Source organism: Phaethon aethereus, assembly GCF_964289735.1.
Source record: "Phaethon aethereus genome assembly, chromosome: 5".
NCBI classification, from domain to species: domain Eukaryota; kingdom Metazoa; phylum Chordata; class Aves; order Phaethontiformes; family Phaethontidae; genus Phaethon; species Phaethon aethereus.
The window spans coordinates 12,504,181-12,648,359 of NC_138579.1; the positions used below are offsets into that span (position 1 = coordinate 12,504,181).

General features: G+C 44.5%; 3 protein-coding genes across 9 annotated transcripts in view; 1 reads left to right on the forward strand and 2 right to left on the reverse strand.

Moving 5' to 3' along the window:
- The window catches only part of CKB (creatine kinase B), a gene marked incomplete at its 5' end in the record, with an annotated part of 7,109 nt that extends 4,986 nt beyond the window's left edge, over positions 1-2,123 (forward strand). For both annotated transcript variants that reach the window (XM_082000023.1, XM_082000024.1), the window contains 3 exons: positions 140-263; positions 988-1,177; positions 1,757-2,123. In XM_082000023.1, the coding sequence (XP_081856149.1) occupies positions 140-263; positions 988-1,177; positions 1,757-1,935 (493 nt within the window). In that variant the 3' untranslated portion in view covers positions 1,936-2,123. The remainder of the gene's footprint in view (positions 1-139; positions 264-987; positions 1,178-1,756) is intronic.
- Positions 2,124-26,030: 23,907 nt separating this feature from the next.
- MARK3 (microtubule affinity regulating kinase 3) lies at positions 26,031-88,146 on the reverse strand (the record flags this gene model as incomplete). Of its 6 annotated transcripts, XM_082000310.1 has the most annotated exons (18): positions 26,031-26,639; positions 28,853-28,897; positions 33,642-33,668; positions 35,973-36,230; positions 41,730-41,833; positions 47,194-47,411; positions 48,884-49,037; positions 49,800-49,912; positions 50,180-50,279; positions 50,980-51,099; positions 51,193-51,429; positions 52,374-52,430; positions 57,984-58,054; positions 60,589-60,654; positions 61,360-61,408; positions 68,919-68,972; positions 74,904-75,095; positions 88,096-88,146. In XM_082000310.1, 18 exons carry the CDS (start codon positions 88,144-88,146, stop codon positions 26,294-26,296), a joined length of 2,262 nt encoding a protein of 753 aa, XP_081856436.1. In that variant the 3' UTR covers positions 26,031-26,293. The 6 variants fall into 6 exon arrangements, with proteins under 6 accessions (XP_081856436.1, XP_081856437.1, XP_081856440.1 ...); XM_082000311.1 differs by lacking the exon at positions 33,642-33,668; XM_082000314.1 differs by lacking the exons at positions 28,853-28,897; positions 74,904-75,095.
- Positions 88,147-119,325: 31,179 nt separating this feature from the next.
- Positions 119,326-124,508, reverse strand: EIF5 (eukaryotic translation initiation factor 5; the record flags this gene model as incomplete). The annotated part of the gene is made up of 10 exons (XM_082000368.1): positions 119,326-119,731; positions 120,523-120,657; positions 120,934-121,098; positions 121,385-121,546; positions 121,722-121,880; positions 122,406-122,545; positions 123,254-123,365; positions 123,695-123,867; positions 124,094-124,175; positions 124,437-124,508. The coding sequence occupies 10 exons, from the start codon at positions 124,506-124,508 to the stop codon at positions 119,639-119,641; spliced, it is 1,293 nt and encodes a 430-aa protein (XP_081856494.1). The 3' UTR covers positions 119,326-119,638.
- Between the last annotated feature and the right edge of the window lie 19,671 nt (positions 124,509-144,179).

A 144,179-nucleotide genomic window follows, 5' to 3' on the forward strand; every position in this document is an offset into this window, starting at 1 on the left:
AAGAAGTAAGATTAATTTCTTTGAAGAATCAACTAAGTGAAAGGAACAAAAGCTACAGTGGTGAGTAATTTGGCGCTATTACAGTTATCTGGAAAATGTTGGGTGGGACAGACAATAAGTTGTTTGCCTTGTCTCCTAGGCACAATGATAACAAGACCTTCCTTGTTTGGATCAATGAGGAGGATCACCTTAGAGTTATTTCCATGCAGAAAGGTGGCAACATGAAGGAAGTATTTACCCGCTTCTGTACTGGGCTAACACAGGTAAATCAGTATTGCCTGAGCTGTAGGTTCAAAAGGTACATGTTTCTTTGGTTAGAGCTGAGAACTCAAACTCTTTCAAGTCCCCTCCAGAGCCCAGCATGGTGGTGCTTCATAGCCTGGGTCTCTGGGAATACCCTGATGAGGTCCAGAGCTGTGAGGGCTCTGAAACACCTTATATCAGCCAAGCATTGTGGCTGTGAAATTGAGACTATGTCCGCTGATGTGGCACCCTTATCCAAATGTCTAAACTGTACTTAAAGGGTTTCTACATGGTTCTATAAATCAAGCATTGAGACACCCTGGGTGGGAGGAGAAATTACTTGAATGTGGATGGGCAAAGCTAGACTGAAGGTTCTAGGCTGAATGTTTTTCTCAGTTTCTAGTCTTGATAGGAACTTGAGCCTTACCAGCACCTTCTTTAATCCTAACAGACATGCCAGCTTGACATGTACTAAATCAAGCTTCCCAACAGATAGTGAGTTCAGATTTCCTAGTGTAGCTTAAACTTAGCTTGTCTCACTGCTAGGAGTAAGATTAAGGCCTTAAAAGCCCCTTGTTTGGGGCCCTTTTTTCCAAATGGAGGGGGCTTATGTGACTGACTTAAATAGCTGTTCAAACTGTTGTGGCTGTTGCTATGTAACCAAAGCTGTAAATGAGCACTAATGGATGACCTACATCCTTCAGGCAGCGGACAATCTCTAAACATCCATCCTTCTATTTATAGATAGAAACTCTCTTCAAGTCCAAAAACTATGAGTTCATGTGGAATCCACACTTGGGCTACATTCTGACCTGCCCGTCCAACCTTGGAACGGGGCTGCGTGCCGGTGTGCACATCAAGCTACCAAACCTTGGGAAACATGAGAAGTTTGGAGAAGTCCTCAAGAGGCTTCGGCTGCAGAAACGAGGCACAGGTGAGAGGTGATAGTGAGGTCCTAGTCATGCTGCCAGTCACCAGCAAAAGCCTGGCTACAGCTAGAGCCATGTCTTGGTTCACACTGGCAGTGCCTGTCAGACCATCCAACTGGTACCCTTGTAAAGCACATGGAGAGAACCAAGCCTTAAAATCATATATTGGAGTTGGGGATGCCAGTGCTCTGCTTAGACCTTACTGTATCTGGCTATCTAGGTATGCCCTTCTATGTCATAGTCTGAGCATCAGATAAGGTGGACCTGCTGGCAACTGTTCCTTGTAAGCAGGGATGGGAATCCTGATTTAACTCCTGGCTAGGAAATAGCTACAGTGTGGGTACTTCTGACCACAGGTTACACTGCTCATTGGTTAAAAGAATAAAGAGCTGGCCTAATGGCATGCTCAGTGGCTCATGTTGGCAGTCACATGCAGCTTTATCTCCTGGCATGTAGGTGGAGACAGCAGTAGCAGCTTGTAGAGAGTTGTCTTGCTGTGTTCCCATCTTGAGCTAGTGAGGGAAGAAAGGTAGACTCACCTGCTCTAGCAGTGGTTAGTGTGCTAACTAAGTCTGTTGTTCTAGGTGGTGTGGACACAGCTGCTGTTGGAGGAGTGTTTGATGTCTCCAATGCTGATCGTCTTGGCTTCTCTGAGGTAGAGCTGGTGCAGATGGTGGTGGATGGTGTGAAGTTGCTCATTGAAATGGAAAAACGCCTTGAAAAGGGCCAGTCCATTGATGACCTCATACCAGCTCAGAAATAAAGCACTTTGTTCTCATGCTTCCTAACTTATTGGATGAATAATAAAATGTTACTCCAGTTCAAACCGTTGGGGTCAGAGCCCCCTTAGTTACACTGTAGAGAAGTCTTCCATCCATCTGTGTTAGAGTTTATTTTTTTGATGGCTGAGATGTTGCTGAAAATGAAATAAACTATTGTTTTGGCCTGAGATGTCTTAGATGTGTTAACTATGTGACTTTGATATTTAAGGGACTTGGATTTCTTAGTTATGCTAGATGGGCAGGTTTTGTGTGCTAGCACATCTTCTGGCTGTGCTGCTGCAGTTTACTCAAGTTGAAGTGTGGTTAAAACAGTAGTTGCTGTAAACTTGAGGACTAGCGTTAAACATGAGTCACTGCAAACATGCCCTACCTCCAAGGCTTCGACTTGTGCAGCTGCTCATGGCAACTGTAAACTGTCATTATCCTGAGTACAGCGAGCCAGGCTGACTCCTGTAAGGGAGGGGAGATGTATCTGGGTACAGAGGGCTGCTGTTTTCAGACAGGTCCTCCTGGGGCTGCAGGGCCAAGCTCTGAGGTTGGACTTGAGCCCATAATAATACTGACACTAAGCTAGTTTGCGGGGAGAAGATCACATCTTTAATCTGGTGCTGTGCAGAGTGTTGGTGTAAGCAACTAACTGCTCTTTCAGGGGTAGAGTGAGGTGAAATTTGGATTAACCCCATGCTTCTCTCGAAGTGGCTTCAGCTCAGCCAGGGAAGAGGTGGGGGCTGTAAGCTGCCTGTTACAGGAACAGATCAGGTAACTGTAGCTTTCTTCAGCTGACTTGTTGTCCCTTGCATCAGTTGTGCTATGAACCTAAAACCAAGTAATATAATCAATTAAAACATGCTGAATAGTTGGGTTTTTCCAAACTGGGTCTGACTTGCAAGCTCTAGCTGTGAGCTTAGTGTTGTGTCAAGTAGGTCTGTTCTCCAGAATGGCTGTAGTCTGTGCACGTGTGCTTTCTGTGTGCACACATCACATTCTTAACCTGCAAGAGCAACATTTTCCAGAAGTATTGATAGCTACGAGCATCGGGCCCTTAGTAACAACAGCTTCTGCAGCTCGTGCAACGGAGGAAGCAGATAGCACCTGCTCAACCACTCTACCCACTGATAAAACCTGGCTTTTATAGACCGAGTGTGATGAAAGGTTGATACATAGCTTCACAGTGTGCAGCTTTATACAGGTTCCTGTAGATAACTGAAGCTTTCTTTTGTAGAGCCTGTGATTTTTCTAAGGCTGTGATTGCAGGCTGTCACTTAGCTGAAGTGATGACTCTGGTTGGGCTAAGCTAATTCAATTTTGGTGAGGGAAAGGCTGAGTGAACATCTCGGATGAGATTTTTTTTTTTTAATACAGCTTTCTAGGTGATTCAAATTTAACTGGATGGGGGAGAGGAGATCATGTGTTAAGGGTTTTGTTCTGTGCTGGGTGATGTTCCTGTATTTGAATTAACCAGTGCAGTAATTTTTCTGTACCAGGCTTGTGAGAGCAGGGAAGGAAAAATGGTGCACGAGACAACCAGTTGGTTCTGTAAATTCTTTAGATCCCCCTTGCTGTGCTTTGTGTCACTGTACACAGACGCTTGGCAAATAGCGGGTGCTGCATCTTGTAATGAGAGTGTTCATTTAGTGGTGCCTCTCCTCAACACGGCGGCGTTACTGCGCTCACAGCAATTATCTAATGGAAGGAGGTGCCTGAAAACATGTCTGTTTTTTTCTAGCTGTATCAGCTGGACTAATAAAAACATCTCTGTCCCTATGCATCTTGTTTCTCCCATGTCCTTAGACCATCAGAGCTGCTGTATCTGTCTGTCTTGTTTTAGGCCCTGGGATCCCGCAGTCTGAGGCAGGACCTGTAGCGGCTAAAAAATTATGGTCAAAGCAGCAAGCTAGTCGTTAATGCTTGCATCCAAGTAGAAAATATTTCTTTTTAATTGGTTTTCTTTCCCACTCACCACCTTTGCTGTGTTCCCTCCTGTTGCTGCCACAAGGAATAACACAACCGTGCTTTTGTTTCAGCTTGTACAAAGCAATTGAAAATACTCCAGAGAATGAACATGTCACGGCAAAATGCTGGACACAGCGACCTGCCCCTACTGGGACTTGCTAAAAACCTGTGATCAAGAGAGAAATTAAACCTCCCACCCCCTTGCAAAAAAGCTTTGGTTTGATTCTCGGCATTACTCACCGTTGGCCCTGGGTGCCTACCACGGGTCGCTCAGATGCTGCGGCCGTACGAAGTAGGTCATGCGGAGCGGCTGCTCGCTCGTGCCTCGGGCACCTGAAACTGTGCTGGGCAATGGCAAGCTGCCGGGGGTCAGGGGTGCCTCGGCCTTAAACCGAGGGGAGGAGAGGGATGTCATCAGTCGCTGCTGTGCTTCATACAGGGGAACTGCAATGAGCCTTGCTGGCGGAGCCACCCGTGTCACGTAGCTTTTGGGAAGGACGCGGGAGCTGGCGTGGCCGGCAGAGCCCTCTGGACGGGTGAGCTCATGCTCTGCATCACACCCAGCGGTGATGGCGTCATTCCTCACCAAGCCTGGAGCGGTGCGCGGGCTCCTCCGTTGGCCGAAAAAGTGCTGATGAAGCGTGGGTGCGGGCAGGGGGAGGAGAGGGACTGGGAAGCCCTTCGGGCTGTGCAGGCACGTCTTGCACCTCTGGCCTTTGCCGTGAAGTTTCAGTTGAACTTTTCTTGCTTACAGATTCGGGAGCAGTGACCGTCGCTGCCGTCCCGCTGCCAGGGAGAGCAGCCTTGTGTTGTGCTCTTCCGCTGCCTCCACACACCCTTGCTCCCACAGGCTGGCACGTTGTCCCTCGGCTGCCGGCTCGCCACTCAAAACATTCACTGTTTTATAACCTTTTCAAGGGGAATTTCTTTTTCTCATTGTCTTGTTCTTCTGGACCTTTCTGCTTTCCTCAGGGGAGCCGCTGCCGGGCCCTGGCCTGCGTGCGGTGCCCGTGCAGGGTGATGCCTGTGCCGGCAGCGCTCAGCCAGTCCAGTCCCCTTCCCCTTGCACGCCGGGCGCAGGCAGCATGATGCCTGCTGGGACCCCAGGGTCCTTATTCAAGAAATCAAGCTGCGTGGGGAAACCATTTACCTCTCACGTTACACTCACTGGCAGCAGACTGCCCGTAAATGCTCCTTCCTCCACTTTCGTGTTATCTACTGGAAAATAATTCATGGTCTTTTACCCGCTTGTGGACTAAGCCACATGGGGGATGGTGGTAAGCGCAGCATTACGGCGTCGACTCTGGGCACCCTGCCATGCCGTGGGAAGCTCGAGGCCCGAGTGAAGTGGTCAAGCTCCCCACAGGCTCCCTTGTGCCCCCAGCCAAGCGAGGGGACAGGACAGCTATTTCACGAGGAGGTTCAGGTGCTCCAGGGAGGCTCCTGCTTCCTGGGACGAGGCGGCCAAGCCCTGTGACTCCTTTCTCACGAAATCAAAGTGTGGAGCAAGGTGGTTTTATCTGCTGGAGTCCCAGCAAGAGCCCTGCCCGGGGCGCGGGAGGCTGCTGCTCGAGTCCTGCCCTCCGCCGGGGATCCTGGCTCGGCTCAGCCCAGCCCAGCCCAACCACAGCCGAGGCCAGGGCAATGTTTTCCTCTGGCTTTCCATTTTGCCCAGCCTAATTAATCCATCACTAGGCCAAGAAGAAAAAGGAAGGTGCTATTGCCTAATGTCGCCGGCACCCGTCTGGGAGGGAGGAGGTTTAGGCTCCAGCCTGTCCTCAGATGAGTGTTACCATATTTTTACGCAATGTGGAATAGTCGGGAAGGAGATTTTGAGTGATTTTTTTTTTTCTCCACCCACACACAAAAAATGTGGTAGCGTGGTGGGCAGGGCACTCTTCTGGGAATGGAGACGGCATCACAGCCTTTTCATCTTCTGTTTGCTTTTCTTTTTCCCCGGAGGAAGCAACAGGCCAGCAGACTCCTTTGCTTGCTCCGTGTTCTTCTGGCTAGGCTGCTTTCTCACCTCTCCTAAAAAATCATGGTTACAAAACTGGAAATAGCCCAGGTAACCATTTGCTCCAGCCCTCCACCAGTAGGACAGGGCACTTCTCCACCACCCTGGGGCTTCATCGGGTTTATTCGTCCCCAGGGAAGGGGGACCCAGGCCCAGTGCTGGAGGAGGACACCCCACAGCCCAGGATGTTGAGATGAGAGGCTAATCAGAACAAGGTCTCTTGCATCGCGTGACCCTCTTCCCCTGGCGTTGGCATATTGGGGTTTGTTTTCTCATACAGAAATTACTGCACTCCCGTCCAGCTCTGTTTCGAGGCCCAGCCCGTTTGCCCCGGGTTCCCAGCCCCACAGCACCTCTGCCTCACCGGCTGCGAGCCGCCCGCCGCCGCACGGGAAAACCCAATGGCGAGGGCTGCCGCGGGCTGCAGAGGCGTTTGTACGTGGAGATCCTGGGTTTCCCCCGCCTTTTGAAAGACCATCTTTTCTTTTTTTATTCAAATGCTGCATAGAGCCAGGGCGAGCGCATCAGGTGAGAAGCCGTATCTGCTACACCCGCCGTGTGGGGCTAGTAATTAAATTGGTAGTGTGGGCTCAGACTGGGGTGGACAATTAATGGGGAAAATCTGCATTACCAGATTTTTTTTACCAGGGTAAAAATAAACAGAGATGCACCCAAACCTACCAAAGATTTTTGTTTTCATCCTCCAGCCAATGAGTAAGACTATGAGACACCATATATATACATATGTATATATATGTATATTTTGATATATACATACATATGTATATTTTAATATATATGAATATAAAATTTCAAAGGGCAAAATGTTTCATACTTAACACCTGGGAAAATGGATAGAAAGGGTAGCACTTAGAAAAATGTGAATGTCAAGGTTTTTATTGAATGTCAAAAGCTTCAGCTAAAAATACAGGATGGGCAACCCCGAGCTCTCTATGATGTAATTTCAGAATAAAACCAGAACTGAGGAGTAATTTGACAGATAGACGTGCAAGCCATGGATCTTTGTAAAGACCTCAGCTTCTCGCTGTGTGTAGTGCAAGTGGGTGCGAGGTTCGGCCAACGGCTGCAGTCCGATTGCTTTTTCCACATCCATTATTGATGAGCAGAGAGTAAAACTGTAAATAACCTGGGCTGAGGAGACCTTGGAAGTGTCAGCTTGTATTTTTGGAGTGACTTACTGTGATGGTGTTTGACGGTAGTACTCGAGCACAGCAAAGCCTTTCTGGATTACTCAGGAATGGGCGAGACTGGAAAATAAGTGAATTAACTCAACTGAAACCCCATGTTCTTGGGCCTGGTCTGGCAGAGTGGTTAGCACGGACACTGAGGAGAGTTTTGTTGGGATCTAAGTAGCGACTGTTTGCAGTTCTAACGCTGCCGTGTGTTCAAAGTGCGGTGAAAGCAGAGGGAAAACTGGCGGCAGGTTCGGCGCTGGCGTCGGCCCTGCCCACAGGAGCTGATGGAGGTCGTGCGCCAGCTTCGGCACGGATGGGATTCCTCCTGCTTCACTGGTCCAGCTGGCCCGGGACAAAGCTGGAGGCAACCACAGCAGCGAGAGGCAAACAAGATGGTTTTAGGGCACCGGGTGGTGAAGTCATCTCGGGCAGGAAAACTGGTGCTTCCGTAAGCGTGGGCCAGGCTGTGTCCACCCGCAGAAACTGGCCGGTCTCCCTCTGTAGCCGTGGTGAAATCCCCTGAACCATCGCTCATCGCCGCTCGGGCTGACGATGTTCCCGGGCTGCTGGGCAGAGCCGTCCTGTGCTGGCGGTGCCGATCCGGAGGGATGCGCTGAGACCAAGTGACTGAACACGTCCAGATGGACACAATAAGAGAGGTCTCCAGTGGGAATGGACACCAGGAGAGCCGTGGGACCACGCTGCTCCACGAGTGGGCTGTCTTCAGCAAAGGGCATTGGGATACCGTCATATTGGATCGCTGCTGTAACAGCCTGTGAGCTGGGACTCGTCCGGGGAGAGACAGCTCCAGAGATACACATGAGAAGAGGATTGTGATGGACGGGAGCGCTCATGGCCCTAGAGCATCAGCTCCTCGCCGTGGCAGAGTGGTGGCTGGCTTTTTTTTTTATAAGCCATTGTTTTAAGGCAAAACATCATTGAGCATCTTGAGGATGCTCTTTCCCCTGGAACTGGAATAAGTGCCTTACTTCCTTCCCTCTGCCTCTGGGATGTCCCCCCTGCCCCACTGCCGGGCCAAGGGGACATGCTGCTGCCAGCGTCACTTCCTCTCCTTCGTCTGGTGGGTGGCACGGAGTGCTCTCTGTTCCTATGGAGGGGTGGCTGGTGGGGCCCCCGCAGTGCCCCAAACCTTGCACCTACCTAGAGGGTGGAAAGGGCCACGAGGAATCAACAGCTCAGCTATTTCCCACTGCTGAAAGCCTTGGGAGAGGCTTGAGGATTTCTTACAGCTCTCCTGGAGGATGGAGAAGGGCAGAGGAAGGAACGCAAGGCCAGGCATGCATGGACGCCTGTGCAACTGCCGCAGTGCACCCAGCTGCTCCTGGCGCTCAGCCTCGGCACCCACCGGCGCTCCGGGCACATCCCGTTCTGCCCATGGCTCTCCGGAGGCTGATCCCCAGCCTGCGCTGGCTCTCGCAGCATCCCAGAAAGTCCATTCTGCCCCCCCCCAAACTCTTGTGAAGCTCCATCCCAGCAGCAGGAGGTAAGTGCTGGGGAAGGGTGCACCTCCCCACCGCAGTGATGTCCCAAAGGGCCGTGTCCTGGCCAGCGTCCCTGGCCAGTGGTGACCGTACAGATAGTTTCTCACTGCAAGGCACCTCCCGATTGCATTAACATGGAAGAGTTGGGTTGATAGCAGCTTGGAGGAGAGGGGTTGCACCAGCCAGCTCTCCGCAGGGCTGTGTGAGAAGCACGCTAATGCAGCAGCTGCTGCGTATCGCGCCTTGCATCTGAGCGTCACATCCTTGTGCAAGAGCTAAGCTGCCCACTGGTTATCCCACCAAAGTGCTCGCTTTGACTTACTCATGCTGTGGGGTGCTGCGAAGTGGGGCAGGGCTGAGGGCTCATCTAGGTGAAAGGCTGAGCTAAGTGGGGGACGTGACCAACCCGGAGCCACAAGCTACGTGTCTTCTGTTACTTGGTGGCTTGGCCTTTTTGGGGGCTATTTTTTCAGTGGTTTTTATTTGCAATGAACCCTGTGGTTTGCAAAAGAGACTTGTCAGCAGGATGGAGACCTTGCAGCTTCACATGGGGGGAGCTGCCTGCCTCGAATTGCAGGCAACAGCCTGTGTCATCGCTGAGCTGGAACAAGGGGATGAGGACAACCTCAGCAGGGGACAGAGAAGGTCCACCTCTGCTGGACTTGCTGCTTGCTGCTGTGGGGCAGCAGCCCCAGCACAGCGGGCTGGTTTCCGAGTATGTCAGAGGGGAAGGGTCCCTGCGGCAACACAGGGCTCTGCCTTGGTTGATGACCCTCATTTCCTGGCAATAACCTAAATTTTGAAGAAACCCAGGTCCCAGCCCCAGCAGGGACCCTTCAGTCTGGCCCCAGCTGCTGCCCCTGGACCATCTGGCTTCTTTTCCCACTGGTGGCCACAGATGCTCAGCAGCATTTCATGATGGTGGTCACCCATGTCCGTACACAGGTAAGGGGACTGCCTGTTTTGGGGTGCAGCCCTGGGCTCACCTGAGTCTGGGCATCACTGCCTGATGCCACAACCCATTGCCAGTAAGATGCTGCGTCCTTCTCCTTTCCTGGGGGGGCCAGGACATCGCCAGGGGCTGAGCACCCCTCTGCACAGCCCCCTCCTACTCCCCTCAAAACACCTACAAATTGATTTGGGTGGTCCTGGTGCTTGGGCATGACACCCCTGAACTCCTGGCTGGGAAGACCCTTGCACGTAGTATAAAACACAGTTTTAAAAGCAGACAGAAGCTGTATTTTATTTTTCCTTACAGGGAATAAAGGATCAACCGTCGAGCAGTATTTATGAGAAATGACACCAAGCGGTGGGTCAGCTGGAGCCCATGAAGAGGCAGAAGACAGCAGATGGCCAGTGTATCTCTTCCAAATACCTTTATATAACTGGTGTCAAAGCCAGCAATGACATGTCTTTGTATTTAGCCTACGTGCCCTTTCAGCCATTACTGTCCCGGGGTACCTGTACACCGTCCTCTCTCGCAATCATTTCCATTTTGCTTGTCATTGACATGGCCTTGTTGAGATTTTTTCAAGAGTGAAGTCTCCGCCAAGAACAACTTTTCTGGCAAACCACCATCTTGTGTAGGGCTTGTTTAAATACCCAGCTGACGTGCCTTTCAGCTCAGTTTATTCACTTTCAGTTAAAGCCAGCCTTCAGCAGGGACCACCAAAAATCATGTATTAGATGATTACCTAAAAGGGGTTTGGAATAAACACATGAAGAAGATATAGAGAAAGAGTGAAATATATTTATAAACCCAAAAGCTATTTGAGGCTGAATGGGCATGGGAACAGTTATTAGAAAGACTCATAAAATTAGGAAGTAAGGTAAAACAATTTTTAAGATACTAAGAAATATCTTCTAGTGGGTACCAGTGAGGGGGGAAACACTTTGTTGTTTGCCAGCAGTCTTAGTCCCATGACACTTTCAAAGACAAACCTCCACCATTAAGCCTTTATTAATCCTCCCTTCTGATTTTTGTGTGGGTCATTTAGCATTACTTAATATTGAGCTTAGGGGAAAACCTAATAAGCCAACCACTAATCTTTGAACTTGGCACACAATTCTCCGTTTGCTATTTCTCAACATGTTCTTTCTTGTCCTTCCACCCCACTGAGAAAAACCCTGGAGTGCCAGCAGCGGTAGCCGCGGACGGCCGCGGCAAGCCGGCCGCGGCGGCCAGCCTGTGCCCACGCCGGCCCCCGGGACACAGCCGCCGTGGCCGAGTGGCTGCAGTTGGTAAATGAGCTGTTGCGGGAGATATTTTGGGACCCGGAAATGAGCCTCTCAGAAAAGGTAACCTGTGGCGAGGGACTATTATCAAGCCACACTGAGACCGTGGGATCTTTGGAAAATAAGACAAGAAAATTAAATACATATATATTTATTTTAAGCGACGGCACTTACACTCTGCATGAAGCATGCAGCTAAAGCGTATTTTAGAAGCGGCTGAAAGCTTGTCAGTATTTTCTTTCCTTTCTGAGGCAGAAAAGCCTCCCGCCACACCCGTGACGGGGATGCCATGCTAACCCAGGAAAAGGACACCTCCAGGGATGGGTTTGGGGGCATCAACAACAGTGAAACCCCAAACTCTGGCCTGGAAAAGGCAACAGAATCGCTCCTTCAGCCTATGCCAGGCTTAGTGCTAGCAGTACTTTGCGTTTATATGGTGTTGCATTTAGCAAAGCATCACGCAGGCTTTTAACCAGCCCTCGGAGAGTACCAGAGAGTTACCCCCGTTTCACAGCACGGAGGAAGCAGCTTTGCTGAGGCTGGGGACAGAGTGGTCTGTCGGACAAGGTCCTCTGCCTTCCTGCTCACCCGCTTCAGAGATGAGGGTTAACCTGGTCTCTCTTCTCCTCCAGACGGAATATAGAAAAAAAAAAAATCCTGGTTTGAGATGCAGAATCCTCCCTTAGCTGAGGGTCTCTCTCACATACAAACTCACTCACAGTCCTGGGCGAGGATTTCAACCAAGTATTTTTGTCCCAGCTTAGCTGGATTTTATTTATGCCCCTTTTAGTCTGTTCCTTCCTCAAGATTAAAAAAACCAAAACAACAAAAGTAAAAATAAAGCACAAAGGTCTCAAGAGACCTCAACCTTTCCTCTCCCCGCTGCCTCTCCTGCAGAAATAGAAAATTCCTGCAGAATTTCTCTTGGGAATGGAAAAGACTAAAAAGCACGTCATCGGAGGTGAAGATCCTCGTGGTCCGCTGGCAGCCGGAGACCCTGGTCCCCCCCACGGGTCACCTCCCACCAGCGTGGGGAGGGCACCAAAGGGGACATCACCCTCCAACCCAGCTCAGGGCAGACGCTTGTGCCAACCCAAGCACTGGCAGCAATAAAACCCTGCAACAGATGTGGCTGACCCCTGGTCTGCAGCCCCCCAGCCCCTCGTTTCAGGTCCTGGGCTTTGTCCTCCAAGTTTTGGCCATTTTGGGGTGTGGGACACCTGGTGCCCTGCACCCTGGGGTGCTGGTGGTGGCAGGATGGGGCTTTTCGTCACCCCAGGAAGGCTCAGAGGGCAGCAGGAATAGCTGCAGAGAGCCGGGACCACAGCAAGGGCCCACCCGAAGAAGCCGCAGTAAGGAAGGGGGCAAAAGCAGGGAAGAGCTGGGGAGAAGTCTGCTTGCGCGTGGGTGCGCTGCCCGGGCAGGCTGCGTTCCCCCGTTCTCATGGAAACGGGAACGATGGCCTCCAGCTGGGCTGTTTTCTCAGCTTATTTTTAAACGTGGCTCCTGCTTATGCTGGCGAGCGTTTCAGCAGCCCCCTTCCCGCGGGCTCTCCCCGGCAGGACCCCGGGGCGGCCCTCGAGGAGCAAGGCAAGGCTGCGAGGCGCAGGAGGGAGGCCTGCCCCCGCGCCGGTGAGCGCTATCTAATCCGGGCGACGGCTGGAGCCCCATAAATGGCAGCGCCGGCGAGCCCCGGCCCCACGCGCCGAGGAGCCTCTGACGAGCCGGTGGTAACGGCCGCGTCTGCTGTAGGTCAAAGTCACTTTCGGCAGAGGCCAGGGGCGCGCGCTGGTGTCTTTCAACTTCCCCTCTGCGCTGAGCCGGCGAGGAATCGCCTAAACAAAAGACCTCCCTTGGCCCAAGCGCAGGAACCGGCCGTCTTTCGAGTAGTCAGGTTGAGCAAGCGACTTCCAAATCGGGGCATCCCTGTGCCCCCCAGCCCTCGCGCTGCCCACCTGCGAGCTCTGCACGGGGAACGCGCTCTTCTCCCCGCGCCAGGAGGGGTGCCCGGCTGTGCCGGTTAAAGGGTATCCGTCACTCTCCGGCTGGGCCGATGCTCGCGCAGGCTGGAAGCTGCAGCCCAGCAGAAAGCCTTGGCAAGTCTCGTTAGGACCTCGGGTCTGTTTGGGGCTGCTCATATTTTTGTGAAGGGTGCAGCTCCAAAACATGGCAGGGTGTTGCTATTACAGCCAGGGGTGCTTGCAGCAGAGCTGACAGGTCCCAGGAACTGAGCACCCAGCCCAGCGCTTGGGTGGTGTTTCCCCACTGGTGGGGGCCTGCAAGACCTGCAGGTCTGAGTGATGCTTTCTGAGCCTGAGCATCACTCCGCAGGTGACAAGAAGGCAGCCCGGGGAGGGGGACATGGCACTGGCCCCATGAGGTCCTGCAGGACAACCTCCACCCCAGGGGGTGGTCAGGGCAGGTCAGCACCCACCAGAGGCGAGGAGCTGGTGGCAGGGGACTGCACCGCTTGCAGTGAGTGGGGTCGCGGCAGACGAGTACACCAGCCACTGGGATCCCCAGCACCCAGCTGGATTTGGGCTGGGCTCAGGGACACTTATAGCTTGGCAGGCTGCCACCATCAGCTGCCGTGACCAAATGGTGCCAGCGCGCAGGGCACAGCCAGGGTTTGGTCACCTCCAACTGCATCACTCTCCAAACCCAGGCTGACTCCACTGCAGCAGGCTATGGACAGGTCTCCACTCACCATTGGAGCTGTATTTCCCAGACCATCCATCTGCAGGCCAGAAACCCAGGGCCACCATGAGTTGCTGCAGTTTGGGACTGACCTGTTTGAGACCACAGATGGTCCCCCTGTCACCTCAGAGTCCACAAAGCTGAACGGGGCCAAACCTGACACGATGTGTCCTGCAAACCCATTAGGGTTTCTGCTGATGTGTTCACCCCACTGAGATTCAGCTTGGCCTAGAGGTTCTCAAAAGCTGTAGCTGCCATTGCCCCAGAGCAGCGAACAGGGAAAAGAGCTCCCTTGCTCTTTCCTATGTGTACACCAAGGCATCAAGCTTTGCCTTTAGCTCAGGCACAGCCAGGTCTGGCCACCAGTGTGCTGAGCCACCTCCACCCCTCCTGCCTTCGCCTCCTCCCAGCTCCCCGAAGGCAAGGAGAGGCACAGGCTCATCACAGCAGCAGATGACTTTTTCCACGGAAACAGATGCCTGCTTCAGCCGACGCATTGCCTTTGTGTTGAGCTTGATCCCACCTATTCTGATTGTCACTGTTGTTATTATTTCCATAACCATTTTTCCTCCAGACTTCCTGCGTGTTCCTGCTCTGGGAACACATTACTTCAGCCCTGCCCACACCCACGGCTCAGAGGCTTCAAGAGGCATCTGAGACACCTGTCCCTCCTGGTAACAAGTGCTCCTTCCTTAGATTCTCGGGGGACATGTCTAGCATGTCACACGTGGGGAGGAGCTGCTCAAGAGAGCAGGACCGCGGCCGTGGCCATGGCAGGAGGCACATCCCACCAGCAGCCAGTCTGGGAACCTCCTTGGGCTGGGGCAGGAGGGAAAGCAGTGATGCTCTTGGCTAGCACCGAACCAGAGGGCGGCTTCGCTCCATCTCTGCCAAGGGAGAAAACTTTGCTTGAATTCAAGCATCTGACAGTCTAAGCAAGAGCCAACACTCGAGGTTTTTCCGAGTTGCTGCTGGCTAAGGGATTCACAAAACAGCTGGCTGCTTCCTTCAGCAGTGGTGGGGAGATGGTCAGAGTTACCTAGCCAGGGAGACTCCAGCATACATCCCCCAGGTCTCTCTCCAGGATGCGCACAGGACATCTCCGGTCCAGCTGACACAGGCGGCCACGTTTTGGTCGTAGTCAGCGCCGTCAATGAGATGAACAGCCCTTTTCAACACTGCTTCAAACAGACACCAGTTCCTTATGGTGAGGATTCGAGAGACTTTCTGGCTCCCCAGAGACATGACTGGCTGACCTGCCTGAGCTGACTGTGAATATTTATGACCTCCAAAAAGGACAGCAGCAGCTTGTGCGCAGAACAAATAACCATGGGGCTGATGAATTCTGCCTCCTCCTAGTCCTTTGCTGAGCTGTGTGACTGTAATACAGGCATCCTTGGATGCTCTGAACCCCTTTCCTTTCTCCAGGAGAGAAAATTTCAGCAAAGCTCTCACAACACTGTGAAAAATTATCGCTTTTCTTTGCCAAGAAGAAAATTTGGGACCTTCTCAAAGTAAAGTACTCCGCTTACGTCTACCAACAGAAAGCTTTTGTTGTCCTACACGTCAGCCTACCCACACTCATCGTGGCGGCCAGAAAGAGATCTAACTTGAGGCTTGGGAAAGACTGACTCCTACTCTTCCTGCCTTGTGACAGACACTTGCACAAGCAGCACCACTCCCCGTGTGCGAGGCCAGGACCTTCCCTTCCTCTTTCGCACAGGGGCTAGCCGGGCCCACACAGAAGGTCCTTCTGAGGAGCAGCCAGCAGAAGAGCATCCAGCCAGCCAAAGGAGAAGTTGGTCTAGCAACTAGACAAGAAACCAGGGCTAGGAAGTGTCCTGGCCCCAACCCAGCCTGGATTCAGGTTAGAAAAGAGAAATGAAACCAGCCGAGATAGGAAGAGGAATATTTGCTGCGATTAGGCAGCGGTTGGTCCTTCAGCCTCCAGCTCGCCTGCGACCCGGGGCAGCACCCACCCCTGCCAGCCGTGGCGGCTGCGACGCAGGGTAAGATGGCAGCAGGCCGGGGTGCTCTTTTGTGGAAAACTGTAACTAGAGCAGGATGCATCAGTGGGTGATCTTATTTCTTGTGGGTTCTCCCCCACACCTGCCAGCCAGACCCTCGCCGCAGTGGGGCAGCACCAGTTACCACTGGTGACCACGCACTGGTTGTATGGGGACTGCCCCAGAGGGGTGCAGCATGAGGGGGGTCTCTCCTATAAGCACTAGACGGGGAGGAGGAACAACAAGTTACCTCCTAAAAACTGACCCAATCCTCCAGCCATGCCTGGGAGGAGGGTGCTGAGGGGGGGAACTCCCACTACTCTATTTTCAAATCCATTGATCTGTTCTACCTACTCGAAAATAGAATAGAAGCAGAGCTCAGATCACTCCAGCCTTTCCTCTTCTGGACTCGGCTCCTCTTCTGCTCAGTCTCCTGCTTCAGGAGATGGCCTAGTTAGGGACCCCATCACCCCCAAAGATGGATTTTAGCACCTTTTCCTGAATCTCAGCCCATTCTGGGATTTTCCACACGGCAGCTGGTGAGTGGGATTGCTGGCAGGCCTTTTTGTCTCTGATGGCATCGAGGCTGAGCAGGGCTGTGTTCTAGCTCCTCCTGCGTTTAACACCTCATTTCCTTTGCTGTCTGCCCCAGAAACATGGGGAAAGGAGCCTACGCGCCCTTTAGGTTGAACAGCAAATTGTACAGCACCGTGCGAGCACAGGCAGCTTGCTGTGCTATGAACTGAAGAACTGGTTTGGGAGCTCAGATTTGCTTGTGACCACGTCCAATTTGCGCATACACTGATTTCTAGATGGGTGCAAGCCCTTCACCAGAGGGCTGGCAGAGGTCCTCCTAAGCTGCACAATAAGCATCTTTGCTGCAGAAGCTGCCCATTCCTCAGTCCTTCTCCCTTGCACCAGATGCCAGGCTGGAGGGTGCTCCGCAGCCAGAGTCGGGGCCAGGCACCGCTCAGAGAAGAGGCTGAGAGGCATCCAGAAAATCTTTCTCTAGCACAGTCAGTGTGACATGGCCAATATTGCACAAGTTGTTCTTGACCAGCGTGAGCCAGATGTGGAGATGTCTTCAGCCATATACTTGTCTGCATGGTAATTAAAGAAAGGGCAAGTTACTGCAACGAGTGTTGACTTCGCACGCTCAGCGTGCTGTAATCTTCAGAGCTGTCTCCAGCACTAGAGTAATTTCATTTGAAAAGACTGACAGTATTGTTTCCGAGACAGTGCAGCGGACATGGAGAAGTGGAAGCTCCTGGCTTTGCCCTGCCTGCAGGCTGCAGGGTGCTTGAGCTGGGCAGAGGATGTTGGTAAAAAGGTTTGAGCTGGTGGAAGAACAACACTGAACTCGTAACAGAGATGGACCAGCCCCCCTGCCCCTTCCTTGTCTTTCTGTGTTCTGTGGGAAGCTACTTCCAAACGGAATCAGGGTCTCCCACCTCTCAGGCCACGGGGCTTCTGTGGGTTAAAGCTGTGTAGAAGTGGATTACTCCAGAGCTCTGGTTGGAGCAGGCCAGCGTAGCTTAGGCTTGCTAAGGACAAGAAATTACCATTTTCTGTCTCCAGGAATACACTCTTTGCTCTAAATAAGCTGCAAAGGTTGAGCACGGCTGCCAGGAAAAAGGAGAGCCTCAACAGTGTCCCACACAGCCCTTGGGGGAGAGTGCGGGGGGAATCTGACTCTTCCAGAGGTCAGAAGTTGGCCTCCAACCTCTGCAATGCCCTACCCACAGGGTTACTCTATCACCAGTGAATTTAGCAGCACAAAAACCCATTTCTGTGCAAGCAGCCGATACAGCAGAAGAGGCGAGTGCCACCATGCTCCACTCGTCCCCAGCCAGGACACTTGCACATGCCCCAAGATAAAAGGGCACGTTACAGCAGCGAGCATAAAGGTGCCGTCAGCATAACCACGAAATTCAATGCAATGCCGTGCTGATCCAGAGCTGTACTTCCAAGTTTCTGGTTTTCCATTTAGCAGCATCTCTATCTTTGGTTCAGTCCAAATTTAGGACTTGTTTTCGTCCCCTGCCTTCCCTGAAATCAGCTGCTAAATCGATGAAACTCAGCTCTGCAGTGAAATGCTGAATGCTTCTGCTTCCAAGACAGAAAACTGGAAAAAGGCACCATGTGAGTGACAAAACAAGGCACAGATGAAACATTCTTTATTCTCACATGTTGTCATAGGAGAGCAGGGGAAGGAAAGGTAGAGGTAACTAAGTTAATGAGAGATGCCGGTTGCTGTTTAAATAAACAGTGTGTCTCCCCATAAGCCTTGGCTCTCATCCCTCTGCTTTTTTTTTTTTTAAATCCTTGATGAATGCTTTTGTCACTGCTTTTGCTTTTACTGCTTTGCAAACGTGGTTCCACAATTCCCTGCTTCTTCAGAGGAATTAGCCAAATGTAAAAGAGTCAGGGGGGAAAAAAAAATCATGCAACATTCACCCTGTCAGACCAAGCTAATAATGTCAGCAATAGAAAGAAAACTGGAGAACACTCTGGTATTTTAAGCTACCCAAGTTATTAGGTGCACAGACTTGAGCCTGGCTCCCTTTTGCGCGCGGCATCGCATCATCCTTACTCCATCAGGATTCAGCCCGAGCGCAGCTCTGGCCTGAAGCGTGACCTTGTAAGGAGCACTGCCTCTCGGGCGGCAGATCTGGTCCCTGCTGTGAACTGTCACGGTTTGCAGGCTGGTTTCCCAGAGAAACAAGCCTTACGTAGCCGCGCGCTGTGTGTGAGCGCCGGCGCTCGTGTCCGCTCAGTCTGTCCTCGCTGTAGCTGCTGAACCTGCAGGCTGGCTTCAGCCAGGGTCGGCGGACGGATCGGGGGTAAAGGCCCCGCAAGCCACCGAAAACAGAGCTCAGAGGAGGAACGGGCCTTTCCGCGCAGCGCCGGCAAGCTGCGGCTTCCCCCAAGAGCTGTTTGCACCAAGTATGGTGCGAGACGGTATGGGAACGGGACGGGAACGGAACGCTGAGCCCCAGACACAAACGCACCTGAACCAGGGCCGCTTGAGGCGGAGCTCACCGAGCTCCTCGTCTGCCGCCAGCAAGCTCCCACCATCTCTCCCTTTACACCTTGCAGTACTCCTTTCAACGCCTCTCCTAAGCAGAGCCAAAGGGCGATCGGGGAGCAAAATGGGAAGTGGTTCCTTACCACAACACGGCCAGGACAAGCTTTTCCTCCTGCTTCGGGAGGCCCCGCAGCGAGAGCTGGCTGCTCCCCGGGGAGCCACAACGACAGGACAGCCCTGCCCGTTTCACCAGTACGCGGAGCCCGCGCCGTCCCCTTGCTGGGACGTTTTGTTGTCGTGCGCGTTGCCCGCCGCTGTGCAGGCCCTGCACGCGTGACAGAAGACGCCTAATGAAGTATGCATTTCTGGTGAGGTGCTTGATGCTGTAACGAGAAGTCTGGAAAGCACCTAGGAACTGAAGTCCTCCAGAAGAGACGACTCTCCTTCCTCCTCATCCAAGGGACTGCTCTAAATTCAAACATTCATTACCACCTTGCACGCACTTGACCTAAACTGTCCTTCAGGTCTGAAGAATCACTTCAGCAACTTAACACTGAGGAGTGTTAAGCCCTGAACCCTTTGCATTTGCCACGCTCTGTACCACAGACCCGCGTTGAGACGCTTCACGGGGCCCTGGGGCACTTGTGTTCTTCCCCCGGCTAGAAGAGCACTTACAGACCTAGTCTGGAGAGATTCACAGAGCCCTGGCACCACAGGAGGCCTCAGCAAGGGACTGTCCCTTGAATCGAGACTTCAGCTAGAACAAGCGTTCAGCCAAGGCTCATCTTTGGGGATAAGGAGAAAACAACAAGTTTTAGATGCCAGGGATAAAGAAGTTCATAAAGGGGTCGGTTAGATAAAACAACTAAAATATATAATATATATTTGACCCAACAAGTTTGCTCTGGTGGCTGCTCCCAGATTGCTTCCCAAGAGCAAAGTTCTGTGTTTGCTGCTGCGGCCACGCACGAAGCGATGAGCCCCGTGCATGCCGCTCGCCGCGACTCCCACCGCAACCAGCGCGTTAGGGCATCACTCAGCGAGGCGCAGACAAGGGCTCGGCAGCAGCCGGTGGGGTCTGTAGCTGCGGGAAGGAGGGGACGAGTCGTGGGGCTCCTTTGTAGAAAGAACCTGAGAATGAAAGAAATATACAGCTGCTCCATTTCCACTCCCCAAATCCAAACATCCCAGCGATAAATATTAGTACCAGTCACTATGAATCCCCCAACAGCAAAACTTTGATTACAATAGAAGTGAAAGCTGCAGCAAAATATATAATTTGAAAAAAATCTTAGGCAAATAAGGAAGTTTCACTTCTTGCCTATTCAAAGCACAAGTTACAAGATTTGTTTGAAGATTAGAACAGACTGCGGGCATGGAAAATGCCAGGCATAAAGCTTTAGAGTTACTTAAGACAGTGAAATATAAATGGCACGTGATCCCAGATTATTTTAGAAGAGGCTGGCTGCAATTTACAGCCTTGATCAGACTGATTACTAAAGGATGAACAGCTAAATAGCTTCAGCAACTAAATTTCCAAACAGGAAAACAAACAATTCTTACTCTTTAAAAAGCTGGAAATTAATTTAAGTATTCAATATTCCTTCTACCTACCTCAGCAGAAAGGCCTGCTGCCTGACTCGGTTATTTTCTAGGAAAGGAGAGGGAACAAGGCTTGACAAAGAAGTGGAAAATGGTTTTGCAGCCCTACAGCTTTCCATGGCAAAGCTAAAGACCATTTAACTACACCTCAGGTCTGAAAGCAATAAAACATAATGACAAGTTAAATGTAGCATTAGGGTATTTTTCAACCTGAAAAATATACAACTTCCGTCAATATTTTGTGGTGCATTTTTCCCCCTAATGCTTTTACAGTAAGTCAGAGTTGGCCGAGCAGATGACACCACCCGATAACCGATGTAAAAATCGCTGCTCCGCACGGAGCAAGTGATCCGTGGAGCTCTTCCCTAAACATACTCCAGAGGAACACCACCAGCCGTGTCTCTGCACTTGAGAGACATCCTGTGGCCACTGCAGACACTGCAACGTCCCTCTGCACCTCGCCTTTCCTTGCAGAAGGGCCTGACCATCCATCCATCCATCCCTCCCTCCCTCCCGACCCCAGCTTTTCAGCAGGCAGCTCACGCCGCCGCTCCTGCTCCCTTGGGCACCGCAGACCCAGGACAATTAAAACACATGCTTTCAAGTGTCTCCAAGCTCCTAGCAGGCAGGCTGGTGTTTTTCCTATCTGCATGGAAACACAGTTGAAAGCACTTCACTTCGTGCCTTTTGGCTGGGTAAGCCGGGCGGAGAAATAATTCTATGCTTAGAAAGACTTTGCTATTTGTATTTGACTACAGTGCTCATGCTCAGCTGAGGTCTTGGTACGAGACACCTTCAAGCAAACGGGACTTTACCTCAAGCAAATGATTTACCTTAAGCAAATGATTGAAAACCGTGCGATTGTAACCCCAGAAGCATTTCACTTTCTGATTTTGCATCCCCATATGCTTTAAAAGAATTATTTTCATGGCGAGATATTTGAGTATCTGATTTTTATTCACCTAATACATTCAGCTGTGATCAGCAACTACATCAGTACTTATATTTCAGTTTTACGCCCTGCATTTCATAAGGATATTATTAAACGGTAACATCAGCGTATTAATGAGATGACTGAGAACTGCAGTATTTCTATGCCTTGAAATTCAATGCTGTGGTTCCCACAGCAACCATAACCATGGCCACTCTGCAGGAATTTTACATCCAAGTCTCAGAACACACAGTTCCAAGCGCTCAACACGCTTAAGCAAAAAAAAAAAAAAAAAGCAAAAGCTTTTTTTCCCCACCATAAATATCTTGCCTGCTACATCACAACCACTACAAGGTGTTAGTGGCACTGGTAGGTGAGGATGAACTCACAACTGGCAATTAATGGCCTGAACGCGGCTTCCGTGCAGACACTTACAGGATTCATAGTCTTAGTGTTGACACAGCTTCTGTTTTCAGTTATTGCTGAAATGAGAGCCCGCTGTTTGTACCAAAGGTTAAAACATTCTTAGAAAGCTAAAGAAGAACAGTTAAGGGTCTTTCAAATTCTTTTGCCCACAATACTATCTCAACTTCAGAAGCACTGGATGAAGAGACCGAGCTCCTCCACGGTTTTGCTCGTTTTACCCAGCCCCTTTGCTCGGAGGCAGTACCTGGTAGCACATTAAGAAGAGACCAGCAGGAAGGGGAACACGAAAACCACGAAGTTATCTAAGCAAGTTTAAGGGTTAGCTTTTTTCCTGCTCTTAGTTTGCCAGAAGTAAGGAGGACACACAAACAGTTGCTACATCTGTTTCTTGGACTTCTCTCAGCTTTTACTGCCGCTGTAACACGGGACGCTGATGGGCCTTTGGTATGAGGAAGCTGACATAAAAAAATTCTTATTAATGGCACCAGGTTGAGCTTTTATCTAAAACTTATGCATCCTCCTGTTGGAAGTTTGAGACAGGTTGTTCTCGGAAGCGATGGAGCAATGGTCAGTGGTGAAATCAATCGAACAATTCACTGCTACCGGAGAGAAGAATTCCAGTCAAAGGTGGAATTGTGACATTTTGATGAGGTGTGGCTGTGACATCGGGTGTTTAACTGGCAGCACCAGTGATTTGTAATAACATGAACCTATCTTTACAGGAAAGCTGCAAGGCTTTTCTATGAAAACTTAAAAAAAGATGGTATTACATTGACAGTTGGAAATATGGGAAACTACAAATCTAGATGCTTAAAATGAATCATTAATCTACAGTGAGACCAGCTTTCCCAAACTGTATTTAGTATTTCCTAACCATCTGCAATATGAATTAAACCCCAAATTTTTATATTAGTATAGGCAGTAGAAATACCATCTACTGCCAAGATTCTCTAAATATTTCATTCTACAGGTTACAAAGAAAAGTCACTCTCTGAGACAGCTAATCACAGCACAAAATGCTCAACCTGTGGGTTGAGTGTGAAAACCACTCAAACAGCCCCACCCTTGAAAGGCCACTAGCTCCTCAGCGGCCTCGGCCCGTGCCCTGCGAGGCACCCGAGCCCCTCTCGAACCGAAGCCAGCACAGCCAAGCGGGTTTTAACTCGATGCGGCCGTGTCCATACTGCTGCTGCTGACCGGAGCTTAACTGCCACAACGGTTCTCTGGGTTCACCGCAGTCCTAATTAAATTGCAATCCACAACACGCTGTATGACACAGCAGCTGTGGGAAAGACTGATTAAAAGCCTCTACACATAATCCCAACAGGCCCATATATATATGGGCTTTTAACTGAATTGGAGAGGTCTCTATTTAAATTCCAGAGCTGCTACAAATCTTTCCATATGACTAGACGGACTCCCAAACCTCTAACTCTTTAACATAAAAATGTCGATACTAATTTCAGAATATTTTTTTAAAATAATCTAATTTATCTTGACAATAAAAAACTATGACAATTGAAAAAATTGGGATACAGTATCTCACTCCATTTGATCTTTAAATTTCACTACAGTACAAAGAGAAAAAGGTAAACCTTGCCCAAACCTGTACTAAAAGTCTTTGAACCCATAAAGACTGGACCAGTGCTGTAGCTTGAATAAAAGCATGCAAAACACTTACATCAGCAGGACTAGCTGTTCCTCTAACCCACCTCTCTACTTCTCAACATGGTCGAGGGCCTTAGACCTTGTAAAGAGGTAGACTGAAGTGTTTTAGAAAGCCTAAGTACAGAAAAGGATTGCATAAGAGGCTTGTTTGTCCCTGCTCAGTGTTCAGATTTTCTTTTAGTGTACGTATCTCTCAAAACTTTCATTTAAAGCACTAAACTCCCCCAATCCAAACTCTGACAACACTTTTCTCTGCCAGATCCAGCGACCAAGAGACATCTTCAGAACTGGATGACACGGGTTTTAGTGACGCAAACCTTTAGACACAAGCCCGTAACAGTCACCCCCCAACACACCATTCGGACACATCCCAGGACACCAGTCACGCCATTACATAAAACCCCTTCTTGGCTGCTAGACACCCATCTCAAAGTGCCCAGGCCTGCCTAGCCTCACCACACGTTGACCTCCGATTATTTTAAAAACTTGTCTCTTACGGAGAGAAAAAACAGCCGTAGTTCTGCAGAGTCGTATCAACAGCGGCGCTGATAAACCTACACAGATCCCCAAGGAATATGAAGAAGTAAAAGGCCTGCGTTCGGGAAGAAGTTCATCTTTGGTTTGGACATCTGAAGGAAGCAGTTTTTCTTTCCAGGCATCTCCTGCAGTATGCTGAAGAAACAAGGGTATATTCTTGCAACTTGGTAATTTTACAAAGCATTCGGGAAGGAAGCTGTTAAAAATCTGTTTCAGATTACAATTATTTTTTTTTTAATACCTCAAATACAGATTTACTCTGAAAGAAACTTTTGAGAACACTTTAAGAAAAATACTTAAGTACAAACTTTAAATATCCAAAGTATGATACTGGTGCACTTTTTAGAAACAATTACATACTTAACAGTTGAAGTAGGAAGAGAGTATTTCAGAAAACATTTAATATGAAACCTTTTGGAACTTCCATCGAATACAGATTTACATCATTTATCAGAACACTTTTTCAGTTCAGACAACAAAGTGCACTGCCAGGTGAAAAAAAAGATACATTTGGAGGAGTGCTTAAAACGTAGGAAGTGAAAAGATAGGTGGCCATTCACCTGAGGAAGTACAATGACTGCCCTGAAATGTCTTATTGCTTTTACAAAATGGAGTTTTCATGGAAAAAACCATACTGAGCAGCACAGGCATGGGCAGAGCACTGAAAACCAACTGAACTCCAGTAGCATCTGGAGTTCTCAAGCCATGGCATGATACAGAATATACAGAGAATAAAATGCAAATTCAGGAATATTTACTACATTTAACAACTATGATTACCCTTTAAACTAGCATAATCAATAGCAATGCTTAGGGAAAGAGAAGGGAAGTCTGCTGCCTTCACAGACTATAGATCACAAGAACCAACTTGCAAAATATTAAGGATTTTGCATTTTCACCTCGGGTCAAATCTGAACTGTGTACTATGAATAACTATTAGCTCACTGCAAATTTAAAATGCAGATCTAGGCTCCAGTTTAAAGCACATGTTAAGTACATGCTTAAGTGCTTCACTGAAATATAACCATAAAACATGAATACAAAAAATAGATAATGCAGGATATTACCCACAGAAGTCCTTGATGAAATAAACTGAGCATCAGTAGGAAACAACGCATGAAGAAATCTCTTCATTCTAGTTTGCAAAAATCAAATTCCGCTCACCACAGTAATGGTTAAAAAGTGGGGACAATCCCAGAGTAGCTTCATGTCCTACAGAAAGCTAGTTGGCCATCAGAGAGTTCATCGAGGGCAGGTTTCCACACTGCACGTTAAAAGAGCAGCAGTGGACTCCCTCCGCAGCAGAAGCCAGAGACACAAATGGCATCAAGCCATCAAAAGCAATACAACCAGAGCCAAGTGGAAGCACGCTGGAAGAGAGCTGCAAAGAAAAGTTTTAATTGCTACTGCCTATGGCTGCAGTTTATGCAAGTTGGATGTTACAACAGAGGAGATCAGTAGCCAATTTGACTCCTGCTTTTGGGTTTCAATACAGTGCACACCCAGAATGCAAAGAAAAGTACTGCCACATGTGCAGCAATACCTCAGAACGGCACCGACTCGGACATGGCAACTTGCATCAAAATACGGTCATTATTTGAGAGTCCTTTTGTGCTTTGTATCAGTCTAATCTAGTCTAATGTGCAGAACTGTGGTCTGAAAGAAAGTCACTAGTCAGCATTTAGCACATCCTGTTAAGACTGCCTTACTCTGTAGAAGAACAGTGGAACAACAGGAAAAAAGTGTTCTTTGCTACAATCAGTACTCATAAGCCAAAAGGAGAAAGATACAATTTTAGTAGTTTAGCAGAAGCAGAAGAATGGAAGTGTTTACCCAAATTTTAATGCATAAATCAACTACTTTTAAAAAATTTGATTCAGACTTAAATAATAAATAGGTGGGCAAAATATAATGCAAGACTTACTCCGTAAAAGTGAATTTTTAATAATCTCATGAGATCTACTTAGAAAACAGGACTAATAATGTTCACAACCGTAAATCCAAACCCTTCACACACTTTTTTTTTTCTTAATACAGCAGTGAACTGTAAACCTGCATTTACTGGTTATCGCTTCAGTTATTTTAAATATTAACTCAAGTGTTTCCTCCTTGGCCATTTCAATTTTTAGCACCAAAATTAGCCCAAAAAGAGGTACTGGTACAGCTCAATGTTGTAAATGAATTGTTTACATAGAATACTTTATATAATATACACACATACTGTACATTCACACGTCCACACAAACAGGAGGCATATTTAAATGAATATATTCTGTGTTTCAATTTGTTGTCAAAGACTTAGGAGCAATGGAAATAAAGCAGAAGGGGTAATATTTTACATAGTAGGCAACTTTAATGCTGTAGTGCACTTATAAAAAAGTCCAACTCTCCCTCCCAGCTCAGCAGCTTTTTTTTTTTTTTAATATCACTATTCAGAAGGATGCAGAAGTTATTGCCTAAATGTTATTCTATACATTTCCATTGGAATTCTCAAAAACACTTGAAATTGCTAACTAATTTACAACTTAACTATTTTTCTTGTTACAGCTTTAATTCATTGGCAATTTTGGAAGCAATGTTTTTAAAAGCTATGGATGTTCCCGATATCCGCTTAAAGCGAACTCCATTCAGGGACAGTCTTGGCAGTTTACACACCTCCATCTCCCACTGTACAAGGTTTTCTGCATGCCCATCTCCATGGACACAGAAAAGCAAGAAACGCTCTCTTTGTTCATAGTCACAATTATTGGCATCCAGGACTTTTCGTATTTCCCTCATCATGTCATTGGGATCCATGGAGCTGGTGGTTTTCATGCTCCAGGTAAAACGCAGCGACCGAGGCTTGGCTTCCTTGTTCTCATCCTTCTGATCCACTGCTACGTTGCGGCTGAAAGACAGGGATTTGTTAGTTAGCAGGGCCAGCTACCTTCTCCACATTTCATGTTAGTGAAGCAAACTAACACTCAATGCACACTACCAGTATTAGAGCAGCATCTAGAGGCTCCGTCTGCGAGCAATGCCCCGCTTTTCTAGCTGCTGTACAAACACACACTCAAGGTAAAGCATTAGCTGTTGGGGCTGAAACGAAGGTACGGTACGACGGGTGACACAGCTGGAAGTCACTGGAGTCAAGTGCATGAGGGAAATGACCTTGCGGAGGCAGAACTACATGCATCACCTAGGACTCGATTTTAAGGCAGGTTCTGCTCAAACCCCTATTCTCGGGCCATGTGGACAGCTGAAACACCAGCTCTGTGCTAGAAGTTTCTGGAACATTCACATGGTGGCGACTTGTGACAAAAAGGTGCTCGGCCCAGGCCTCTGGGAGTGCCAGACCACAGGAGGCACCCACTCATACGCAACAGGGATGAGCCCGTGCAGAAAGATCCTGGGGGGTCCTCTGCACCTCCTCTGGTGCAGCAGGTTGGAGACCAAGCACTGGGAGGGCCCACGGCATGCCCTGCAGATGTAAGCAGGAGGAAGGAGAGCGGAGCTGAGGGACGCTGCCGGGGGGGTCATCCACCAACTGCCCAGGGCCAACACGTGCCGCCCAGTTCTGGGCTGGTTTGGTTTAAGTCTGTCTTCCTGCGCAGGTCAGTGTTTGAGATGGTCACTAGAGACCCATCACACTGTAGGCTACTGGGGTAACCTTTAACAGGGAGGAAATACTTCGTCTCTAAGTTGGTCAGTAATTTGTTTAATACCAACAATCGATACAGCTAGAGAGATGAAAACTTTCACTGATTCGAGCTACACAACTAAGTGCCTTTGAGGCTGCAATGCAGGAAAGAGTTGGCAGTCACTCTAAGACACCTCATCAACATCGTTAGTAAAGACGGTGAATAAGATGGTTTACTGTTACTGTCACAGCTTTAAGAGATAAAGCACAAAATACTGAGGCTGCAACTTTTTTCTTTTTTTTTTTTTTAATTAAAAAAGCTTTCCATTTGGTAAGTATAAATAAGGTTATACAGGACAAAGAAAAGAAGCGTTCCAGAAATTTCTAGTTTGCAATGATTCTTCCACTTCAATTAAAATCAGTGGTCACGCAGCTGAAGAATAAGGAACTACATTTGGACCTCTGGGGAAATAAAAATATGACAGATTTGTTTTATGAATATTTGCACACTGCCAGTTGCCTCTTCAAATTTACTTGTCCTCAAGACAAGAGACTTAAGTATATTGACTGTCATGCTTCAATAATTTCTGAAAATACCTAACTGGCCCCAAACTATGCAGTTTAGGTCTCATGTTGAACTTCAAAGTTCAATTTACAATTTTAAGTCAAGCTGCTCTTCAAAATAGTTGGCAATGAATTGCTGGTTACACAATGCTTTCCTTCTACCACCATTAAGCAGGCAATTAAGAAAAAGTTAAATAAAAAGTGATAGCAAGGTCAAAACTAAATAAATACCTCTCTCAAAGACAATCTATTTAATAATTTTATATTCTATTAGAAAGATTTCCAGTAACTGTGAGAGTTATAGGATTATGCTGTCAAATCCAGCTATGTGATTTGCCAGATGTTATAAAATTCAGCAAGCAAATTAGAGAGTACTTTGTTTTAACTTTAAGGTTTTACTTTAATAAGGCTATACAGGGGCAGGGGAACACCAACTTTTATTTTTGAAAGCTTTTTCTACTTGAAAACACTTTGCAGAACGAGCACAAGTTTGATTACTTCTAGGTTTTTTTGATATGCAGATTTTGGAAGAAGAGTATAACGTGAAAAATATTGTTTAACTATCTGTGATTTTGGAGATGAGAAATATCTTATCACCCTTCAGTGGTTATCCCACACGTTTGCAGTCCCACTAGAGACCACTTACCTACACATCTACAAGACAACAGCAAATTATAATGACTAAAATGAAAAAAAAAAAAAAAACACAAGGGAAAAGGCAACAGGAAAGATGAAAGTTTAGAACCAAGTCAGTTCGTGCTTTAATAGCTGTTTTGCAGACAGAAACGCTGCTTTGTTTAGTTTCAAAGCCTTACACGAAACAAAAGCTGCTGCCTGAAGCCACTATGCCACATAATCAAAGGGAGAAAGGTTCAAACTCACCTAAGTAACATTTTAAACAAAAATTTTACCCTCACCTTGAGCCCTCAAATCTCCCGTTCCTCTCATAGTCAGTTGGGAGCCTCATTGAAAAGAATGCAGAAGCGAAAGGAAGTGGGAAAGAGAAGACAAATCTTACACTACAATATACAATTATCTGAGTAGCTGCTAAAAGATACTGCAATCATACCAAAGGTGTGTTAAAATACAAAGCAACAAAGATGTAAAGAACTTTGTAGGTTAGACTAAATTCAGAATATCACGTTGTCAAACCAAATGGAAGTCTATAAACTACAGTTTTTAAAAAGATCGTAACTAATTTTTACAATATATGTTTATATATATTAATATTGTTGAACTAATTGAATAAAGTTGAATTTCTAAAAGCAGAAAATATTAAACTAAAGCTACAAGCCATATTGAAGTTATTGTATTACTTAGTAAGTACCTCCTAAAAGAGAAATAACTCCCAATTATTTTTCAGCTAATTATATTTTAAAATTTTATCTGGTAATACAATATATATTTGAAAAAATACTCTATTTACAGACAAGTCTGGTCATCCTGTGTGTTCGCATTCACATGAAATCTGAGGTATTAGGTGTCTAAAAAATATCAAGTACCTTAAAGCAAAACAAGATGCATGTATGTTTTAGCAAAAATTTACCTCTAAATGCAAGATTTCTCAAGCTGTGGGAAGCCCATCCTATTAATTCCCACACTGATGCATCTTCAACATCTGAGTAAACTTAAGCTTTCTGTCTACTTGCATTGATTAAAGCTATGTTGCTGATCACTACTGTTTTTTAAAAACGCAGTATCAAGTAGAATTAAGGGGGGGGGGGGGGCAGAAATCACCTTCTTCTACCTTCCCATTATTGCAGTACCACAGTCCTACATCTCAGTGTTAATTCTGCTCGCAGGGAAGCTATCTTTGTAAGGCTCTCATCAAGCCTACTCTAAGCTAGTACATGGCTTCACTGAATAACGTAAATTATTAAGGCAGTTTGGTTGACAGGTGTCTAGCGATAGGAATGTAAGACAGTAAGCTTATTTTTTGATGAACAGCTGTATTTATATCAGAATGTGTGGGGTGTTACCAGGCTTAATTTCCTCCTTTCCTTCTTTTTGAGGGTTTCGGTGAGAGAACAGGCTTGTAAGATGACTCTGTGCAGTCCCTGCCAAAAGGGAACAGATGCTGTGCCAGCACTGCGAGGAGCACGGTGGCAGCACTTGCTTGTCATGGAGCCTGCTCCTTGCTCAAAACTCACACCGCTATTGCAATAAAAATCCAGTTAAGAAGTGGTAAGTCACTCAGCTGTCAGCTGTTTATCACAACATCCAGTCAGAACCCTGCTGGACAGGGCCTCTGCTAGGAAGCATTTCCATCGACTAATGAAAAGCCGTCCCAAGCAAAAAGAACAAGGAAGATAGTAAGAAAACAACTGACAAGTCCTGAACTAATTCTAGCACTTCAAAGTGGGGTTTTAATGGCAGTCATTTTCATGAGATCTTGTGCTACTTATCTCTGGTGGATGTAGGAAGGTGGAAAACTTCCAGAAGGTGGAAAAAGATTTAAAGGTCTGCATATAGAGCCCATGAACTCATGCTTTACAACAACTCTGTAGGACTGAGAATGGGGTAGGTGGGAAAGGAGAAACCATCTGAATAAAGTACCAACTGAACAAAGCCACACCTTCCAGAAAGTCTGGGAAAGGCTCATTTTACTGGGCAAAGCAAGCAACAAATTTGAAGACAATGCTCAACTGAAAAACTGAGAGTACTTGAAACTTTAAAGGGCCTACTGTGTTCCCACAAAGTAGGAGGTGACAGCTTTCTTAAGAGCTGCAAGCATTTATGGATTTTGGTTTTTTATTTTATTTTAAGTTTGCCAGAGGTTGTAGAAAATGGGAGCATAACCAGTCTCCCCAACAATGAATAGTCTTACTGTTACTGGAATCTGTCTGGAAGAGTCTGGGAGGAAAAAATCCCTAATGATGCTCTCTGACCCTTTTTAGATTGAAATTAACCCAAACTGTTCAGTTTCTAAACCACATAAATCTAAAAAAGTCATTACTTACAAAATACCTGCCACTTTGAAATAATAAACACTCTTTCATGGAAGTCTTTCCAAAAATCCTTACTTTGTTCAGTTTTTCCATGGACCAGTGTTCCGTTCATTTAGCAACGGGAACTGCATTTGGTGACATGCTCCCTCAAATATGAGCCATCATGCCAAGCTTTGGAGAGCTGTGCCAGTCTCTCTAGATACTCCTTCCTTCATGAAGGACATGGTTATGGTTCAGTTCTACAGCCCAGCACTGGTGCTTTGGGAACAGTCACATACTGTACTGCCAGTATTGTTTCGCTGGGTCTGCAAGTCAGATGCAGCCCTGAGGCCTCCTCACTGCTAAGACAATCTTCACTTCTGCGGGAACCACAAATGGCTCATTTTTGTTCTAAATTTTCTGCTTTTGCTTGTACTTTTACATAAATTAATTTTATGGACCAAGATGCTCCTTGGTCTTGAGAATGGAACTTATATAGAGAAAAGTTATGTTCTCATTTGTCACGCAATGCCTATACACTATCTCCTTTATGGTTTTGCTATATGGTTTGCAAAAGGCTTTCAAAAATAAGAATGTTTCCATATATCTGTCCTGAGTTACACTGTGCTTTCTCTTCTTTACATCTTTGTATACTCTGTGTTACAAATCCAAATAAACACAAAGAAAACTGTCTAAAGAGATATGGAAAAACAGCAGAAAGTGCAAGACGCTAAAATAAGATCAATTTATGGAAATGGTGAAAAGATGCTGCAATAAAATCCAGAACATAGAAAGTGTTCTTTACTGTCAGAAAAAGACTTCCATAATATGCAGATTGGAAAGGACAGTGCAAGAAAGATATATATTTTATACCTCTGTGTACCAAGTACAAATTAGAACTCAATAGTTTAAAAACGAGTGACTGATTATCTACTTTTGTTCAGCTCCCTAGAATGATGTTGCAGTACTATATATACGGACTATTGGGTTACAGTAGGTCTTTCGGTATCAAAGACAGTGAGCTTAGGCAAGACTAATAGCATATAAAGCAAAAAAACACTGCCAACCCTCCAAACATTTTCAATTTAATTTTGTACCTACATACAGATCAGGTATGGAGGGACGCCATGCACACTTAAAACAGAATTTAAAAAGCACAGTCTGGTCCTGTGTAGGTGGTGTAAGACTTTGCAAACCTCTTATCCAAAAGACATATTCATGGAAGCTGCAGCAGCTATTTCCACAATAGTCTGAGATTCCTGGCCTCAAGTCAAAGGAAAATTTTTAGAAATGATTAAAAAATTACCTTTTTTAAGTCTCAAATTTGAACAGTTACCTTCTAATTTAAAACTGTACTGATATTAGCATTTTTCAACTTTCTTCAGAGCAGCAGAGTAACAAACTTATATCATGCAGTTGTGGAGGTTGCACAGATTATAATCCTTTGTTTTACAAGGAACGTGACTACAGGGAGAAAAAAAGCTCCCTCTTACAAAGTGGTACGCACCCCACAGCTCACGGTGGACATTGGGTTAAAACTATTGCTGCTGTTCGGTTTCAACTACATACTGTGTTGGATGGTTTCTTTCCTTAACTAACAGTTGGTACATGTTCTTTTTCTCAAGCCAGCTGTGACAACGCCAGCCAACCCAACCAACACCAGTTCTAAACACGGTCATTTTGGAAAAGCCCCAATTATTATTACTGTAGCATGAAATCTACTAATTTAATCTGGGGGAGTACCTTTAGATCCAGACTGTACAAAATAAACCAAATTTAAGCATCAATTTACGTATCGCAGGTCTCCCCAATCTAAGTATTTCCTTGAAATGGTCTAACAAACTTCCAGTTACAGTCACATGCATAGCCTTGCATCTTGAAAGTTAAAAGATAGGTCAGGTTCTGGCTCCATCTCCCTATTTCTGATCAGTAGTTGGAAACTGAAAGTACCACCCTTTAAGAAGATATGATACGACTAAAGACAGTATTACAAAATTCTACTGCAAAACTGACCTGGGGATCAAAATTGTATAACCAATTTTCATGAGTCATAATGGATTAACAAGATATATAGTGGCTTGATTCATCCTCAAATTGCAAAACTAAATTCAATCCTTTGGGCTTGAAATGTGAATCAGACTCCTGAGCTTTTCACTTTTGTTAATAAATTTGCATAAATGTTATACTTTTTGTTTATAACTGAAGTGCTCTGTTTGCACTTCAGCTAATACATGCCATTTTGAAATACACAGCCATTGCATCTTCATTCAATCTTCCATATAAAACTGTTAGATTCACAACTGTGTTCAGTTTGCTTTCTGTTGTATAAACTGCAGACACCACTTCAAACTGATTTTTTAAATAAAAAAAAATCAATCATAAAACAAAGAGATAGAAAGTGTAAATTTAGCACTACTTACCTTTATTTGCTTGTAACCTTATGTTTTGTTTATACTTTCATCATTGTTATCAAACACCTCATTCTTCAAACATAAGCATGCTAAGTGTATTAGTACAGAGAACAGAATTACTTTGGTACTACCAACTCTATCAAAGAGAGAAGAATTCACAAGGCATGCTTAGCATTTTGTTATACAGGTGCCACAGATTCTTAAGTATCATCATGAGTTAATGGATTTATTTTATGCTTTCCTCTCAAGAAAGAAAGTACTTAGTTCTCAGCAGAAAGTTTAGTTTTCAGAAAACCAAGGCTAGAAAAGCCAAATCTGTTGTTAATTGCAGGAGCCACTTTTTTTTTTTAAATATAAATAAATCCTACCTTTTGATAAACCTGAATGACATGTTTCTAAAAGAAATTAAGCCAAAATAACAATTAACAAAAAGTTTTGTACAAAATAAATTGAAAAAGCCATTTAGAGTGAAACATGCAAAAAGATCTCATTTAAAATGCACAATGAAATTACACTTCAATACATTCTGAGATTAGGCAAATGATTTAGGGTCTGAAGAGTCAAACTCTTAGCATTGCTACTTCCAAACTTAATTTTTCTGGGAAACATGCCACCACTAGTTATTATGAATTAAAATACATACTGGTGTCAAAACACTAAGAACTCATAATCTGCAAGTTCACATACAGATATGTTTGGATTTTCTTCATGTATTTCAAATAGAAAGCAAAAATTGGTAACTCTAATTAGATCTTGAATATCTTCAGTCTCAGGCTTCTTCATGTTGTGCAAAAAACTGCCTTAAATATTTAGTTAATTTAGTGGCAGAAGCTGCAACAATTGCCTACAAGATAACATAAGTAGTTCCTAATCAAAAGAATTCTGATCCCCCATAGAGAATGCTAAAATAAATTAAAAGGTTTTAAGGTTTTAAAAATTTATTTAAAGAGAAGAAACGTAACCATGTCCTTTGATGGCACTATCGACCTCCTTAGTAGTTTGTACAGCACCTCGTATAACAGAGCCCCAACTGTAAGAGGTCCTCCAAGTGCAAGCTTAACCATCTGTAACAGTGCTATTGTGTTACAACTGCACGTTATTTAATCAAATCCAGATGGAATTTAAACTATTGTCAGAAGTAGTCAGGAAAAACTTCTCCAAGAAAACCACACCGCACTGCAAAAGCTGAAATGATAGAAGTTTGAATGTTGCCTAAACAACTGAGTGAAAAGTTTGCATGTTCACAGTTTAAGCATCCACATTTGGAATGTCAGATGGAAAATTAAGGATATTACAAACAAAAGTACAGAAAGAAAGATGTGCCAAAAGGATGTCTGATTAAGACTTCGCTTGATAAAAAGCAGATGACTTAATTCTAATAATAAAAAAAAAAAAAAAAAATTAACCTTTTACGTCTCTCTCAAAAGAAGGGGGGGGGAGAGAGAGAATTTTGTACAGCACAGTACTTCCCAGGGAGGCATTAGCTGGCAGAGTGCTGAGCATGGTAAAACATTTACCAAAGGGTAGGCTGTCACGTTTTTATTTTTCACAGAAAAAACTTCTACATTTTTAAAGAAATTCACTCTCTAAATTGAAATCAGCCAGTTGTGAAAAACTGGAGTTTGGCTTAGCATTATTTTGTAGGAATGGGAGACCATGAAGATGATGCTGAGAGGGAGGCATGTCTAGTCACAGAACAGACAGGAAGGAAATGGCTTGGTGCTGATGTGATATAAGTCTAAAACAAAAGCAAGCAGGCCAAGGTCAGAATAATGTATTTTAAAAAAATTTCATGTGATGAGGAGGGTACAAAAGCACAGAGATTATCTTAAGGCAAAGATAAATAAACCCTCACTTCTGCAAACACAAGTTATGGATATCAGTGTCTGAAGTATGCAGTACGTGAACCAACAGGTTTTAAATATAGAAGGAAAATAGGCAGTTTTCAATTTCAGGGTTTGTAGGAACTAATTTAAATCATACATGGATTTGAAACTAGGAAGTACAATTTGAATAAAAACTATTAGTGCAGGAACAACATCTGCTTAAGCTAGGCTTTGGCTAGACCAACACACCTTCACACCAAAACCATGAACTAAAGGTCAAAATAGTAAAAAGTAAAAAGACTAAATCCTGCCTAGACTGAAACCATAGTACTGCCATTACTTTAATATAACCTATGCTAGCACTACTGCCAAAAGAAGCTTTTGTCTCCTGCCCCTACCCTTTCACCTCCCATACTCCTATTTCTGTGTTGCCAGCAAGATTATTCTGGAAGTATTAACAGCCTAAGCGATTGGGAAACACAACCTGAGCTTCTAACATTACATTAAATGTCAAGACTGGGATCCTAGTTTACACCATCTACTGATAAACCATGCAGTCAGACTGAGCAGCTTTTGAACTGAGCTGAAATGTTTCAGCTCTGCAGCCTTTGTAGCTCAGACAGGAAGATGAAGAGCACAGAATAAACAGCACAGACCAAGCTGTCTTGCTTTTTAACCCATTTGATTCAACTGCTAAAAACAAATGGCTTCTGTAACCAAAAAGAATCATGAAAAAATCACAAGCCAGTGCATTTTAAGTTGCAGAAAGTTAAGCCTTTAATCAATGTGGACAAAACAACCTAAGCAATGAACTACTAGGTATGTCTACTACCCAATAAAAAGGAAATGCTGCATTACCATTTTGAGGCTTACCTTCTTGTTAGTTTTGAAGTTAGTTTACTAAATAGATTAGTAGAACCCCTGGTTCGAGTCTGTGAGAGTGGTGTTGCTTCATGGGACAGACTGGGGGAGGCTGGAGGTCCGTTGTAGGTAGCGGTACGTCGCTCTCTGAGCTGGCCATGGAAAGTGCTCCGACTAGCCGTTCCTCTGGGGAAACGAATACGATCAGGTGTGGTTGCACTGCTAATGCTGTGAGTTGAAGCAACAGGAGTTCTTTGATCGGGAATAGTGCTAGAGCAGAAAACAAAAAACAATGCTAGAACTTCTTTACAGAAGCACTACCGTTCTGCAGGAAACATAAAACACTATGTTCTACAGTAAAGCTAAGCAGACACTTTTATATAGGCCAGGGTTGGAAATATCAACATTATTACAGCACCGTATGGAATCAAAACTCCTAAGAAGTTAGGATTAAAAGGCTGTCGAAACAGAAACCTACATAGGCAGAAAAAATGCAACAGGAGTATCCTGGAAAAGACCAGATAAACTAGGCATACCATGTTTCACTGAGAAGACTGATAAAAGAACAGATGAATAAAGTTTCCTCCCAGGAAAGAGAAGCAATAGGTAACTTTAGTGTCTATCCCTCCACATTCTATATATACATCTTTGAAAAATCTTGCTAATTTGAAAGTATCCTACACAAAATTCTCTACGAGCAAACCGCTCCAAGTGGTGAAGTCCTTCAGGATACACAGTTAAAGTCTCCCACAAACTTTGACAATAGGGAATGTCCAATACTTCTAACACTAGGAAAAAAAATTAAGGTTCATTATTGCAGGATTATGTCACAGACAGCCTGACACACCACAAGACAAATGTAAACAAGACTGAAAAAATGAGGAAACACACATCTTGTGGGCAATATATACTAGAACAATCTAAACTAAAATTCCACAGCACAAAGTTAAGAAGCAGTGGGTATAAGTTAGTTTCACAACGATTTCAGGTTCTTACATAGGCCTGAAGTTATCTGCGCCATTGTCTATTGGAGGCAACATCATCTTCGTGTGCACAGAGGCTGACATGGACATCGACTTCTGATGTCGCAGCCGAACACTGGAGAAGGATGTAGTACAAACTGATGCAGGGCTAGCTGCGTAAGCGAACATTTCTGTCAGGCTGTGAGAGGGTTTGGGTTCAGGCAGAGGCAGAAAGAAGAGCATGATGGACCAACAACAAACTACTGCATAGAAAAAAAGCAAACTTTTCCTTCTATTAATGGATTTATCAAAGAACACGAACTCTAGCAGCCCTCTTCCATGTAAACAGCAGTAACTACCCTACACTCCCCTTAAAAAGCACCCTTACTGTAACACTTCACATCTATGAAGTGATCATTCTCTTACCATTAGCATTAGTTTGTGGTGATACCCTCCTTGACGTATAAAACCTGAATAACTCACTGTTCTGTGCCCAAGCACTAGTATTAAGCACTGATGTAACGCGTATTGGTCTTGACATTTAAAAATGCATTAAAAAAAACCCCACCAACTGCACTTTTCAAAAGACTGATGATAGCTCCATTAGGGCAGTGAAATACTTTTGTTTTCAGAATGTATCTGTGTTAAAAGAAATCAATGTAAGTTGGGCAAGCTGTCAAATCTTGATCTACATCTGATAACTGAGGGACTTCACAGGCACAATCGAAATTTAAACAAGTCCAGAGAGGCCCAAACAAAAAGGCTACTATTAATCAACTTGTACACATAGGAGACAATGAATAATGCTTGGTGTTCTCTGAAGGAAGAGGTATGACTGTTGAAAAGCACCTCATATTGCTTGGCCACAAACCTTTAAATTCTCTAAACTACTATTCAGGCTTTGAAGGAAGGTCTACAGTGCTGTCTTACCAGAATGGCCAGCAAGCTACCAGCTTTATGTTAAAATACAAGCATGAAATCTGCTTTTTCTTTGGGCCAGAGTACTCTTTGCAGCCTTCACATTATCTAGCGGTAAGGATGTGAGAAAACTGAGAAGCCACAAGATGTATTGGGCCTCTCAGGCACACTATCACGCCATATATCATTCATCTTAAATTTGCTTTAAAAGGCAACTGTAATTCAGAAATATTGTTTGAGGTTAAGAAATAGGTAATTGTCAGTGACAGTCATGACACTGCATGTTCACTTCCAAGTTATCTCATGGTTACACATACTGAAATTCAAGTCCTGTTATCTCATTCTGGTAAGACAGACTTTGGAGAGGAGAATGCTAGTCCAGCTACAAGTATCAGCTGACCCACTTCTTGGGCTTGGCTCTCAAAGCACTACCAGAAAACACCTCACAGCTCAGACATCAGAACTGCTGGCTAAAATGGTTAGCAAAATCTACTACTTTTTGGTTTTAACTTCTCAGAATCTAGAAAACTTCATCTAAGTCATGCATGCATCTCTTCACATTGCTGAATCCAGCAGGATGCCAACTAGAACCACTACTACAACAATGCCTGCAGCACAGCCCAGCATTTACATTACCCCAGGGTATTAAGAAATTGTAAGGAAATGCACATTCATCTCAAAAGCGATACCCCAAAGTCAAGTAATCCCCAAATAATTGGTCACCAGCCTCTCGAGCACTTCTAGCTCCTTTCCTCACAATTTGTTGCAAATGATAAAGGAGAAAGAATCTAGTTTTACAACACGTTAGACCCAAGTTTTATTTAGTTACCTGCCTCCAAAGATGTGATAAGCTAAATGTATCAACAAAGTACCATGGCAGATATTAAAGCATTTATATTTCTTCCTCTGAAGCTTTGCTAGAAATCAGCTTCCTTGGATTACTAGCCTGGGAACACAGAAACAGCGAGCTAACATTCACCAATTAGTGCCAAGGCTTATTAAAAATCTGAGGCTGTTGTAAATCATTTGTGTTACAAATGATTTAAAGCAATTGCCTATCATTATGAAGAGTGTTTCATGAGTCCCCAAGTGCGTTAATTAATGCTCAGGCTTTGGAGGAAAGCCAACAGAGTCATCTCCAGCAGAATTCCTGTGTCAGCCACATAATGTGTTAAAGTAGGGATGTGAGACTTGAAAACCCTTTGCTTCAAAGGGTCTGGCATGGGGTCTTCAAGACTACTTCCTCCAACATCAAGTCGACTAGCTGACTATCGATTCTTCAAAGTTTCCATACCTTCAGAAACAGTGACTTCTCAGAATTCAAAGCGCAATATATAGAAACAGAACAGGCAACACTTTAATACTTTCTCTATAGAAAAATAAGAGACTAAATGGGGGACATGCCTTAAAAGGCAAGATGCACACAAGTTTTCACTATGTCGCACTCAGTAGCTGACTGGCTATGGAAAATCTAAAACCCAATCTGTAATGAATAATTTATAGTAATTATTCCTGCCTTTAACATTTGCCACCAAAAGACATTTCAAAAGCACAGAAAGCACTTTTAACAAAAACTTCCATTTATACAAAGCTCAGGTTCTACTTCAGATCTTGCTTCACAGAAGAAAAACTATCACAAGTTTCTAAAGTTACTTTCTGCCAAGTTGAGAGTACAATAATACTAGATACTACAGAAACACCTGAAGGCAGGTAGACTTCATTCTGAAGACAGTCCCATCAACAGCCATGTTTATTTAGCTATTAAATATTAAATTATTAAACTTAAAGGTCCCTGCATTTCATGTGATCAGTCAAGCCTTTGGCCAGTTACAGCAACAAAATATATTCAGACATAAATTCTGAATTCTGTGCCAAATCTTTTCTTGTTTTAACCCTCTATAAAGAGTAGTGAAAGTAGTAATCAAAAATATGCAATAAAAGCTATAAAGATTTCCCCTCCCCCCCCCAACAGTGAGAACATAAATGCTCAGGCATTTAAAATGATCCAAACAGGGCTAAAGTTTGCAGGATAAGCAAATGATGTTTGGATACCATATTGACAATAAAAGGTAAATTACATAAGGATAACCAATTATGGATATAAAGCAGAATTAATGTAGTTGCCAAATACTACTCAGTATTAACTTTGAGCTTAATGCCCATACATGACGAACCAGAAAGACAGCAGTTTGCTGATAAACTCAAAGTTGGGAAAAAATCCAAACAACAACATTAAAAGACAGCTCCTTAGGAATATGAAGTTAACACCTAAATTAAGGGGACATCTGTACATTCCTTGTAAGCAATATCTAGTAACTTTTTAAAATGTAATAAAGAAATTGTAGACAAGATACTGCAAAGATGTTAGTTTAAAGTATGACCAAAATTCTTTTGTACAGAAAGATCCATTTTTCAAGGAGAGTTTGGAAAGGGAAAAAAGCTATTAACATATCAAACCAAAGAAGGAATGGTGAGCTTTAATCTAAACAAACTTGGTAACATTAACAAGGACTAACCAATGAAGGCTGAGACAGACACACTAAGAGACAGTACCAAATAGCTGTGCTGTACTTCACAAGACAGCTGACTGCAGGCCCAGCTGGCCAGCTAGACTTTTGTCACTCTTCAAACTTATACTTGACTTTTTCCTTAATCACTTTCAGTTTGCAGAAAGCTAGGAAGAAGAGACGGGGTCAAAATAATGTTCTTTATCCCTAGGCTCCAGGGATCAAACAAGGGACAGACAGACTTTCCATGCAACATCACAACTTTGCCACTCTTCCTTATAAACTGCTGACAGGAAGGGCAAAAATTCTGTGCAAAAAATGGCACATCTTTCACCAACTTCAACAGGAGCTAGAAGTATTTTCTTCCTATCCTTTACAAAATACGGCAAAAATCAGGAAGGGGGCAGGGGGGGAAACTGGGCAGAGTAGGAGAGGGGTATACACTCCTCCAAGCTTAAGCATTTTTACTAAGTACTAGCTATCTGGGTGCTCTCCTGGCAACGGTCAACTACTTAATCATTACCAGTTTTTGAGACCAGTAAAATTCTGTGAAGAACAACTGGCTGGGATTTAAAACACCTCAGCCAGCCAGGAAATTTGGTGGTATTCTTCACAAATATTACTCTGTACCTAATGTCTACATTTGTTATTATATTTATTTTCTACAGCTCTCCTCAGGCTTTGGTACACAGAGGAGGATGGCACTAGATGTGGCTATCATGCTAACACATGAACTGGGTCCAATTCCATTGTATGCTCCAGTCAGGCTTTCATTCAGTAAAGTAAGAGGAAACCTGTTACCTTTCCGACTGTTTTCACTCAGAATATGGAGATATCAGTGCTTCCCTTCTCAAGATGAGTTCTATAAATACTGGGAAGCAATCAGACTACGAGGATATCAGTAAGAAACGTTGTTAGTCCAAGACAATGGCCTACCACTGTTTCATCTTTACTCAGAAAAAATGTACTGTCTCCCTGAGACTTTGTAGAAAAAACAGTATTCCCAACAAAGTACAGTTTAGATTGAAATGTAAAAAGAGAGAGGGACTTTGTAGTTTGACACTAAACAAGCCTCTTCTGCAAGCGTGTGTTGTTTGGCCACAGGAGCTAACAACTGATTTAAGGTGAAGGCTGCACAAATATGACACGTATTTAACCAGAAATTAGGATCTTCTTTTACATTCTACATATAAAGACTGTATGAATTAAGCATAGGAAAAAACAAACCCCAACATACTTACAGGTGCTCCATAACCAAAGATCTGTACTCACCTTTCATTAAGAATTACATTAGAATATTACTGATTTTTAAATAAGGCATTACAATTTTTTTGGAAGTGTGAAGACAAGGGACGTATACCATAGGAAGACGTTTCATGTACCTGTTCTCCTTGCCATTTTGTATCACTGAATGCCTATCAGCAGTGGTTCTTTCACTACAAACATATGTGTTGCGCCGTGTCATTGCTCCAGGGGTAGTATTATTCTACAATTAAAAAACATAGGCTTGTTATTCCCCACAAAAGGCTTTTCTAGGGTTAAGGCTACATATAATGAAGGCTGGTTTACTTCATGCTAGTTCTACGCAGTTATTAAACTTACTATAATTAAATAAGTTAATATACAAACAGCTTCCATTATTTTTATGAATAATGCAATCAGAAAAAAGATTTCTAACAAGTTGTTCTTGTATTTCATGTTGATGGCTCGAAATTAATATTGATTAAAGTTTTGAATTACCAATGTTCTGAACTACAAATTCTCAGGATGTATAGCATTCATCTACATCTGGATAGCCTAAGTCTTTACAGCCTATTTCTGAAACACTTTACCACTTGTAGATTGTAGAATTTTCCTTTAAGTTAAAATCATACCCTTAAACAAGATAGGAAAAGTAAAGGCTTAAGAAACAAATGTGGTAAAATTCAGCGGGAAGGTAAACATGGACTTTTATATATTAAAATACTATAAAACACTTGACAATTTTTAAAACAGGGAAGAATAAGTCAAATTAAAGAGACAAATTATAGAGAATTTTAACAAGGCATTTTTAAAAATATACATTTAAATACAAGCATAATACATTGAGGACAAAAGAACCAGGGGAACTTAAACTACAGACCTTACTTTAGAGGGGAGAAAAGAAATAGAATTACTTTGCCTCTGTCTTTACAGAGTAAGAGGGTGGAGATATGCCCAAGTTGGCGGTCAATTTTCCAGGAACGACTGAGAAGCTAGGTAATTCACAGATAACAGAATTACAAAAAAGTTAGATGCAATTACTGTAGGAAAAGCACGGTGGTCCAGAAAAACATGCACCCCCAGGTTGTTGAGGAAGTAAAAGCTGGCAAGCCTTGTATTTTTTTCTCCCCCCCCATGAACATAACACAGGAAACTGCATATGGTTGGAAAGTGAAAAAACCTTTAAAATTTTTCTTTAAAGAAGAGGATCATGGGGCAAAGCAGGAAGCAAAATAGGCTATTAACTTTAAAGACCATTGCTGGGTAAAGTCTTGGAGGAGGCTAGCTTAAGGGAATGACTGATCAGCACCTGGATAAGCACATGTTGAGTAAGGATGGCCACTAAGAATCAGGCAGGGGACTTCATGCTCAACTAACCTTTTGGAGTTCTTTGAAGAATTACTGCTATGATAGACAAGGGAAATTCAGTGGATTTTAAAAATAGCATTAAGAAAAGGTTCCACATAAATGGTCACAGTAGAGAATCATGGGAAGAAAAAAAAAAAGGAAAGGAAAAACTAGTTCAAACACAAAAGGAGAGTAGCCAAACCTTTTTTGTTTCTGAACCTGAAATAAAACTGTTACAGTGGAGTAGTCTTAATAACCAGCAAAAGCTCCTCCAGTGCTTTAAGGCAAAATATTGGCAGTCTCAGACAATAATGGCAAAATAAAGAAGTCTCAGGCAGTGCAATCCCTGAGCTGCAGGTTTAACACTGAAGCCATCTTGTCTGTTTAAAAGACTGCTGACCTGTTATACGTCTTTGTGAATGTACAAATAAAAATTAAAGTGCAAACTGTGCAACCTCCTGGTGTTGAAAAATACAAAGAATATCAAGAGTATTTTAGATTAGCAGAACTATTAATTAAATCATAAGACGTATGTAGTTGTCTCAAGGGTTCTCAAGTATTCTTCACTGGATATTCCTTAGAGACAGGCATGTGCCAAGCATCAGCAGAAGTCCTCCCAGTCCTTTCCTTCTACTTTATTCCTTACACATCCCTTGCCTTCAAATCTGTTTATTTAAAAAGACTCATTGATTCTTTTACTTTCCTCTGACACTTGTCATTGTGAAAACTCCCCTCTCTGTACTAAACTTGCTAGCAATGAAACTGCGCACCTAATGTGAAGTTTTGTTTACATGTTCTTGAGAGGTCACGTTGTGCAAGCCACTTTATGGAGCCCTTGCAAACCAATGGTATATTGAACTATTGCATATTGATATTTGCATACAATTTTGTTCTGTGTTCCTGAACATCGAGAGTAAAGCACCTAGAATATCCCACAGTGTTTTTCTGGTGGGAAATGGGCACAATAATGGGTGGCTTTCTTCTTTCCACCTGCCCCCTCAGAACATAAAATATTTGTTTCCCTTGAGAAGACACCACGTAACATTAAAATGTACTGTGATGTTGCACAGCTAGAAAGACAAGAGAGCAATCTCTGTGCTGGATCCAACTTTAAAAGACCATCCATCTTCAGGTTTGGGAGTGGACAAGTTTTGGTATTCATATCTGAAATCAGAGGACTTTAGAGTCCTCTGATGCACTTTTCCAGCTCTTTCTGGAATGCAAAGACAGAAGGATCAGTATGCGTTTTTTTCTGTTTTCTCAGATTTCAGAGCTCGTGAGAGGAGATTTCAGCATTTCAAGTTTTCAAAATTCAGTTTTAGCAGGAATACAATCTTGGTATTGGGGGCTTTACACTTTTTAGCATAGGACCTTTCACGATTCAAAGAAGTTCTTCAGCTATGTCTTTTTGGTTCAGCCAGTCCACAGATTATATTATTAATGTCTGGACATGACAAAACTGCACAGGCGCACAGCACAGGAAGCCTGAAATTGGCGTCAACAGCACCACTCTCCCTGACGGAATGACAGCACCTAGGGTCAGGGTTAGCTGCGCAAGTTCATCCTCATGGCATCGTCTGCCTTCTTTGCAGGAGGTGTTGACACTGCAAAAACACACGCTGAGACTTCTGAGCATACGCACAAGGTCCAATCACAGCACAAAGGATGAATTTGTGGTACAGAGTTGTCCTCTTTTCCTAGAGAGTCTTGTGCCCGCTGCTTAGGCAGGCTATTCTCACATTATGAGACACCAAGGCAAGGACTGATGAAGAACTTTCAAAGAATCAGCTTCTCACTTACAATAATGAACCAATCTATTTACTTAAGAGCTCTAGTATGTTTTTTGTTCCTAGATGGTTTTCCAAACATAGCATCTATTCTCCTCTTACAGTTTTCTTAAAGCTATACTAAGGGCTCTGGGGCAGCCTTATTATAAGCATTGAGGAAAAATCCAAAGCTGTGAGTAATAAACAAGGAGTTATTAGTTGTTGCTAACCATGCAACCATTGTAGCAGGTTTTCGTTATTAATCTGGTATTTGCCCAATGAACCTGAAGCTTTTTGATGTGCACTTGTTCAGCTTGCAGAACTAGTTAGTTTGCAAGAGTTTAAACACTGTCAACTTTAGAAGTACATCTTGGAGCCCCTTACTCCAACCCCAGACTTGGCTGCCTACTCTACAAGCACAACTCTTACCCTTAAATGCATGCTTGTAAGCTTTGTTATTTAATAAGAGCAGCCCACAAATGGCTAATTGACTCCAGCGAGGACCGGTTCTACTATTACTGCTGCATCTGTCAAAGTAATAATTGTTTTCAAACAGTATCTTTCTGTCTCTTCAGTGATTTTCTCATCATCATATTACTGATTTTAGGACTTAAGTGCTCAGTGAGAATACAAACTCTCTCCACCTCCAACTTTTTTCAGCTGCAGGACAATACAGTAACTCCAACATCTTTTTCTTCTTTCTAGATGCATGCCAATACTGTAAGAAATAAAACTTGCTAACCAGTTCCAAGAATTGTGTAAAAAGTCAGTGCTTCCCTTCATCCCCAACAGCCAGAAAGCAAAAGACTAATCTCTAGGGGGGGGTAGGGGAAGAATTTGCACAGTCTGACATGAAGAGCTATAAACAGAGACAATTTTAAATATTAATTAATGGAGTGACATAATAAATCTGATTCCATGTTCACCACCTTGTACCACTGCTTGGAAGAGATCAGTTGGATGCATTGCATGCTGAATCAGAAGAGAGAAGTATCCTATGGTTATGAGCTGAAATTTTATTTCAGCTACAGTAGTACAAAATTTGAAGTACGACTACTGGAATAAATCCTCAGGATTTGGGAGTTGTGTAGCATAGCAGATCAAAATACTAAAGATACTAAATGTAAAATATGTTGTAACTGTGATGCAAAGCTCTTGAACAAGGCACTACACAATACTGTGTGAAGTCCAATGTAGGACAAAACTGATTTGATTATCCTACTATTTTGAGACTTGGTAGCTAAGAACTCTCATGTAAGAAGAAACAAAGTCAGAATGGTTTCTGGACTAATCAAAAACCAAGAAGGGAAAGGACAGGTGACCACAAAAATCAGAGACTGGTTCCCCCAAAATCATGAGCTCTTGTTCACATTTATGAATAACAGCTGCTGCAGTAGGAGATGTGTCTTTCTAAGGAATCTCTTTAACTGAAATCCCCCAGCCAAGTCACTATCAGCCACTGAGCCAACTGACAATACAGAGCCAGTAAAGCAAAACAAATCTTGTTTTACTTTTCAGATTGTCAAAAAGCTGTGAGCTCAGGAAGTTCTGTTCTCATTTGTTGTAAGTAATGATGCTGAGTATGACTAAATGACAGCTTTCTGGGATAAGTTTAAAAAAAAAAATTACTCCACTGCAAGTTGAATATAGGACTGGGAAGATAGTTCTTCTGAGAAGGAAATTTTTCAATACAAAATCCCAAAGTTTTAGAAATTCAATGTTACAAGACTCAAGAGTTATTATATGAAAACAGATTTCCAACTTTGCCTCAGAGGGACACACCACAGAGTATACAAGTTAAAGCCAAATCAAACAAAGGATTTTCTTTCTTTTGGCACACTGCCTACTGCTTGACCCTGTAAATTCACTAGTTATGCACCTTTGTGTTTTTTTGTTGTTGTTGAGGTTTCGAGGCAGGTGTTGGAAGCCCAGAAGGACAAAGGCCAGGCACACTGCTTTTAAATACAGATTGGAATACACCTTTGAACCATTTTTAGAGCTCCATTTCTTTGATAATCTTAATATACATAACTATGACTTGGGATAGCCTGTTTGATAACAAAGGTGGCTCCTTATACACATGAAACTATAAAACAGGACAATAAAAATACAGATTTCATTCTTCTGTACAGAAGCCACAGAAGAGCAGTTAGTGGTATCAGAAATAACTTAATTCATATGAAATTTCAGGGGATAGCCTTTGGGTTCAGTTTCTTTTTTTAAAATTATATTTTTTAATACCCAAATTATGCCTGTTCACTAACAGCTACTAGTGCTAATTATTGATACCTACTAACTGCTTCAGGAATATTAAGAGGTAACTTGCGTAGCTGACTGATGCAGGAGAAAAAAAAGGCAAGGGTATGAGATATCCACAATTACTCTTGATGAATGACAAGTAATATAAGCACCACTGATAAATCACAGGTTTAACACTTTTTTACCCCTCAAAAATGTTTCATGGTTTTGATAAATATGTGTTTCTACTTACACTAGGAACAGCTGAACTTTTCTTACGTTCAGGAATATCAGCCTTATTGGGATTGCTGGCATTTCCAAGCATTGGACTAGCTGGTGCAATTCCTCTTCCTGCAACAGCACTACTGCTGGATTTTCTTGACTGAATTCCTTCCTCTTTGAGGTCACTGTCTGTAGTACTAGTCTGGCTTCTTTTGGGATATGCCACTACTGAGGGGATGGATGGTCCAGCTTAAGTAACAAACAAAAGAAACAGGAAAAGGATTTTTCTTCTCAGAAGTTCAGTAGCTATTTTTCACTACAATGGAAATGTATTCACACGTGAGAATCAAAATAATTAACACTGGCTATCAAAAATGCAAAAAGGTAATTATTTAAATTATCAAAATACGCATATTTCAGAAGATAGTAGGATATTGTGAAAAACAAAAACCTTTCCATGTGAAGATACTACTTGATTGCCATGGAAGAATTATGAATTTCCTGGAGGCTTATGGTGTTTTGAGTACTGACACTGGTTTGGCTTGCTAGGAAAAACCCTTTAGAGCCATCTTAAAGACAATTAACAAGCAACTGACTCATTCAAACCAGATGATCCTTCACTAGCCACAAAGCTGGCACACACTATTCAAGCCCATTTCTGATAAAACCAGGCTCTTGAGACATGCACCTGGTAACACAACCCTGGACCACCTGCACTAACGGCCAGCAGCCTGTGCTCCTGGAACAGCCCAAGAACACCACCAAAACTGCTCTGACACACCTGAGAATGAGGCAGCCCCTTCAACTAGTCCCAAGCTCCCTCCTGCTTTAATAGGTTCCTGCACACTGGGAAGAGCCTGTGGGGATGTCAGGATTGTGTTTAATGCCACCTCAATTACACCTTCTCAGAAGAGGATACATCAACTTTGTAGTTAGTGCATTAATAACAATTATTCCAAAAGTGTATGTATATAAACACACATATCAAAAAACATATAAAAAAGCATCACAAAACACAATAACCATCATCCCAGGAGACTCTCCACGGAAAGCAACCTCTGAATGCACTTGAGGTATTTAAAAAGTAGACCTAAACAGAGACTCCTTTTATGAGTTAGTGTCTGGCCAGGAAGATGTTTAAGATATTTAGAAAACCCTAAGCTACTATCTTGCACGCTCATTAAGCAGAAGAGTTCTCAGTTTGTCCGAGTCACTGATCTTTGGAAATTTAATTCATGCAGGACAATCAAGTGACACTACCCTCAGGAAACAGGAAACAAGAAATATTGGCAAACCGACATTTCTTCAAGTTTTAGACACAAGCTGACCTACTAGTGTCAAAAGAAAACAAAAGCTGAACAGACATACAAGAGCATGGGGGAGGAGTGCTGTGCTTTTCATGAAAAACGGGGGTTGCAACATTCTCTTCAATTTGTGTAACAAGACTTTCCCAGCACGGTCAGGAATGCACAGGACAACACAGGCAGAATAAGAGAATTAAGCTGGTGTATTCAGTGTTCCTCTAGAAGTTGTTTTTGAAGGCTTTATAACAAAACCAATTTAAAAAAAAAAAATCAGTTATTCAGTGAATTATTTAACCACCATGCTGTAAGCTACACTGTTGTCATCCTCCCTACCTTTGGGGGATGGAGACAAACTCAGAAACTGAACAGAACTGAAAGTCACTACATTCTGCAACACTGAAAATGAGAATTGCTCACCGTGATCACTGTACCGCCGCTGTTTCTGGCTAGAAGATATGCTTCTCTGAACTTTGTGATGAGGAGATTGTCCAGTGCTGTTATTAAGATCACTACTTGGCCTAACTTTGGCAAGTGAAAGATTGCTGCTGGAGCTTGAATCACTTGCATCCAACTACAATACAAATGAGAATATTAAAACAGGGAGTTCAGACAAAACAGATTAAACATACACCACATTATGGGAGCAGTAACAGGGAGGCAGAAGGAAGATGGCTTTTGAACATAGGAAATTGCTTAGAGGCACCAACTTCTCTTAGATTCTTGTGCAACTGTCTTGGGTGAAACTCAGTGGAATTTGCAGCTCAACGAAGGACAATCAGTTAAAGAAAATCCACCTCTACTTTCAGTACTCTCTCTTCAGTGTTCTCTAAGATTTTAACAGGAAGAGAGAAAACATTTAGTAGAAGCCACCACACCAACTTCTCCAGCAGAGGAACCAAAAGCAGCTTACTGATGCCGAGCCCACTCAGGATCATATGGAAAGGTAATCTACAAGGCAAGAACTTTTTCAGGTTGATCGGTCCTGCTCCTTGGCTGTCTTAAGATATTTACAGCTGGCACATTCCCACTTGAGCTCCTAGACTAGACAGAACAGTAACTGGCATACAAAGTCCTTCAGAGCAGTAACTGCTGAGCAAGCAGGGTAGTTTTGGGAAGCCTCAAGGCAAGAGTTTACTGACTCAGTTCAGGGTGAGAACAAACACAGCATCATTTGGACAGCTGACACGGATGATTAGAATAATGTGATTTTAAGTGTAATGGACTTTTATGCAGGAATACAATGCCTATAGTTACTGGCTTAATTTTTGCTTCTAACTTTGCTAAGGACGCTTTGATTTCTTTGTTTCTCTGCATTTGTAAGAATGGAACTTACCTCTGATGATTTCCTTCCTAGCAATAAGTATGTAGCTGTGATTTCATCATACTTCATTTTACTAAGGGATTCTTGAATTTCTTCTTGAGAATATCCCATTCCTACCATAATATCTAAAACCAAATACACACTCTGTAAGTAACAGAAACACTCCGATGTTTAGGCTGTCTGAGTGTTTAAGTTCAAGAGAAACAATGGAACATTTAAAGGATTAAACAAAACAATTAAATGCAAGAACATAAGCCTGGTGAAATATCAGTATTAAAAGTTTAGTTACTTTTTCCAAATGGCAAACAAATACAGAGTGGTGGAAGAAAAAAAAAAACGAAAACACACCCATATCATGCAAACAGTATCATATTCTGAAAATACTCGATTACCTATTCTTTTCTGGTCTGAGATGTCTAGTTCTGGTTCAACAAAAGGTTTAAGTTCATCCTCCTCATGCCCTGCATTGATCCACCTGTCCTTCATAATTTGCTATAAAAGAAAGGGTTTTGTTAGTACAATACACTTAACAGCAAAGAAAATGAGCTGTTGGAAGAACAACTCCCCCATCTACCCTACACTAAGGCATTTTCTCATTTTTGTTTTCCAGAACAGGTGCCAGCACCTACTCAGTTTTGTTTTGCTCCAGTGAGGAGCATCAACTATGCACATCAAGCCAAACTGCTTCTCAGTCAGCTGTATTCTAGCACACAGCTGAAAGCTAAAAGCCCGTAACAGACCAGGAACAGTGCGACAACTCTGACAAGTCTAGTATGTCCAGGCTCAACTATGGAAGTCAATGGAAGGCAGTACTGCTTTGGCCTTTCTCCTCCATGACAGTACAAAACGCAGGCAAAAGGCAATCACACCACAACCTAGCAATCAATACTTCCAGTTCACATTTGAAAGCGTCCTGGTGGATCATCTATTAATGCAGGAATTCACAAGGTAACCTTAAGGAAAAGTTATATGACACATGTGGTGCAGTCTCACATTCATTTTGAAAGCAACTATGGAGTCAGGTGTCTGGTAAAGCCAGCAAACAAAATCTTACAAGTCAACCCTCCCGGCCCCCCCAAACCCACTCCAAATAAACTATTCAGGAACAGTATGACAGTAATAAATTACAGCTCAAAAATACAGTTTTCAAAACAATGTCTAGCTTTCTGATGCACCTTATTTGTGCCATTACCTCTAGAGTGCCTCTTTTTGTTGGGTTTAGCACCAGGAAACGTTTGAGGAGGTTTTCACAGTCTGTGGACATGTAGAAAGGAATCCTGTATTTTCCCCTTAGCACTCTTTCTCTAAGTTCCTTTTTAACAGAAGAAGAACAGAGAGTAAGTTGTAAGCAGCAAATCACTTAAAACGTTAGATAAACATGCCAAACGTTCTACTAAAAACACACCTTTAAGTTCTGTCCATCGAAAGGAAGAGATCCACTCACAAGAGTATAAAGAATAACACCTAAACTCCAGACATCTACTTCAGGTCCATCATACTTCTTCCCTTGAAAGAGCTCTGGAGCAGCATATGGTGGGCTGCCACAAAAGGTGTCCAGTTTATTTCCAACTGTAAACTCATTGCTAAAACCAAAGTCAGCTATTTTAATGTTCATATCTGCATCTAGCAACAGATTTTCAGCCTGGAAGAGAAAGAATGATTTGTAAGATGAACTTAAAATATTTTATTTAGAATGCTATTGTCCATTTTTACACATTCTTAAAAGGCAAAAAGCTGAAATATCTGTTAACATTCCCTTCCTTGCAAGGTCTTTAGGTATGCTTTAGTCTGTAATTCACATAACCCCTATTTGAAAAATCTCTGTACAATGGCTTCAGACTATGGCAGCTGTTATCCTACCTGAAAACTGTGTTATTGCCACCTACCTGTTTTCTCCACAGAAATGCATCCTGAGCTATTGTAACTTACATTTTTGATCTATGAAGATGAAAACAAGATATAGTCTCATTATCCATACTTCATGTGGCATTCTTATAAAAGTTTGGTAATATACATAACCTTCAAACTTTTTTCAAGTGGGTTTTTTTTTTTGTTGGTGGTGGTTTGTTTTGTTTGTTGGGTTTTTTTGAAGTCACAAAGCTGTGATGTGTTGAACAAATTATGTGGCAACACTATTAATATAAAAGGCACAGTTTAAAGAAGGGATATACCATTTCATGCCAAGCTACAAAGACAAAATACCTCACTTTCATCATCACAACTGGTAACTCATTCTGTTCCAAGACCAAAACTTGTCATATCTCTATCAAACTACCTTTTTTTTTTTTTTAAAGATTTAAAGATCTCTCAGCTAACACTGACCAGCATCAGATTTGAATCTGACCACAGGGTGAGAGGCTACCTTTCAGAAGCCGTTAAATTTCTGTATTTAAAAGCCTTAGAAATCCTCTTCCTTTTATCTGAAATGGTTCTATATTATAGCAAGTATAGAAAAGTGTCTACAAACACATGCAAAAAAAAGTATACCAGAAAGCTTAATATCAACTACATTTTTATCAGCACAATAAAGATGACACCGACAGGTACAGAAGCTGACACACACTTCTCGCACTTTTTTCTACTCACCTTGAGATCTCTGTGAACAATATGCTTTTGATGGCAATACTGCACTGCAGATACTATCTGGGTAGAAAACAAGCCCAATTGTGTAAGTGACATCTCAAAGAAACAGGAGTTTTAAAAAGTTCAACATTTATTACTAAAGTTGACATGGACTTACGCACTCAGAGCTACATAACCAACTACTACAGTGACCAGTGTATTTGGGGGAAAGCTGCTAAATAACTTAGGTATTTGTTATTTGATCTATTTGGTTTCTACTATACTTGAAAGAGGATTTTGTTTTTCCTGTGTGGCTAATTATAGACCAGTAGAAGCAATGACTTTCAGAAAGGTTACTAAAGTATTTCCATTCCAATACTACATAGAGCTATAAAAGCTCTCCCTCTGGACTGAAGTTTTCCTGTCCCTCTCCAAAGGTGATTTTTCATGCCACAGCATAAAGAGAAGAGGGTAAGAAACGGGCTTAGCTGCTGGAGAAACTACTGGGCAACAGCTTGTTTGTCAAAACTTAGGCAGTGAGAAGCAACTATGCATCTGACAAAGGTCTGCTGTCTAAGTGCATATGGTTTGTTGTATTTTGTATACTGCACAAGAATAGCAAGCTCAACGGAAAAAACTCTCTGTCTCTCAAGTGTAACAGAGTAATTTCTTCCATCATAATTTCCAAATACCATTAAGTTTCTCCTGCTTTATTGAAGCTATTTACATGGTGCAATGTCCTAGGACATTGCTTTAGAGTCATAAGCATTGCTGCAGAACTCTACATGTATGGAAAAGCTAGATAAAGTCTTATTGTTACATGATCACAAATGTGGTCAAATACATATTTATTGTCAAGCATACATGGTCAGAATTGAGGCAGATGCTATAACTTCTTAAAATAAGTGGAACAGCACATAAAAGTAATTTACTGTAATAACTACACTTAAACAAATTTATTTCCATTCTTTGTTCAAGATTAAGAAGATTTCTAGCACAAAAAGATGAGGTATTATTACTGTTACAAAAAATAACTCTTATGGATCAGACCGCCCAGCTTAGCATAAGGATCCTCCTGTACTGGTAAGAATCAATGGTTCTGTCTCCCAGTATTTAGAGTAGGTGAAAGTAAGGTTCTTGCTAGGTCAAAGAACTGACCTACCAGTTAATTTTGCACTCAAAACAAGCACCAATGTTATGATCTTTGTGCCCCTGTATTACCAAATCACACAAGTGCAAAATAGCATCTCGGAAACCAAGCAGTGTATGAGAAGTATTGAAGTATTTCCATTTCCTACACTTTCATTCTGTTTCTGCTTGTTCCTTTATGTGCTGTCTCCCTCTTTCAGACTCCAAGTTCAGCTTTTTACAGTTACTGAAACTGCCCACGTGCTCCCATGCCATCACTGGTACCATCCATTTGGTTTTCCTTCCTTTCTTCTCTGCTACCATTACTTTAGTGCCAGTCACAAGCTCACTCTGCAGGTGGTTCCAAGGCTGACAGCATGACAAACACCTCAAGCTTTGTTTGGGGCCACAGAGTCACAGCACTATACCACTTGCTCCTAAAATGCTTTTACTCCAACTATGTAAGGGCGGAAGGTCTAGCAGATGATCAATCAGTAGTTTCCCTTGGAGATACTTTTGAACTACCCTGCATTGCAAGAGGATAGCACAGAGACTGCAGAAGTGAGTCCAACTAAATGGAAGGGAAATAATGCAATGTGTCTGACATTAATAATTGAAGAACAGCAGTTGTAACTGAATGAAAAATAGCACGAAGCGTGGCTGCACTGAATTGACTTCCTTGTCTTCCACCTTCCACCGCTGCTTCCATTGACAGCACTCTCACCCCCAATCTACTTGAGTGTGAGAAATTCGCTGATGCTTGGAACGTGGGGAGAAGAGAAGAAGAAACAGCAGACCTTTTTGCTAGAGGTAACAATTGGAGCATTGAAATACAATTCTTGGGAGGGATTTAAAAAATCTGTATAATCATAGGTCTTAAAGAACAAGTTAGAACAAGTTATCTCTATGCAGAGAAATCATTCTTCATTAAGGATTAAATGACAAAAGGATAGATAAATGAGCTTTCAAGGTCCCTTCCACACTGCCATGTGTATTTTGTTTCTTAACTGGAACATACAATTAAGATGGAAAATAAAAAAAAAAAAAAAAATCCACAAAATACAAGATTTGTCCTAAAATCTACCAGCATTAAAAATTCTAAACTGCTTCTGCAGGGAAACAGTGGGAAAACTGAAGGAGGCCAGATCTAATCAGCTGCAGTAAAAGAAGAGGGGGAATTAATACACATGGATTTTGGGAGACCCTCTGCCCTGAGTCCTAGCTTCCCATTTTTGCATTCATTCTTATGTAGATAGGCAGATTTTTCTATGGAAAAAGGATGGTAAGATCAAACCAAAACTGCCTGGAAGCCTGTAATAGGGAAAGAAAAAACTAGGTGGCATTAAGAATGCAAAATGTTCTAGAGTTGAATTTCTCACACATGGCTGCACAAAAAGAGCTTGAAATGGAGAACCACAGAGCATGGCGGTAGTTTTAGTGTTTGTACCCTCTCCTGCGTTCCTTGTCAAGCATGGCTGGAATAACGTGATCACTGTCTTTTACATTCTTTTTTCCTGCTAAAAACCTTAAGTATGCATAGCAAAATGGACCAAAAAAGTTTTTTTTTTTTAACAAGCAAAGAGGGGAGAATTACCAAATTCTGCTCTTTGCCTGCTAGAGAGGAAGTGCCTCCTCAGATAAAACACAAGCGTTTGATCCGGGAATCACATCTACTGAAAGAAGAAACATGATCTGAAAACAAGATATAATATAAGCTAGTGTAAGAAGTAAACTCAATACCATGGCACAACTGTTTCTTCAGTTTAAAGAGAGCCACCATCTGTTAAACCAGTTAGTGAATTTAAAAAAAAAAAACAAAATCCCTATTATGTCATAAGTCCCTATCTAACACAACAGCTGCACTGAATCAGATAAAAGGTCTACAGAGAGCATTCTCCCTCCAACAATGGCTAAAAGCTATACGAAGCTATTGTGGGACTACAGTAAGGTGAAATGAATAGTTTTATGACCTGTAAACCCAGCAAGACCTAGTTTCCTTTGACACTGTCCCACAGTCAGAGTCCTAGCGTCTAATAAATGCCAAGCTCTGATCAATGTTTCCTGACTTCTGTCCTGTGGGCATGCTCTTTTCTCTAGCAAGTGCAATATGCTCATGCTATAGTTTCTCTCCTCAGGTTATTACTAAGGTTGTCTCTTTTTTCCCAGGCACTCATGCTTTTGAAGCTCTCAGGAACCTCCTATCTTTGAGATCAAGGTCTTCTAAAATTGGTTATGCTCAGTAGCTGGGAAGTCAGCTGTTGAGGGAGGACAGAGCATAGCTGCCCATGCCAGGAGACAAGACTTGTAAGACAAAACCGAAAACATACTTCTGTGTGTTTCAGTGGATTTCAAGTGAGGCCATCCAGGTATCTTTGCAAACAGCATTTCGTCTACCGAAGTACAAAAAAAGAAGAATCAAGCTGAGAATGTGAAGTACATAAAATCAACTCTTGATGGGTCAAATACACAGCTCAGCAGGTAACTATCTTTTACATTCTTTCCCTTCACATTTGTTTTTGAAAAAAGAAGTTACATATGTCCTGTACTACCCACATTATCCCATAAAATTAAGCACTAAGTGTACCTGTAAAACATGTTTGACCTGTTTCCTCAAGTTTTCACTTAAAGGGGAGTCAAATTGTTTGAAAAAAATAGGTAACTGTTGAACAAACGTGCAATTTCAATGGAATCACTGCAAGATCTTTTTCTACACAGCTCCTGATAAAAGAAACCAAGGACAAAGAGCAGAGAACCATACCAGTAGAAGTTTTCAATATTCACATCTGAGGGAGAACAGCAAATCCTCTCAAGTTACTCTGAAGCTCTTCAAGTGACATTACAAAGAGCAAGGCAACAAACAGTCTGGGATTTAGAAGAGATGGCTGAAGTGCGAACGACTGCTCTACAACCCATCACATCTACTCCAACACAGCACAGAAACACATATCAGGAACCCTCAATCACAAAGGAAAGTTCTCTACCTGCCAGAATATGAAAGGGAAGGAAGCAGCTTTAAAAAACAAGACATTTAAGATTTTCTTAAAGAGGAAGAAAAAAATTTCCTTACTATCAAGTTGTATAACTCCAGTAATCACCAATCACTTCTGAGGATATGAAGTCTGCAGCTGCTTTTATTGGGTTGTTTTGTTTGTTTGGGTTTTGGTGTTGGTTTGTTGGGTTGTTTTTTTTTTTTTCCAAAAGATTAAACCTTGTGTATTTACTTTCTTTAAAGAGATGAGAGAAAACAAAGGACGAAGGATTTCACAGAAATGCTTTTGTTGCCTCCTTATGTTGGGTTAAACACATTTCTATTTTTCTCTACTTTCATTGCTACTTTTGTTCTTATTGTTTATATTGCTTTCACACAGTTCTCACTGTATGAGACAGAGGGAGCAAAACAGTTATGGCACAGTTTCCTAGTTCCCAAATTGTTCCTTTTGGTCACACTACCCACACTAGAGAAGTGGCATTTTGGGAAAGTCATTAATCAGTTTCCTGGGAGCCACATATATTGTATCAAATTTCTTATACCTTTGTATGGCTCTGCTTAAGAAGCAAAGCTATCAGAGCCTCCCCTTCCAACAGTGAAACTGACTGTCACATCATTGCCACAATTCACCAGCTGAAACCCCCTACATATCATTCAATAAAACACTCTTGTCCCTATTCATTATTTTAAAGTGTCATTAAGCAGGAGTGTAATTTTGATATTTATTAGTTTTCACAATATTATCTAGATTACCCAAATGACCAAAGGGATGGAAGTAGTGTAGGCATTTACAAATTTCTGCACAAGAGCACAAAACAAAGTATATCACACCAGTGATCTGCAATCAGTCAGATTCTGCACATGAAACTCTAGACGCTACAAGAGCAGAGATTTGAATTATGCAAGAATATTTGGTTATGTTCAATACTGCTTTACTGTAGAATGGAAATGCTTTTTACAGATCCAATGAAATTCCAACATCTTTTCAGGGCTAGTTTATCCATCATAAAGAAAGCTGAACTAACAAGCCTAGAAATTACTTTTCCGTGACTGTGTAGAACAACTATTAAACTGCATCTTTTCATGTAAGCGGATGGATGTGAATGGATGCCTGTTACATGCACTGCCTTGCGTTTTGAAATCGGCCTGTTTGTAGTCTGTTATATTTGAATAACTTCCAAAAGGTTACAGACCAGATGAACTAAGGATATATGAAATCAATCCAGAGGAAATTAATTTTGGAATGGAATACACTTCCAAATCAAGCAGTCACTGTGTTCTGGCACTCCTGGACACCCTGGCACACAGAACTAAGGAAACTAGCACCACTGAACGGACTACTAACCCCTTTGGAGTACTACTGTAACCCAAGCTTTTTCTTGCTCAAGGCTACAAGTCCACAACATGCTGAACACTGCTAGAAGTTAAACACAAAGGACAGCCTTTTTACTCATTTCAGCATTAAAAAACGGGGGTCCAAAGGCAGGGATGCTGATGTATAGGAACATTATACATACCTGTCTAAATTTAGCTCTAGCCTCCTTTTCCTTCATTCTTCCATGTGCAACCAGATAGTCAAACACTTCCCCTACAATTCAATAATGAGACACATTAATGCCAATTTCAGAATCTAGAGATTCCTCTCTAGCAGTTGCCCACAGCAGCTTCACTGGAATGACTGTACTTCAAGTTTCCGATTACAGATTAGCTCAAGAGAACAAGGCACAACTGCTATGCAATTTACTACGCCATCATCTCTTACACACGAAAATAGTAAGACTTAATGAATGACTCGATATAGACACAAAAAGAACATCTCCTTACAGTTATTTATGATAGAAACTGAACAGCATACTTCTGTTTTGTAAATAAAGATGACATTTACCCCTTCACAGACTCTCTCACAAGGATTTCTTTCACCCCACAAAAAAAAAGCTTCACACATGAGAACATTTGACAATATTTGTAAATATTGTCATATCAGCACTAGATTTTTACTTTGTGCATGTGTATAAACGTGTTCTAACCAAAACCAGAAATCTTAGCTTTAACCTAGGCTTGGAAGAGGAACCCACAAGGAAGGTCATAATAACGAGCACAGCAGGACACATTGACATAATCCATCACACAACTATCAGATCTATAAGATACACTGAGAAGGATTACTCCTGAACAAGCCCAATGTTGTAGGGCTACGGATGACTAAAGGAGATTACTAAAGCAGTACTACAGATCTGTTGTGGTTTGGGGTTTTTTTCCCCGTCAATACAGTCATTTTATAACATGTCAATACAGAGTACAATGTTTGAGCTTTAGGTGCAGCCAACTGACCCATGAAACACCGACATGTTTGTGAAAGCATGGGAGATTTTCTTTATTAAAAATCAATAGTCATGTACATAAGAACTTCTACAAACTCAGACTAGTACGCAATTTTAAAAATCCTTCGTTAATGTGCAAAATTAATAAAAACTTTAGAAGTGGATCAAATATCTAAATATTCTCTACTGAGCAAGAAAACACTGTTTTGTAGATAGCCACCTCACAAGGGAAGAGCTGAGTAACATAATTTTTTTTAAAAAGAAGCAACTCCACCAAATTTGAATTAAAAACCCAGAGTAGTATGAAGCAGGAAAAGCAACAACTAAGCAATCTGACAGAATGTCAGAGTTTTCAACAAAACAGCCTTACTTCCCTCTGTAGTGCACTATTTAATACTCAACTCAGATAACCCTCTCAGCTGTATTTCACAGCTGTTGCTTCAAAAACCTTGAAGGAACAAACCTGAACACTTCTTCACAATTCAGGGAAAATGACATCAGCAAAAGAATTATCCCCAATTTATGCAGTGTTGCAGTTGTAGTAGTAGTTTCTTTCATTCTGCAGCCACAGAGTTCATATGCACCACGCATGACCAGTATCTTAATAAAGAGGAAATACGGGAAATTGATGCCTGCCACTGAGATTACCAACCACTCCTGCCTTGCACAAGACAGCATGTGCAAAGGGTACTTGCTCATGGCCTTTTAGACCAGTATGGCGTGTATCTCTCCATTACCCTAAAAAAGAGCCTCACTCCTTTAGAGAACCACTGGCCGTTCTACATCCTAGCAGCTAATCACTAGATGGCAATAGGACTTCACTTTTAAGTCTAGTATCATCAAACAGCACAGAGATGCCTCCTCAAACACCTGTACTAGCCAATATTTTAACAGTATTTTACCAACTTTGTTTCTGTTTACACAAATCTTGGCCGAGCATTTAGGGAGCTGCTAGAAGAAAACATAGGTAGGTAGAGAATCATTACCCAATTTGTAGTAGTTTGTTAAGCTTCACGTAATCCAACATGAGAGTCAGAATTCAGTGCTGATTTCATCTAAAAAGAAGTCTCTGTATCTCCCTCCCAGAACTAAAGAAAAGCCTCAACTATCTGAGGTTCCTAGCTGCTGATGCTGAAGGGTCACACTGACAAGCTGAGTGCTATTAGGTTTTAACCAGCAAGGAGTAATTTAAGCCCAAATACCTTAATTCTAGCTCTGGTGAAAATATCTGACACTGCATGATGTGTGCTTCCCCACTCCTGCAATCAGGAATAAACGTGTACAAGTTCCTCCTAAATGGCATAAGGCTAAGCCTAACAACTCTTGACAGTAGACAGTCTGTGATTAAGGCATGTCAAATGTCATGAACAACTGAAAAATAGAAGTTGCAGTACTCAAGCTTTTGAAAGCAACAGCTGAAGAAAATGTTTAATCTGAACATGTTTTTACCGAACATCTTACACAAAGTAGGGACACCAGAAGTAAGGAGCTGAATACAATTAAATTGAAAAGGTTGGCATTTGTTATGGACAGGAACAATCAATGGCCGAATAAAGATTCCCATTAAATCTGAATTGTGAAAACAAAACAAATATTACTAAGTTGCAATAAGTTCAGAAGCTGGTTTTAAAAGTTGTAATTAATTATGTTGCCCAAAGAATATTACAGTTTTTGCTTAAGATTTTACACTACCGTGACATTAACATCTGCTGAAAAAGAAAGCAAAACTTCAAAGAAAACAAGCGCTTTCTCCCACTTGGTAGTTTGTTTACATGTGTCGTCACAGCAGAGAGGTACTTACCCCCACTTGCATATTCCATTATTAAGTAGAGAGTTTTTTCAGTTTCAATGACTTCAAATAGCTTCACTAGAAAAGAAAGCCATTTATTAATCAGTTAACCAGTTGCAGAAGTATTATGTTAACCCCACAGAGAATTCTGTCGGAGAAGAATAAAAATCCAAAACCTATTTGCTTGCTGCTTGACAGTATCAGACTATTACTCTAAAGAAGATTTTTCTGTCTGATGTTCCTAAATGGAAAATACTGTAACACATTTGGTCAACTCATGCAGAACAACATTTTCTCAAGAAACAATACATTGCTTCTGTTACATGGGAAAAGCAACTAAATTAAGTATAACTTCCACAGATTTGAGCATCAGCAATAGCCATTTTTATGCACTGAACTGACATACGTCATGATGAATGAGTCAGTTTGTTGATAGTCCCATAACAATACTGCAGCATTTAAATGTACAACTCTGAACAATTCCTTGACCACTTCTTGGTTTTAGTGTATACTTATTTTTAATGAGAGCCTGAATTCAGTCAAAATCAGTATTAAAAGGAACAAAATTATCAGTTAGCAATGCAATTAACAGTTTGTGCAAAGGGACCAAATTTTTTTTTTCCCCTAACACACAGCTCTGAAAAAAGTATTTATTACTGCTACTTTCCAGTAAATTGACACCCTAGTGCAGAATCAGCTTTTAAACTCAAATCACAACAATTTTAACCATGAAAAAGTTCATATTTCTCCGGAGTTGGAAATTATATGAAAGAAATAAAGTACCTATATTTGGATGATTTAAGATCTTCATTATTCTTACTTCTCTAAAGAGCTGAAATAAACATAAAACATGAAATAAGTTAATGAAATTGGCAAGACTTATTCTTCCTAAAGCCTGATCATTTTGATATACTTATTTAAGCACAAAGAGCAAACATTACTATTATCATTTCAATGAAGTTCATGAAACAAGCACTTATTGGAGGGAAGATTTAAGTGCCTGGTGCTTTTAACACCCCTCCCCAAACAAAACAACCCTCAAAATCCTGAAAATGCCCACAAAACACTCCAGATAGCTCAGGAAAAAAATTGATCTTAGCTCTGTGGTTCATGGACGTTTGGGGCCACAAGACCATTATGAGCCCATGCAGCTTCTTGCTGGCCAGTATGTATCACAAAATCTTTCACTACTACACAGAAAATACTGTTTCCAAAGTTTCGTGAACCCTCATCAAAGCACCTTCTGAAGACGACTGCACTATGTTGCTGGTGTGAATTCACCACTCTCCTGTACTTGGTTAAAGGCATGGAATTACCATGCTACAACAGGAATTCACTTTTCTTTGCCCAAAAATGGTGTTATCCAACTACACCAGCAAGGAACAGAGGAGAGATGGGCAGGCAAGGCTCCCCCTTGACCCTTCAGAAGCATTCCTGCAAGGCAACTGAGGCACAGTAGCATCTATTCCTGGGTTTGTCACCACAGCTTCACTGATTGTTGCTGCCAGACACCTAGCCTCCAAGCCTGCTCGGCCAGTACAACACACTAGATGTACTTGCCAAAATTAATAGGGCAGAACGCAAACGGTGTTTTCCTGACCCAACAATCTCCAGCAGACAGAAGAAACACCATTACTTCAGGGGTACAGTCTCAAAGGGATCAGCCTGCTCCCACCCTCTTCATCATCCACATTCCTATGCAACAGGATCGTACTGCTTCCCTTTATGCAAGCATTGGTGTTAAGCCAGACTGACGCTCAAGGCCCAAGAATGAATTTAACAGAAAAATTTCAAAAAATTCCCAACTCCCCCAAAAAAACACTTCATCTCTCAGTTTTCTATTGCAGCTCCCTTGCTCACCCCAGCACATCTATTTTGGCTGGATGGGTAGTGAGGAAGTACAACTGCCCATTTCAAGCTGCAGAATGACGTTAGATCAACGGTGCTGCATCCAGAAATCACATACTGATTATAAGGATCTTATTCCCCCCCACCCAACACCAATACCCATGTGAAGAGGGTCTTGCTTGAGTAGTTATTTCCAAAGAGTTCAACTTTGCCTGTCACACAGAGTAAATCCTGTCCTCCTGCAACTGGACAATACGGGAACAACATTTAACAAACCACAAATGAAAGCAAAGTCTGTTACTGATCAGCTGTTAATGACTTTCACCTCCGAAAACTCTCTTCTGCAAAAGACAATTATAAGATGCACATAAATCCCTGGAGGAATTTAAAAAACATGTAGATGCGGTACTCAGGGACATGGTTTAGTGGTGGACTTGGCAGTGCTAGGTTAATGGCTGGACTCGGTCTTAAAGGTCTTCTCCAATCTCAACAATTCTATGATAAACCTGTAAGCGTAATACTAAAAATGCCACAGGTGTTGCTAATGCAATATAAAACATTGATTTTAATGAAGTTGGTTAATAGCAGATGAAGTAAAAGTAGTCCCACTTCTTCTCCCAGAACAGACCCAAGATAAAAAATTATTACTAAAGATTTGAAGTGCAAATACTATTGTATTCAGAAAACCCAAAGAATTATCTTATCATGCAGTATGCTATATGGCAGTCAAGCGCATAGCTGTTCTCCCTCTGCAGCTCTCTCCATGCCAGCCCAAAACTCCAGAGGGTCGACATTCTTAAGCCTTGATTATTTTCTAACAGCATGCTTCAAAAGAGCATGAGTAATCAAGTGGTTTTATTATAAACCTAACACCGACTTCTACAGGAATGCCAGTAACATAACAAATCATACTGAACTACACGTAAAGAGACTGAAGCAGAACGAAAGTCCACAGCTCCACAGGAACGTAGACATGGGAGAAAAGAAAGAGTTTTGTAAATCAGAAATAACAGCATTAACAGTAAGGAAGCAAAAAGTGCTGCTGCAAGATTTGCCTCAGGTCAGATTTCAGATATAGTGAAGACATTTAATATGTCTACATGTATTACTAATGACTCAAAAATCTGTAGGTGTACTTACTCAATAAAAGAAAAAAAAAAAGTGAAACATAGGAAACAAAACAGAAAACCACCAAAGAATCAAAACAAAATCCTTGTGTCTTTTAATAAAAGACAGTGTAGGGGGTGGGATTTAAATAAGGCGGGGGGTAGGTATGGATAAAATCACAACTTGGAGACCAGTTTCTAACCATTCTCAGCTTTCTGATGTTTCTGTAAAGGCTAAGATTTCGGGAGCAAACCTCATTGCACTGCCCAACAAACCCTCTCCCCCATGCTACAGCCACGGCTGTGAATGGCACACTACCTGAACCCAGAGGAAAACCAAACAGTTTTCCAAATGCTTTTAATTATATTATCATTATCCAGGTTTATATCTGACACTTCGCTAGATGACAAGTTGCTTAAATGCAATCAGGATTGACTGATCAAGTAAATTTTTGGCCATGCAAAACAGAGTTTCAAAAATTACACATGCATGTTTTCTTTTTCCCCTAGAGACGTAAGGTGCCTTTTTATTTTTTTAAACTATATTATTTCTGGAGCTTTTTCATATATAATTACGTAAGGTAGACTCTCTCATCATCAGAAATTTAAAAGCAGTTGAGTCTATAGCTATTTTTTTTTCTTATTTTTCATTCAGTTCAGCTGAACTGGTGTATAACATATCCTGAACACTCCATTAATACTTTTAATCACAGCTTATGTAACTTAAAGCCTCTGGTCAAGTTTTGAAGACAGTGTGCTTAATTCGCTCTCAACTGATTGTTGATATCTTCCACCCCTGATAATCAGATAAAGCCTATTGGGTCAGACTCTCACCAAGGGCAGCTCCATAGCTGCACAGATGAAGACCTTGGCTGTTATTCAGCCATTAGCCTATTTATCATCACCTCACCCTCTTAAAAACCCCATATGTTCCTAGGATTAAGTATGGGAATATAGGCAAAGTGCCACTGGTGACACCAAACAAGTCAACCAAGGACAGTATAGAATAAGACGGTAAGAATGTGACTAAAATTCACAGTATCACCATGTAAATTAATATATCCATTTTTCTGTTGTTTTTTTTTTTTTTAAATAAAGTATGCTGACTTGTCTGGAGCTAACTAGACCATCAAAGTGTACAGTGTACACTGGAGGAAGTAACATGATAAAGTCAGGCTCATACCACATTTTGGGCTGCTCTAAATGTATCATTGGTCCACAAGACGACTACTCTGTATTACTAACCTGAAGGAAGCATGTCAAAAAGTAGCTTCTACATATGAGCCATTTGCTGAAGTGGGTGACTAGAAACAAGCTTTTGTCTCAGAGGAAATTCAAAACAGAAATACTTGAGAATAGGATACAAACACCACCAAATTCCTTATTAGAATTTTAGTTAGATAAATGCACTTCAGATTGTGCTCCTCCCCGTCAGTTTAAATGTTCTGTTTGGCATTTTGACACAGTTTCCACACAGGTACCTGCAAATCCTTGACATTGTATTTCTCTTTCACATAGCATGCTGAAAAACGGTTTCCTAGATGTCATTCCCCCAAAATATTATGTGCATCAACTTCTAGCAAATGAAGTAGTAATTATCATCACACCATAAAATTGCAAACAGCCAGATATGATAAAAAGCTCACACATCTGAGGTTCTCTGCCACAGGAATGCAGAAGGTGTAACATCAGAAGACATAATGTGAAGGTTCTCAATACAGAAAATTATTTTCTTAGTTTTAGGAACTTGTCATAATGAGACCGCAAAGGCAGACAATCAACTGAAATCAGTGCATATCAGTTTAATTTCTAATACCAAGATTAAAAACTACTCCCAACTTGTTGAACAGCTCATTTTCCGTCAACAGGAGCTCTATAAATGTTTCTATGCAAAGACAAATATCCTAAGCCTGCCAAACAAATGGCTTTCAGCTTTGTTGTGGTCTGGTCCTTTGACTGTGAGCCATGTTTGATATGGGGAAAGAATTACATTTAATTAATGCTGCTAGCTGACAAACTGAGCAAAAAGAACCCTAACAAACCAGCAATGGAAGCACAGACACATACACAGTAATAATCTTGAATCAATTTTTACTTGAATTTTATTATGCTGACACATCCAAAACAACAAAGGAGTGAGGGGAAAGAAGGATCCACCTTTTAAGCCAACTCTCTTTGAACACATTGAAAAACAGATTAGAAGTGTTCCTTCAGCGACAAATTATTTCAAAAATATTGAAAAAGTTTGCTAAAAAGCAAGTCAGCATACAGATACAGAGCACCAAGAAATCCTGGCCTCCTTTCCGCCAAGGTGGGGGGCTTTTCATGAGATGTTATCCCAAGCCAGTGCAAGCTTCACATGTGTATTAGGCTTGTCTGGATAACTGCTCACTGAGATACGCCCTATATATAATCAGGAGCCTCAAGCAGGAAGCCTTTACACAATACAAGTTTGCCTCAAACAAACCACAACTTGAAAACAGAAAAAAATACTTGTTATAAACAGAAAAGCCTGGGCATTTTAAATTATCATAATTTTCTTGCAGTTTTAAAAATACTGATTGACCCATGATCAGAAAGGACATAGTCTTGTGTTAAAATTGATGTTTAAGGACTCTAAAAAGCTTTAACAAAAAAATGTCCCAAACAAGTGGCAAAACATCTGCACGTAACGAACAAAAATATTTGGCTGAGGAGCCAAGTTCTAAAAAAAGGAAAATGAGAAGTAATTTAATGCTATTACATGGGCTTGGTTAAAAAAAGCCTTGTATATAATGGCATTGCTAACTCAAAAGAAAAAAACAAACTTTTTTTTTGTCTAGAAGGAAGTGAACTACTGTAGCATCAGCAGCACTTGTTTCCAGTGAGACCGATATTCACTGGAACTGGGTACACAAGGACATTTGTGGAGAATAGTGATTATGACTAACACCACCAGCATGGGAAAAAAGCTCTAAGAATCCCCTTTTCTTTCAAAGCAGGGACGTACCGCTTACAGTTTCCTCTTCACTAAGGGAGAGCAGCAGAGTAGTAATTAGGTCCTAAAACAGCAGTTAAGAGTAGCTGCATGTGGCTACCACAGACTTCCTCAGCAGCCAACAAGAAACCCGACTCTTCCGACGAGCTGCGCTGCTGAATATTGAGTTGTCAGGACTGCAGCCTCCTGAGCTTATGAGAGGGCATACGGAGAATTACTGCTCCAGAAAGCAAAGCAATTTCTTAACAAGGTTAACATCTTTCTGGCAGCTTAACTATTGGTGTGGAAGACATAACACAAAGAAATCAGAACTGGCAGCCTTAATCACCATTTGTTTCCCCACCTAAGGATGACTGGGGTATGCAGCTACACCGCAGCTGAGACATTATATACCACACCCTCTTCTCAGCACAGCCCTTCCCTCCCTCCCATACCTCAAATACTTTATCACTCTCTCCAGAAGTGCACGCTCAGATGCACTTCCATCTTAGCTTCCCCTGCATCTACAGGTCATGTGCACCGTTGGCTTCAGGTGCACTGAGGCTAGGGCACTGCTGACAGGGCTGGGGGAAGAGGGGTGAGAGTTCGCAAAAAAAAGCCTGAAAAAGCAAAATTGTTAAGTAATGCACTGCGCATTCACTCTGCTTACTATGACAAGCAGGCATTTAATTTTAAGAAAACTACTTTCAATTTTTGAATTGAGAACACTGACATATCTGCTACTTGCTACATTTTTTTCTGCGCTCACACAACAAATGAGCTTAGAGAGGTGAGCACACTAGCAATCTCACTCAATCTGATTTTTACCCTGCTATTATGTCCTATTCTTCCAGACTCCCATTTAAGAACCCTAGTGGTAGACAAGACCAATTTACAAATCACACTTTATAATCTAATTTTATAAATTGTAAATAAAAATGAAATTACAACGGAGACATGAGTGGACACTGAGCAGGCTGAAACCCAGAAACCAAAGGGCCAACAAGCACACTTCCAGCTTGTGCCCTTGCCAACCGAACACCTGTGACTTGTAAAAGATTTGCTTTGTACCTGAATATGAGCTCAAGCTAACATTACGGCCCAATCTCAAAATAACACCATCTGAAGGATTAAGATTTTACATGTTTGTCTGAAAACACAGCCTCTCTACTTTTCTCTGACCATTCTTCCCATGCCCTGACCCCTCCCCTTCGTATCACACAGCATCTGCTTCTCTTCCAAGTGCTTCAAGCATTTAACAGTTTTTTCAGGTATTCCAAGTTGCACGGATCTGCCACACTAATCAACTTTATCTAATCCATCATATTACCTAATTTGCATTTCATTTCCTCCCGGCTTACTCAGAAATTACCAATAACCTCAGGGATTAAGCTGAAAAAAAAAAAATCTGAGAAAACTGGAACCACATTATCTACTTTTACCCAGCCTACAAAGTCAGTAGGAAGTTGCTACCTGCTCAGACGACAAAGCCTTTCTTCTATAGGTTGTTCTTTGCCTCTCAACCAGACCATACAATGTAAGAACTTGTGTGTTTTTCCAATTTAATTTTGCACCATTAATTTTGATAAAAACATCTTGTCACATCTTTTTAGTATTTGCATAACATCCAAATGTATATATTCCCCCATTTACTCTGGTTATGCTATTTCATTTTGTTTGCAGGTAAGTTCTGGCTATTTTCTCGTTCAAACAGAAATATTGCAATAAGCTTTTTTAATCAAAGTACTCAAAAGTAAACAAAAAGCCTTTGACTGCAGCACTTAAAAGGACAGAGTTAGAGAAGTCCTAGGTAAAAGTGACATTTAAATGTACTTCCTGCAGGCACTCCAAAGCAGGCCGGCACTGGCTTGCTGAAAGTAGGATTTATCACTACTTACTAAAATAGATAAGGCGATACAACTGTAACAGCACATTAAACATTTGAGGCTAGAGGGAAGAAACCATAATAGCCATGCTCCAATTTGTTCCATAAAACCACAGCACTTTTTCTGCTGCAAACTACGTGAAAGGCACAGATACTGCTTGGCCTTCAGTCCAGGGGCTGTATTTTCAAGAGGACAGAACATAAGCTTTGTATTTCTAAGTTTAACAAAGTGACCAGCATGAAGGAGACAGGGGGGCATGACACCAAACCACAAATGTCCTCTCTACAGAGTTAGCTATACTTGGGAGGCAAAGGAAGTGGCTAACACCACTTTTCTCAGTTTACAGCTCTGCACAAGTTCATCTTGAACAACTGCAGGGTTATCAAAAATATCTGTTACAAAAGTCGTTATTAAATACAGTAGTCAGACGTGTGCAAGGTATGCAATGCTTCAGATTCTCCAGCACAGGCATTTAGGGTTAATTGAAGGAGGTGGTGAAATGAAACAAGTTAAAATACAGTTGAAAGATAAGATGTAAAAACCTACCTTTTGTAGACTAGTTGGGTTCAGCTGTGTTTTGTCAATTATTTTTATGGCAACCTAAAGGAAGAGTTCATAATCAGTATTTTCCATATAAACAATGCTGTGTTATTACAAGACGGTCAAATCCAGTAACAGAAATGGAAACCATGGAAGTTAGACAAAAACTACGCAAATTTCTTCAGCAAATTATGTACTTGTATTTAAACTAAAAACATTTGGAATTAACAGCTAAAGTGTAATTTACTTTAACAAACTAAACATGATAGTGGAAAAAAACCCTAATATTTTAAGCATATTAAGATGAGCAGCTCACTTAGTCTGTTGCTTGACATTAAGACCATCACACTTATTACAGTGGAAGCTCCAATAGCAGACAGTGCCCCGACAGAGAGCAGTATGGCTACAGATAATATTTACACAGTATAATTACACAACAGATTACACAGTACTGACTGGGCACTGGCAGTTTGTGAAAATGCTTCTAAAGGCAGAGATTTTAAATTAAACTGAAAGCAATTCCACACAGATTTTGCAAGAACTAAGTTCACCTTTGGAAATTCATTGAGTATTTTTATTAATGTGCTCCCTGATGGATATGAAAAGAAATACAACCTCTGCATGAACAAAAACCCACTGCCTGTAGTGTAACAATTTGGGCAAGTTCATTCCTGTACTGATTCTCATCTTTTTAATAAATACTGCACAGAAATATTAAAGAATAAAAACTTCACAAAATCAAAAGAGAAATTCAGTACCATGGTAACTAGTCAGAACCTGAAGCTTTGAGGCAATGAACAGGCAACACAGATGAGCTTCAGTGCAACGCAATTTGGATACAGGGTGAATTAGAACAGGAAATGGGAATCTTTCTAGAATTATGTGCCAATTGGTATTTTTCCTTGCTAAATTAGAGACTAAACATACCAGAAAAAACTCTGCAGAAGCCAAGGAGATGATGCCTCTCAAGGAGCAAGATGCTGCAACTCAGCTGATTATAATACCTCACTAGTGCAAAGCAAGGGCTTTCAATTCCCCTTGAATTTTTGGCTCAAATAGTAGACACTGCTCCTTCCCATTTCCCTGCATCACTTAGTGCTGTCTCTGTCATTTCATTAACTTGGGGTTGGCAGCATACGGAATAAAGAATCTCTTGTATCAAAGCAATTTTATTTCCCTACATTCAAGTGCAAAAATGCATGGATGGATCATCATGATGGAGAGGGTAAGAGGCAAACACAGTGTTCAATGCTTGGGTGCATAACATAATTGTGATGGCTATGCTGTTTTCTGAAACAGATTTAAGATTTCTTTTGAGCCCTTCCAGATGCAAGATACGATGAGATGTCGCCAAGAAGCCATCTAAGAATACTTTTGCTTTTGGGGAGTATTTTCTTCTAAGGTATGCTTACTGAAAATAAAGATCACTATTTCCTGAGGCAAAATTCCATTGCAAAACCTTGAGAAATCACTTCAAAAATACAAACAAGAGATAAACACATTAAGCAATAGGTATTTTTATATTAGCAGCTGTGTATGAAACCAAGAAAGATTTTTATCTCCACCTTTGAGATAGGTGAACAGTTGAACTATTGTCACAAAGGTAACAAAGTTATTCACTTCCTGCAATCTCTTATAAATCCATGCTGGATGTAGAGTGACCACTGCCTTTTTCAACAGCAGATAACGTTACCTGAAAGTCACCGGGTGTCCCAAGACTACCTCGGCCACAGTTCACAGCTGTTTGCTTTGGAAGTGCATTCCACTCAGAAAAAGTTGCATTTGTGTTCTGAGCTGTACCATTCTCGTCAATCTTTGAAAGATGTAAACTTGTTTGAACCCATTTGGTCTTAAGGTATTAGGTTGCTGCAAAACACAGCTCACCTCTCTCACTGTGCATTGGTGCCAGATGATCAGAGGGGTCTCTGACGCTGGCAAACAAATTCAGCCCTGGAGACACAGGGAAGGTACACACCTCAATTTTCTGAAAGGCAGGCTCACAGGCCTGTTCAGTGCACTAATTATAGCCTCAAAGGCAGGATGAATTTAGAGAATTCCTATCCCCATGAACACAGAGTACAATGTGTTAACACTGACTTTGAGAGCTTGAACCCATCATCAGAACGGGGAGCAATTTCAGGTGCCTTGATAAGGTCTCCAAATCACAGGCAAAGGGAGCCTGCCCTCAAGAATAGTTCTGACAAGTGTGAGAAATAAAATCTTCCGTTTTACTAAGCATAGTTAACAAAGCATCAAATTGCCTTCCAAAGCAGAAACCTTGCTCTCTTTACACAAAGTGAATCTGGAATGGTTTCAAGCATTGTGTGCTATGGCCAATGTTGGAAGAATGCAAGTCCACCTACACCGTTAAACCGCTGTATCAGCCACGATATTGTGCGAGATCATTAGTAGAATTAAAATTAACTTTGCTTTCGCCATTCGCAGTAACATGACTTAAAACATTGCTCCTACACGGCTTGAATGAGGGAGCTAAAGCAATCAACGAAGTTGAGACACTGAGCAAACTCGCCAAACTGCTACCATTCAGAGTGTTTTCTCCCTCTTAAATTTCATTTTTTCCAAGAGAAGAACAGAAAAATGATGACAACAGACTCCTTGGAATCAGGTTTGGATCCTGAAAGAATCCCATCTCACTAGGAAACTTCAACTTCCTGGCTATTAACTGAACACATGCCTTTAACAAACAGAAGGTTCCATCTGGTTTTGGCTGTGATTCCAACCACCTCAGTAACAGCAAAAGGTAGTTCTATCTTTTAGATTAATTGTGGCAAGTATGGAAAACTTGTCAGAGGAAATAACCTTTGATAAATTATAGCAGAAAATACATGGCTTAAATTCAAAGAATTAACAAAAGCAGATTTACAATTAAGAGTCTTGGTTTCGAAAGGGCAGACAGACTACAAATACTACTATCCTTGACAGACGATCTCAAATGAGTGTATTTCCAAACTCAGCTGAAGTGCAGTGAAGCTAACCCTCCCTCCGTACCTCTGCAGTGAGCAGAAGGCCACACACTCCTTGGCAGGACAATTCAATCCCCTGAAGTTAGACTGATGTTCTGATCATCCCCCAAAGGGCTAAACGTTTCTCTCTTTCTGTAATTTGAGGTTGGGTTCTCATCAACATCCTGCAGACACACTAAAGAAGGAAATGAAAGAGAGTCCTGGAACTTATTCCAGTTGGAAACATGAAAGCTGTATCTCAAGCAACAGGAAAATTCATGGGGAAGGACTCCAGATGTAAGGAGATGAGCAACTACCCTAGAAGAATGCTTGAACAAACATACCCTCCTCCCAAGAAGTGACAGAAAAATGCTGACCTGCTGCATGATTAAGAAGTTAATCAGCGTAGAGATATAAAGAAGAAATTGGCATAAAGTGAAACTGAACTGGATACTTAAAAGGACATTAAGAATAGCCATATAAATAACAAGGAGAAGATAAGTAAGGTTCAAATACAGCAAGGATACAGTAGAGATGAAAACACATTTAAGTATGACTCCCAAAACTAAATGTTTTATTTTAGTTTTTCGTACACAAGATGGAAAAAAGGACAGGAACAAAGACAGGACAGCCTGTAGGAATGAGTGTGTAAAGCAGGAAATAACGAATTCAGGAAGATGAGTGCCATCTGGCTGAGGCAAGACTGAGAACATTATCCCAAAATTCTTAAGAATGGCAGGTTTAAAAAAAAAAAAAATTCTTGTTTTTTGAACACCTCTTGTAGAGGTAGAGTTAACCTGTTTTCTAGTAGATCCATTTACCACAAAACTCTTGAGCTCAAAACTTGCAAGGCAAAAAATAGGGAAACAGACAGAAAGGTTAAATGCAACATATTTTCCTACAGTTAATTGTGCCCTATGGAAACACACAAGATATAACTATCTGGACTATTATACAGTCTCATCTAGGAAGATGCATGGAAATTACTGAACTAGATAAGCTGAAACATGCACAGAGCTTCTTTAATTAAGAAAAAAATGGCTAAAGAGATATCATGTTGGAAATAAATGAGTAAGAGTTTTTCAAGGACAAGACTTGGGACCAATCTTGTTTAATATCTGTATCAGTGGTGTTGGCATGGGAAGTCAAACCGTAATGATTAAGTCTGTTGAAGGAGTTAAGAGGCACCATCAAATACAATGGAAAACTGATATAAACAACCTTGGAAATGAGTTAGCAAAGAAAGTGAGATTCAACAAAGTACAAGACACTATTGCTGATCACGCCCAAAAAACATCAACACGACAGCCATGAAAAAGGTTAGCACATTCTAAAGATTGATCAGATGAATACTTCTGTAAAGGCAAGGGTAAATTAATGACACTGGGGAAATAGTTACCCTATACCCCAATAGAATATTGTGAACAATCTGGTCATACACATCTAAAATATGTAATTATTATCAATGCTGTACAGGTCACCTAGCAAGAAGAGAAACTTTTTTTCATCTCACACAGGAAAAAAAAAGTTTAAAATACCTTCAAGGTACTCCTATAAAACTAGCTTAATAGTTCCCTTCAAAGGAATGCCACTCATTCTAGGTAACCAGGACCAGTGGCCGCATCCTGGAAAGTATTTACGCTCTGAATGATTCAATGACATCTATTCCATGAGAGGTAAAGGAACTTAGCACTTAAATCTTTCCAAGTTTGGCCAAAGATTTTACACTGTCACTTTACTGGTTGAAATTTCAAGCAAAAATAATGAACCAGAGGTCAACACACAGTTAGGTGCAAGTAAAAAAAAAAAAAAAACCACTTCAATTTTTGCACAGCAATGTGTGACACATGATACCTACCTCCAACTCCTACACCTATAATAATAGCAAAGAAGTACTAACCAAGTACTTGCATTTCCTGTGTTACGTATCAGTAAAAAGCAGAGAGAACTTAAGTGGAAAGCAGTTAACCAAAAACTTTGTCCACAAACAAGCACTAACTTTAACACCAAAAGACAACAGGTGATCACCAGAACTGTCAGCTTAAAAAAAAAAAAAAAAAGCCACACACAAACTTTCCAACAACTCTTGCAAAATGATGTCCCCTCTGTTCCTCCTGGTGCTACTGAACTCCATATTAGCTCAGAAAAAAGAAACACCTTTAAAGCATTGCACTCACAACACATAGCTTTCTTTAAAAGTCCTTGCCAGTATCAGCAAACATTTACTTCATTAGACAGGTTTGGCAAGAAAAGGTCAACAGGGTGTTTCTCCCTCTTTCAGTATGCAGAGTTGCTATTAACAAAACAGGACCAAGAAACATCTTCTTGTAACAAGCAAACAGGGCTACAGCTCAATAAATCAGAACCATCATTAAGTGCAAGTTATTAATTACGTTGCAATGGCATGCAGCAACTAATTATGGAGTCGAGTTAGACACTATGAAGAGATACAAGAGAAAGCTCGTCTACGCCACACAACACTGAGCAACAGACACACAAACCCGGTCTGAACAAACTGGAGTGTCTTCCCAAGGCTGCCCAGCACTGCAGACACTAGCAGAACTCCTGGAAGATACGTTGCTTTGGCAAGAAAATACCGTGTTTGGCCTACTCAGACCATAATCAAGAAGATGTATTAGTTGTCATTGCTGATTTCCCCTCCAATACAGTCCTGCACTGTGCACTATAGAGACACCAAGAGGCAGTCTTTCCAGCAAGCTTATTTAATTGCTATATATTGAGTCCTTTTTGGGGAATGAAGGATTTAAGCAGAGAACTCTAGCAGCAAACCTGAACACAATTCAGTTGGACAGGGACTTGTCAAAAATACAAATTTAAGAGACCATTTTCAAGATAAATTGTTTTGTAATCTTTACTAAAAAAATAGTTTTCCATTTCTATTTTTTCTACATCAATGGCAGTACCTCTAGTAAAATGTGCTAAATGTTCACAGACTTCGATGCTGCTATTCTAAGAGAACCTTCACACCTACTGCAATTCGCTACTGTTTACATCCACACCACTTTACCTCTCTGCCAGTTAGGATGTGCCTTGCCAGTTTTACTTTTGCAAAATTCCCCTTTCCAATTGTTTTAAGTAGTCTGTAGTTTCCAATATGCGGCTGCTCATCTGCGCAGGAAGCTATAGAGTTCCTGCAGCGAGCTCCAGAGCGCCCAGTTCGAGAGGAAACTTCCTGCCGTCCGTCTCCAAGGGACGTGTGCTGCAATAAAAACATATACAGATAAGGCTGAGAAATAAAGGCAAAACACATCAGTGATGAGAAGCATACAACGTTCAGAAACATTAGCAACTCCTTTGAAGAAACCTTCAAAGGATCCAACTCAAACTTCAGATTCATGCTGAACTTTGCTCTGATGGGGACAAATAAAGAGGTTCCCAATTCATAACACAATACCCATTTCAGCGTCACGTGAATTGCAGCAATAGCTGAGCATTTTTAAGTCACTTACATGGACTGACGAATCAGTTATGGAACATGGAGGTGCTTGATAATATTTCCCGTTTGCATTACTGTGCCTAACTAGAGCAGGAAAGCTTTTGGAAAGGAGACACAAAGCTTTTCCAAAAACACACTCAGTAAAACGTTCACCCTTAATGGACAGTTTAATACTACTGATAAAACATGAAAAGGGTTTTTTTCCTCTGTACTAGACTCCTGTTCCTACAAAACCTCGTGACTGAAAATACCCAGGACAGCCTGGAGAAAAAGGAAAGAAATCTTACCGAACATACGGAAACCCTGGATATTAATAGGCTGAGCACCAGTTACAGAGATGCGAGATACTGTCTGCAATTGTTAAGTTCCTTTCACTCAGTTTCCCTGAACAGCTATTAATTGTAAAAATGAATGGGTACATATCATACCTGTAATAGTTTTTATTCATTTCATCACATGGTTAAGATAACAGTATTTTTCATTTTCTGATAGTCTGTTTATGAAAGAGCAAGTCCCCTCATGTCCCTTAGACCTCAACCATGAGTTGAGAACAATATGCCAAGTTCACTAATTAAAGTATTAGAAATGCTCAGTAGTCTGCAAATGTGGAGTAAACATCTGGCTACACAGAAGATGACAGGCTAAATTCACAGCCATCTCAGAAATCCAGATCTTGCTCTTCTACTACTAGTACCACCCTTGCTGAAACCCAGCAGGGGCAACAAAAAATCTGGCATACAGTCTGAAAACCACTGTAGCATAAGGATGCGAGATTATAACTCAAGAGTTAACAACCATGGTACAGGCACAAATGAACAAATCCATGCTTGCATGACACTTGGCAAGTTTCACACTCTATTTAATAACCTGATATAACCTTGTGATCATATACTCTGGCATCTTAAGTTCCTTGGTTTGTTAATTTGAGTGCAACAGCTGTGATCAAATTATTTTTAAAAACACATTCATTTCATTTAAGAAATACTACTGATACAAGCCTATGGCTGTTTCAATAGTTACTATTTTTAAAAAAAACACCACACATGCTGTGGTGCATACAATGTTTTAGTATCAATCTGGCTTTAGCTTCTCCTTACTGCCCGGCTACTGCACTGTCACTAGATTTGTACTTCCCATATAGGTACTTAATTACTATGATCACGTTACCCCTTCACTTTAATAAATTTTATTTTTTTATATATAACTCCCTAAACAGGCTGCTGTAAGAATGATTAAAGACAAGAAAACATGTCTTGTAGTTCTTTTCAGAACACTCTCCTATTTTTCCAACATCTTTTTGTGAGGCTCATGCTAGAACCGGACACGCTATACCAACAGTAGCTGCAATAGAACCAAACACAGAGATTGCACCTTCTGTTCAACACTCCACTGATTTGACATGGATGGAACTAGACCTTCCTGGCTGACAACCATCTGTATCTGACAGCCCACTGACCCTACTCTTTTTAGGAATTACTGCTTCCCATTCCCTTACCACACGTAATGACTTTCATTCCTGGTTCCTTACATGCCTGATCTCACATTTGGCGGAAATGAAATGCAGAGTGTCCTTACAGGCAGGTTACTAAGTATTCTTGATGACTGGCCCATCCTGCCCTATTTAATATTCTAGCAATCTTTATCCTAGTTTTCAGAAGCAGTAGTATACATTTCTTCCAAACCACTAATAAACGGCACAGGAACAAGCCCACACCCGTTACAAGATCCAGTAAAAATTCAATGCCTAATAACAATTAATTGTTCTCAATAATATCTCAAGACCTATAACAACTGGGTGTTTATCAATCAATAATTCTCAAGGAGAGGAAGGACCAGACCAGTTGCCCAGCTGAAGAAATTACTGAAGCCAGTGAAATTCTGTATCAACAATTACACTATTTTGCATGCCCTTAGTGCCAAGCTGGTGCTGGTTGTTCAGGCCATCTTCTTTACACTTGTATGTACTGGCACAGCAATGCCAATCCTCTATACTTCCCTAAATTTTGACTTCTAACAAACCTCGCAGCACACAATGCAGAGAAGTTCTCTGTCAGCTCCTTTGGTATCTTCAAGTGTCAAGTTATTCAGACCAGCTAGAAAAAAGCAGCAACTGCTGATGCTAGATGCTAATGTCCTCCTACATTGCTACCCGCAGCGATCAGTGACTGGGGTTTTCTGTATGGGGCCACAAGGATATTTCTTGGATACACTGGAAGAAGGCTCACTTTTAGTTCAAGTACAGCGTCCCAGGAATACAGCTATACTACTTACATCGCACTATATTGAGTTGATAACCTCAGTATATCAGGACTATTTAGACTATAGCCCTTTCACACCTGGGCATGTGGCACAGGCACACAAGCTGGCTTCAGGAAGAAGCCAGCCTGCCTCCAAGCAGGATTTAGGAGCTTAGGCTCTCAGCCGACAGATTCAACAAGCAGGCTGCTTTTGAACCACACAGCTGACTCTGACAACAGAGTATCTGCATCTGTGCTGTCTTGTGCTTGAACTAATAAACTGTGTCAGACCTGAGCTAGCTTATGAGGCAGTTGAGATGTGGACGTCAAGTACCCTGTATTCCCAAACCAGAGAACCCGGTGTACACGTTATTCAGAAGAGATCTTAGTTGTATCCTACTTTCATATAAACAATATTAGGTAAAAGAAAGATTGTTACACTAACAGATTCTATTCCACATAGTAAACCATCCCAGCTAATATCTTTGAGAACTTCACTGTCCTCTGTTGAGGAATGACTTCTTGTGTCCTATCATTTTTTTCATGCTTTCTAGTTTTGCACTTAAAGGGATGAATTAACAGCTGTGAACTTACTTGGACTAGTGTTGATAAATTTAACACAGTCTCCTTGTATGGAAGTTTGCATTTCCACCCTGACCCAAATTATTTCTTTTCAAGAATATGACCTTTTTCAGCTGTGGCTTCTGAATATCAAGCTGTGTGCTCCTAAGCAGTTCAGTTCTCTCCAATGGACTTTGTCATAGCTGTGTTTCACTCTGTAGAAATCCATCCATTTGCAAGTGTATTTAATTTGGACTTTATTTCACTTCACATAAGTAAATCTATCAGCAAGTCCTTCCTCTGTCAAATACAAATTATAATGAACAGAACACAAGCTTTCTAAAACCAGCAGAAAACAGCTTCCCAGTTACAACATGGATTTTCTTCTGCTTATCCTGGAAATGAAGGAAGAGGGCTTGGTAGCATACAGTACCAAAAGGCATAAACTCAAAACTGAGCAAAAGTGTTCCTCCCACCCAAATCATTCTCAAGAAGCCATGACAGGTAGATGGGAAGCTAAATGGTGTAGGCAAAGAGTAAAAAATAGATGGTCCAGGAAAAGTTCAAGTCAGGCACTGGCTTGTATAGCATTTGGCTGTACCCAGCTACTTCCCACAGCAGTTATTTCAGCAGCTACTTCGATGCAACAAAACTATCACCACAGATTAACAGCTCCAACCTCAACCCGGAGAAACAGCAATAGCATCCTCTGCTCTCTAAACGGAGATGCAGGTTATTTGTCTTTTCCCAGGCAACTCCTCAGATTCTGGCTCCCCCACCTCTTGACCACCAAAGATTCTGTTCTATTTCAGGCTTCTTTCCCAGGTCCACACTTACGTGACTTCAATAAGAAAGGGGGTTTGTCTTAAAAACGTAAGATTTAAAACAAGCATGTGCTTAGCTGTAGCAAGTTTCCATACGTTGCGGTAGGTAAGCTGCACCTCCTGGACATACATTCTCTGTATGGGTAACACTTGTTCATGACACTCACCATGGCTGAGGGATTCCCAAAAATACCTGTCTTCACACAAAGAAAGACCATTGTACTGCAGATGGGGAACTGAAGCAAGGAGACAGGATACTTTGTGCGGCTTCAGGCTAGCCAGAGTCACCATCTCTTTTAAAAGTCTCCTGACATCCAATCCTGACAAGAAGTCACTTTCTTCGATATCTTCGCACACATCAGGTTCCATTTCAAAAATTTTTGCATACTTTAAAGGTTTTGGGTTTCACATAGTAGGAGGGTTCTCTAAAAAAACTATTCCTTTTCAAGTCAGTAAGACAACCTCTCTCACAAAAAAAATGCATTCTCCTCCTCCTCCCCTCAGCCCCACCCTGGTATTACTCAACCCAGAAGGAAATGGAATAAACCATCTCCGTTTGTGAGAGACCTTACTGCAAGGGACGGAATGAGCCCAAGACCAACTAAATTTGGAACACAACACAAAACCCACCTTTTCGCAAAAGCCTTCCCCCAATGATGAGCCGACATCCTTTCATAGCCAGATAATGATTAGCATGAAGAGAAAGAAAAAAAAAGAAAAGAAAGTAAAAAGCAAATGAAGTATGAAGGTGTCAATAACTGAAATCTTTTTGGTAGATGCTAGCTTTATCCAGTATCTGTGTGATTAGAGATATCTAATATTCAGAGCATTAGAAACACACAGGGCAGAGGATGACTAGTATCAAAGTTCTTATACTGCTTAAGAAGGTGCCAACAGCTGAGAAAAACTTGGAAGAGACAGAATCCGATATCCATTCGAAGAGCTGAAAAACATTAAGAAATCAAAACGCTCAAGACTCGCAAAAATCCATGTTTATGCATCTCAAGCAGGAAGCTTTCCTTCTAAAACAAGGAACACACATGGTATTCCCACTTTTTAAAAGCATCTTCTCATCAGCCAAATGAACTAATAAAATCTAATCTTACAAAAGTCTCCAGGAATGTTTATTACCTTAGCTATTACCTCCTCTTTGTATGAAATACTACGAAGTGATATTATAGAATTTCTTGGAAAGCCGTCAGACCAGTAACAACCATGATAGCCTCACTCGATGCAGCATTTGTAATTGTAATAAAAAATTGTACTTAAAGCCTACCCCTTACAATGTTATTAAACTCAACATTCCAGGACATTATGAATATTTGTGACACTAAACTGCTTCATTCATTTATATGCTTGGGCACACAGCATATAAATACATAGTAATTTCTGGCTGTGCACTTCTCAGCAGCACTCTTATTTACAGAAAAACTTACGAAGGAACATATCATAGGTTTTTAAAAAAGCAAAAATATTTTAAATGAAACATGTGAAGAATACTTTCACTGCAGCCTTTCCTAACAATGTGTTGTATTTTATTTCCCATTTATCATTAACATCTTTAAGAACATACAGACTGCTGAGTACTACTCAGTGTAAGAGGAAAAAAGGTTAGCCCTAAAGATATTCACAGAGGCAGCATCTTATTGTACAGATATATCTGTGAAACAGCACAGCAGGGGATCCTGCGACTGCTGACAAAGGAATTCTACCGGAAAGTCAAAATACAGACTTACATTTCTGGCAACAATGAAGAGGTGTCATAGCAAACACTCAACCACAATTGTCTGTATACCAGTTTCTGCTCTGGGAATCCCTAAGTCATCATATATTATAATATATTACATTATTTTCCTGTATTATAAAATAGGAAGACATCAGGTGTACTGCCCTGTACATGTCCTGTTACTTGTCCTGATTTTACTTCCCTCCTACCACTGACCAGGGTACAACTCGGGACATGGAGTAAGGTGGATTTTGTCAGACCCAGTATGCCCATGCCGATGTTTGCATAACCAATTCTTTGGTTCCAGCACATTTAACTAAAAAGCAGGTTTTAGACTAGCTTGCTACATAACCAATCTTAAGGGTGAACAGTCATGGCTTCCATCCCATGAAATTTTAAATGCTGTCCACAAAGGACAAAAACTTCAGTGCATCAAGTCCTGTGTACAAGGTCCTTCAACAAGCCGGACTATAGGTAAAAGAAAAATACCCTGCAATGGGATCGGAAATTATGTATTTAGCAAACAATGTCATATATGATCAAAATAAGCAAGTGCTATGCAGTGAAGAGAACTGAAAAATGCAGACTCTCCCTTGCTTTGTGATTTCCATTAGTTACAAAGGAAAATGCTATCCAACATGGCACTGAAGTTATCAATCCATGAAGGCAGATTTATTCACTGACGTGTGGCACAGCCCTACCATTATGGATGCTGTGATTGAGTGGAACAACTGGGAGGGTCAGAACTCAGCAAGAGCGACAGACAGACCTTCTAGAAATACATTATAGCTGGTAAACGAGAGAAAAGAGTAATTTGGATGCTTCCACTGTCAAAAGGTGAAGAATTCACTGCGCAGTTCTCAGCCTACCACAGCACTCATTTATTTAACCAGTATGACAGTTCATGAAAGAGTAGCTAGTTTCATTAGGTCATATTTGTCAAACAACCAGTTTAAAGGGAGATCCTGGAGAGTAAATACAGTCTTCAGCACACATGGGCTACACCTCTTGACACACAACCCCAGTGTTCCCTAACCTCAGCGATGAGGGGGAAACAAAGGAAAAAACAGGAGTAACAGTCAGGACAAGGCAGCTACAGCTCAAACCAAGCACAGCAATACAACTACCCTGGGCAGTCTGATGGAGGTGGACAGCATGGGCTGACCTACAGGAGTCTTTCACTTGGCAGAGGGAGTATTGCTGCCCAAAGCAACACTTTCACGCTCACAGCTCTGGTCACAGACCAGCAGTGGGAAGAGCTAGTGACAACTGCACCATTGCCCTGAAGATCAGAGTGGGAGTGCACCTATAGCAAAACTGTAACAGCTTTCAGCGAAGGAAGGATGCTCCTCTTCATAGGCATACAGGATCTGGCTCAAGAGTCCTTTCCATGAATAACCACTACAGCCTCTGACAATGTATTTTACATCATTTGGTTCATATTCTATGCAGCATATGAAAGAGTGAATCTGTAATTCCATGATTAACACTGAACAACACGACAGTGAAGAAATCCTGCTTAAATAATCAAAAAGATAAGTCTGGTGCTGGTTAGAAAAGCTTTTTAAAAGCTCTTTTGTTGCTTCACATTATCAAGATCTGACATTCATCATATCTTTCCAGCCAAAGTTTCTTTACTGCTGATTAAAATGGATATTTATTGACATCAGCCTGGGGAATAATAGCTGAAGAGCCAACCATATTCTATTCTTCATCAACAATACTGCCAACTAAGTTGTTTCCAGAATCATCACTGTCAGTAATTACATGCTAAACAAAAAAAACCCTCGCAGTTGGTTTTCAAAGACCACACTGAGCTTGCAGATAGAAAACTTTGTTCAGGCTTTAACCCTGCAGGAACAAATTTTATTTGAAAGTTAATTTTTGTTTATATGTATATAGACACATACGGAGTTCAACAAGTTGCTGCTTTACAGGCCAAGAATTCTTCTTAACCCAAGGGTTTCATCCAGGAATCTGACTGGAGCGTATCACAGGTGTACTCAGTACCTTTGAGGTTTAAGAGCAGTAAGCATCTATGCGTCATATGTTCTAAAGATTTTTAGTGGCAGATGATCTCCACACTAAGCAGAGCCAACCCTGATATGCCATGAGCCTTAAAAAAAAAGTGACCTCCATTTTTGATCTGGCTGACATCCATGAGGCAGCATTACTTGACTCAGAAGAGGAGGAAGTTGCAGACACTTGCTACTTATATATCATACGAAATGGAGATCTGGAGAGACAAATGCCTCCACTCTTAGAATTCCTTTGACTTGAGTCACCTGAGATGTGCATTCAACATGAATATGTCTTTTGAGTAGAATTAAAATGGAGAATCGAGCAGGTAAGGATATCAGGTCAGGGGGTAAGAAAGCCTAGGAAGAAGTCTACAAAGTTTAGTGTACTGAACCCCATACTTCCTCTTGTTTATTTTCTTTCAATAATTTCTGTAGTTGTGTTCTGTTTTTCAGACTGCTACTTCTAAGGCCACAATTTAAGTAACATTCAGCAATGCTAATAAAACACATGAACTATGTCTAACTTTTTAACAACTTCTGGAGTAACGTCCTGTAGCGTAGTTTTTCTGAATTACTGAAATAATGTAATTAAAAAAAAAAGAGAGAGGGGAAAAAACAAAGTTCATTTCCAGGAGCAGAACACCACAATTTGGGAAAGGTGTACCACTGCAGTTATAGATCTCCGTTTGTAGTTGTGGCACAAGTCAAGTTATCTTATCCCTATGGTGCTGTGCTATGACTGGATTAAATCAAACCAAAGCAAAAATAGTATGAAGCATTTCTAGCCTTCCCCCACCCTGAACTGGACATTCTCATCCTCTCCTCTGTGTCAGTATTTGCAGCCACACAGAATGGGCATAAACTCACTTTTATTAAGGATTAATTCCAGTCAGATCAGAGAGCTGACCAGACTCGTCGTACAGCCCCACAGTAATTAGTGCTGGCACGAACCACAGGTGGGGAGAGGCAGCCAAGGCTGACTCCCCCAACAGACTCCTATCAGTTCGAGCTGACAGCGAAACCAAATGATGAAACGATACGGCACAGACTGCTTAGCAGAGCTGAAGACGAAAACTTCTCACTTCAAAATGCGAAAATACTAGCAGTCAGTGGCTGACTTACAATGCCACACAACCTAATCAGGTATTTTCTGAGTACAAACACAGCACCCGGACCCATCAGGCATCCCAGAAATGCACAAAAAGCACCTTCCTGCTCTGTGAAAATTTGGAATTAAAAAATATATCCCAGATGAATTCCTAAAACATAGTTCATTTCTAGTTATTTTGCCACCTGCACCTAATTTAGTTCAAACCAGAACATTTATGACAACTGGTGAAAAATATGGAAGAACGTAGATGGTCCCTGTAAGAAGAAAATCTATCAGAACTCCTGGCCACAGGCACGCTTCCCTCCTCATCCCCTTCTCTAAAACAACAACCAGGATTTCATGCTACGGAAGAAAGCATTCCGATTACAGATCTATTTGTAATAGGAGAAGACTGATAAATAATATATAGAATAATGCGGGCTTGCATATTGTCTGCAAATGCTCTAATGCATTTCATAGCTAATCGGTAATAAATCAAGAGGTAGTGCACTAACCTTCACGGCACTAACTTTATCTTAAAAGTAAATTTTGGAACCTAACCCTGGATTTACTAAACCTTTTTCAATTAAAAAAATAATTAAATGAGATACTTTTGCTGCACAGAATCCTTTTGTATAGGCTTGTACAAGCACAGTTGCCATCACACTGGCATTTTTCAGTAGGAAATTTTTCACATTAGGCACAGTCATGGAGATAAGAGTATATTTTAGTCTCGCTTTTCCTCAAATTACTTAATTTTTTAATTCAGATTGGTTGGCAGTACTAACACATTCAAAACAGTTACTTTTTTTCCCCCATCAGAAACACAGATGTGCAATGGACACACAGGTTCGAATTAAACTGTTTAGTCTAATATTTTTGTTTTCTATTTCATGCTCTTAAAAAAAAAAATCTACGAACCTCTATACCACCTGTATTTCCCTGTTTCTACCTACAGTTCTCGATCATCTTGCCACTCTTTGGGAATTTTGTTAATGAGTATTTGTCCTACTCACCACAATCTCGTTTCTTCTGCTCCTATTTCTTTGTCAATGGTTGTCCTCCATCCTGCCATATGCACATTCCTCTGTGCCTCCTCTTATCTTTTGTTTTCCACCATCTACCTTCCTTTCCCATCATGTTTCCACACTCTTTCCTCCTCCATCTTCTCTCCCTTCCTCCTCAGCACTAGTAAAACAAGTTTACTCATTCTTCTGTCACCTACAGGTCCTTTGTCTGCATCTACCTTGTCTCCCAGTTTTGGATGAAGGAGGTCTCTGCTGCCTCTGTTGCTTTTCCTCCCACATGCAGGATATAATTCTGTCTTCTGTAGAAGACAGAAAAGATCCGATCCTCTCATTCACTTCTGTCCCCAGAGCAGTTGTCAGCCATTACTGCACAAGACACGGCCAGCAAGGAGCTGCTCTACCTTTGCGGTGAGAAGCCAGCTCATCACAGGCCAACAGCCAGCTTCCAACTGTCCAAGTGTGAAGTTCCTATGATCACAGATCATCTGGGATGCCTTTCCTCCCAAAACCAGGTGACTCGGAGCCAAATTCTTTAATCTCAAAGGCACCAAATGCTTGATAGCTGTCAGTAGCTTTTGGGGAAAGTCACTGTGACAGTATTTCCACTTCAGCAGTACATGCATGAAGTGTCTCGATAAGAAGTGGTATACACTGCCTTAAAATAAAAAAAAATCCAGTACTGACAATTAGACCTTGTCTATTCAACAGGATTTACCAACCACAAAACGTGGTAAACTGCAAGCATAGACAATGATAATTTACGCTCACCGTCATTCTGGAGGCTAACTTCATTTTCAAAACTGCAAGTATAGGCATGGATAAGCGATGATCAGCATGCTTCAACCAGATTCAACACCAGCCAAACCTTTGTCAGCAGTGGTAACCTTCCAAGTAGAGGAAAGGCATTAAGGGGGTCCACAACCATGGCCCAAAGGCTGGCTGAATACCTTGGCACCTCTTAAACCTCTTCCCACCTGAGCTTCAAAGAGTCCTATAAATATTAACTAATTAGACTTCTCTTATGTGAAAGAGAATCAAGGGCTCAGTTTACCTGCCAACACAATACACCTAGCTTTAAAGGTGGAAGAACAGCTAGTTTAAGTATCAAAATCATCACTTTTGGTATTAAAAAAGAGACCTGGCATTGACAGCTGTACTGGTAATTCAGACAGACTAAATGTCAGATTTAAATTTAATTTTAGGCAAGGCTGAACAGAATGCATTTTCGTGAATTTCTGCGATAGCTGATGGGCAGAACATGAGACAGTTTCTTGAGGGATACAGTATTGTACTGAGGGGGTTGGTTCAATGAATTCAGTGATTATTCGGATTAATCACTCCCTGTCAATATCAATACCTACAGGTATTTCTGTGGTCACCAGCCCAGATTACAGCACTTGAAAGATATGCCTTAATCTAAACCTAAGGCAATTCATCTGCAAGCAAGACAATCCCCGTATGTTAAATTATGAAGATTACTAAAGAAAAGTGCTAGACCAATACACTGAAGTGAGAACAAGGTGCCCTAAGTGGAAGACATGTAAAAAAATCTAACTTCAAGTGCTAGAGCACACAGCTTGTGAATAATGTATTTCCTCGAGCACATACTAAGTCTTTCCACCGTTAAGTTATCCATAGTAGAGTTTGAATTAATTACATTAGAGAACCTGATCTGAACACTTTCCAAAATGATTTACTGGGTGGCCTCCACGCATATACGTGGAGCTTGAAAACATCAGTCAGATTTGCTTATAGACTAAAACAATTATCTGAATAAACTTTGTGTAGTATTTTGTAGAGTATGCTACAACTTCAACTCTCCCCATGGCATAGGAAGGGCCGCATAATATTTTAATTATTTTCTTCCACAAGGCAGGAAGCTCATTGAGATTTTACAACCAAATATGCTTAGTTGGCTTTTTGCTCAATACAGCCCTTAGCCTGCAGGTTGCATCTAGTGCTAAAACAAAGATCACAGAAGTTAGAAGTGCCTATTATGTCAATAAAATCTAAATCCCTAGTAATGCAGTAATTGTTCCACGCAGCATGTTTTCTAACGCTTTGTCTGGTCTTGTTCTAAACAGCGGGGCTACCATCATTTTTCTTGGACTGTTTATGGTCTGGAACAATCCAACAGTTTTTCCTGATCTTTAACCGAAGTTTCCACTTTTTATGCCAGTCCAAAACATAAGCAGCCCTCGCAAAAAAAGCCTCCTCTGTCAAGCCTAGCATCCGTCTTCTAAAGAATATCAGATAGCCTTTACAGAAAGCTGAATACAAAGTTCGCTGATCGACTCCTTTTAGACTACAGGGAGTGACAACTCCCTACTGTTTATCATTTGGGGACATGTCAGAGCCTATGCAGAAAAAGGGTTAGAGGGGGTACACCGCAATTAACTAAGTTTTAACTGAAAAGATAGGAACTGCAGTTCCTCTCTGCAGAAAGGGAGTCTCCTATTGAGCTTCGCTTGTGGCTATCTGCTCATATGGTAGGGCCACTTTTTTTTTTCCTCCTTTAGCGTACGACCTGTACGACTGTTAATACAGTGTTTGCCTCAATCTTGTAAATAAAGTATCAATTCCTTAATCTTTGTTAAGAGGGGGAAAAAAAAAGGAAAACGGGGGGGGACGAGGGGGGGGGGAACGGACACGACACGACAACAGGCTCCCTCATCTGCAAGAAAATTCCAATAAAGAAACCCTTTTAATGTCATCTGAACAGGTGACTAGTCTAATAGCGTCATTATCATCGAGAACCTTGCAAATTAATCAGGGAAGAGGCCTATTATGTAGGTCACCTAGCCCACCCCTACCAAAGCTGAATGACTCCCATCTGTTTACCAGAGGTTTATTCGGCTGCTTTAAGCAGTAAGTATGCATATTAGGAGAAGAGAGCAATCCACCAGGACCCCTTCCCCACCGCGGATCCCTTCTGTTCCCCGTTACCAACATGACAAACCCGATCCTCGCCCCCGAGAGATACTGGAATAGAGCGGCAGAGAGGGGACGCGGGGTTTGGCGGAGGGATGCCCGCAAATGCTACTAAAATAAGCGAACCGTGGTGTGAGGGCGTTAAAAAACAATTGATTTAAAATATATCGGTAATTTGGGGACAGCACAAGCGGCAAGAGGCTAAGGACAGCCCTCCGCAGGGAGATGTCCCCCCCGGCTGGCCGGCCCCGGTGCCCCCGGCCGCGCCCCGGGCCGGCGGTCCCCGAACGAACGGCGCCGGGGGAGGGTGCGCGGGCCGGTCCCCCCGCGGCCGGCGGTACTCACGTTCTCGGTGTCGCGCTCGTTCACCGTGGGCAATGGAGTCCGAGTGGACATTTTACTTCACTCGGCCGGCCGCGCTGCCCCCGACGGCGGCGCGCACACACACACACACGGGCCCCCGGGCCGGGCTGCGCGTCTGCTCGGAGATGGTGGTCGCAGGGAGCCACCATGAAGGACGAGGTGGCTGGCGGGGGGCGGCGTCGCGTCAATGCCCCCCACCCTCCGGCGGCGCCCCACGCCCGAGCTAGATCGCCCTCAGGGAGCGGAGCGGCCTCGCCCCCTCCGAGTCCTCCGGGCTCATCCTACAGCCAGGCCGGGGTCCGCGGGGGTCAGCAGCGGGGAGCGAGGAGCTGCCTCATCAAGCGCGGCGGGATGGAGCCGGGGAAAGGCAGGCGGCGAGGGAGCAGCTCCGGGGGGGGAACCGCAAGGCGGGCGGGCGGGGAGAAGGCAGCAGCGGGGCGCCGCGCACCCCGGCTCCTCTCGCCAGCCACCCTCCGCCGCAGCCGGGGCACGGCGGCTAGCGCAGGCCCGCTGCCGAGGGGGCTCCCCTCTCCTTCCCCCGCCGCGGCCCCGCCTCACCGGGCCGCCGCTCGCATCCCGGCCCGCCTCTACCCGCCCGCCTCAGGCTCCGAGAAGGCCAGCACCTCGCGGAGCTGCGGCCCGGCTGGGGAAGCTGCCTGCCCGCCGGACGCCCGCCTGCCTGCCCCCCACCCCTCAGCCGCTCCCGGACGAGCCAAGATGGCCGCCCGGCTTCCTCCGCGCCGAGCCCAGCTCCGACATGAACCGGAAGGGCCCGCCCCCCGCCCGGCCGCGCCGGGGAGGCCGGCGCCGGCGGCCTGTTGCTAGGGGCCGCGGCCGGGCGGGGCGCGGGGCCGGGCCGGTCTCTGCGTGGTGTGCCGGCCCCTCGCCGTCTACCGGGGATCGGTCAGCGGGAGCCCGGCCCGGCCCCGGGCCCAGCCGCCCTTCGCCCCCCGGAGCGGCGCGGCCTGGAGCGGGGGGGTCTCCCCTAAACAGGCCCTCGGGGAGCTGCGGGACCCCCGGGAAGGGCGGGACAGGAGAAACGATGTGAACTGGGGCGGGGAGCTCAGGTGTCGGGGAGCAGTGTGGGGGAGAGGGGATGAAGCCGCGGAGGGTGGCTGGAGGAGTGGCAGCATCTCCTCCTTGGGGTGCCAGGAGCAGGAACCGTAACGAGCATGTGTAATCCAGAAACGTGTCAGCTGTACAGCCGTGTTGGGTCCTCGGGTGTTCTTCTGCCACAGCATGCCCTCCCTTTTCTTGGACTTCGCCAGCCCAAACGATGGTGTGTGATGAAGAAGGCTGCCCGCGCATGGGGATCTGGCCTTGGCAGATCTCGCCTGGAGCAGTCGGGTGCCCATACAGCGTTACGGCCCTGCGTTTTCATACCAACTTGATGCTTCATTCATTTGGTGGAGGAGAATGGAAACCTGGGCTAGCAAAACACAGTGTATATTCAGTATATTAATGGTTTGGAAACAAATCTATTTCTGTTTGTTACAGAGAAAATGTGAACCTCTGTAGAAAAAAAAAATGCTAGATCTGGTGGGATTTGTAGAAACTTGGCATCTCTGGGGATCTGGCAGTCTAGTAATAACATTTTGTCTTTTTAAAGCATAATTTATCTGACAAACTTTATGCCTCTCATAAATATTTACCAGCTTAGCCTTGAAATCCATCCTACAATGTAGGTAATACTTTCCTCACTTTTAAAGACATGGGGAAGGAAAGATAGCCTTTGGACACTACCTAATAAATGAGTCGTTTGTGTGTTACTTCATCATCAGGGCTACAAAATGCTCTACAACACCTGACCTGCAGAAGGAGAAACCCAGTAGATTTGCCTGGCATCTTCCTTCCTCACTCTCAACTTAAGCTAATGGCTTGCTTTTTGTCAACGACAGGAATTTTGGATTTGAATGCTCACCTTTTGTGCAAATGATCTGTATTTCTGTGCGTACATACGTGTGCGTATGTGCTCAGACGGTACGTACTCATGGCACAGCCAGTCCCTCTGGGTAGCAGGCAGGACCCTTTGCACGGAGAAGGGAGTGGGAGTTGCCTCTATCTGGTTTGCCAAGGTCAGTCACGAAGTCTGAAGCAAAGCCAGGAAAATTATCCAGATCTCCTGACTCTCTGCTTTTGCCACAGGGCTGCTGCTTCATCTTTTTCTTTTCGTTTGCCAGTGGAATATGTTCTTTAAAACGTCTTTGTAAAAAATGGTAATTGACTTATGACAGAGTCAGAAAAAAGGCTAAAAAATACAGAGGTTTACTTGGGTTGTTAACAAGACTAATGCGCTCACCCTGCACTCGTGGGTACTCCAGCTAGCATGAGAAGGCTGAACTGCAGGCGCTGGAGCAGGGAATGATTCGCAGAGTGTGAGCAGCACGCTGAGCTCAGTAGTGCTGTTTGCACCTACGGGTTTACCTGTCCTGAGCCTTGGCAAAACGGAGATCTGTGGAAGTTCTGTGCACAGGCGTGAAGAGGTATTAAAGGACGCGTACTTGCATTGCTGTTCAATAGGAGCAGGAGTCACTCGGATAAAATCTGAGCTCCACAATAGTGCATAGTTAGGTGAAAATCCTAGGCCTGCTGATGCAATAGGAGTTCTGCTATCGCCCTCAATAAAGCCTGCCCTTAATACTTGCAGTCCAAATAAAAAGGGTCTGGGGTGGGGATGCAAGGGGAAGGGAAGTTGTGGGGGAAGAAATGTTTGTGTCTTTGAGTCATGTTTCTGATTGGCAAAGAGATTTTGAAATAAGAACTTTTGAAGAAAATGCTTGAGACCACAAAAATAACAGCAGCTGATTTTGCTGTTTTATTGCCAATAAATGGCAACATTGATTAGTCCTGGTTTTTCCGTGTAGCAAAACTTGCACAGGGAATGACAAACCGCATAGCAGCTACTTTCTTTTATATGTCATTGTTGCTGTATTCTGTTTCTCCCATTTAAACAGATGAATTCATTTCAAAGTGTATTCATTTTCTTCTTAGAAATTGGGCCATAGTCAAAAAAACGATTGCATGGGTTTCCTATTTCTTTGTTGTCTATAAATATTCTGCATATTATCAGATACTACTTAAGATGGATTCACAAGTCAGAAGGTGATTTTTTTTCCTATTTAAAGGCTGTGAAAACTCAGAAAACAGTCTGATAATCAAATTGTGCTTTCTGTTCCTTGTGCTATCACTAGTGATAGTGACAGTGATTTTGTAAGTGGGACTTAGATGACAATGTTTGTGTGTTATCCAGAGTAGGCTGCAGCTTGTGCTTTAAGCTGTACTGGCAACAGTGCCAGCAGTTATAAAAACTTGTTTTTGCCGGTAGAGTTGGAGAATATGACTCAAAGACACACAGGAAGCAGATCTGCTAGTTAAGGTGTCTTTTTTATGTCACTCTTTTGGCTGTCACCACACACAGAAAACCAAAGAAAACAATATGATACAAAACAACATCATTTTGTTGAAGAATTTAGATTTTTTTTTTCTTCTGGACATTAAAAGTCACGCTAAGAATCTCTTAACACGGCACTGCACTGCACAGAGTAGACCCTAACTTTAACAGCATTTGTGCTCAGAGCAAAAAGTGGTGGAATTTATTACAATTGCTGGACAAAACATAAGGATTGCTTTTGATGTATTTGAATGCACAGGTTTTGAGTCTTAATTCTGGAAGAAGGATTGCAAATGCAGAACTGGCTGAAGAAATGTCTGTTCCTCTCACCTCACTTTAAAGGCTGCGAACTGAAAGACATCAGTTGGTAGAGGCAAGTAGAGAATCAGCTAATGTAATTGTTATAGCTGGCTTGTTGTGCACTACAGCTGTGACAGTATACACCAGATGGGAATCTGACCAAATATTAAATCATTTTAGTTTATACAAAAACATCAGTTTAGACTTTTTGGTGTTTCTTTAAGCCTTTGCAAAACACATTTTAAAATGTGTTACATCCATAGGGATGTAAGCAGTATTATTCATCCTCTTTCTGATGCCTTATTGGGTTTTTTTTCTTGTAGAAATTGTAAGATAATCCCATGCAGTGGAAGATTTCCAGCGCTGTTTCATCATCAGTTTTGCCTTTAAAACTAAAATCATTACCTGTGTTTGAAATCATTATTTGGATTTGTTTTTAAAATTTTAACTTCCAAAGAATACATAATCTTAACAGTGTTTTATAGTAGGAAGAAGTGTGTGATTTTGAAAATGGCGATGACAAAGGACTGATTACTGCCTGCAGCATGAATCAACAGTCCATGCTCAATTATAATGTCCAAGTGCAACCCACTGCAAGGCAAGGGTGAAATGTGTTTTTGACAGCAGAGAAAACAATGGAAACAGAAAAGATCTTCCTCCTTGACTTAATCTCTGTCAGAGAATGAGATCTGAAAGGTGGGATAAGTTTTTCTGTGTGTTAACTTCTTCCTTTGGTCCATGCCCATTTAACTTCGGAACTCACCTTTCCATACAGGAGATGAGCAAGTCCCTAGGGACAGCAGAGTGGCCGTGGCAATGCAACTGCTGTGCCTTCCTCAGGAGTCAGAGAGGTTCAGGCACTGGGCTGTGACTGTGAGAAAATGGGAGCAAACTGTGGTGGTTCCTGGACTGCACGGCTCATTTAATTCCTTACCTGCAAGGCCAAGTGCACTGTCCTTTGCCTGCAGAGCCATATGGCATGGTGCATGAGACGTGAACTTTTGTGACGGGATGCTATCAAGTGCCTGGACTGCACTATTTCCTCCACCGTTTGACGCAAATGGCTATACGAATCATAGGCTCTGGGACAGAATTGCATGGCTCCGGAGAGATGGGTGAGAGCATTGCTCTTATGGGTTGGCACAAGATCAGTGTTTAGAAAAGGGAGAGAATTGAAAGTACCTCCTTAGCTTTCCATAAACCTGACACCTTGTGAGTTACAAAGGAGGTGCAAAGGACAAGTAGCCAGTTGGCGGTGATGCTGGTGCTGAATTTGACTGGATGTTTGAAGCTAAAATAGGTGTTTTATAACAAGCCTCTTCCATTCCTACTAGCGCATGACCCCAACGGAGCTGCATCTTAAACATAAATCCTTTCGGATGCTTTGCCATCTGAGTCAGGCATGTTACTGTTCCTCCTACGCCGTTTCCTGTGTGGTTGGTACTGAATCAAAGACTCCATTCACAATGATGGGAAAAGAATAGATGATTCTAGCACATGTAATGTTTTCAAGCGCAAATTAATAATTGGTGTACCCAAGCATTAGTGGGAAGTAATTGTTTTGTAGAGATAAGATAAATTCAAGGGGTTTTGGGCACAGGTTATCTAAAAATGGTATAGCCCACGCTTGTTTGAAAAGGAACATCTAAAATTGTTGATGGGCTAATGGAAAGTACATGGCTCAGCTGAAATTCCCAGGGCCCACGATAAGCCCCAAGAGCTGGGTTTTGCTTGGAGAGACGTGCCAAGGAGTTGTTAGACAGACCTTCCTTCTCCATCTCTAATCCCAGAGCATCTAGCATCCAACCTGAAGCTCCCACTTGTAATAACCATTTGCATCGTCAGTCATCAGCGGAGCCTGTCAGCTGCCATCCCTGTTGGTTATACCCTTCCCTGCTCTTCCCTGAGAAGAATCATTTATTCTCCAGAGACCTCCACACGTGTCTACGCAGACAGCTCAGTGTACACTCAAACCACTTGTAAGTCCACCCTGTTCTGCGTGCATTCAGGTCCAGGCTTGGGCTGAGCCCCAGTGGTCTCTGAAGGCACCTCAGATGAAGGTCCAGGTTCTTGCTAATGCGATCTCCAAAGCATTGGCAGAACCAAAACCTGAAGTCTCTCTGTGTGGATTTCTCTAAAGTAACTTATGTTTGATTTAGATTGTATCTTTCAGGAAAACCAAGGTTAATCTTCATTTAAATATTGCCAGAGGCAAAGGATCCTTGTCCAGGAAAACTGTCCATGTGATTGCTCACCGTTAGAAACATTTGCTGCTACTCTGGATACGCCTAGTGACAGCTTCCAAGTACTGGATCTCTCCTGTTTGTCTGATCAAAATTTTACTCCCAACCAGGATTCAGCTTACCCCACATCTCTTTATGGGACCAGAGAAATTGAAATCCTGGGGTCTGTGACCACTTTGTAAGCACTATCATGCATGTTTTTTTGAACATGGTATTCCAGCTGTAACAACACAAAACCCAAATACAGACATGATAAAACTCATTTTGCTGATGCCACAGCCAAAGAACCCGTTTAGCACTCTCATATACTATAACTCTGAACTCTGGAAACTCATGTTCAGCTGTGACTCATGTGCCTTGTTCAGTAGCTCTGACCCTTCCCCTCCACATGCATATCTCCTATCTTGAAACTATGCTCTATTATTCCTACAGGTATGATTTTTAACTTTGGTCGTACTCAAATGTGTATCGTTCACCTGAACGCAATTTTGCAAACTGGTTTTCTCTGCACCAGTGACACATCCTTTAATTTCCACCTCTTCTCTCTGTCTTGGTGTCATTTGCAAAGCTTATCAGGAATCCTTTCATTTCTTAACAGTCCTTGATAAAATATCAATTGGTGCAGATGAAGAACTGATTGTGCAGGGTTACAGGACCATATTGCATTTTTCTGCTGTTAAAAAATTGTTGGTAAGTAGTTGCCACCTTGAAAATTTACACAATGCACTGGCTGTCCCAGAGTGGGAAAGGGCTAGAGGGAAAATAAGCAATTCTGAGAAAAAACATTTGATTTCTGCCAGTGAGCAAAGGGAAGGGGTGCAGGGCCTGAGGGCTCAGTAAATGGTTGGAATGGGACACTGAGCCACATGTCCCAGGGTGGCACCCAGGGAGCAGTGCCTGCTGCCCGCGGTGCCCCGAGCACCCTTCCAGGAACACCACGGTGATGTTTAAGGGATGATTAGTTAGACAATCATTTTATATGTGTCACGTTGGGTTTGTATTGTTCCGGTTTCTTAATCAACATGTCCTGCTGCAACAAGTTGAAGGCCTTAAAGAAGTGCACGTATTTTACATCAGCATCATTCCATTTATCACTCAATCTTGCAATCTCCTCAGTGAAAGATAACAAGTCAGTTTGAAAGGGTCTCTTCCCATAAACTTCTGTTGATTGGCATTAATTATATTTCCCTCCCTTAATTCTTTGTTAATCTAGATCCATATGAGTCATTCCATTATACTGCTGGGACTCGTGTCAGGAGACAGGCCTATAAATACTTAGATCTTTCTCTCTACATTTTCCAAAAACTTTCCCAACATCTGCTTTCCTTTGGAGCTTCCCCACTGCCCAGAAAGTTACTGGAGATCACATGCATCTGTAGTGCTGTGCTTATGTCTTGGAGAAGAGATCCCTGATAGTCACCCTGATAAAGCCAGCCACGTTATATATTCTACTGAAACAAGGGGGTTTTGAACAATGAATTAACTCTATAATCCTAAGAAACCTTTGCAAAAGCATGGGAAGAAATACTTAATTTGCGTGTTTATTTTGAGTTTCTATATTGCAACCTAGCACTATGACTACAAAGGGTCTTTTTTAAATGCATGGATGATTCTCAAAAAAGATTTATAGAAGACCAGCCAGAGGGATACATGACACAGATGGGTTTTGTGTATGGTCCCCAGCATGGTACTTCACAGCAGCTTTGGTCTTCTAGTGTTAAAGCACCTTTGGCCTTCCATTCTCCTCAATGACAGCAAGCCAGGAGATGAAGAAACAGACCCATACTTACTACTGCTACATTAGATGTGTAATAACATCATCACCTTTTTTGGTTTTTTTTGGTTTGTTTCAGAACATCAAGGAGATGACAAATACATAAGTTGTTTGGGCTTGTTTTGTAGGAAAAGATGAGCTGCTGATATGAAAATACCTGCTAGAAGGTCAACAGTTTCAAATTGAATTGGAAAAATATCACATTAATGCTGTTGGCCCAATCCTGATTAGAACTCACATCACACAAGAACACAAAACCACTTTTAGAGAGAGAGAGAATGTTTTATCATCTAAGCACAGGACAGTTTTCAAGATGCATAGAAGAACAAAATGAATTAGAAGGAACATTTTAATATTATCAAAATAAAAAGCAGGAATTAGGAATACCATCATTTCAAACACATACAAATAATAAACTCAAGTCCTGTATTTATCTGAACAGGTATGTGAAGTTGTTGGTGAGGGCCAGGTTCCCCCCAGCTGTCCCAGCAGCGAGCCTGGCCAGCGCTCCCCGGCAGGGAGGGCATGCTCCCAGCTCAGGCTTTGGAGGAACAGGACACCTTTGTCCCAAAATAGTCAGGGCACTGGCTCTTCCTCCCAGCCAAGAGTGCCAGGCACAGCTTAGCCTTTTTTCACTGGTGACAATAAAAGTCTTGGGATTAGGTCTGCGGTCTGTACGAATCACATAGCTCTGTATGACATGCTTGAAGTACCTGTCACTATATAAACCTAATAAATGAATAGTCCCTTTTGGCAGTGAAGTCCATGCATGCTGTAGGTATTCTTTGTGGAGAAATTCAGCCTGTGGCGTACAGCTGAAGAGTTTTCTCCGTGTATCATGGAGTTTCCCTTTGAATAGCTTGCACTGATTTTCTTTTCACACATTATACAGCATCCCATGATTTACACACAAACATGTGACTACAACTATATTACCTTAATTACCATTCATTGCTCTTCTTCCCTTTTGCCCTTCCCTGTTTCAGCCTGGTACTTCTCCTGGGACTTGTTGGACCAAAGTCTCCTTTTACCATTCACAAAAATACTGTCAGAGCAGCCGCAGCTGCGAGCTGCTGGGAGCAGGGCAGGCGGGGAGCCCCAGGGACCCTCTTGCCGGGGGAGTGCTGCTTTTGGGGTGCTTTGCACCTCTCCCCTGCCCTCAATGAATGCCCATTTTGCCACCTACCTCCTCCCTGGCCTCTTTGCTCGTCTGGCAACAGAACGATAAGTTTTGCTGGCAGGGTTTACTCTTGCAAACATAGGATCCCGTTGAGCTAATAAATACTTCCCGTCATTGCCTAAGGTTGCCAACAGTAACATTCCCTTCCCCATTTATAGCCAATGCTGAATATGGTGTTGGTACTATTAACACCTTTAACGTTTCTCCCATTAATGTTTTCTGCCCATAAAAGGGTTTTCATATTTTCTGTTGGTTCTGGTTTTATTTTCTTTTGTGGCTACTGAAGCTTAAGCCACCTGAACTTTGGGAGCCTTTTAAATTTGTTATAAAACTTTCACAGTAATTATAAATTTTTCAAGCTGATTTTGAAAAGCAATATAATATTGGAGAGAAATGCAGGGGTATGACTTTGAATGCTTTAGAAACCTTTTATACTTACCCTTTTTTTCAGTAGCAAGATGGAAAAAAGGAAAAGAGAACCAAAACACCCATGAAAAAGAGCCACCAATAATTTTATTATAAACCTTTTCTAAGACTTGTTGAGCAAAGGAAAGATTCCTCCCTTTGGAAGCCAGCAGAATGGGGAGGACTTTGCAGATTTTTAGAAATTCGGTAAATGCTTGCTCCGATTTTTCAAACAGGTCTTCCTGAAAGCAGTTTTGTGTGTCTACATTAGCAGATGAAATGGTTTCAACCCCGGTAAGAAGGGAGCTGGGGGCCGTGCTGTTTCCTGCTGCCTTGCCCCAGGAGGGGAAGGGAAGGACAGTGTCAGAGGGGCCGGGGCTGGGTGGGCTGCTGGAGACTTTTGGGGGGAGAAGAGGAAAGGAACACACCTGCAGGACATGAAGGAAGGTCTGGTAGACTGGAAAAGCACATGGATCTGAGGGATAGGGAAGAAGCTAGTGGCTGGAAAAACATCCAGGCACTGACCTGGGGAGAATTTTCCTTTTGAGTAAATCTGCACTTCTTATAAGGACGAGCGAACTGAGAGGTCACGTTAAGTCCCATGCTGGGTATGATCCTTGGTGGCTTGAGTTCTTGTTTCCTAATACTCCCTGGCTTCAGTGACTATTGCAGTTGGTATTGTGGGGCTGAGCTTCTAGGACACCCTTTAAGAGGAAGAAAATCATTCTGCCTTCTTACATGAGGCAGATGACCTGCTAGGGCACATGTCCTCAGAGGGCATTGCTAAAGGTCTGAGGCATCATCTGCAGCCAGCTGAGACCAAGCCTGGGCTCACCTGGGACCAAAGTCTGACTGCAATGAGTTGAGTGGGGATGTTTGGAGGACATTAAAGGGCTCCTTTAATGGGGCTGCCCATTAGAGGAAAACATTGTTTACACAGGGCTGCATTTGCTCCATGTTTGCCATCCGCTGCCATGTCCCGTAGCTCCCTCCGTGGCATTGTGCCCTTGGACTTCAGGATCTCTCTCAGGGCTTCTCCAGGAAGACCCAGCATGGACTGGGGGAGGGCTTGGGAAAGGCACTCTGCCCGTGGCAGATAGCAGTGTGGGGCAGACACAGCCAATGCAACCCAGCGGCGCTCACAAGTGCTATGTAAGCATCTATACACACACATACACATATTTATATCCCTCTGTGTGTGTGCACATACATATAACAGGAAACCACCTTCTGCTCCCTTCCTAACAGGCGCTCCCGGTATCTGTAAGTGTGACATGCTCCCCTTGGGAATCTGTGGAGGCTATATAACAGAGTAGGATTTATCACGTTCTCTAACACCTAGGGAAAAGACTAATACTGTTTTCTAAAGTACTGCATTGTTTTTGGGTTCATCTGTATCGCTTTTAATATTTTATGTATGTGAATGTGATGTACTGCAATGAAAACAGCCGTCTGTCTTTTTCTAGTAAATGCGTCTTTCAAAACAAGGAATGATGTCAAACGATGGAGAGAAGCTTTGGGTCTGGAAGGCACAAGAAAATGCATAAAAGATGAAGTCCTATTTATGTTTCTCACACGCACAAAAAGAAAAAAAAAAATCCAAAAAAACAACCCACCTACATGAAAGAAACGCTATTCAAGCTACAAAGTAAATCAGCTGGCATGTGGTCTCTCTTGTACTTGCACATTAGGATCCAGGCTTTAATTACAGGACTGCATGCTGCCTTTCCAGAGGCCCCCGCGTACAGGACCTGCTCCAGGGGCACGGAGCTGCGCGTGGGAGAGGAATCCTCTTTGCTTTGCTGCCGGAGGCGGCGAAGCCGCTGAATTGGGGGGGGAAGGTGTCTCCCCAGGGGACTGCAGCCTGCAAAGCTGAGTTCAACAGGGACTGCAAAACTCCCGGCCGCTGAAGCCCAAGGGAAGCTTGTGCAATCAGCTGTAAAGGCAGCGTGGAGCCAACACGCTGGCCAGGGTGAAGAAAGGAAAATCTCAGAGCTGTTCACCAGGATACGCTGATGGCGCATGGCTGTTCTGTGTGGTTAGCTGGGTTAGAGCGGGAACCTCTACCAGGAGCAATATAAATGCTGTAGCACAACGGTGTGGGCTAATTTCCCCTAAGCTCAGCAGTTAAACTGCTTTAGGGCTCACACAGGGTGGCTTCGGGTATCTCTCCGAGCAGGATTTATCTCTCCGAGCAGGATTTTTTCTTAGCCATTGTTCTGCAGGTGGGAACCGTCCATTTTGTGCACGGAGATGAGCCTGGGTGGGGAGCCTTGAGGAAAGAGTGAAACAAGAAACATGCGGAAGCAGCCTTCGTTTGGTGGCTCCTAACTCTGGAGCGGCCGGCTGCGTAACCTCAGCTTTCTGAAGGTCGCTTGCACACGTGCTCGCCTCCGCATGGGCACTCCTGGGTCATGGCGAAGCAAACTGGAGGACCCCAGCAGGCCCACCATGCCTTGGTGACAGGGCCAGCAACAGAGCCAGAGTGCCGAGGCCACCAGGCAGAAGTGTGAGGGGAGCTAACAAAGCATTTGTCACCGTGGAAGGCTGCCGTCCACAATGTGTCCACCGACGTGAGATGTAGGACCAGAAAGTTTCAGCTGGTGATGGAGGAGAAATGCAGATGGGAATATTTTGTTCATCCCAGGCATTGCAGGGGACACATCCTAATGGGGAGAAGGGACTCGTCTTTCCTCCTTCTGTCCCATGTCCTCTGAGGTCCATCTCTTCCTCTCCCCCAGCTCCTTATCCCTACTTGCCCCTCCTCATCCATCCCACCCCATCTTAGACTTTTCCCCTTTGTCCCCAGAACACTCGCATGTCTTCTCTTTACCTCTTCATCCTAGAGCTTTCTCAAAAAGTCGAGGACAAAACATGTTATCCTCCAGCCTCACCCTTGCTAAGCTACCCTAACTGAGACCGCCCGGCACGGCAGCCAGCCGGCACGTCCGAGGCCAGACCAGGTGAGCAAGACCCTGGCAAAATATGACTGAAACGGGCTTTACGGTGAGAAACGCCGGGCTGCGCTGGTGGCAGGCAGCACCGCCAGTCAGCGGAGACATCCTGTGCCCACGCAGCCCACCAGGATGGCTGGCAAAGGCAGGACGTATTCCTGCAGAGCTAATTCGGCATGGCTGTGTGGTTGTAGCCGTTAGAACACAACTTGTGGATTCTTCTGCCTTATTAATCTGGGAAAATAACTGGCTTGCTTCTCATGAGCATCTCTCAATGTTACCGGTGCTGGGCTGCATGGTGAGCCATTTCTGGGAACAAGATTTGCTGGTGGGAACAGACGCTTCTGCTGAAGCCAGTGTCTTCTGCTTTCCACCAGGCAAGGTTCTGGCTCTGAAATTCGGTTCAGTTGCCCTCTTTCCTGAGGAAGCTGAATGCTTGCATGGTTTTGTGGGCTTGTAAGTATTTTATGACTTAATAATAGCTCACATTAATTCATCTTTTTGCTCTGCCTTTACTCTTTAGAAAGGTGGAAGTTATTTTTTAAAAATAAAACATTGCATATGCCACATGTGGGAAGTGGTGGTTTCTAGCTATGGACTGAGGGGGCAAAATTGTATAATTTATAACTGTATCATAAATAATGAGTCGAGTGCCTGTGTTACTGTGATTTTACGCTAGTCTAAAAGTGGAGTCATGAATCCAAGAGTCAGCCCCAATATGTTATCACTCCATGGCAGAGCTACTAAACTTTGGGAACCAGATCCTTGGCTGAACAAGAGTTTCATTAACTTTATTTTTCAGTTCAGCTAATGAGCCAGGTTGCAAATCCTTTGCATGATTCAAACCCAGCACTTTTGCACCAGAAGGTAGGCTGGGGTAGGTGTGGAGTCCTGGACAGAAATCAAGGACTGGCAAGACATCAGGAAAATATCTGCTCATCTGGACTGCCTTCAGTGCAGCTACCTTGACTTGTCCCAACTGATGAGCTGGCCCTGAAGTCACAAGGCAGCACCTGAACCTGCAGCGTGCTCCTCAGTACCTCCGATTTCATTGAGAGACACTAGTGCAAGGCAGGATGGGGTCCAAACCTCCTCGTCAGGATGAGTTCAGAGGAGCAGAGGTTTGCTGCCTACTTGCCAATGCTCAGTCTTCCTCCAACATGCCCACGTCTACAGCAACTCCTCTGCCTTGGGGACCTGAGATGTTTGAGCTCAATTCATGGCACACGCATTGAAACACAGCATATGGCCAGGGCGAAAAACCAAACCACGGCCACACAAAATGCCCAGGTGTGACTTGTGTCCTTCCAGCCACTGCAGACTCTGAATAAGGAGGGAAGGTGAGGCTGGCACAAGGTCCCCTCTGCTCTGCCAGCCGCTGCCGCTCTCTGTGCTGCCAGGGATGCTGCCCAAGGAGTTGGCGAAGTGTGGCAGACTGGGCTCGGCTGCGAGAAGCCGGGGACAGACTCAGTACGCAGGCACACACGCTCCCCTTCGCAGCCTCTTGCACCGAGACGGAGCCACATGCCATTTGCCCCTGTGAGTTTACCCATCCTGACATCCTCGGGCTGCTCCGTCCCCACCCCCCTGCTGGGAATATTGCCCCCACTCCCGGCGCTGCTGCCCGTGGATGCCTGCACCCCTCGCTGCTGCAAAGCGGGCTGCCTCTTGCCCTGCCCGCCCCTCCACCGCGAGCTCCAGGAGCTCCTCAAAGGCCTGATCCTCCTTTGTGCCAGAGAGGCAGCCGGTGTCTCCGGTGCCAGCAGCAAAGTCCATCCTGATATTTCCCTGCTTAAACGAGAAAAAACTCGGGCTCCTTCACTGTGGGAAGGTTTCCTGGCCAAGGGAAGACAATACCCCCCTCCTGCCCTCCTACCAACAAACCCTTTCATTACAAGAACTAGTAGACCTTTCACTACCAGCACACAACAGGGAAAACCACAGGTTTGGATGCCAACCACAAGATTTCTAGTCCAATGAGTCCTGCATTTTTCATTTCCCTGTCTGTTTCATTTCCCAATCCTGTGTCCGGACTCCTTCTTCTTCCTGTGCCAGAGGGATGGGGTGGTCCTTCGGTGGGTTTGCCTTTCCCCCGGAGGGGAGAGCCTGCACGTCCCCAGGGCTGTGGCTCCTCATCCCCATGGCAGCTCCCCATCCCTGGGGCCAGCCGCCGCGTGCTTTGCTGGTGAGGTTACACAACGGCTGTGGGGAACAGCGTGTTAGGACAAGGCGCGTGAGTCACCAAAGGTACCGGAATCTTAGATAACCCCGGCATCCTTTTTTGGAGTGCACTTCAGCTGAAAGGGCTGTCAGGAGCCCTGACAAAAGCGACAGCCTGGGAGGAGCAGAGCAGAAGGCAGCAAACCCTGCTGTTCCCCTCCCTGGCTTACATTTGATCCCTCTGCCAAGACCTTCTGCAGATCCAGGAGGCTCTGGGCAGCTGGAGGACCAGGGCAGTCCTCACACATCCTGTGGTGTGTGACAACAGCTCCTCCAGAATGGGCTCCACTGCAGTGTTTTGGGTCTGAATTTCAAATCTCCATAAACAGACCAAATTCAACTCCAAGCCCACTGTCCTCTGCTTCTGACCCAGGGCTTTGCCTTCTCTTCCATCAGCTGAGCCTGAGTAATCCCACTTTTCCTTCTGTGCTCTTCTCCATGATGGTATCATGAGCCTTTCCTAGGATTTCTGCCATCCCATCTGCACAAGCAGCTGGGGCTACTGGAGTACAGTAAGGTGGGGCTGCACACCCGACCCATGGCTGAAAACATGCGTCTGAAACCTCTGTACACAGGACCCACGTCAGGATCTCAGCAGGGTCTACCTGGGGAGAAGGGCTTGGCTTGACTTGCGGTCAATCCTGCACATTGGCAAAGAGGGATGTGACACGAACCCAGCTCCCAGCCTGGGAGCATGGCACACTCAGAGGTGTAGTTTAAGAGAGCGTAGGTGAGGATCAGAAGAGTTCCCAAGCAATGGGGTAAATTTCCAATTGCTTTAACTTTGAACTGAGTGCACCTTCCAGCTCTTGCATCAGGCCCCAGTCTCATGATGCAGTCGACGGGTGAGCTTTCACCAGCAAATGCTCATTTGTGAAAGCCAAGATGTTTCGTGTTTCAGGTTCAGCTAAACTTTCACCAGGCAGCTCTCCTGGCTCCAGGGCGAACCGAGAGCCAGAGGAGTGTGAAAGGTTATGGCATTCATCTGGACCACCAGGACCCCAAGCCAAGATCCATCCCACGCTTGCCAGCTCCCATCAGCAGCCTGATCCGGAGCCGATGGGCTAAGGAGATGGAAGATATCTAAACAGCTCTCACTGGGCTGGTCACACTTCTCCACCAGCAGGAATTTAACCATTTGCTTCATGATTCCAGCTCTCTCAGGGAGCGGGAAGCCCTCGTAGGTGTCCTGCCGCTGCTGAGGTTGAGTTGTCTTGGTCAAGGAGACAAGGGGAATGGGAGAGGGACAAGAGAGCAGGACAGGGAGCTTCTTGTGTAGGAGAGAAAGTGGCAAATGAGGGAATCTCTCTGTATGAATTGGATAATTTCTGCATAAACAAACCTTTAAGAAAAACTTGGCTCCATCCCAGCGCGGAAGGGGAACACCGTCTGCAACCGCTACGTTATAGGCTCCCCAGGCGGCGGAGGCGTTCTGCAGAGCAGCAGAGCTCAGCTGCTGCGGAGGCAGCCAGCACGGCCAGGGACTGGCTCACGGCCAGGGGCACAGCCCGGAGCCGGACCTTGCCGAGCAGCGTCCACCATGGACGCCAGCACGGGGCTGGCAACTTTGCAGGGAAGCAGGGGCCGACCGCTGGCACAGCTCCCTCTCACCTCGCTGGGGTTTTCTCTACATGGAAGAGGGTTTTGGGACTGAGCTCGGCGGCTGCGTGAATCACGTAACCAATGGGACCGATTCCCGGTGGCTGGTTTCTCCAGGCATGTGCTAGCTCAGGCTGGGGCACCCTGTGCAGCACCTTCTCCCCATGATGCTCAGAGCCGGTGAGGAGCCCAGGAGCCATCTCTCACGGGTGAGAAGTCCCTCTTCTTCTAGCCAAAAGAACGCAAACATGTCCCTTATGCTTGGATGCCATGAACCCGAGCTGCATAGTCTGCATATCTCTGTATTTTACACAGGCCAACCCTGTGGGCATTACTCATTCCAGCAAGCCCAGAGGGGTCCTGCAAAAGAGCCAGCTGCTTCCACAGCTGGAGGGATACGATGTACTTGGCAGTGCACTTCATGGCTGCAAAACAAAACCCGCATGCACACATTAGCCCCAAGCACCCCTGCTTTCTGGGCCGGCCTGAGCTTAGGAAGGAAGCAGGGCTGAGAACCGACAACCTCAGAACAGTGGTGGTAGTGCCTGGCCAGGAGGCTGGGGCTGCCCTTGCCCTGGAGCTCAGATGGCAAGGAGCCACCACATCACCTGGCGCCAGTTCCTGGGTCTCTTCCCCCAGGGAGCTGTTTGTTGGATCAAGCAAACTGGGTGGCAGAGCCGACCCTTCGGGGTTCTGCAAATTTGGACAGCCTAAGCGGCCTCCTGAAACGGGCCGGCCAGGTGCTGCTGCGACAGGACAGGGCAGGATGGCTCCGGAGTCGGGACTTCCCTTCCCCGTGAAGCAGCTAATCTTAACTGGGTACATGAGTGTCAACAGGTGCCATGGAGGGAAGAGGGACGAGGGGATATTGGTGCAGCTGGAGGAAGTATTTATAGCTGCTTTTTAAAAAACTCTGTATAGATCACATCTCTGTTAACGTATGTAACACAATCGGGAACCTGAGCTTTTCATGATCCCATGGCTGCAGGATTTCCTGTGGAATCCTCTACCGGCCACAAAAACAAGCTAAAAATAAATGCATTAAAAACGAGACACATACTGAAACATGTGCATGCCTATGTTTCTGGCCAGTGAATTGGGTACAGGCAGCAGGGGTAGGGAAGGGGACAGTCCCCAGAAAACCTTCTGTAATGACTGGTCTGGTGGGTCTTGCACCCCAGAGAGCTCCAGGTATGCACAGGTGAGAGCATCCGCTGTCAATGGGGGTTTCAGGAGTCCCAAACATAAAAAGCAGTAGAAGTGATGAAACGGGAACAACTCGCTTGCCATCAAAAGCTCAGGAGATCCGAGTGCCTCGTTGGTTCATCCTCCTCCGAAAATCTTACTGGGAGTTAATTTCCCAGAACGCAAGGGAGTAGGTCTGGTTCAGATCTCCCTGGCTTTACACCCACTAGTGATTCAGTGAACTCTTGACTTTCTCCATGTTAGCCGGGAGGAAGAGAGCAGAAGCAGATCTGGATCCCTGCAGCTGGAAAGCAGACCTGGCGAGCCTGCCTCTCCCCTCTGCAGCCTGGTCCCCAGCTCCCTCCAGCAGCACCTTCCAGCTGCCCCGCACCGGAGCAGCATCGTCACGAGGCTCAGAGCTCCAGAGAAGCAGACCTGCATATTTAGCACCCCCATGTATTTCAGAAAACGATGCAGGAGTAATGCTTTTCCATGCACCGAGGTGGACAGAGCCACCAGTTCATCCTTGGCAGCTGCTGGGCTGCCTGTCAGGCTGGCCAGCAAAAGGCAAGGAGAGGTTTGGGCCCTGGTACGGATGCTCACGGGCCAACCCCCGTGGGCAGCCCCAGGACAGAGCATCCGCCACTGCTCGGCAGGGCCTCCCAGGCCCCCGTGGGCACAATCTCCTGCCGCTGCCACCTCCCCGCAGCCAGGCCCTGGATGCCAGCTCCGTTTGAAATCGGGGCTGCAATAAGATGCTCTCTAGCTCCTGGAAGGAGCCATGAGGGGCAGACAGGACCTGGAGGGGATGCCAGCATCACCTGGCAGTTCAGTTTCTCACCCTCCCCTGGGCTCCTGCCTTCGTCTGGAAGAGGGCCAGGATGCCAGAACACCTTCTCCCCCCCATGGGTAAATCCATCACCTTGGTGCTGCTGTCTGGCACCTGCATTCAGTGTGTAGGATCACCCGTTAACAGGATACATGGTTAATTAGGGCAGTACCAGAATTCCTCCGAGCTACCAACGGTGTCCCTTGTAAGGAGAGGAGCGAGATTCCCTGCAGCTGAGCCGAGCCTGAGCTCCATACCCTGTAATTACCACAGGCTGTCGTGATTCGGTGGTTACGTGCGGCAAACACCCTGCGGGCAGCAGGGTGGAGGAAGGTGGCTCTTCCTGCAGATTGATTCAGCCGCTGCCTTTGTTCCGGCGCGCCGCACAGCATCTGCTCACCCCACGCGCTCCCGTAACGGCACTTTTGGCAGAAGCCCGTGCTCCCGGCTGCCCCCAGCCTGTGCTTTTTGTGGTACCGCTCCGAGCAGAGGCGGCTCTGTCCCCCGTCCCGTCGCAGAGCTGCCTCCTGCCACCAGCACGGAGGCAAAAGCATCCCCTACAGCACGGCGAGAGGGGAGATATTCTGGCCACCGCTGTAACCGCGTACCAAAACCTTTCTCTTGCTCGGAGGGCACGTAATGTTATTAGTAAGAAGGTGCCTCAGACGAGCTGCTTTGGCATATGCTCCCTTCCCCCGGCGCTCTCCGGTGAGCTGCCAGAAATGAAAAGCTGCGGGGCGAGAGCTGGAAGTGTCAGAGATGTCACCTGCAAGCTGCTCTTTGCAGGGGTGGGGATAGGATGGGGATGGGTGACAGCGGGGGGATGGCAGGCAGGGTTCGGGCTGCTCGACCTCTTCCCACCCCGTGCCCACTCCGCATCCCCACCTCCTGCCTGCATCCGCCACGCTGCAGAGGGATGAGTCCCCAGCATTTCGGGGATGCCTCCATGCGCAGGAGGGAGGGGGCCTGCCACAGCACGAGCGCTGTGGAGCACAAAACGGGCTTCCTGCAGTTCACCAGAAAAATACCCTTCCCAGCGGGATGTCTTGTGTAGAACAAGCTACAGATGTAAGGGCTGATCCCTGGTTTTAATTTCTGAAGTCATTTTTAAGCAGCACCAAGGGAAGGGAGGCAACCCATTGCGAGAGAAATAGTTTTACCCTTTCTGTGCTGGTGGGAAAGATGATCTATGGGTCTATTGTTGTCTACCTCTGTTCAGTGTTTGGAGGTCAGACCTTGTTTGCTTGGGTATTTCTGAATATCCAAGCTAGAGAAGAGTAGGATAAAGTCCTTTGCATCTATGGCAGCATCGTCTCTCATCTTATATACTTTAACCTCTCTGGTTCTGATATATTGCCTGTCACAGCACATGCACCCATTCAAAGCACTTCTGCAAAGCTTCTTTTCCTGGCTCGTTGCTTTGACAGGTTTTCTTCGCACCTCTTCCCTAGCTCTTCAAAAAAAACCCCTGCCTTTTCCTGGAAGGCCCTTTCACATCAAACCTGTGGTGCCAACCAGAGACTGGTCACTCCTTTACTGGTTACTTGCCATGTTTCCCAGTGAATGATCTTCCTCCTTCCTCCTACAGAGGTATTTCTACCTTGCAGAAAGGTTCTGCGAACGTCTCTTCAACTTCCTTTCAAGCCTTCTTTAAAAATCTTCCATTAAACTTTAAACTGGAGACAAAGCAAATTGTAAGACCCCCCAAAGTCCCACTCGCTGCTGCAGCTGTGACCCTGCAGTGGGTCTGAACCATCACCCGAGCCCATGGCTCCTGGATACCCCATGGATACATGGCTGCTCCACATGGGTGCAGCCCGTTTTGGCTTTTCCCCTCCCGCAGCAGTTCTGCCAGCCTCAAGGAGCTCCTTGAACCTCTTCTGAAACCAAACCAGCTCAGCCCCTGCCATTGCCCTTGGCGGCCAGTGCCGGAGGCTGACGGATCCTGCCCCATCCCCAGCCTCTCTGCTAAGCTGCTGGGATGTCGGCATCCACAACCCCAACATTTCTGGGGGTGGGTGGGTGCCTGCAAAGCAGCCCGGGGCTCTGCTGGGTACGATGGCTCTGAGCTGGCTGGGCTGCGAGGAGTTCAGCCAGAGCCCCGGGTCATGCTCCCCGGGGTCTGGTTCCTGAGGGAGCAACACACCCCGGGTGAAGCGAGAGCAGCCTGAGCCACCCCACAGCTGTTTTCGGTTTGATGCCAAGACACCAAGACTCCAAGGAAATGGCAGATTCCAGAAATGGAAACCTACCTCTATGTTTTTTTCTCCCTGCTGTAGACCTGAGCATGGCCCCAGCGAGGGCTGGCAGGTCCCAGCTGCTGCGATGGTGACTGGCCAGGCAGGGCAGATCCGGCGTCCCACTTGTCCTAGGCTTGGAGTACCAGGTTGCCCAAGCAGCTTATTCCCTGCTGAGGGCAATCCCTGATTTCCCAGTAGCAAAAATGACACCCTCCCACCATGGACTGATACACTCAAAAAAGCACAGTGCTATTAACAGAGACGGAAGGGGGGGAAAAGATTGTTTTTCAGAGCTGGATCTTGGGGCGTTTGAATAAAAAAGACTGACTTGGAGTCACTGTATGGCATTATGGCTGCTGTGGAGGCAGCCACGTCAGCTAGTCCTCTCTCCATCCCAGCTGGATGGACTAGATGCAATACAGCCCTCATAGGACTGCAAGGCTGGGCTTACTTTTCTGTAGAATTAACCACCACGGTCCCCAGCTCTCTCTCCATCCTCCATTACATCCATTTTCCTATGAAACTGGAAACCTTGATTAACAGCCTGCTAGGGGAGACAAATCCCTGGGGTCTTTCTGCATGCCCAGGAGACTGTCCCTGCCCCGGGGTAAGTGTACGCTTCATTTTTGCTTCACAAAAGAGAGAAAAAACTGAGCTGTCTTCAAGGAAGATGACAGATTCACAGGAAAAACTAAAGCAAAAAGCAATGACTTTGGAAGTCATTTTCTCTTAAGAAGTTCTGTCTGCATTTTTTATTAATAATACAACATCTTGGATGTGTCAAAAAAATATGAGAATACATTTGCTGGTGGGGAGCTCCAGCCTCACAGAGCCAGGCAGTGCAGTCAGGTTGTCATTTGCTTCTTGGAATTTCATTTCCTAATCAACACATCTGTGAAATCACTGTATTTTCAAAGCTCAGTTTCCCGAACTGCTGGGATCAAAGCCTGAGGAAGTGGGGAGAGAGCGGGGAGGGGGAAACCTGCCATCTCCATCAGCAGCCCAGCACAGAGAAAATACCTGCCCCAGGAAAGCCTTAAACAAGAGGTGGTTTAATGCCCTGGCCTGGATTTAATGTTTCAGAGCCAAACAAGACAATAAGGATGCAAAGACCCAGCTCTCATCACATTCCCCTTTTGGGGAAAAAAATCCCCTTCTTAGAAACTTGGGGAGCCCCTCAAGATTTGCAGGGTCTGGCTGGCCCCTCCTGGGGTGGGAGTGCTATGGAGAGCCCTGGAGCACAGGGGAGGGGGCTGCAGGGACCCTCCCGGAGCCACCCCATCCTGCTGCGGGTGACATGAGTGGCACTGCCTTCACGCTGGCCCTGCAAACGGCACCCATCACCCAGGCCCAGGATGATGACTCGCCCGGCTTTTTGATACCAGTGTCCAACTGGTCCCACCTCCAGGAGAGACTCAAGGACAAGCAGCCTCTCCCCAGGGATCTGATCTCCCAGGTATCAAGAGAGAGGAGCTCAAATACATTAAAATTGCCCAAACCTGAGTCAGACAGTCAGGTTTTTGCTTCCCTGACACCTGCAAGGCCATAAATTCTCCTGTCTGGCAGTCACCTAAAAACCCTCCCAGAAGATGCAGGCGATGCTTATGTTTGAAGAATTTAGGAAAAGCTGGGGAAAAAAAAATCTTAAAAAAAAAAATGCAAACCCTGCTGTCTTCATTTATCATGAAAAAAGAATTTTTTTCCACTTTCAAGAAAAGTGCCCCAAACTTTTCCCTTTTTTCCATGATGATCTTTTCCCTGCTTACTGCATGTAGAGACGCCTGACACTCGGCAGCTATTCACACTGTGAAACCATTGCCTTGAAGAGCATCCCTTCAGCTCCTAGGCAAGAAGGAGATGCCCACCCATGTCTCCCAGAGGTATCCGTAGCCCTTGTGCGAGCAGAGTCACTAGGGTCCGGCATGCTGGTGGGAAAGTTTGGGTGAATCACCCAGAGGTGCTGAGGCGATGCACAGAGCTGTCAGCCACATGGATTTGCACCCACTGCTGATTTGCAGCTGCTTTTTGGATGGCAGCCTGGTCAGCCCCTCCAGCAGGCACGGCCTCTGGCGTGGATTCGCCCCTCCCCGTGGGATGCTGCACCTGCCCGTGCCTGGCAGAGCTACATGGATGCAGCCGGATGCTGGTGGTGGGTTTTTGGACCAGTCTCTGCCAGAGCCAAGAGGATGGCAGAGCAGCCGGTGCCCCCAGCGCTCTGCGGACGACTCAGCCTCCATCAACCCATCCCACCACCCCTGTGCCACTTCTCACTGCCCAAGCAAAGCCAAGATGTGCAACCCTCCTGTCCAGGAGCAGCTTCAGGTGGGATCGTGTAGGGAGCTCTCTCCTCTTGCATGGCTGATGTTCTTGCCATTGTGCTTTTCATTTAAGTTTTGCTGTATGTGATATGATCGCAGAAAAATAACATCACAGGAGGGCAGGAAAAAGCATAAATGCTCAGATTCATCCTATCAGACTGCTAGGGAGGAGCTGAACGGTGTTGCCAGGCCATTAGTTTTATTTTCTCTGCAGCTCCCTGCGGCTGTGGGTACTCCTTGTACTAACAGAGCTCTTTGGAGGTGTTTAATTACAGCGTTCTGGGTACCAGGAATGCAGCTGGAGGGGGGGTCCGTGGGACGCAGGGTCCTGTGTGGTGAGTCACTGGTGCATGAGAAGGGACCATCTCCCTCCCAGTGCCACCGCCTGATCTCCACATCGTGCACTGGAGGAGGAAGGTTGAACCCTGGAGAGCGGCAGCAGGACAGGGCAGGCACCCGTGTGGACAAAGCAGCACCCCGGCTGCGTGTGCAGGATCCCCTTGCACATGGCATTTGGGCAAGTGCAGCTGGTGAAATGGCTCGTTCACAAGACACGTTACCTGGAAACAGATTCAGGAGCTGCATCCTCTGCACTGCAGCATTGACTTCGCTGGGTGTGGAGATGTTGTAGTTGTTCCTGCAGGGAAAAAGCGCTGCTGATGGTAAGCAGGCTACGTACGGCCTGAATATATCCTCCAATGCAAAGGACATAATTTTGCCCTTGGAGCGTGTGACATGAGATTACATGGACCAGGGCTTTAAGAGCATCCTGCATAACACAGGCTGGAGGGTATCAGCAAGCAAGTCCTCCTTGGGCATGCAAGCAAGTCCTCCTTGGGCATAACACTGACATATACTATATACCTGCTGGAAGAAAAGAACTGATTTATAGACTGGGTGTGATGGAGAGGCAGCTGTAGCTCTCCTCGCTCTCAAACTCTTTCTAGACGGCGGTTTGGGGAGTGGATTATTTCCACCACGCTCACCCCCGGCCACCAACTGCCCCATCACACAGCTCCCCACTGCTTCCTTCCAGAGAGGCATCTCCTCGGCTGCGAGCCCCTGGCTGTCCTAGGGCGGAGGGTGACGAGGCAGCCGCTGTGCCACCTCCGCGTCCCAAATCTACCCACGTCTCTTGGGGCCCTATGGCAGGTGTGACCCCCCTTTCCCCTGGTGTGAGGCCAGGGCCAGGAATCCCCTTTCCATCCAACACAGAGAATTTTGTGCTTATTCCCCAAAAACACGTGGAAGTTGATGCGAGCTCAGTGGGTCCTGGGAGAAGACCAATCCTGACAGATCCGTAGCCAGAAAATATTCAGGAGTGGGAAAATTGGAGGGGAGTGTGTGTGTTGTGTTTTTATTTTTTTTTCCTTGTTTTTCTTTTTTCTCTTCTTTCTTATTTGTTGTTTTTCTTTTTTCTTTTCCTGCCGCTGCCGCGTTGGGCCGGGGCGGGGGGTGAGCGGCGGCGCCGGCGCACGGGCGCCCCCTGGCGGCCGCGCGAGGGCAGCGCGGCGGGGCCGGGCAGGGGCCTGGGGCGCGGTTGCCGGGCTGCGCCGGGTCCTTTGCCGGGAAGCCCGCGTTCCTGCCCCGCTTCTGGCGGGCACCGAGCGAAGGGGTCCCTGCCGTTGCCTGTATCCCGGCCCCAGCTGCCCCAGCCTGCTCCGGCCGTCCCCGCAGGGCCAAACACCTCGCCGTGGCTCCTTGGGCCGCTCCCGCCCTTCCGCCCGGGCTAACAAACAGAAACCCAGCGTAACAAAGCCCACGGCAGGGGCAACGGCAGGGCCCTCGGGGCCACAGATGGCAGCCAGGCTGGGTGCGGGTCACAAATCTGTCCCCGTCCTCCTTCCGTCGCCCACCCGCTTGCCGGGGCGCGGGAGAGGCCGCGCGGCTGCGGGCTCGCTCGCGTTCACGCGTCTGAGGGAGCAGCGCCAGTCCCAGCGGAGGTCCCCAGCCGGGCCCTCCTCTGCCTGGGGGACATCTACGGGAGATGGGTCTCCGTTACAGACACCAAAATCCCCCACCGCTGACCAGCTCCGGCCCGAGGCAGAGACCGTTTGCAGGGCAAGTCAAGGCAGAGTAAGCCACGTGGAGACGTGCCCTCCAGTAGCTCCTCGCAGACTGCCAAGTCAGGCCCCGAACAGCAGCCGGCCTCTTTGATCCAGGGCCGAAAATGTGTTCATGGGAGCGGGGAGGACAGAGGAAGGTGCCTGTCCTCCCCCATCGCCCTCCCGGCCCGCTACGTGCCGGGCAGGTCGGGTCATGAGCACAGCCGCTCCTTCCTGTCCCGCAGCATCCGTGGGCTTTCCTGCAGAACAGGTTTTCTGGTATTAGCGATACTGCTGCTTCTTTCTGCCTGCCAGTCCCACCCCCCGGTGCTGAGGGAAAAAAAAAAAGGAACGAAGGCAGCAACAATATGGTAAAAGACTATGTAAAAAACCAGAAACTGCAGCAGTTATTGCCCTGTGCTTGTGAAGCACCACAGCTCCCCGGTGCACATCACCAAATGCCCCCAGAAAAGGCTTTCACAGCAGGCAGGTACCTGCTCTCCCACTTCTCCTCCCACCAGGAACGCTCAGTTCCCTCTCCGTGATTCAGATAAAACCACCCCCTTGGACAGGACAAGCCTGTTGACATTACCAAACAGGAAGGCCTCACCAGTCACTTCCCACTCCTCCACCACCCGCATACCATGGCCACCTTCACCTCGTAGCTTCCCACTCCCTGACCTGGATCAGGATGCAGCCAGCTGTGCCCCTGGTGCTGAGCCCGGCTTTCTTCATGCCACCCTCCCAGCCCACACGCTCCTGCCCTCCCCAAGGGACCAGTCCCAAGCAGATGTTTCACCCGGGCACCCAAACCTGGCCATGCAAAACTGAAAGCACCTCCAGGTCCATGCAAGTGAGGAGGTTCACCAGGGTTGGTGAGTGGGGAGAGGCTGGCTGCACAGCTCCAGGGGCTTCATGAGCACCTCTCTCCTCCTATGGCATTTATTTTGCCAAAGTTAAATGCGTTGCTCCTGTCTTCTAGCATCAGGAGGAACCAGGAACTGCCCAGAAGGACTCATCACCACCCCATCCCCCTTATTTTTAATCAGCAGGAGGACCATACAGTTAATTAGTTCTGCTTACATGTAAGTACTTTTTATTGTTTTTTCATCCCTAGACTCCCAACTTCAGCAAGTCATGCTACTAGCTAAAATCTTTAGCTGCTCCATTTGGCTGCAAGGTGAAGGCGATGTTCTTGAATGACCACCACTGGGTAAGATCCAGGCTGCCCTCCTTGCAGAAGGGTTTCCCTTCCCTTTGTTTGTACTGTTCCGCCTAAGCATGTACTCTGCACTTCTGGAGGTGGTGTTCTCCTGCCAGCAGCCTGAGTGGATGCAGCTACCACATTGTTCTGACCTCATGGAACCTGACTGACATCATTGGACTTTTAACAAAATCCATTTTAAACAAGACTACTGACAGTCAATGCCTTTTTCCTTAAAGTTGCCCTTCTGTATTCTGGATCTTACATAGGAGTCTTTCAGCAGAATAAATGGAAACTAAAATCTAGCCATCCTCTTCATGAAGCATGCATAGAGAATGCAAACTCCTGGATTAAACATCAGGTGCTGAATAAGAATCTAAAAGAAATTATTTAAAATTCCCCCCCCCCAAGCAGTATTTTCCTGTCAAGGCAGCTGTGCTCCTGCTTCCCGTTTCCCCCTCCGAGCATGCTTGCCCACTGACCATAACCACCCCGAGCCCCATAGCACTTCCAGATCCTCTGGCTTGTGATATAGAATACGAGCACAGGCTGAGGGAACAAGCAATCAGGAACTGGAGGCCTTTAAGTCCAGGTTTCCCAGCCTCAGAGACCACATGAAAAACCCTTAGTCTCTTTATTTAGTCTTTTCCTCTGTGAACTACTCTGGTCACAATTTGTATACCTGTAACTTTGTCCATAACAGTGATTACTAATTAATTAATAATTTATTAAAAATTCCCTGACAAGACAGGGCTGGGATTCTCCTGGGGAAATATACTTCCCTTGTGTTTCTTTTAAAGATGCCAGATGTCTACCTTAATTGCGCAGATACAAAGCCAAACTCCCTTGACGTCAGTGCTGTTAGCTGGGTTTTATTAGCTATAAAAATCAGTATCAAGCAAAAATGCAGAGAGAATAACACAACAGCCACACAAACCTCCCGTTGAGGAGTTCCTGGTGCAGATACTTCCCTTATTTGCAATGTATGGCTGAAGTGCCTATGACCCTAGGCTCAGATCAGAGCTCTCCCTTGCATCATCTGTTCCCACCTTGAAAAAGAAAATACTGTGCAGAAAACACATCCAACACCACGATAATGAGATAAGATTAGCAGTGGAAAAAACAGCACTCTTTAGCTCCAACCTCAGAAAATGTCAGGGTCCTGGGAGCAGAACAGGCTCTGCAGCCTATTCCCCCACCTCACAGGTACGTGGCTGCCTGCATTCAAGGTCAGCTCTGATATGGTGCAGCCGAGTAACCCTGGGGCTGAGCGACACGGAAGCAGCAGTGTGAAAAAGAGCTGGGAGAAGCCCAATCTGGGGCCCCTCACCTTGGCACTTAGACTGGGGCCCTTGTAAAGCTTGCGTGCCAGCATGGGCACTCCTGCGCCCAGCCATGAGTCTTGCTTTTACCAGCCTTGCCTCACTGTCCTGGCTTCACCCTGGACCTGCCTCCTCATGACAGGTTTGCATGGCCATCACTGGAAGCTAATGGCATCCCATTCACAGAAACCCAGGATGCAGCTTTTTGCTGGGGCTGAATTACTAAAGAGCTACTTTTGTTCCATCTCTCCTTGCCATTTCCGTTCACTGGTTTCACTGTGAGCCCAGAATTGCTGTGATCTTTATTACCACCCTGTAGCAGCCCTCAAATGAAAGGACAGGGAGATCTGTAACAAGATCATTACAGATCGCTACATTAACTGCTTTGCAGTGATACCTCTTCTTTTCAAACATCAAGGTTCAGAACTTGCACAACTGGAATACACCCACATACTATGCATTATTTATTAAAGTTATAAATCAACTCTCTTAACTCTGTGGTACATCTGGCCAGCAACAAATCAACCGAGCTGCTTGACTTGGGTGGAGATTGGGATCTTTCAGCAAGCATCTCAACCCAGAGAAGAAGGAAGATCTTAGCGGGGAGGAACGATAGCCTCCTGGCAATGCCTCACGCAGGTGACCCCGCAGAGCAAACGGCGCCCTGTTTAAAAAGCTGATCTCTCTGCGAGCTTCATATCACAGTTAAACCAGCTGGGGCAGCTGCTACCACAGCGAGGGGAAATAAAAAGCCTTCAGCACATTACTATGCCTACTGCAATTCACTTTATCTTTAGTCATTGCCTTGTGACAAGCCCAAGCTGCACACCCTCAGGAGCAAAGAGCATCCCTTTATATAACATGTCTACTGTACCCAGCTGAGCGAGGCCCTGGCCTCTAATGACAATTTTTAGTCTCTCATTGATAAAAGTAAAACCATGCAATTTTACTTCTTATACGCACAATGACAATCAGGATTTCAAACCCTGGTTGAAGCTGCTGAAGCTCCTTTCATCTGCTCATGGTGCTGTCCCAAGTGAAGCCGTCAGCCGAGAAGGTCCCTGTTGTGCTGGACAGAAAAAAGCCGCTGACAAAGGCTGCTGAGCTGTGGTAAAGCTCCCGATCACAGGCTCCTGGAGGGAGAGGAAGGTTTGCAAAGCTAAGGCTAATGGGCCTGCCGCTAGACCTTCTACCTGCCAAGTCGCAGGACTCATGCTCAGGTTTTTAAACAGAGAGACTGTACGGTATGAAGCTAGGGAAATCCCCCAACACTTATGTTTCCTTTCCAGGTGCCTGGAGTCTCTTTGAAGTTTCGAGCAGATTGTATCTGAACACCAAGTTGCCTTTTGAAGATGTATTTGTTACTTCTAATCAGATAGCAGCAACAATAAATTCAAAGACCCGGGAAACTTCGAAGCCAGACTTCTTCCTTCCCTAAAGAAATGCTCACAAAACAAATGCTCATTTTTATTAGCTGGTAGAACCCTCAGTTAACAATACGAGATGAAAACAGCAATGTGTATGTGAAAATGGGGAGAGAATTATAGCTCAGTGCCTTGAATTCCCTAGCTTGCAGTGGTCTCAGTGCTTCCAGAAGCCTCCTCAACATCTGAGTATTAGGTATAATATGCTTAATCTGATCCACCTGTGGGCTACTACAGACAAGTCCACTTACACTCCCTGCACGCTCCCACCATGTTCACCCCAAATCTACCAACATACAGCTTTGCTATGACATCATCAGTTCACTGATCCTATGGAAAATTATTTTTTTGGTGGATTTTTTCCCCTTGGTTTCCCTACTGGGAGGAACAGGTCTGTCTTGCTAGTCACTAGATCCTGGGGCAGCAGGGGGCGGGGGGAAAAGAGATTACCCCCTTTCATGGCAGCCTGCAATTACAATCAAGTCTGCTCTAACATGAAACTAATTACACCCTAAATGAAACCTCACCATGTCACAGCTGGTAGCAGCCAAGACCACGCAACACACTTTAGACAGAAAACGTCTCATCACATCCTAGAGATGGTATCAACCCAGATCTGCAAAGCCGCGTCTGTGGACCATCAGCACAGAGCAACCCATCATTTTGGTGGGCCGCACTGGCCTACACCAGCCAAGTCAGGCTCAGAGGATCGGGCGAGGGTACTGCCCATGCCGCACAGAGCTCTTGTGCGGGCTCTTGTCAAGAGGCCACAGTGTTTCTCAACACTGCAGCTGTGACACACTCCTGGGAAAGAGCAAGGCTTCTCCTCATTCCCTCCAGAGTTCTGCTCAGAAAGGCAAAGCCAACTCAAACCCTGACCAAAAGAATTTGCCCGATGGACAAGCACCCCCCTCCCACTGCAACAGGCAAGTGACTATCAGGGAGGCACAACTCGAGGAGAAGCCTTATGCCCACATTGCTGTGACTGGGAGACACCGGTGAAGTTTCATTTTCTGGGTATTGCTCATGCCCGATCTGTCGGTACCAGCGAGCAGGAAGCCCAGGGCTGAAGCCTTGCCTCCAACCAGACAGCATTCTTAACCCTTCCCTCTCAACCTTGTCACCACCCCTGAAGTTCCAGCCATTTGCTTTAAAAAAAAAAAAAAAAATAAAAATTCTAGTCTCTTACCTGCTACCCACATGAACTAAAACCTGCCCATACAGCTTTCTACAGCAGCTCTATAACACACTGTATGCAACCGGGACTTTTTCAGAGGATCTCAACCTGCTTGCCCAGCAGGCAAACGCCTGTGAACACTGCACTCACAACGGCTGCAGGAGGGAGGTGTGTGCCAGCACCAGAAGGAAGAGGTATCTTCCCTGAGAGGTAACATGGGGATTAATGATTCATCTTCCAGGTTCCCAACAAGCATAAAAACTGACAGTTACGTTTGAAATACAAACCTAGTCTAAACAGGAAGGAGAACAAGTTTTCTTTTAAAGAAAAAGCAGCCAGGAATAAACTGGTATTTAAGTTAAAAATAATGGTTTTGTACTAGTGCAGTAAAACAGAGCACTTTCACATGCTTCATGGCTTCACCCCAACACTGGCCACATCTGCTTGTGACAAGTAACAATTTGACACCAGGACCACCTGCAACGCAACAAGCTACACCTCACTGCTGTGGAGAAAAACCTGCAGCTCAAGTCACCACTACTGTAACCAGCAAACAAATTCTTCCCCTTCATCCAATTTTAAGTTCTGCTAAAATGATTCACAGCTCACTGTGCACTGGAGCACCAATCTCTCAAAACTTGCAATACTGAATCTCACAATGAAAAAAACACATCCAAACACCATCACTCTCTCTCGCCACTCATGGTTTCCAGAGGAAAAGACTGTGATAGGCAAAGAAATAAACTTCCCCAAAATCCCCATGCTGACCCCAATCCAAGGCCAAAACCCACTGCTCACCACACTTCACCAATGTCCTGGTCTGGATGGACCAGACAGATGGTTTCCCTAACGGAATCAGGTACCTCCGCAGTGGCATTTAGGATCTACATAACTCGCTCCCAGAGCTACACAGGTCAGCTTCAGCGGCTCCTATGTGTGAGGCAACACATGGCCTCTTCCCTGCACCAGATCAGGCTGGAGCAGGGTGCACTATGGTGACGCAGCACATGGCCACAGCCAGCTGTTCAGCAGCAGCAGCCAGCTGTTCAGCAGCAGCAGGTGTCAGCTACCAAGCACCAAGTCCTTCAGCTCTAGTCAGAGCACTGGAACCTGGCTTTCTTGGAGTGTTGAAAACCACAGGAAAAAACCCCTGCAAGGATCAGAATCCAGACAGTTGCCCTCTGTTTTATAAAACTGGCATCTGCACACAGGAGGTTTCCCAACACCCACTTCTTGCCCAGGTTTCAAGTCTCCACTGTTGCAACAGCCTCTAAGCTAAGCATGTGTACTTTTTTTGTCTCATTCAAGACATCTTTGTCATTTTTGCCTCAAACTTTGCACGTTTCACCATGTTAGGTAAATACTTATTTCCTTCCCAAGTAAGGGAGTTCAGAGTCACAAATGAAGATTGACCAAAACCAAATCCTTTATTTCCACAACTGTATAAATGTGCTCCAAGTATGTGTCCAACACAAGTTAGAAAAACGAAATAGAACATGCCAGTTGCAAACTAAATCAGTTCACCAACGTGCTGACTCCTTGGTATTAGGCTTAGTTACACAAGACCACTCACAGTAAAAAGATACATTTTTTTAGAGAGTACAAAGAGTAGCAGGATGTTAAGCCATTTCAGCTTGTGCACATACAAGTCACACTTCTGGCAGAAAATGCAGGAGAGGTTTGCATCATTATGCTGGAAGCTATGTTGCATCACTTTAAATGGCATCAATATCAATATCATCATCTTTATTGTTTGCAGGCTTCACAGTTTCAACTTTAGGTACACTGGCAGTTGTGGAGTACACCACCTGTGGAGACAAGACACTTTTACTACAGCACCTACTGCCATCCTTAAATACTACATTAATTTTAACATCAGGAGTTGCAACACCTGCCTGCTCAACAGCCCTCCTCCCTATTGCTGTGAGCTGCTTAACACACTGTACAGCACCTTCCATATAAGATCTAATACTGTACAGGAAACCTGAGTTCAGGCATGCTGAAACTACAACTACAGCTTACCATCTGTCTGTAGAAGACAGAGGCATGCCTGTGTGTCTACAGGAAGCAGCATCTTGTATCCAGGATCAAGTAGATCCTACTGGGCAGAGAACAAAGCAGCATCCCACAGGCAAAAAAAGTCCCAGCCACAGTCAGCTGGAGTGTAGCTAACAGATTTCCCGCCCCCCCCCCCCCCGGCCTGAACTGTGAAGAAAACAGTCATTTTGTTAGAAAAGCTGATGAAAGAACATACAGCTACTAACTCTTCTAAAACATGAGGTTTTGTGCGCAATCTCGTCGTTCTTCCACTGTATGAACTACTACAGTGCAAGAGACTATACCATTCCACAATGATAAGTCTTTGGCTACTGAGATGCAGTTGTACTGTAACCAAAAAATTATCTTAGGCAGACAAATGACTATGCATAGCAAAAACACTCTGACCAAGGATTGGAAACAAGGTGTTCCTCCAGTTCCCAACATGCACAGTAGCACATGAAGTAAGCTATTTTAGAGTGCACCACAAGAGAGTACAAGACTTGAATGTGCAGGAACAGTGTGACCTTGGAATTGTTTACAGTCAGTGAGCCTTTCCTACCTCTATGTTTTCATCTTCATCCTCTTCTTCATTACCAGAAGATTCTTCTTCAGCTTCCTTTAGCCATTTAATAAATGGTTCTGCTTTGACACGGATCTCTTTGGCAAGCTCCTTTGAAACATATTTCTTTGAGGCCTGAAAGACAGAAGTACACAGACTTTGCCTCAATGCTGAGGGAGCTTACATCGGATCATATCCGAATACAGCAAGAACCTACTTAAAACTCAAATCTCACCCTACGTCCTTGAGCAACTCATTTTTGAAAGGGAGGTTTCTCCCAGACACTAACTTACCTCAGATTAGTTGTTTCACAACATCTGCACAAGAGGCTACACCAGAACAGCGAAAGCAGGTACAGTACACTACATTCAGGTACTTAGCTGGTATAGTATGTGAAATACTACCCCTTACCTTTTCTGCCCAGCCAAGGATGACTTCTTCTTCCAGAAGATCTGCATCATACATTTCCTTCAAAATATGTGGTATTTTAGAAATAAGCTGAGACTGATGCATGGCTACCACACACTCAAAACCATGGAGAAGGTACCTCTGAGCCTTCTTGTTGTTGTGGCAGAACTAGAATTGTGAGAAAAGCAAAAGCAGTTAAATTAGCTTCCCGCCCATGCCATTCCGTAGAAAGAGCTGCTGCATCTGCTCTCAACTCAATGAGACTGCAAAATTTACAACAGCTCATACTATCCTTCCCAGCAGTTCTCCCTAGCTAAGGAGGGTTTTAAAAATGAAGAGCTACAAAAGGCCTTCTTCCCCACAGTACCAAGCAATCCAGAACCAAGTCAAGTAGTTGCTACAAAAAGCCAACCCAACAGTTGTTACACTGGCTGCAAAAGAAGAGATTGCTTACACGAAGGAAGTGACGCCTGTATTTCCGTATCTGTTCACGAATCTTTTCGTCAAAAAGGACTTCAGTGAGAACTAGTGGGCCCATAGCCTTTACATCCAGTCTCTCTGCTTCTGCTACAATGTCTTTGTCAGAAGTATCAATGACACCTTCTTCCTTCTTTTTCTACATAGAAAGTAACAGATAGGAACATTTTAAAGCTACTGAGGTCTGCGTCAACACTTTATTGTGCCATTTCCTTCCCCACCACTAGTGAACCAGTACTTTCGCAGAAGCTTACCAACATTTTACACAATCCACAGCAGAGTGGCAACCAAGCCAATAGCCAGAGAATACTCACTTTCACAAAATCAAATAGTAAGTTGACTCTCTCCTCCACGGTTCTTTCCAGGTCTTCACTAAGTGTGAGGTTCTTTGCATGGTCACTGATTTCATCCATTCTACGCCTCTGGGCTTCTTCTGTTGTGTCTTCACCCCAGTCATCATCATCCTCCTCCTCCTAAGAGACAAAACCAAATCAACAGGTTCATACAATGTTACTACAAGCTTAGCAATAGGCAAGTGTTGTTTCTAGACACAGATCTGAGAGCTTTTTTTAATACATAGGTACTTTTGATCCCACCCCCCCCCCCAAAGTTACAGTATGATTTGGAAGTCAAAGATGATGGAGAAAGGGCAGATGTAAAAAAGAAGTAATAGAAGCTAGACTTGAGGTTGTAGCCATCTGTAGGGTTAGTGTTGTAAAACTGCACCACAAGTATCTAGTATACTGACGAGATACTCCTTTTCAGGGACCCGGATTGCAAAGCATATGCATGTGGCTTTCACTTCATAAGGAGCACAAACTCTGTTACTTAAAAGTTGACAAAGCTGCTACAGAAGAGTCACATGGATACTTCTGTGCCAGGAGTCAAGTTCTGGATACAGTAAGAACTTTTGGTGCAATGTTGACTTGCAAGGAATACCCGTGATTTAAAAGTAAGACACAACACACCCCCATCTCCCCACTTGCCCTTCTACTTACCACAACCTGTGGAGGAGTAATCTCCTCTGGTGGTGGGGGTGGAAGTGCCTCATTGCTGGACAGAGAGCCATTCTCTTTGTCCTTGCCTTTTCTGTTCTTCTTCTCCTTTTCTTTCTTTCCTGTACCAGTGTCACCACTTTCTGCAAGTGAATTTTAATGTTTTATTCTATGAACTAGAGAAGCTAAAGTCCCTGCACTACTGCCAAATCCCCAAGTAGGTTTGGATGCTTTTATCAGCAGTAAGTTATGTGTAGTACCCATCCTCAGATACATGCAGGGCAGATGTACATCTGCTGGGGAAACCCCTGGTTCCAGCAAAAGTCTTTTTTCTCATCAAAACATAAGGTTGTCCAAGTCTATATAACAGGTGACCTCACAAAGCAGAGACCTCTGGAATAGGTTAGACTTTTCTATTCTAGCAAGCTTAAATTGCAGCAAGCAACTAGATGCTTACTACAGAGTGTTGCTTGCACAGAACAAGTACATTACAGTTAGCATTTACTATATTGCTTTTACTTCCTATCCTCCTACTTCATTCAGACTTGAAGGCAAAACTGCAGTGAGCTCCTGCTGACTAGCTCTCTGCCTCCTACGCTTTGTCCTGCATAGGCAAATCCAACTCTTCCCAAGTAGAAGTATTTGCAAAGAATACAGATCACAAGGGAAGAGACTGGTCATATTAAAACTATGAGCACAACTACTTCATCCTGACCCACAGACATTCTCCAGGAGTATGCTGGAGCCTTTTTACATCTTAATTACATGTGAGCTATTTGTTTTTCTACTTCATTAACAGCACTCACACTGAAAAACTTCCCTTTACCCCCACCAAATAACGAAACACTTACCAGGTGGGTTTTTGAGAATGAACGTGCAGAGTTTATGGTTTGTGTCAAGCATGCCTCGGTAGCCACAGGCTTTGCAAGAGTTACCTATAGTTTGTTTCTTAGGATTGACATGCTGTAAAAAAAGAACAACCTCCAGTTAACATACCACTTACCAAACAATTATGCATTAAAGTCTAAACCTGACGTTTACATTATCATCTCCACAGGATTAAGCCAAAGGTTTAAATGCTTTATATCACCCCCAACAGAGCAATTTTAGAAGTAGCAATTTATCTCTGAAATTTTTAAACTGTTGTAAGTGTAAAACCTTCCCAAAGAGGGTATGTACATACTGGATTTTCTCTTCATAGATATTCAAATCAGCTATTAACTTCACACTACTTCTGTAAAGATCTAATGAAGTGTTTCCATAGTCCTACCACTACTACAGAGAGCACTCACCAGATCAGTTTCAGGATTCTCACACTCAGGACAGAGAACAAATTTTTTAATGAATCCATCCAACATGTCTTGCAGCTTATTCGCCTCATGAGATCCATTGACAATGTAACGGTCATTCTTAACATCAAACTGGGTCTGTGCTCCCAGCTCACAACCAAAAAATTTGGTAGGATCTGTAAAGAAAGTACAATAACCACTACTGCCCTCGTATCTTCACTGTTACTTCTAACAGCAAGTAAATATGCCATCGTTTCTTCCTGTTCATTATTTTATCCTGAGATAATCACATTTCTTCCTTAGAAATCTTGAAAGAATGGTATTAATGCTTTATTAGCTAATTAACACTACCACTTAAACACAAAAGCATTAAAAAATGCTGTGTCACTCTGGACAACTTACACGTTGGAGGCCGATTAAGCGCCTTTGCAACGTCAACCATGTTGACTATAACCGTCTTTATTCCATTTCCTTTGCCCTCCACCTAAAGGCAAAAAAAAAGTGTTTTAAGTGACTGCAACAGCCAAACCCAATGTGTATTCCCCATTTCACTACATCAAAGTTCTGCTTTGAAGTCACTCTTCTAAGAGGCGCTAATGTGCACTTATGTCTGGACAGAAAGCAGCAGACATCCTCTTTGCCCTCTGAACTGAACCTCATCATTACCTCATACCTCTCTCCCCCCTCTATCAAGAGAGCAAGAGCTGTGAAACACCACCCACTTACCACCGGGTTAGTAAGTTACCTTGGCAATCAGACGGGGCATTTTGTAGCGATAGAACTGATCTGAAACACTGCGGTTGACGTTGACAGACATTTTGCCTTATTAGTAGCTTTATCAATAAGATGAAGAGATCTTTGATTGCAGTTTTTTGGTATCTTCTGTCTGGAGTAGACGGGATGACATAAACGACTGCAAGAGTTCTCGGTCTCTGACATGAAAAAATTTTCGCCACTGAGGCTGTAAGGTTCTTGCTTGTACGCTATGTTTCCCCAATACAGGTACCAGTGGCTGCGCAACAGCTCTGCAAGTGTTAATAAACAGAAATGAAGTTTATCTTAGCATGCACCAATCAGATTTTGCTACAGAGCTATATAAGGGACTATACTTAGGGTGAAAGGAAGAAAAAAAAATTCTTTATGCTATGGCTTTCTTCAACTTGTGAAACCGAAAACAACCACCTTGATTTGTACTGCTACGTAACTTTTCCTCAACTACACCACAGAGCTTTCCACCCTCTTCTTTCTTACTACCCAAAAAGCACTGAACAGCTTAAGACCATTTGTTGTACAATCAACTCCTGAAGGAGTGCTGCGATAAGGAAGGGAAAGGAACACTGCTCGATTTATTATGGAGACCAATGGCTCTTGCACCGAGAGGGTCATGTGATACGTTTCAGGCTGCAAGCAGGAGAAAGATCTGGAAAACAGTTTTAAATTCCACATCATAACATGAACCTTTCACATAAGCCAAAGTCTGTCAGAATGTTGAGAAAAATCAGTAAGATGAAGCAGCAGCAATCTGTAGCCCAACATAATTTTTACATGGCTTACCAGTTTTTTGGATCGGAGTGGAAAAGAGTTGAAAGTTAGGTAATTCTCCCTCTCACTTATGGATTCTCATAGCAGCTTCTCTTGAGTTTTGACTTAACAATAAGCCTGATAAAGTCTGACATAAGTTGCTTCACTGTAGAAAGCCTAGCAATGCAGAGGTACAGAGCAGTGCAGCAGCTTTTCCAGTTGATTTTTTTCTTAGGGGAAGGGGGAGGGGGGAAGGAAGGGGAAGGAGGATGAATCCTATTATTAAAGTTGCCTTAAGCAGTATTTACATATTTAAATTAACATGTGTCTCTATAATCACATCTAAGAGTATTTAAACCACAACTGTTTGCCTACACAGGCAACCCTGACTACAGCATGGCTATTCTGACACGTCATCACGTTGTTATCATTAACGACAGAAGCACTGACACATTAAAATAGCCTTCTTAGTATTTATGCATAAGAGCACGTCTATTGGTTCCACGTGGTCCGAGTCCCTCCGGTTAGATTTACGAATTCTTTAGCAAACAGATTTGTACGTGCCGCCTGCTCTACATTATCCCAGACGCAGTTCTGCCTTTCCTCAGCAAAAAGTGCACCGTGGACTTTGGTTCAAGCACGAGGCTTCCTTCCCCAAGATGTCTAAAAAGAGCTACCATGTGACCTGACCACATGCTTACAGAAGCACTGAGGAAGCAGGTACCTCGGTGACCGAGCAGGAGCTCTCAGAAAGAATGTGCGGTTTCCCCTCTTCCAGATTACAGCTTTTGTCTGTTGTAGACTAAAGCTCCCTCTCCTGGTCCCTAGGACACCTCATCCCAAGCACCATCCCCCCCTCCTTACGCTATGCACAGAGAAAAGAGCGGGAAGGCAGAAAGACTCCCCGCTTCAAAGCGCCGTTTCCCCGCCCCACTTAGGCCTGTGATGAGTCATAAATGCAGCAATTAAGCACTGAGTCACCCCTGGAAGAGACTGGGGGGGGCTGTCACCTCCAGCCACGCATGCGTTCTCCAGCCGCGAAGAGACACACACACAGGCTGGGCGGCTGCCCCCCCCCCGGGGGTGGGGGGGTTGTAACTGCGCCACAGCGCCGCGCACCCCCTCCCCGCCCACCCGCGGCACGGGGAGGCGCGGCCCCAGCCGCCGCCATCTTGTCTCGTCGCATGGCGGTGGTGGGGAATTAAAGAAAAAAAAAAGGGGGGGGGGAAACCCCCGAACAAAAAAGCCAGCAAAAGGATGCAATTGAAGCGTTGGGGCTTTTGCTCGGTGGGGGGATTCTTTCGTGTCCCCCATTGTGTGTGTCCCCCCCCCCCCGTTTCTCTTCCCCCTCCCACCAAGGTGCCGGATACTTCGTTACACAAAACCCACTATTCGCCGTTTACCGACAACCCGACACCCCACCTCAGCCTAATGCCCCCCACCACCCCTTCCCCAGACCCAAACCTCTTCTCAATCCCGACCGCCCCCATCCGCCCAAGCCCAGTGCTAATACTCACCGTTTTCGTCCAATAAAGACATAAACCCAACGCTGCTCGCCCCGGGCTGCGACGAAGCCGAGTGTGCGAGGAGAACAGGGCCGTGGGGGCGCTTATATCCTGACGGAGAGGGAGGCGGAGGCGGACGCCGCAGCCTCCGGGTCCCGGCGTCCTGGGGCGGGCAGTATCAGCAGGGACAGCAGTGCCGGACAATCTGCGAGCAAGACACAATCAGGGTCATCGTTAGCGGCTACACCTGAGAGGAGAGGGAGGAGGAGGGGGGAGAAAAGGGAAGGGGGGAGGGAGAGGCGGCGGCCCGCGCGCAGCTCAGGCAGAAGGGGGCGGTTGACGGGACCCCGGCAATGGCTGCCCCGTACTCACCTCTAGAATGTTCTCGCTCTGACTGAACAACGCCAAAGCTGGGATCAATCAGCCAGCGGCGTGCCCCGCCCCCCAGCCCCACCATTGGCTCGTCGCTCACCTTGAGACGAAGCTATTGGCTGAGGACTCGCCATCCCCCCCACCCACTGGCGGCGACGGCTATCAATCAAGACACCCCCGGTTTCGCCTCCCTCCCCCTCTGCCCTCCCCCCGCCAGTGCCCCAAAGGACATCGCGTCTACTGCGACCCAGTCTCGCGAGAGTGTGTGGGACAGGGTTGGGGGAGGCGCGGAGCCGGCGGGGACTGAGTCAGGGCGGCAGAGCCCGGGGCGGGGGGGAGCCGCCTGCCCTCAGGCCCGCGGAGCCCTCCGGGAGACGCCTCACATCCCCCCGCTTCGCGCCTCTGCGGCAGGGTGGGGCCCGTCGCCTTCTTCCGGGGGCTGCCAGGCGAACGGGAGGCCCGAGCCCCCGCGGCATAGAAGGGTCCCTCGCGTGCGGGCCGGACGCGCGGCGGCCGGTAGCGCAGCGCGCTGCGGGAAGGGCCCGAGCCCCCCTCCCCGCCTCGCCTTCCACACGCGGCGCAGGCCCGGGGGAGGCCGGCGCTGCGCTCCGTGGCAGCCAGCCCGCGCTCGGCCGGGGGCTGGGGAGGGGCGTGCGGAGCTGCGCTTCTAATGGAGGCAAAGCCTGCAATGCTGTAGGAAAATTTGGGTGGGTTGCGACTCGTAATAGATCGGCCATGACTGAACGCTTGACCTCACAGCAACTCTATTACAAATAATTTAAAGCGATTAAATTGCTGAATAAGTTGTATTTTTCCTGTACAGCCTGCTTTCAGGGTGCAGGGAAGAGCCTATTACTTAAGCGTCATGAAGACTCTGCTTTGGGTAGCTCTGGGTGCTTGGGCTACATTACAAAGGGTGACACAATCACCATATGCATATACTCTAAACAACTCCCCTTCTGAATTGGGACCCTGGATGAAATACATGTTTAGATTTACATTCACTTACAAAGCAGAAAACTTTGGTCTTTTCTTCCCTGTGCTCTTTATTTTTCCCATCTTCTATCTTCACTCTTCCAGTATCACAGGAATTGAGTATTTTGGACATTTTAGAATGTGAATAATGTTCACGTAGCAAAGAACTTTTTTTAACTTTATGAATTGTGTGATGAACCAACTCTTTTACCCCTATAAATACTCCCCAGCAGAATAATACTCCCCAGTTCTCTCACTGTGTCTTACTGAATAATGTTGTAAAGCTTCTTGATGGCTATGTGGGTGTATAGAGGAAAAGAGACGGAACGAAGATAAAACTAGTAGTGACATTAAATAGTCATATATTCTAAATCTCTTCCTGCCTGAAGTTAGTTTTGAAATGTAGGTTTCCCGGCTGACTTTGATAACATGTTGATGTGGTCATAGAATTGTTAAGGTTGGAAAGGACCTTTAAGATCATCGAATCCAACCATTAAAGGAAACACCCCTCCTGCTGAACCTTCAAGCACATCTTGAACATTTTTGGTGTGATACGCAAAAGAACTGCATTAAAATATGAAGGTGACAGATAAATGAGGTTTTCTTAGAAATCATAAAAGCTGTGCTATCTTTACGCATACTTCCAATGACACACAATAATAAAAATCTTGTTCCCTCAGCTGAAGCAACCAGAGGTAAATGTGCACATCTCAGTGCCTACTGACAAGACCCTCCTACACGATGGCTGCTGCCCTAGTTAAAAATCTCTTTTCAGCCTATGGAACGGCAAGTCTGCGTAGCCAGGACGCCATTCTGTAAAACATCATGTAAGTCTGTCTTGGACTTCACTATCTGCATTTGAAAAAGTTAAAAATTCTTCAGGGTATGTTAAATGTCTCTCTGATAAATAACACAGCAACACTTTTTAAAACATGAGAAAGAGCGTTAAGGTGAAATAAGGAAGCATCTCCAAAATATGTGAGGCTTGGCAGTTACCATGAGGGGAAAAAAATCGTAAAAATATGGGAGGCAAGAATAGCACAGCAGGAACTCCTCTACTGCGAAAATATGCAGCATGTATAACTTGCTAAATGTCTCCCGTCTGTGGCTTTAGTTCCATGCTACAACACCTATGAGGTTAATAAATTACAAGTGTTAAAGCATACTGCTGCCAACAGCACTTTATTGAGCAGCAAAAGAGAAATGAGACCCTGGATTTGGTGCTAGTTGACATAGTGAATAACTCTGAACAGTTATGATTAGTAGCATAAAGAAGTTTTTTTTTAATTTTATAGCATAGAAATTAACATCATTGAGTTAAAGAGTTACCTTTCAAGATAGTGTTCCTTCTGCAAAAAGCAGGTCCCATACAGATGAAGTCATGTGATATTCTCCCGGACTACACAAAACAGACTAAAATTGTGGATTATTGTCGTCCTGGTGCCTAGCTGTTGATTTTTTTTCTCACCAGAATAATTAATCAATATTAAATGTTGGATCCCAAATATTTTTCCTGAATCTTAATATTTATAGTTTGTTCATTTTAGTTTTTTGTGGCTTGGACAAGACAGAAAAGTATTTTCTCTCCTCCCACTTTAAAATGTCATGGTTTCATGAATCCTATGTTCATAGTTCATATTGCCTGTGTGACCTTCAAAATACAGGCCACTTATGTGCTTTGCATTTCATTGGTGGAAACTGAGCAGGTTTTATATATACTTTTGTAGTTAAGACATTTTAAACAGCATTAGTAAGTCAAGCTTTGGAAGTGGCTTCATGTCTGAGAATAGGAAATTTTCCACTGTGGACCATAGTGTGTGTTTCATTATCACAGGAATGCTGTATTATCATTCAGTTCAGCCTTGAACAATTCAAGTTTGTTTTATGTTGCCTTAGTTTTTATTAAAAATAACAAAGAGTCAATGTCTGTGACAATGCAACAAAATAAAAATTCTATTGACAATCTTAATATAGGTCTGTATTTGAAATGTAAATCTTCAAAAATGGGCGTTGTAATCATGTGTGTTTATATTCTCTGATAGACAGCCTTGTGTTCTGTCTGCAGTTTATTCGGCAAGTTTGTTGTCTATCAGTGATGTGGTTGGCTATAACCATAACCCTATTTCAATACCCACTTGGTAACCTTGGCCTTGAAGAGTACTTCTTCTCTGCTCTAAGATGTACATGTTATCTCCCAGTGGCTGGTTCAGAGCTGTTGTTTTGTCCAGTGCAGGCAGGAACCCTTAGTAGCTGAGTAAGTGATTCCTCGTCGTGCTGTCTTCACGGCTTTGGCTGTAATTTCAGTTAGTTTCAGAAGATGGAAAGAGGGCCAAGATTATGTGTAGTTACACTGAACCCTGAATAGCAATAGCCTTTCTTCTTCCTATCTTGGAAATGTGTAGAGAAAGTTTAATTATTTACATGCCAGGTTTGAATATGCAACCTTTGGGGAAGTGTGAGTCCAAAATCCGTCAGGATTGACACTAGACACTGCTCAGGAGCAAGGGCAGAGGTTCATTCTGGTTTTACTCTTCAGGAGCTCCACATGCATTGCCGTCTGGCAGCTCACTGTTCATCTTTGCAAAATGCCTTCCTTTCCATGCTCTGTAACGTTATCATTCTTGTTAGCTGCTATTAGTAAACAGAGGAGACAAAGGAGAGCGAGCGTATGATGTTAGATACACGTATAGCCATTATTTACAGTAGTTATTATTTTTATTGCTTCTATTACTATACAGAAATGCTAAAATCTCCCAGCTAGTGTTTGAGTCTGAATGCCCTGAAAGGGCTCAGTGTTCAGCTGACAGCATGAGACAGGCTCTGCCCCAAATCTGTTGTTACTGTCTCGGTAGTCACCGTGAGGCTCCCTCCTGCCCTCCTCTTCCCATGTGTGTCTGCCTACGTAGGGGAGGCACTTCACCAAGGAGAAGCATCCAGCTTCCTCTGCAGAATATAAACTAGTGTTTGATAGCTGTAAATGTTGAGGGAAAAGGATGTTTTTTCTATATCCCAGGGTTTCCTAGCAGGGTGCAATCTGGGGGATGAATACAGGCTGGCTGGGTGGGGGAGCGGTGCTAAGGGGGTGCTGGGCCTGACACTCCAGTTAGCGCTGCTCAATATGAGACCCACACAAGGGGTCATCTGCTGAAATGGGTCACTGCCCCCAGTACCAACACTGTATCCAACACCAAGTACATTCACCACATTGCATTAAACAGAGCAAGGAGCGGCTTCCCAGAGCATCATCAAATCTAACAGGCCTGTTGTCACTTTGGCTTCCATGAATAAGGCGAATCATAGAATCATGAAATAGTTTGGGTTAGAAGGGACCTTTAAACGTCATCTAGTCCAACCACCCTGCAATGAGCAGGGACATCTTCAAATAGATCATGTTTCTCAGAGCCCCATCCAACCTGACAAAGCTAAGGTGGGCAGAGAGTGTGCTGGCTCTGTCTGGATGTAGGTTTGGTGGAGAACCCTTTCCAAAATAATAGTAGTGACGTATCTTTTCTTAGACCAGCTGGTACGTCTGGAAGAACTAGCAAGCTTGCTGAACAGCTGAGTAATACCCATTGACGTGGGCTGAGAGAAGGGCTGAAGGCTGTCATGTGCATCTCTGAATTTTAAGCAGTGCATGTCTTCAGCAATGCATTAGAAAAGTACGTGTTCGGACTATCAGGCTGCATGTCCCACTGTGTTTGGTAGGATACCATGGATTTTCATCATGGTATTTCTTTATTTTTTAATACAAACACGTTGATTTGCTTTGCGTGTTTTTTTCTGTATTGGTGATTTTTCAGTAGTGTACCTTTACCTTTGGCATTGCACTTGGCTGGTTCTTTGTCTGTGGGAGGCGTCTGTTGGGACTTCTACAAGATAGTAGCTGTTTGGATGAAAGGATGAAACAAAACATCCTTTTGAGCAAATAAAACCAGGCTGTCTGTGTTTAAAGAGGCAAATAAACAAAGGCAAACTCACAGAAATGAATGGAGAGTGCAAATGGGGTGGAAGTTCAATCAAGAGGTGAATTCAGCACAGCACAGTTTGGAGGTCTGTGAAAGAGAGATGTCCCCAGCTTTGAGAGCTGTCTTGTCTCCGTGTGTCTCAGCAGTGGGTTGAAGCGTTGGTGATGGGAATCGGAGAAGCCAGGTTTCCTCAGTTTGTGCAGGTAGCAGCCTTGGCTACAGGCCTAACTGGCAACCATTAGCATTATCCAGCAGTTGGACGCTTGTGGTTGGCAGATCTGCCTGCTACCTATATATGGTTGCTGAAAGAAGTGGATGTGGAAGATAAGGAGTCATTGGGGAATATAGCTTCCAGATGAGAACATGCTGTCAAAGCTGCCTGCCCGTTCATTATGCCCATTAGCAACCACTGCATTTACATTTCCCTACTACTTGTCATAGCCAGGTTTCAGACATCAAAATCCGCCTGCTTGTGCGTTAAGTTAAATCTCTCTTCCAGTATTGTTTTAGTGATTTACGCTTTCATTTCCATTTCATTAAAGAAATTGCTCAGGTCCTCTGCAGCTGTCGTGTGTTTTGCCAACATTTCCACATACGCATCCTTTCTCATGTTTTTCTTTGGCCTCTGATGGTCTGGCAGCCAGTGCTGTGATTATCAGTATTGATTTCCCAGCAGATGTTAGCTCTAAGTACTAAAAAAGAGTAATGAGTGCTTAGAGTTACCTATTGGCTTTCTACTTTTCCTAAGAGGAAGGTGTGGTAGCCCCTGGTTTTGAGAGCCTCTCTCCAGAACCTCCTCCCAGTCTGGGGAGACTTTGGAGATCTTAAGTGCTTTCAAAGCCTCTCTCCCATGGGCAGAAACATGTATCTGCTGACCTAGTTTCTAGGGTTCTGCACTGCTGGTTACAGCATGTTTTGAACTCTTCTGTTCTGCTCATTTAACCATGGAGGAGTTCCTTTGCTTTAAAATAATATGAGGGCAACATTGAAGGTATTTTGCAGGGCACTACAGGTTTTGTAGTGGATAATGTTGTATTTGTAGGTTGTAATTCAGAATATGCTGCTTGTTTGGTCTGTTTTGCCTTGAGCTTGAGTACAGCTGGTGTGGGCTTCTTAATAAAAATACAGGGATAACCTTTTGTAATGAAGCAAATAATACATGACTGTCACGCAGTGCCAAGGTCTTTGAATGTGCTGATGGTTTGCAGCTCAAATATGTATATTACTAAAGTAAATTATTTGCCAAACTGGCAAAAAAAAGGAATGGTACTCAAAAAAAGAGGCAGAAACTTTGCTCTATGGTTTGCACATGCCAAGTTTATGTACGCTTAGGATATTACATAGACTAGTAGCAATATTAAAATAGCTGATAACACACATGGTTTCCAAGAGTGTTGTAATGAATTAGGTCTGGTTTTGGCATATGGGGATTCTGTGATAGCTAATAGCAGCTGACTTGAAGCACTAATAACATGTCACTCTACCCATCTGTACCCATGCCTCATGTACCTGAATGTCAATGTATTTGGAATTATCCAGGGGGTTCAGGAACAGGTAGATGGGGCTGACGAGACAGGCAGGTGCATACACACACAGATACACACATCGCAATCACATATATCTTGCTTGCTTAAGAAACGAGGCTAACAGTACCCTTGAACATGAATTCAGGTCAAATGTGGTGACTGTAAAGTCTAGCATGATTTTACTGACCTAACATAGGTTTTTCTGTTTGAGAACAACCCAGGAGACACACTGAAGGCAGAACTTTCTTATAAGGATATTACTGCCTTGAACTGTTTTCAAAATCAGTTTTTGAAAGGACTTAAGACACACAGTTGGGTCAATGAATGCTCAAATGCATAATGGAGGATGAATTTTGCCTTGAAGCTCAAGGATGTTATTTTAAGACTCTTGAAGAAACAAATCTTGTCCACATGGATTGTTTTTCAGCTTTTTACTTGAGACAGTTTTAGGAAACAATCTTTCCTGAAACAGACATTTTCATAGAGTTGAAGGGATCTAAAATAAATGCAGATAACATGATTTGTGGCTACCACACTTATCTGGGAAACTATGGTACCAACAACTGGGTTAGATTAGGTGGTGGCTGTGAACATTTTGGCACTGTAACACTTTCAGAACCTGATTTTAGGATTCCAAAATGATCGTGTGCATGTGAGATGACTACTGTAAAGCTTTATTCAGCCCTTGGGAGTCTAATTTATCCTTATTTCACTAGTGTCTTTAACATGTCTTTTTGTTAAGTTAAGCCTTATTTGCACAAGTAATTTTAAGCACAGTAGCATTTTTGCTTCAGTGCCTGACGTAGTCATGGGGCATCTGAATAAGCTGTAACTTGTGGTTGTGCAGTTCTGCATGGATTTTGTATCTGGTACATTTTCTCTGCACTAAAGAACACAAAGTAGGACTTCTTAAAAGTTGCTCACAAGCACCCCACCCTCTAAAAGATGAGATACTCCAGAAGAATACACTGGCTACACTGGCTGCTTTCAGTGTTGTTTTGCTGCACCTCACCCACAGTTTGTTTTTAATCATTCTTATGAATGATTTACTGTTCCCTTTCTATCATGTTACTTTTTCATTGTTATCTCCAGCAGGAAAAAAGCTTTCAAAGGGTTCCTTAGGGTTTAAGGTGTTGTTTGTCCTAGATATTGGGCATGACTTATTCAGAAATGTGTAATAAATACACAGCTCCTCTCGTTTCCGATTGTTTGTACAGTCGACAGATTAATGGATGACTAGGTGATGGATGAAATCTCCGTTGTAGATGAAGTTAGAGAGAGTGTGTGGGTGCAGGTGGGATCTCGAAGGTCATATGTAAATGCTTGTGAGCTCATTCAAGTCCATGGAGATGCACCATTTCATACAAGTGGATAATGCGCTGGTTTAACTCAGAGACTTTACTTCTGGGACGCCTTTCCTGATAGTGGCTTTGTGCACTTATCCCCTATTATTATTTTCCCTGTTTGCTTTTTTCCCTGGTGCACTGAGACAAGGAGTGCCGCAACAAGGGGTTTTGATAGTTTAGTCTACCTGCTGCAAGGGTAAGTCTCTGTGTGAGCCTGTGTACTCTGGAAGAGGTTTACTAGTACCCGTTTGATAAAACTTCTTTTTGTTTTATAGATCACGAATTACGAGTCTCAGTGCCACTGCCGCTCCCACAGAGACCTGCAATGAACAGCTGAGTCATACAGATGAAGCTTGAAATGTCTCCCCTTGCAGCCCCATGGCTTCCTCTGCAGAGAGTCCTGAGCTACTGCATCCTGCACCCTGCAAAATGTTCGGGTGGGCAGGAGGGTGAATGCAGCTCAAATATGTATATTACTATACGGGCACCTTGTCCGGCAGCATGCTAATTCTGGTGCACGGGGAGGCGTATGCTGTGACCTGTGCAGGCAGATTGCTCACAGCTTACTCAATTCCTGGAGCAGCAGGGAAGCGGGCAAAGTATGGTGGGCTGCCAAGTCACAGTCCACTCCCTAGGCTGCTTGAGAGTCAGCACAAACCTTATCCCCTGCTATGGAGTAAACTGCTCAGTAGTGGCTTCTCCTACCCTAACAAAGGTCTTAAAGAGGCAGTTCTGTAGCTTACTTCAGGTTGTGGCAGATTTGCCTGATTTTTATTGTGCTCCAGATCTGCAAATAGTGTTGTGTTTGCTGTAGTGATTCTGACCTATGTATTTCTGCTGAGAGATCTCTGGTAGATGTGATCAGTGTTGGGGCGGTCTGTTTCCCTACATCTGTGGACTCTGCACAGGGCAAGAGGCTGTGCAATATACTCTTCCAAAAAAACTGCTAATGAGAACAAATGGATCCGAAGGAGAGTTATTAGTCATGGGTTTTCCATAGCAGTCTCTCTCATGGAGTGCTGACTAATGGCTACTTCTCAACAAATAAATAAAAATATCAGATAAAATGAAGTCAAATTCTTAAACCTTTACTCAGGACCAGCTAGGCTTCAGCCATTTGCTCTGACCGCTTTTGAAAGCTTGGCATGCATCATTTGCATGGGAGAGCTGTGCCAGAGCTCTGAAAAGCCTTATATGACTTAACACTTGTCCTATGACTTATATCTTCCCCATTTCCCGCTTACACCGTGTTTAAAACTTTTGGGAGCCTCTGTTGTGCACAGGCCATGCTAAGGCATTAAGGACAGACAGGATTCTGTTTTTAAATCCTGCTTTGAAAATCGCTTCATAATACGTCCCTGGAAGAAACTCCTGGTTTGTTTATTTTGATTTGTCCTTTGGCTGTGGCCAGACACCCAGTCATGGGCCAGAATCTCACTGGCCAAGTGCCAACGCAGAGCAATTTGCAGCTCCGTGCAATAGACTTCAGTTCATTTTGGCCACATGTCCGCAGCGTTTCCCAGAGCCAGTCATCTGTGCTTCAGCTGATCGGGGTGCAGACTGAACTCTGGCTTGCCTGGCTGAGCCTGCCAAGAAAAGCATTAGCTAAGCAGAAACAGCTTGTAGCTGAGGGCAAAGGTGAGCATGCATTAAGTATCCACATCTTGACACAGAAAGGATGCAGCTACAACCAAAACAGGGGAAAGGGGACTGGGCAGACAGGCAGCCGCCTGAGGTGACCCAGCAGTGCATGCCACACTGCCTGCTGAGAAAGGCCTCTTTGTCTCCCTGCATTATGTCTGCCTGTTTTGACTGAGATGCAGAACAAGTTTAAGAAACCCACCTATATGGCCTCGATGACATTTTTCTGTTTCTTGGCATTGCCTTGTTGTGCTCAGAAAGGCCTTGAATGTGTTGGACCATTGTGTATATCTCAGCCGCAGCCAACGAGAGAGATTTGTACAGCTGGCTTTGCAGTTCCACTCTCCCTAATGTGCAACCTAGGATAGAGAGGGTGTTTGAATGCTGGGGTACCTTTCTAACAAGAGAATTCACTCCTGAATCACAGTAGTGGTGGAAGATAGGAGACCTGCATTGCCACACCTTATTTTCAACTCTGACAGAAGCCCTGCTGTGTCCATGAGTATCCCTCAAAGAGACAGGACAGGTTTTACAAAGAATGGTCTTATCAGAGTTCTTGGACTTCACCTGGCTACGCACAGTCCTTTTATGTTCTGACAAGGCTTTACTACTTTGATAAGTTCTGTCTATAACATCCCCCTGCCCATGGACTATAGATGACATGATAAAATTGACTTGACTTCCAGTTACAAATGGTTTTCTTTTCAGACTGTCTTTCATATATATTTTGCACTGGCAAAATGGTCAGACTGTGGGCCTTGAAGCTCTAAGACTGAACATTAGAGATACCCGTTCTGTGTTTCCCTCAACTTTGGCAGCATTCAGAAGATTGGATTTATCACTTGACCTCTGTATCTAACAGATGCTTGTTTGGCAAAATAGTTCTTGAGTGGCATGTCCTGATTCTGGATTCAGCTCGGCACTGTTTGGTGGGACTGTTTTGTGGGAGGAGGTAGCTTCCTCCTCCTGCAGTGGCTTTAGGTCCAGCCAGGAGACACCTCGGGTGTTGGCACGAGGTAGTACAGTCCTTCAGCAGTCCTGGATGCTGTTAGCAAATGGCAATTCTAGCAACAGGGAATGCCTGGAGTGTAACACTTACTTCTTTTAGTTGCCCCTTACTTTGGTGTCCAGCAGGGACAACCTCTGAGCCTGTTGGCATGATGGTAGCTTTGGTCTCTTTTGGAAATTTGGGACTATGTGGACTCAAAACCTCTCCCTTTGCATGGCAGGGCTGAGATAAGACCCACGTCTGAGCTCCCGTCCTGTGTCTTCATTGAGTCTTTCCCATTTCCCATTAACTGTGGAACTTTAAAAGTTAAACAGCAAGCCTCTTCTCTTCAGACCTTCTTCTTTCTTTGTTGCTCTCATGTGCGTTCTCATTCCAGCTCCCTAAGGGGAAAACCAAATGTCATTTGCAGTTCACTGCTGTGTATTACATTTATTTCCTTGGTCTTGCTTTCTCTCAGAGCATGAACCCAGCCAACCAACTTCTTATCAGTTTGACAGGCTGTGACTGTTGTCCTGGTGACCAGCGTAGTTGCACTATCATCATGTACAGAAGGCAGCGAAAGAGATGCCTTGACCTAGGGTGTAGCTGTGCGTGTGCATGATATGCCAGTAAGTCACCGGGACACCTGAAGATAAAATACAAGTCTCGGTCTATGTATGTGAAAGATGAAGCAAAAACAAAATGGAGAAGCATGCAAAGTTAATAACTATAAAAGAAGAAATGATAATGTGTGTAGGAGTTGCAAATGCTTAGCTCTCCTCAGCATCTGATCTGTGTACCAGTCATCTAGTGCACTTGTATTTGAGACATGCTTGCCCGCCAGCCTGCTGTCTCTTTGCCTTTCTGTCTTTTTCTACCCACTCCATTTCTTCCATTTCTTACTTAGGTTTACAGACATGAGAAAGAATAATGTTAGTTACACTTCTGAGTCACCTTTTCCATCCAGACACACCATGCTTAGCCAGTTCATACACACATTCCTGTACAATGTCGACTCCAATTCACTAATTACTCACCTGAGTTGATCAGACTGATTTTGTGGTGCCCTGTCACAGATTATCGCCTAGGTGCTAGCAGAAAGCCCTGCTTCAAACAGTGTACAATCCAAGCGGATGACAAGGAACAACAGATGGAAAGAGAGGGGTAAGGGAGCACAAAGAAACAGTGAGACACCGTTACTCAGCACATCGGCAACGGTGGCAGCACACCAGCTGCCTAACGCTTTGGACAGCTTTTGCAGGCTACGCAGTATGTTCTTGTTTTCATGTTGGCTGGTTCACTTAGATATTGTCAGCTTTCAGCCATCGCAGACAATGTGGGATGGGGTAACCTAGATAAAAGCAGATCCCGGCTAGTACAGGCGATGTTAGGTGATAAGAAGGTATTCAGGTCTTTTACCTGTGAAAGGCTTCTGACAAGCCTGCCAGTTTCTGTGCTGGGTGGGGGCAGCTTTAACCCGCTGGGGTCCAAGTGGGGCACGGCCTAGAGGCTCATGTGCCCTGTGTTACGTGTGCGGTGGCATGGTGGCGAAGCCATGGTTGCTGTGGGGAGGAAGTGTCTGGTTAATCCCCAACGCAGCCAATCTTCCATGGTGAATTGAAAGTTGAACATGCTTGGTTTTCGGTGAAAGTTGGCCTTTCTGAACACTTATTACCAGGCATAGCTCCACAGACATCAACAGAGTCCTGCACTAGACCGAAAATTGTGGGAAGGTACGTCTGATCCGCTGCCTGTCTTGTTTTGCTTATACATCTATGACCTTAGCCTTGCCCTTGCCTGTGTTTGCTTATCCGCGACCTCCAGAGGCCCTGCAGCAGATAGGATGCTCCGCCAGACCTGCCCACGCTCTGCTCACATCTGTGTGTCTCCAAACAGCCTGCGCGCCTGTGGGCGGTCTGTGGGAGGCATCGGGAAGGGGAGCTGGTGCAGCGGATCAGGTCTGTCTCCCAGATCAGGTCTGTCTCCTCAGGGCAGGCTGTTTCAGTGGTGGTCGGCAGGGGAAGAGGTGTGCTTGTGAGCAGCAGGAGTCGGCCCCCATGCCAGGGCTCCTGGCGGGAGGTGCCACATCTCCTGGCTGCAGGATCAGAGCCCTGCTGACTCACCGGGAGAGGCTTAAGGACATCGTGGGATGGAGCTTCTGTCATGTAAAATTCATGGTGTTAGCAGGCCATCTTAAATAAAACATTGCCCTTCCTGAAAAAGACTCAAAGTCTTCATTTCATGCTTGTAAAAAAAAAAAAAAACCCACAAAGAAAGGATGTTGAAAGAATGAGGGAATTCAGGACTGTCTTATGTGTGCCAGTCTGATGTGACCCTGAATCTGCTCTCATAGCAGCTTTGCACTGGAATGACACATGCATGTTGCCCGTGAAGAAATGTGGTATTGAGGGGAACATCACTTTGGTTAGAGGAGGGGAGGACTTGTGCTTTCTGATAGCAGAAACAGAGGGCTTGCGTTACCCCTGCAACAGCTTCAGCTTCTGGGGTGGCTCCACGAACGTCAGTGACACAATGCATGGTGCTGGTGGGTGATGGACCAGCTCACTTGTAACGGGACAGCTGATAACCTGGCTCCCATTACACTTCTGCTTTTTGTTTGCTTGCCCACCTGTGCCTTTTGTCCTGCACTCATTAGTACTGCTTCTGTTACCGAGATCAGACTGTTTTCCTTGTGCCACCCATAACTCTCCTAGATGTTGTGTGTACCGAAATTTCTAAGGGACTTGTGAAAATCCCGTGTACGTTGAGATAGTAAGGCACGATTATGTGGCACTTCCTTTGTAACATGAGTTCTTCCTCTTACGGGAAACCTGAAGAAGAAGCTATTGTTTATTGTCATTACAAAAGGCTCTTGAGATAAATGGGAATCTGGCACCAACAACTAATTGTGTAATTTCAGTAGGGTAACCGAAATGGCTGGAAAGCAGTTTTTGCTAGTAATGAGTGCTGTGAATAATTGCTGCCTTTGGTTCTTTTTCAAGGCAGTATTAGTTTTCTGGTTTTAACAATAAGAGAGAGAATGCGTCTGTCAGTGACTGATAAAGTACATTTTATTTTTTTATGAATTGATCCCCAAAAAGTAGAGTTACAGAAAATTCAGTGCAACATCACATGCAATGTGGTGCAGGTGATACATAGCAGAAGTGACCCATGTGTGAGTCTTACGTGAGGGATGGAACAAAAAGGAAAGTTTGGGGTATAAGAAGCCGTCTTCATGATGTTTATCCCAAGCCACTGTTTTTTCTGGGAGCAATGTTAGAGTCATGTGGCATAGCAGTGTTAGATGATGACACAGTGATGCATGGCTGACCCTACGGGCATCTGTATTACCCAGGCCATTACAGCAAGTTTGCAGAGTATGTCCCAGGTTCTTAAAACACCCCTGAGCATCCCTGCATATGATTCTCAGTCACTGCCCCTGAAACACAGCACTGAGTTCCCACACTGTGCTGCGTCTAAGAGAGCCTAGCCTTTCCCCATCTGTTTGTGCTCTTTCTCTTTGCAGGAAAATCTACAGTTGCCTGCCCTGCGTGGAGGACGTAGCTTGTGTAGCTTTATCTACATTGCATACCTAATGCTCTCTGACAGCATGGTCTTTGCTGGAGAAAGCAATGTTATTTATAGTTGGAAGTGGAGTTGGATCTGGTTCAGTCGTCTTTGTCTCTGCCTATGCTGTTTCTTTTGAGATTCTTGCTTCTTTTTGCAGGGAGTCACCTAGACAGTACTAGCAGTTAGCTCAGGGAGGTAGGCTGCCTGGGGTGGGAGCTTCAGGGCTTGAGATCTGTTAGAAAGGACAGAGAGGTAAACAGCTTTTCTTAACTGGAGTGTACGCAGCGTGTTGGTGGATTGCTGAAGAGGCAATCAGGACCCCGAAAGGGCTCTGGTTCCTGGGGCAGCAGTTCCTGGCCAGGGGCAGAAATGGTGTCAGCAAGCACCAGGACCTTCCAGCCAGCTCAACCCCATCCGTTTCCCCTGTGGCAGGAGCAGACTGTCCCCATGCTTTCATCCTTTCAGCACCAAAATCCAATGTTGCTTGCACGGTTTAGACGGCAAGAGCCAGCAGTGTCTCCCAGCCGTGCAGAAGCCCTGGCGTGGTGGTGTCCTGGCGAGCTGGGCAAGCAGGATTCCCATGTGGGGCTCCCTTCTGGTTAAGATGAGGCAGGTGCAGCAAGCAACTTTTGTGGGGGCCGTTGCCAGATATGCAACCCAAGAAGGCATGGGACTCATCAGCTGTCCCACTGACCCTGTGCCCTCACAGACCGTATGCATCTGAGTTTTTTCATGTGAGTGGGAAGTCAGAAGGCCTTCAGGCCTGCGGACTAGTTTCTGATGCTTTTTTTGGTGGTTAATTTCTGGAAATTCAGGCTATGGTTCATCTGCTCTGAAATACATACATTGACATCTGAGCTACTCATTCTGAATTCCTTCTGTTGTTGATGGAGAGAATTAGGCAATGCTGGTACGCTGCTTGACTGGCCTGTTTTAACTGTCTACATTTGCTTGAGAGGAAGGGCACTGCCTATGCCTGTGCCTTCTTTCTGGTTATAAAAGCAGTCTGGATTATCAGCAGAAACGTAGACTTCTTCACAGCATCCACACAAGGTTAGTGAAAGGATTCGCATCCCCAGAACTTCAGTCGCCTGTTAACTCATGCACTGGGCAAAGGCTCTGGGTTCCTCAGACAGGCCAGATGAAAACCAGGCAGGTAGAGACCTGAACATAGAGGGTCCCTGTTAGGTCCCAGCCATAAAGGCCATCTCCCCCTCGAGGGCATCCACCCTGGCTTGATTGTCCGATGGATATCAGTCAGAGTTGTAACCATTAACCTGCTGAATGAAAAGCTGGTACAGGATTTTGTTGCCTTAAGTTGTTTTGTTTGTGCCAAGGAGGTAAGAAGAGGACTCAGAAAATAAACTGGAATCTCTGGACAAGTTTTCTGTTGGTGAACGTGGCTCTCCTGATGACTTTTGTCTAGCTGCTGAGATCTTGGGTTTACCCTTTCAAGAGCTGTGAAGATCTAAGTGCCGTGTTTTCTATCATCCTTCAAACTCTGCCTAATTCCCCACCTCCCATAACTCCCTGGCACCTCTTCTGCTCCATATGATTGTCGCTTGTTACCTGCATCACTGTCGTGCCTTTTCATAGCTTCCCTGTGCCCTTGTCTGGTTTGGTTTGCTCACTGCTCCATGTGCTTTGTTTTGTTGACCACCAAGGCGTGCAACCTGCAGCGTCTCTTGATTTAGTCTGACTTTGCTTTTTAAAAAGAGGCCTGAGATCTCAGTAACGCACCCAAAGAACTAAAAAAACAAACCACCCTGAGCAAGACAGACAGGAAAATATACAGTGGATCTTTCTGTGCTCTCATAAATAAAAGTCAGACAATCACATGGTTTTCTAAAAATAACACCCATAGCGAGTGTTTCGGTAGGAATAATACTGACCTAGTTTGCATGTTGCCCACATGAAAAAATCAGCTGGTGAGGAAAACCCAATTGCCTGATGCGGTATTTGCATGTGCTGAACCAGATCTGAATTGAGAAGTGGTTAATTAGATCTTATATGCTGCTCTCGGTGGCCCCTCTGGAGGTTGTGGGGAAGAGGGAAGGGGAGATGCTCGCTGGCAGCATGGCCCACAGCAGTCGCTTGCCTTCTGCGTGGGCTGGATGTGTGGGTTGTGCCTGTGTGCTGCAGTCAGTGAGGGTCCGCATGAGCAAAAGTCCTCTTCTGTGGAGTCAGTCAGGGATGTTTGTTTCTGGAGAAAGGGTAGAATATCTCTGTGATCAGAGGACATGACTTTATGTATGTGAATTTAGCTTTCTGTCTCCATCTGTGAAGCAGATGAAAACATTTTGGTATCGAGGGAGATCTCCCTTGGCTTCCCAGCTCCTGCCCCGGTGACTTGGTCTGTGCTGCCGTCCTTGCCGCTGCAGCCAGCACTGCAGCACAGCCCTGGGGTGGGAGCTGCACCCTGGGGGGCCTGAGAGTGTCTTGCACTAGTCCCTGCCTGCCCGCTCCTTCTGCTCCATGCTGCTCAGGTGCTGGCCTGGACCTGGAGCTGCTCCCTGTGGACAGCTCAGCAGCAGTGACAGCAGTCATCAAGGGATGGCATCAAGCTGGCATCCGTCACAGCCATGGGCATCTTCAGGGTCCCCTGAACACTGGTTAATATGAAAGGTTACTGGGCCTGGCTTATGGAGGAGTCAGCTAGGATCTCAGGGAGATGAGGAATGTGATTGTAGACAAAATGGGTCAGTAGCAGAGGTAGGAAGAAAAGGTCTTGGAGATCCTTATTCCAGGGCCAGTCTTTCTGTCCCTCTGAGCCACATACCACCATCATTACATTATTGAGTGCCATCTCTTGAAGAACTGGCAGATGGAGAAGCGTCCTACGTGGTTCACTGGTAGGACATGGCATTGCCTTGTCATGGCCTCCCTAGCTTCCCCGGGGCGATGGATGCGCGCTGTGCCTGCAGCTGGATCCCATCGCGGCCTGGCAGCGTGGGGCTCAGCAGACCTCGCTGGCTTATTTCCTCGTGGCGTGACGTGACCCAGCAGTCCGTGACCCAGCACAGCCTCGCTGCCGGCAGCCCTGGGACAGGAGGTGCCTCCGAGCTGCCGGAAAGCCGCG